Below are 144179 nucleotides of genomic sequence, written 5' to 3'. Positions count from 1 at the left end.
AAATGTACAATCTCGAGGTTGACAAAGACCTCGGATCATATATGCTCTACGAACATTATCTTGGATATTAGGATGATAACTAGAAATAGAAGGACGAAGTGCAGGGTCTGCAGGTAACTTTGATTCATCAAATTCTGTTTTGCTTATTTTCTGACTTGGTTCTTCTTCTCAAGTTACAGAAGATTTATCAAAGATTGACCTTTCCATTATAAACTTATCCATTCCTATACAACAAAAAAAACAAGACAATGTTCTATGAGCCAAATCTCATTGCAGAAAAGGATCGAGCAAAATGAAAATGATAATCTTCTATGAAGCTAGGTATCAAACTATGTTTTATAACTAAGCAATGAGTATCAAGAGCATGATATGAACTGAATCTAAAGCTCTTGAAAGTAAAATTTTAGAGAAGGTGGCAGTAGGTACCGTAAAATTCTCCAAAGTCCAAACCCGATGTGATCTTCGGATCTTCCTCTTATATGAAATAATCAGTTTATCTCATCTGAAGTAATGCCAAGTAAGTCCAAACCCGATTTTCAGTTCGCAAGTTCTAGCAAGTAATGCCAAATTATTAAAAAGATAAAAAATTTATCCAAGTTCTACACGTTTCAAGAAAATCACATAAGAGAAACATTCAGCCCATGACTACAGGGGCTTTGCCTCTGCCGATGATCAAAATGACACAGGGTGGAGCCTCGTGTCCTGCCAAAAATATCAAAGGGGCAGGGAGCAAAGCCCCCTATCGACAGTCTTGAAGACAGGGGTGAGGCCCCTATTCTGTCGGAAAGATAAAAGGGGCAGGGGGCAAAGCCCTATGCCGGCAGGCACGAGGACAGGGGCGGAGCCCCCCCTGTCCTACCAGAAAGAACAAAGGGACAGGGGGCAAAGCCCCCTGTCGGCAGGCACGAGGACAAAGGCGGAGCCCCCCCCCCCCACCACCACCACCCACCAACCTCAGATGGGTGGGGAGGGACCGACAGAGGCAGTCGGGCCTTGTCGGCACTCCGACAACCATCAAAGGAAAAGGGGGAGGCTCCGACAGAGGACACTGACCCTCTGTCGGTCCTCCGTCGATCCCGAACGAATGAGAAAAGAAAAATAGGAGAAGGTGTTTACCTGCGGGAGGCGCCGATACTCGTCACGGTAGGGTTGACGCAGGGGATCAGCTCGCCAAAAATCGCAGAGGGGGAAACAAAGAAGATGAGAGGGAGCCAGCGGCCACTGGTAATGCAACGACTGGCGATGGCCGTTACGGGAGGTGAGGATGAAGGGGGAGGGTGGCGCAGAGAAAGGAATTGCGAGCCCTTCCCCGCGACCCTACTAACTTAACCCTATTGGGTTCTCGGATCTGGGTCGGGTCCGGACCCGACCCAGGTTCAATAAGAAATTTTGGGGTGGGCGATCGCCCAACCCTGGCTCTGCCAGTGCCGCCAACTTCATTGGTTGGATTATGGAATTGTTCTCATCGGCGTAAATTTTAGTCTTTGTTAATGGCGAATGAGGCTCTTACTTTGAGATGAAACATGGCCTTCGCCAAGGCTGCCCTCTTTCACAGGAGGGTGTTGTGTGTTCTCCATGGAACACAAATTCGAGTGTTCCAATGTGTATAGAAGAATATCTTGGGACCCGCGATAATTTATATGCCAATATTGTCCATGATGACTTTATAATAAAATAACATATAAAAAGGTAGATATGATTTTGACGAAAATGTTTTCCCGTAAGATAGATATGTGTTGGACAAAAATGTCCTCCCGCTCCCCGTATATAGATTTGCACGTTCCACTTTTGTTTTTAGCTTGTGTTACAACACATGGCTGCATTTTCATTCCTGCCTTGTGTTAGATAGAAAACATTCTCGGGTTTGTTCCTACCTCATTGAGATAACTATAAATCAAACGACTAGTTCGATCATTGGTGGGCGTCATAGAGCGATTTGTCGGCCATCTCTTTTTACAGTCATCTCTTCTTCTTCATTTTTGTTAGGCAGTATGGCAAAAATCAATGACGCACAAACATTTCAACAAGTGTCATTAAAGAGTGGTGACTACCTTTCCATGTCATCATGCTATTATCGAAGAATGTATGTCATCGTGTGTGTCATTAAGGCGTTGTTTTGTTATAGCAGGTAGATTTTATCATTTCAACGGTTGGAAACTTGAAGATATTTGTAAGACACTGGGACCTGTTGACAAGAATGCTTGGTTACAGATGCGAGCAAGGGCCTTACCTCATCCGGTATCGTCCATTCACTCAGTATATGCAATGTAACACAAATCGCGGTTGTAGTAACATACTACCAATTTGTGAGATATTATTTTGTTTGTTAATATCGATTTGTAATATATTATGTTGAATTATCGTAAATCGATCTGTAAGATATCATGTATTTTCTAGTGTCGATTTGTGAGATATTGTTTTATTTGTTAATATCAATTTGTAATATATTATGCTGAATTGCCGTATATCGATTTGTAAGATATTATGTGTTTTCTAGTGTCAATTTGTGAGATATTGTTTTGATTGTTAATATCGATTTGTAATATATTATGCTAAATTGTCGTATATTGATTTAGAAGATATTGTGTTTTCTAGTGTCAATTTGTGAGATATTATTTTGTTTGCTAATATCGATTTGTAATATATTATGCTGAATTGCCGTATATTGATTTGTAAGATATTATGTATTTTCTAGTGTCGATTTATAAGATATTGTTTCAGTTGTTAAGCTCAATTTGTAATATATTTTATTAAATTTTTGTACATCGATTTGAAAGATGTTATGTGTTTTTCAGTGTCGATTTATGAGATATTGTTTTGTTTGTTAATATTGATTTGTAATATATTATGTTGAATTGTCGTATATCGATCTGTAAAATATTATGTGTTTTTTAGTGTCGAATTGTGAGATATTATTTTGTTTGTTAATATCTATTTGTAATATATTATGCTAAATTATTGTATATCGATTTGTAAGATATTATGTGTTTTCTAGTATCGATTTATGAGATATTGTTTTATTTCTTAATATCGATTTGTAATATATTATGTTGAATTATCGTATATCGATTTGTAAGATATTGTGTGTTTTCTAGTGTCGATTTATGAGATGTTGTTTCGGTAGTTAATCTCAATTTGTAATATATTATGTTGAATTGTCGTATATCGATTTGTAAGATGTTATGTGTTTTCCAGTGTCGATTTGTGAGATATTGTTTTGTTTGTTAATATCGATTTGTAATATATTATGTTGAATTGTCGTATATCGATCTGTAAGATATTATGTGTTTTCTAGTTTCGATTTGTGAGATATTGTTTTGTTTGTTAATCTCAATTTGTAATATATTATGCTGAATTGTTGTATATTGATTTGTAAGATATTATATGTTTTCTAGTATCGATGTATGAGATATTGTTTTGTTTGTTAATATTGATTTGTAATATATTATGTTGAATTATTGTATATCGATTTATAAGATATTATGTGTTTTTTAGTGTCGATTTGTAAGATATTGTTTTGTTTGTTAATATCGATTTGTAATATATTTTGTTGAATTGTTGTTTATCAATTTGTAAGATATTATGCATTTTCTAGTGTCAATTTATGAGATATTGTTTTGTTTGTTAATATCGATTTGTAATATATTATGCTAAATTATTGTATATCGATTTGTAAGATATTATGTGTTTTCTAGTATATATTTATGAGATATTGTTTTATTTGCTAATATCAATTTGTAATATATTATGCTGAATTGTCGTATATCGATTTGTAAGATATTTGTGTTTTCTAGTGTCGATTTATGAGATTTTGTTTCGGTTGTTAATCTCGATTTGTAATATATTATGCTGAATTGTCATATATCGATTTGTAAGATGTTATGTGCTTTCCAGTGTCGATTTGTGAGATATTATTTTGTTTGTTAATATCGATTTGTAATATATTATGTTGAATTGTCGTATATCGATATATAAGATATTATGTGATTTCTAGTATCGATTTGTGAGATATTGTTTTGTTTGTTAATCTCGATTTGTAATATATTATGTTGAATTGTTGTATATCGATTTGTAAGATATTATGTATTTTCTAGTATCGATGTATGAGATATTGTTTTGTTTGTTAATATTGATTTGTAATATATTATGTTGAATTGTCGTATATCGATTTGTAAGATATTATATATTTTCTAGTATCTATTTGTGAGATATTGTTTTGTTTGTTAATATTAATTTATAATGTATTTTATTGAATTATTGTATATCAATTTGTAAGATATTATGTATTTTCTAGTGTCGATTTATGAGATATTGTTTTGGTTGTTAATCTCGATTTGTAATATATTATGTTGAATTTCTGTATATTAATTTGTAAGATGTTATTTGTTTTCCAGTGTCGATTTGTGAGATATTGTTTTGTTTGTTAATATCGATTTGTAATATATTATGTTGAATTGTTGTAAACGTATGCGCTGGCTAATGCAAATTGATATTTTGCTCATGACAGTGTTGAGCATATCAACTAGTTGCAGTGAAGATGATGTGTCTCAATCACTGGAAAGTCATGGAGCAACGGACATTTGTACTATCGACGCACCTGAAGAAGTGAATATGTGCACTAATGATGCACATGATAAGAAGGGTGTCGGCATTGGATTCACTCTGGACTTGAATATTTCAGCAGACGAAATACAATTCGATAATGATATTCCATAGACGAAATGCAATTCGATAATAAGGTAGACGATCATGACAGTGCACTTGACAAAGGTGCAGGCACCTCAAGTTTACATGATAGTACACTTGACTCTATTCCTGTAGAGGGAATACAGTTTAATAATGAGGAAGTTGGATACAAATTTTACAATGATTATGCCTTAAAACTTGGCTTCAGTGTTAGAAGGTATTCTTGGGCAAAAAATGCACAGGGTGTCATGGTGAAAAAGGCATATATTTGTTCTAAGTAAGGTTGGAAGAAGTCAAGTGGAAATCCAACAAGGAGCAAGCCAAATTCAAGATGTGGTTGTCCAGCGAGAATGGTGTTAAGAAGACTTCCGAATGAAAAATATGTAGTTCGTACTTTAATCAATGATCATAACCATGAATTAACCCCTCCATTTATCACTCCTATGTTACGATTACATCATAAAGTAACCGAAGTGCATGCTGAAATAGCTGATAACGCCGACATTGTACCAAGGAAGACATATAATTTATGCACGCACATAGATGGTGGTCGCGAGAATGTACCATTCACACCTATGGATCTAAGAAACCATTTGAGAAGGAAGAGGGCAAACAACATGAAGAATGAAGGAATATGTTCTTTGGTTGATTACCTACAGAAGAATTCAGGCAATGACCCTGGTTTCTTTAGTGCAATGCAACTGGATGAAGATGGGTATGTTGTGAATATGTTTTGGGCAGATTCAAAGTCAAGAGTAGATTATGAATTCTTCAATGATGTGCTTGTTTTTATACGATATTGAAGATTAATACGAAACAATGATCATTTGCGCAGTTTATCGGAGTGAACCGTCACTCATGGAATTGCATATTAGGCGGCGCTTTTTTGTATGACCAGACGAAGGAAACCTTTGAGTGGTTGTTCAGAGTATTTACACAGACAATGAATGGGAAGCACCCTCGAACTATACTTACAGATGGTGATCATGCAATTGTGGCTGCAGTGTCTCATGTATGGCCATATGCACACCATCGCCTATGTTTGTGGCATATCTTTCAAAATGCAGCAAAGAACATAGGACATATTTTTAATCAGAAGACAGAGTTTGATAAAATGTTTAGAAAATGTGTACTTGAGAGCATGGACGAGGTTACTTTTTTGTCTGATTGGGAGCAAATGATTCAGATGTACGACCTTGAAGATTGTGTGTGGTTACAAAATTTATAAGCACACAAAGAGAAGTGGACATTGGCATATGAAAGACAATACTTTTGTGCAGGTATGATAAGCACATAAAGAGCTGAATTTATGCATGCCACACTGAAAAAAACTTTGTATTCATGTTTAACAATGTTTCGCTTCATGGAACAATATGAATTATTTGTAGACAGTCTTAGACTGAATGAGCTTGAACAATATGTAAAATACTTCAACACCCGCTCTGTAACTTTGGGCATAAAAATATTGACGCGGTCTGCATATCTGTATACACTAACTATATTTGAATGGACTAAGAAGAAGGTTATACAGGTCATGAATTGCAACATAGAATGACGTATGCAATATGAGAATATGCATAAATACTATGTTGTATGAAAGGGAGAAGAACAACCAAAAAGTAAAGAAGCACATGTTACCTACAATGTTGACAACAGAAGAATTGAATGTACGTGCAAAATGTTTGAATTCAAAGGTATTTTATGTCGTCATGCATTAAAGGCACTTAATCAAGAAAAGATATAAGAAATACCTGAGTCATATATAATGCAAAGATGGATGAGACAAACAAAGATTGAATAGATGGATAGAAATAATGTCAGTTCATCTAGTGTTGATGAGAAGTGCCACACAGCCTCCCGTTACCAACAACTATGTAGGTCACTTATGCATGTTGCAGATTTGGCATCGAAAAGCGAAGAAGCCTATGTATGTATGAGAAAAGTGTCAAGGAAATTACTTGAAAAAGTGTTGTTAATTCACCATGAGTCTGTTGCAGCTCATGATGATCAATCTAAGAAAACGGGATTGAACAACGTAGGTGAAATTCATATTTCCCCTGACCCTTATGATAAGTTGCGCTGAAGCGTCAACATCATCTTAGACAAGTCAGGAGTAAACCTTGTAGATTATGATGAAAATATTCACCTAGCAAAGGGTATCAAAAGGAAACCTGCCTCTGATCGCAATCGTTAGAGGACAAATGGTGCACTGGAATTGGTTTGCAAGAAAATGTGTAAGAAACAACCAACCCTTAAGCAACCAAACCCTTCACATGAACAGGTACGTAATACAATATATTGCTTTCTATGTAAATTGTATTACGTGCAACTTATCAATATCTAACTTGTGTAATTTCCAACATGCAGCAATACCCTACAAACGTGCATTACAATGTTGAAACCTGCAATCCCCATGACCTGTTTGAGTGGAACGATGGCATGAGTTTGACAAGTCTTTTGGTATGTAACAATTTTGGGAGGATGTTTGCATTTCTTGTTGAACTTAATGTAGTGCCTGATATTGTTGTGTTTAATGACAAGCTCAGTTCAATTCAAAAGTGAGCAACGCAACACAGGAATCGCGTGTGGATTCTGCAGCTACAAAATAGTTATAGCATTTAACTTTCATTAGTGTAAATCATTGTAATGTTTAGCATTCTGTAATTCTTTGTTGTAATTTATAATTCTTTCTTGTAAATCGACAATTCTTTCTTGTAATTCTATAATTCTTTGTTGTAAATCTATAATTTTTTGTTGTAATGTTATAATTCTTTGTTGTAATTTTATAATAGAAATTATACTACAAATATCATAAAACTTGTCCCTAGAAAATACATAATATCTTACAAATTGATATACAACAATTAAGCATAATATATTACAAATCGATATATGGCAATTCAACATAATAGCTTACAAATTGATATTAACAAACAAAACAATATATCACAAACCGACACTAGAAAACACATAACATCTTACAAATCGATATACGGCAATTCAGCATAATATATTACAAATCAATATTAACAAACAAAACAATATCACCAAATTGACAATATATTGTGAAGCTTAATTTTCAAAAAGCCAGGTTGCGGAGGCGGTTTCACCTCATTCATTTGCTCGAGAAAAGAGAGGGTGTGCTGACAAAAATAGTAATCAGACTGACATTAAGAAGCCAAAGATTGAACCCGTTGATGAACCTTTCCCTATTTCATTAATGAATGACCCAAAAGTTTCCGTTTCTAAGAAAGCTGGTAAGAATTTTCACTTCTCTTTGTCTTGATAACTTACAAATCAATTTACGACAATTCAGTATAATATATTACAAATCGATATTAACGAACAAAATAATATCTCACAAACCTGCTTGTTCTAAGAAAATACATAATATATGATCTGTTGTCTCAGTAAGTTTCATGTAACCATGTGTTTTTATGATTTATGAAGTTACAATTTCTCGCAAATCGACACTAGAAAACACATAATATCTTACAAATTGATTTACGACAATTTAGCATAATATCTTACAAATCGATTTACGGCAATTCAACATAATATCTTACAAATCAATATTAACAAATAAAACAATATCACCAAATCGAAACTCGAAAACACATAATATCTTACAAATCGATATACGACAATTCATCATAATATATTATAAATCGATATTAATAAACAACGAACACAAGTTTTGCTAATCCGACAGTAGAGGAGAAACACCTAGAAGGTAGATGCAGCCGATGGTGGCAACGGTGCTCTGACGACAGTAGACAATGAAAAGGGGTGCTCCGGTGGCAGCTAACCACGTAAAAGGATGTGTTGCCAAATGGAGCTCCTATTACAGCAGATGGTGCATCGTCAAAGGGTAAGCTAGAACGTTTAGGGTGACATATTGCGAGGAGCTCCTGTTAAAGCAGAATCGTTTACTCCTTGGGGCGAAAACGATGATGATTTTAACCCTTTCTCTCTTTTGGCGGGAGGACATTTTTGTCCTTTACTCGAAACATCGTTTCATGGCGCTAATGGCAGGAAAGGGTAATTAAGTCTTTGCAAACAAACCGGACTCCAATGCTAAGTGATGCCGACACACACGAGGAAATGTGTCCCACGTGCTTACATACGTGGTGCTCATTCAGACCCGAGAACGGGGGGAACATATAACCTGCTTCACTCTTTCACCCCTTCTTTTTAACATTGTGAGCAAGGCCTTAGTGCCATATTCAAGAAGGCCTTGGTTTATGATTTTATCTGGCAACTTCCCTTAGGTAGGCTTGCGGGCATATTTTTGCTACAATATGCGGATGACGTTCTGATTTTTGGCTTGCATGCTCAACGCAAATGTCACACATTTGGACATTGTTAAGGGCCTTTGAAGCAATATCGAGTCTAAAAATCAGTGAAAACAATTGCAAGTTAGCCGTTATCAATGCAAACCGGTGTCATGTTCGTCTTGGAAATCATTTTTTGATATAATCAAACGTCATTCCTTGTGAACTATTTGAGGCTCAAAATCCTTCAAAAGAGTCTCACACAGGATTTTTGGCTTGCTCTTGAAGTAAAAATTCGGTCGAGATTTGAATCTTAGGACAAAATCTACCTCTCTAAACAATCCAAGGTCACCCTCTTTCGCCATGTGTTAAATGGCCAAATGCTTCACCACCTTGCCATTTTTCACATGCCTAAAAAATGTGAATCAAGGTTGACTAAGATCATCTCATATTTCCTTTGGGGGTGGATCGGGTCCTTCTAAAGAGCTTATAAAGTGGAAAAGGGCAATTTCCTCAATTTGGCATGGTGTTTTAGGCATTAAGAGACTATCAAAATTCAATATAGCTCTCTTGTGTCAGTGGTGGTGGCATCTTGTAACCCGGAAAATGTTTTTTTTTTTTTTTTAATTCTTGAAACAAAATTACAAATTGGGTGACAACCCACTCGAATGGATTGAGCACTACTCTTGGAAAAGAGGTTACCCCGTGTGTAAGGAGATATCCAAATATTTTCAAAATTTCTCCTTTCTTAATTGCATCCGGTGATGGAACGGGTCTCCAATGGTCCTTCTCTTCAAGTGGTGAGTTCTCGGTTGCCTCTTGTTTTGCTGCAAGTTTGGACCCAAGTGTCGATTGGCTGCCAAATGGATCGATTTGGGTCATCTTGAGTGCAATTTTTGTCTTGGACCTTGTTAGTTGATCGTGTCAGGGGTGGGGGGTGGGGGTGCAGTTTCCGAATCGTTGCTGCATGTCTGAGCAAGACGTAGAGACAGCTGTGCACTTGTTCTGGTCCTGTCCCTTCTTTCAATTTGCTTTTAAAGTCAGTAATATTGATGGCTCACACAAGCTCAACCCTGAGGGATATGGTTTTGGGCCCCCATTTTGTCTAAGTTTTCTAATAAATGGAGTTGGGTTTGAAAAAGTTGGCTTTCCTCGGCTTGGTAGCAGGCTTGGAAGAGAAATGACAGGTTTCTCAAAGATTCAATGCGTGATGTGAGAGGCGTTATCCTGGCCATTCAATCTGATATGTTTCACTCTTGTTAAAAGATACGTGATGAAAGAAAACACGATGACAAGCAATTCATTCATCATTCTAAGTAGGCATGTTCCTTATATAATACAATGTTAAGCGAACTCTTATAAAGACAGAAATTACAATAGTAGAAGAGAGATAAGGCTATCGGATAACGAGAGGACTATGGCAGTTGCTACAACACCAATGTAGCAATTGCCCATCTGCACGATAATAGGGGTCGACTATTAGTGGGCACAAATATAGCAACCGCACGATAAAGGTGAATGAAGCAAAGCCCATCAGCATGATAATAGAGATAGCTATCCACGATAAGTGGATGGAATGAATCACATTTGTACGATACGTGGGATAACGTCCATGATAAGTGGATGGAATGAATCACATTTGCACGATTAACACTCCCCCTCAAGTTGGCGTGTGAGGGTCAATCACACCCAACTTGCCAAGTAAATAGCAAAGTTGATCTCAGCCAAGTGCCTTAGTGAAGATGTCAGCACGTTGATCTTTGCTAGGGATGAATTGAGTAGTAAGGGTGCGTTACTAAAGTTATTCTCTGATAAAATGATAATTGATCTCAATGTGCTTGGTACGCTCATGAAAGACTGGATTTACCGCAATGTGTGAAGCAGATTGATTGTCGCAATATAGAGTGAGAGGTGCATTAGGGGGAAAACCAAGATCACATAGTAAATATCTCAACCAAATGATTTCACTGGTAGCCATGGCCATGGATCTGTATTCAGCCTCAGCAGATGAACGAGATATAGTGTTTTGTTTCTTGGTTTTCTAAGAGATAGGATTGTCACCCAAGAAAGTATAATATCCGGTGGTGGAGTGCCTTATAATAGGACAACCGGCCCAATCTGAATTTGTATAGCAGGAGAGGTGCATAGGGCTGTTAGCACACAATAGAATTCCTTTTACAGAGTTTTCCTTTAAATATTTGAGAAGTTTCATGGCTACATCCTAATAAGGTTGGCGAGATTCCTGCATAAACGGGCTAAAATGTAAACATAATATGTGATGTCAGGACGTGTAATAGTTAAATATATGAGCCTTCTCATAAGCTATCGGTATGAAGTTGGATCTTTAAGCATTTCGCCACTATGATCCAACTTTAAATGTTGCTTCATCGGAATGTCACTGGGTTTGGATTCAAGATACCCAACATCTTTCAATAGATCCAAAACATGTTTTCTTTGGTTCAAGAAAATCCCTTGTCGAAAGCAAGCAACCTCAATGCTAGCTCCAGAGTCAAGAATCCACACGCTATAAAGGGAATGAGTTAAATTGGCAAAGTGATCAACTGCCATGTTAAAGAAAACTTTATTTTAGTTTAGCAGAGCCAGACTTGTTTTTGAGAAGCTCAAGCAAGCCATGTGTGAAGTGTCCTTGCCCTTCTTGATTTCTTGAAGGAGTTCATAGTGGAAAATGATGTTTACAACATCGATATTAGAGTGGTGTTGATGCAAGAAGGCTACTCTTGGCTTTCCTTAGCAAGAGTCTCGTCAATCGAGCCAAAGCACTATCAAAGTATGTAAAGGAGATGCTTGTGATCATCCTAGCCCTATATATATAGAAAGAGAGAGAGAGAGAGAGTAATGATGTGTTCAATCACTTTTCCCGCCAGTTTTAAACATGACATTGTATTTTAAAAAACTTAATCCAAAAAGAAAAAAAATATGGTATTGCCTTCTTTTATACACTTAGGTGTATAAATATGGATATTGGCGAAACAATGTTTTTTAGAACTACAAATTTATTCTACACCATGAAACAATCGACATTCAATATTCCTTTGGTTTCCCATGACAATCTCAACTATAAAAAATTGTTGATCATCAGGTGAAATCCTATAAGTGGCAACAAACAAGACCTTGGAGTAACGTCAAGACAAAAGTAAAGAGAGAGGCACAAGCAACACCAACTTTTTCAACGTGTAGGCATTGAAGAACTTTCACGAACAATTGTTGTTATACATGTACAAAAGATCACTATAGAGGATGTAGAACTACGTCGACAAACCAATGCTAGTGATCTTCACCGCAGTAATTTGGATGACATCCAACCTTTTAAGGCATATCATATAACTAGGTACAGTGTGTTGAACTTTATAATATATGCTTGAGATATATGTGTGATGGTGTTATTTTTATAGTTAATCTTGATAGTTGAAAATGCAAGAATGATGCGCGTATGAAAGCAAATGAAGTGATAGACATGATGAACTTTGATTTACTTTATGCATTCAAACAATCAATAGTGGTAGCAACGATCATGTTGATAGTGGAGGACCAAATGTTGATGGTGATGACTATAGCTTCTCGGCTAAGGATGACTCATAAGCAAGAAGAGATAGCCAAGACACTCATGACTTGAGACAAGTACCGACATTGAGGTTGCTTGCTTTCGACAAGGGATTTTCTTGAACCAAAGAAAATATGTTTTGGATCTATTGAAAGAATCCAGAGTCAAGAATCCACACGCTATAAAGGGAATGAGTTAAATTGGCAAAGTGATTAACTGCCATGTTCACCATTGGTTAATTACCTTCTGATATGAGAGATAAGAATTTGTTGTATTGGTCCATGGTGAGTTGAGGGGCAAGGCTATTGGTCGAATGTGCTGGTTTGGATTGGACTTGCACTGTAAACACTACAAGAAAATCGTGGATTAGCGACGGCTTATATCCATCGTTAATCCGTTGCTAAGTCGTCGCTAAACTGTTTAGCGACGGATTAGCGATGGATAGAGGCCATCGCGAATTTTTGCTCGCTAATCAGTGGAAAATTTATTTGTCGTTAATTCCGTCACTAATTTGCGACAGATTAGCGACGGACATTATCTGTTGCTAATCCATCGCTAAATTTTTAAAAAAAAATAAAAAAAAAATGATCCCTGTCGGGCGGTATTCCTGCAGCAATAAGCCGGACTTATACCGCACCCGACAGACATTGCACAGAATGATCGCTCTGCCTCATCGCCGGACTTGTATCGTTCTCCGTGAACCGGTGCTCTCCGGCATCGCCGTCCTCCGTGAACCGGCGTCGTCGTCCTCCGTGAACCGATGCTCTCCGGCGCCGTCCTCCATGAACCGACATCGTCATCTTCCGTGAACCAGCACCGCCGTCCTCCGTGAACCGGCGTCGACGTCCTCCAGTGATCGCCAACTGTCCTCCGGCGTCGCCGTCTTCTGTGAATCGGTGCTCTCCGACGTCGCCGTCCTCCATGAACCGGCACCGTCATCTTCCGTGAACCGGTGTCGCTGTCATCCTCCGTGAACCAGCATCGCCGTCCTCCGTGAACTGGCATCGTCGTCCTCCGTGAACCGGCGCCGACGTCCTCCAGCGATCGTCGACCGTCCTCCGGCGTCGCCGTCCTCCACTCTCCAACGCGTTCTCCGACATCGCCATCCTCCGAAGAAATCGGTTTAAATCAAGCGCGATCGATTTAAATTTTGAACGGGGAGAGAGGGAAAATTTTGCGCTCGGTTTAAATCGAAAATTAGTGAGGGATTTAGCGAGGGAATTTTTTCGTCGCTAATCTGTCGCTAATTAGCGACGGATTAGCGACAGAAAAATTCCCTCGCTAAATCCCTCGCTAAAATGTTTTTCTTGTATTGAGAATTAGTGACGAAACAATTATTGTCGTTAATCCATCGCTAATTAGCGACGGATTAGCTAGGGAAAATTTTCATCGCAAATCCGTCGCTACTTAGCGATGGATTCATGAAGAAAGTTTTCTCTAGCTAATCCGTCGCTAATTTGCGACGAAAAAAATCCTTCGCAAATTTCCATCGCTAATTAACATTTTTCTTGTACTGAAAGGTTTGAGAGTGATGACTTTCCACATTTAAAGTCTCAACTCGTTGATTATTAAAGCTGGCGAGTTTTGTTGAAAACTTGTGAATGTGATAGCAGCGATCCTTAGTGTTTCCAAACTTTTTACAATGATCATATTCCGATCGTTCTCTTTGCCCTTTACTCTTAAAGCAGAGATTGTTTGGTAGGAATCAATTCCCCCCCCCCCCCCCCCCCCCCCCCCCCGCACCATGATCAACCGCAGCAGCCACATTATTTTTTACTATTGACATTATTCTAAGTTTTTTCTATATTTCTTCTTGCAACAACAAGTTGTGGGTTTTATTTACATTTGACAATGGATCCATGATTAAAATTTGACTTATTATAGAAGCATTCATTAAGACCCATTAAAAAATCGATGAGTTTCTCTTGTTGAAGTAAATCCGAGAGAGATTTAGAAGCTCCACAAACATATGCAGGGATGGCCAGTTGTATTGACAACTCATCCCATAGAATTTTCATCTTTATGTAATAATTAGAGATAGATAGATTTTCTTGACGAAAGGTCACAATGGAGCGACGAATCTAAAAAATTTATGGTCTATTGGTTTGAGAAAAATGTTCATGAAGTTCTTTCCATACCTCGACTGTTGTTTCTCCATAAATCACTCTTTGTCAAATCCATTGATAATGAATTTACACTACAAGAAAAATGTGGATTAGTGACAGACGCTATCCATCGCTAATCTGTCGCTAAACAGTTTAGTGACAGATTGGTGACAGATTAACGATGGATAGCGTCTGTCGCATAATCCTGGTTGCTAATTAGCGATAGAACATATCTGTCACTACTTCCGTCATGAATTTGCGATAGATTAGCGATGGACATGATTCGTCGCGAGTACGTCGCTATTTTAAATTAGCGACGGATAATAATCGTCACGAGTCCGTCACTATTTTAAATTAGCGATGGACATTATCCGTCGCTAAATTTTTAAAAAAATTTAAAAAAAAATTGCTCTGTACTGGACGGTATTCCGGCAGCAATAGGCCGGACTTGTACCACACCACACATGCATTGCACCCGAGCGGCCCGACCCACCACTGCGGGGTCTTTTGCACAAAACCGGCATGCTCTCCAGTGCGCTCTTCAGCGTACTCTCCGGTGCACTCTCCGACGCGGTCTCCAGTTCTGCACAACGTAGTGGCTGGTAAGCCAGGAGCTCGTCCTCCTCAACGACACCATCTGTGCCAGCATCGCCTACAGCAAGCACAACTCCGCCTCTGAAGACGAGATCATCACCACCACGGAGGTGGCAAACGCTCACCGGTTGATCTCGGCGCTCCAACGGGGCTACGACACACGCGTGGGCGAGCGCGGCGTCCAGCTCTCCGATGGGCAAAAGCAGAGGATCACCATCGCTAGATCCATCATCAAGGACCCCAAGATCCTCCTCTGCGATGAGGCCACCTCTGCGCTCAACGCGGAGTCGGAGCGCGTAGTCTAGGAGGCACTGGACAGAGTGATGGTGAGCAGGTCGACCGTCGCCATCGCCCACCGCATCTCCACGATCAGGGGCACCGACGTGATCGTCGTGGTGAAGAATGGAGTGATTGCTGAGGAGGGTAGCCACGAGACGCTGGTTGGCGTCAAGGATGGGCTCTATGCTTCGTTGGTGGCGCTCCACATGGGTTCTTCTAATGGGGAGAGAAGTCATTCGTTTAAATTTTGAATGGGGAGAGAAGGAAAATTTTATGCCTTTGGTTTAAATAAAAAATTAGCGAGAGAATTATTCCCTCGCTAATCCGTCCCTAATTAGCGAGGGAAAATTCTCTCGCTAATTCCGTCGCTAATTAGCTACACAATAATTTTGTCACTAATTAACATTTTTCTTGTAGTGTTTGGCGACAGAAAAATTCTGTCGCTAATTTGTCGCTCATTAGCGACGTAATTACGAGAGAGATATTTTTGTCATTAATTTTGCAAATATTTTGAATGTTAGCGACGGATAATTTTCTCTAGCTAATCTGTCGCACATTTGCAACGGAAAAAATCCGTTGCAAATGTCCGTCGTTAATCCACGTTTTTTTTGTAGTGTTAATACCCATAAAAAAAACCATGTTGTTGCATCTGGTCCATTGGGTAAATGTGGGTGAAGATATATCGGGTTTTACAACTGAGCCATCAACGAAGCCCATTTTATTTTTTGCTGACAAAGCTACGGTCATGGCTCGACTCCAGGATGCATAGTTGTCACTTGTGAGAGGGCTGGTGACCAATATTTGTCTCGAGTTATCCGAATGATGTAAAAAATATAGTTTATCATTAGACTCACCAATAGTTGATTCGGGTTCATGCCAGCCAGATCCACTACTATGAATTGATCGAGCACCTCTATCCACCATGATGAAAAGGTCACTGAAAAAATGCTATTTTTCACTGGCTCTGATATCATATTAAAAGATATGTGATGAAAGCAGATACGATGACAAGAGAGGAATGCAATTCATTCATAATTACAAGTAGGCGTGTTCCTTATATAATACAATGGCAAGCTAACTCCTATAAAGAGGAAAAAAGTTACAAAGAAGTTACAAAAGAAAAAAGTTACAGTAAAAGAGACGTGATAAGGCTATCCGATAATAAGGGGACTATGGCAGTTGCTACAGCACCAATGTAGCAAGTGCCCATCAATGGGGATCGACTATTAGTGGGCACAAATATAGCAACTGCACGATAAAGGTGAATGAAGCAAAGCCCATCAGCATGATAATAGGGATAGCCATCCACGATAAGTGGATGGAATGAATCACATTTGCACGATACGTGGGAAAACATCCACGATAAGTGGAATGAATCCAGCAACTCTGCCCATACAGCTTGGCTTAACCAGGACCTATTGTGGATTAGAAATAGTCTCTTGGGTCCTTTTATTTGATGCAATGCCTTAACTTTTATCTCGTTTGTCTATTCCATCTGTAATCTCATTCTTTCTGATTGTGTATGATGAGTTCTCGTCGTCTATGTTGTTCTAATAAAATCTTTCTTCATTCTTCTAAAAAAACAGATATAGACAAAGAAGATAGGCTTAGGCTTATTAAGAAAGATATATGGGAATTGTCCCATAAGTAATTTAATTGATTGTGAAAACCAAATGAATCGAAAGAATAATGTCTAATTTATGTAAGACATGGTGGTTTTATTTTTATTTTTATTTTTTTTAATCTTTTGGCTGGTTAGCTCCTACTTGTGCTTATGATTCTAGTGGCACCATATCTCCTTAGAGCATTAAAAAATAAGGAAAGTTGTGGCAAAAGAATGGTGTTTATCATTTGTGTGGATTGTGGTCCTTGCAAATCCAATAATTTGGACCCTAACCTATTCAGCTTGCTCATCCTATAGGAACTTATTCCATCGAGTCCAGATTTGGTACCAGATATTGTGCCCTTTTATCCTACACATGACCATTGCCAAACATTGCAAACAAAATATTCTGATAAAATATTGAGATTTAAATTTAACAATTGGCCACCAACCTCCTTAATGTTCCCTTTCAACATTAAGAATAGTTCCATATTTGGGTTTTACTCTTTTACTTTAGTTTAAGAATGTTGAAAATGATTAACATAATTGATCAGGCTGGCTGATCATTAGCAGGTAAATAAGAAGCCAGTGTTGGGATAAGGTCCAGCCCAAATAAAGCCTTATTGTAATTAAATTCCCGGCCTAATATATATTATGTTAATATCGAGCGAGTCATGTAGTCAAGCCTAGGGGTGTCAACGGAACTGGTTTACCCAGACCCGGCCCGGACCAAACCCTATAGGATTCGGGTATGATGACAAATAAGAAAACCCGATTAAGACCTGGGTCCGGACTTGAAGGTCCGATAAAAACATGGAGCCGGGTATAGTTTGTGAAATTTTATACCGGACCCGGGCCCAACCCAAGTTCCGATTAAGACCCATCATTTTTCAATGTAAAAATTATAAAAAATATTATTTTATCGAGTATGGTTCGGGTCTAGTTCATTTTGTTCTTATTGGGTTCTGGTATGGTTTCTCTTATAATAGACCTGATTAAACCCAGGTCCAGACTTGATACCATACCCGAAAATCTGGTCCAAGTCTGGTTCCACCCGGGTCTGAACTAAACCCGGCCCTTTGACACACTCCTTTCTACCTTTAAACTCGAGTACCAATCTCTATCCAGCCCAAAAACCCTTGAGGCCGCCATTGTCAAATCATCATACAGTAACCGTGCTTACATTAAAATGGCCTTCATCAAGATGTAACAATTCTTGTCTCACTGTGGGACCCACTTTACTGAACTCTTTGGCAGTGGTATAACACAATATAGAAATCAAAGGGTGGTGCATGGCCGGATGCTTCAACAAATTAACATTATTCTCTAGAAGCACAGATCAAGCTCAAAAGAAGACATCTTTTTAGGCAAAATTTGGTAATTGCTCACTCGTTAGGTGCTCAATTGAAGGTCACTCATTCTGAGTATCCATCACGACGTTTTGGACTCTCATCTTTTTTGCTATTCACTTTTAAACTTTTTTTGCAAAAAAGACACTGAGCATCCATCATGCAGTGTGATGGATACTGCGCGTGAGTAACTTTCGTTTGAGCACCTAACGAGGCATCACTCCTCTTTTAGGGATCTAAACGGTTTGGATTCAGATCTAGGCATTACCAAGTCCAACTTAATCAGGTTTGGCCTAATCGGGTATGGAGTCGTAGTTGGATGGAAAATGATAAAACCTACTATTTACATTTAATCGGGTCAGGTTTTTAGTCAGATATGGGTTTTAGTAGGATTCAGGGTTGAGTTTGAATGCCAAACTTAATACCAAATCCAGATCCAATTATTAATCGGATCCAGATTTGGCTAGCCAACCTGCTTAATGGACTCACATTCAGGTCGGGTATCTGGTTGCACCCGGTTACATCCCTACTCTCTTTTCTTGAATGACTAAAGCAAATACCAATAGTAAATTTGCAAAAAAACACTTGAGAAATAATTCTTTGATTCTTATGTGTTAAATTGAGATTCTTACGTGAAGAACCAAGGGTTGCCTAATTATATTTGCAAAAAAATCGTGTGGGAAAATAATTCTTTGATTCTTATGTGTTAAATTGAGATTCTTACGTGAAGAACAAAGGGTTCCCTAATTATTTGTACGGAGACCTAACTTCGCGCTAGATTTGAAGGGAAAAAAGGGTCTCAATTTAATGTCAATCTGAGCCTTTAGGTTGTTTGGATACATGTGTTTATATCGGAAAATAGGACAAAATTGGGTAATCATATTTTTATTCATAATGCAATTTTCTTCCCCAACGCGAAGCTCCACATTATCCTACTTTTATAGGCTAGTGTTGGTCCTAGATTTTGGCTCCTGATTAACATGAGAGCAATCAGGAAATTTAAGGCATTTTCTTCTTCTTCTTCTTCTTCTTCTTCTTTTAATAATAATAATAATAATAATAATAATAATAATAATAATAATATTAATAATAATAATAATAATAATAATATTATTATTATTATTATTATTATTATTATTATTATTATCAGCAACCTTAAAAATGCATTCATTCCTAATCTTCCTTTTTTTCTCTATATAACTTATATTTTTCCCATGCACCAAGTGGCTACTCAAGAGAGCAGTATGAGGTTGTGCCTTTCATTAATTTTCAGGTACAAAAAAATGGAGAGTTTCGAGAAAGAATATGGAAGTCTTCGAGGTTGTGTTTGACCAGTGCTTTCTTTGGTCTCTTTTTCTTACCACAGAGTTTTAACTCTTTGTTGTACTTTTGCTTTTTCCCTCTGAAACAAAAAATAAAGAAGCCAATGCAAGAATCTTCACCGCGCCATAATAATAATTCCATCGGCATCATTAACCCCCTTTTACTTACCTTTAATTCTTTGCATTTTTCTTATGCAAACCATGATTTTCCACAAAGCACAACGATGCTATTCTTGGGGCTCGTTAAAGATCTACGCTGAAGATGAAAAAGTAAAAGAAAAGTTGGTCGTTCTCCCAGGGATGGAATGTTTGAACTTTGAATCTCTCTCTCTCTCTCTCTTTATCGATAATGATGGTTTAGCTTGGGGGTTAGTGTGTCGATTATTAGTTACTATTATCGTTTTTTTGGATAGGTAAACTGTGAGTGAGTGGTAGCTGCGTGCGCAGCTACCAACGGGATGCATGTGGCCGTCACCACAGTCGAAAAATGCCAAAAATGGTTAGCACAGTTTTTGACCGCCGCTAAATAAGATTTTAGTAATGATGTATGTGTCCTTATGCAGGCATTTATCGGTGCGCTAAATGGCAAAAATGCGTAAAATTGCTTTTTTTGAGCACTGGGGGTGTGATGGACGGCCAGCACTGTTCCACTGTAGCTGCACACCTAACACTTTTCGGTAAACTGAAGGATACCCCATACCCCCCCCCCCCCCACCACCACCACCACCACCACCACACACACACACACACACACACCATGGAATTTTAACCCAAGACCCCATGATTGTGATAGTGCGCCCTACCCTAACAATACATTAGTGGTTGGTTAATTGCCCTCTTAAATCTCAACCTTAAAAACCAACATACCCACAAGGGCTCCACTCATCTCACAGGAGCAGCTTGTGAGTGCCACCAAGTTGACGGGATATCACGAGTTCAAAACTCATGAGAGGTGTCTTTTGCCGCAAGGTTGAAGCTGGGTGTACTTCTGGATAGACAGAGGAACCCCAAGGGTTTTACCACTTTTACCAACCAGAAGCCTTCCAAGGTGTGGTTGGTGATTGAAGGGTAGTGTCCACTTTGTTGAGCCAAAAAAAAAAAAAAGAATGGGTGAATGTCTGTCACAAAGTGCTTCAGTTCGCTGCTTCTAGACTAGCAAAATTTGGCACCAACTCTACACTTATTGAGTAGATCCAAAACTAAGTCCCTATTTTTCTTATCATGTAAACTTGAATGTGTGTGTGTGTGTGTGTGTGTGTGTGTGCACGCATGTGTAGCATACGGGCATGCACTTTATATTTTGCATTTGGTCTTGATCCAAATGGTATAATGGGATTCAGACTCATTGGATTCAACCCACTCCAATATTAATCTAAACCAAGAGATTTGGGCTAAGATCAGATTAGGATGTAGCTAATTTTTTTTAAGGGTTCAAAGAAAATATGATGCTCTGGCTAGAAATGTAACTTGGCCTTCAGTCAACGAGGGTAATCCAATTTAAGCTTGTAAAAAATTAATAATAAAATAAGGGTCGATGTGGGTCCCAGTGTATCTCAGTATCTAAGTTGTCCTCATCATTAAGAAAGTCAAAAGTTAGTGGGGGCTTTCTACGTTTTGACCAATGATCCACTTGCAACCAGTGCTAAAGAGTCTTTTGGGTTAATTAAGAAATGGACCTTGGCTTGACGCATGAATTGGCTCAAGGATCAGCTGCGATGTAATTGCAAAAGTGATGTGTCTGCACGACTGTGTCTGAATCAGATGGTGCACCTTACAAAATTTGACTCGTCTTTTACAAAGTTTAGTCGATTCCAAGACACTGTCATACATAAGAATAAATTTATTAGGATCGATCCACATTTGAATTTGTCTAGAGAAGACAATCTTTAACAAACAAACTCAGGAACGTGGCCACCGTGCATCTCTACCTTCCATATCTCTCAAAACAGCATAAACCACATCCTTCCTGAAGATTTAATTCTTATCTTGGCTGTTTCAACATTGTCAATGATTTCTACCCACCATCCTCATTTCCTAACTTGAGAATTTCTCTCTCTATTGATAAAAATTTGTAAGTTTTGAAAAGATTGACTTAATCGGATTACGCAAAATTCTCTTTTAAAATTATGAGGATGTCATATGCAAGTCTTAACCGCCCTTAGCTCAAAGAAAATGTAAAATCAGGACAGGTTCTCGATTTTCATAGCTTGAATTGCACCACCGCGAATTCATGTATACAAACAAATATAAAAAATATATAAGTACCTATTAAAAGATTAAATAAAATAAAAGTAAAAATAATTAATGATCTGAAAAATAAAATTTTCAGACTTGAAGGTTCGTTTAGCTTTTAGACTCATTTTCGTCTGTCATCACCTCTGCGTAGGTATACGATGGTTCTTCAATGGCGTCAGGATAAAGTGTCGGCAAGGCTTGAGTAGGCTTGTTATGCAGGGTCAACACTTAAGTATCTAATTTTCAGATGACCAGGCTTTAGGAGAAGGGTCCTATTTATAGGATTTTTAGACGGAATAAAAACTACTAGATTCTTCGATTTGGATCTCATCCAAATGAGTTTGGATCTATCTCAAATGAGAATAAATCCTATCAAGAATAGTCCTCCATTCTAGAAAAATATGTAAGAGGGGAGAAAATGATTAGACATGAGATATGGATAAGCTAAATGGATTATTCGCACATTTGATATATTGGATGGCAAAAGGATTCTGTTGTCTGACTGGTCAAATGAATCCCCTAAGTTGGATGACATTACTGGAATGTTGTTCCTAGGAACAGGACAGTTCGACAAGATTTTACACTTTGTCGTCCCCAATACCAGACAACACTCCTACCATACGACAATCCCTAAAATTTAAGAAATTTGTTATATTTTGGGTATTTTTGATATTTTTGTGGGATTTTCTTAGAATTCTAAGGGTTATACCTAACATTTTGAGGGTTTTTCCTAAACTAGGGTAAGAAATGACTCAAATTTGGAATTTTAGCCTTAAGACCTAAAAAGGCACTTTTTAACAATGTCATTATTTGGGCATCTTAGAAAAATTTTGGTGTGTACAGATGCCCTTATTTGTCATTAATTGATGTAATATAATTTATGATAGACAAATAGACATGCCCAAATTTTGAAATACAACTAAGTTGCCGAGATCGTGCTTAATCTCATCGAACGAGGTCGGTGTCAGTTTTTAAAAACTATTGGGTTTTGGAGATCGTTTAGGTCCTGCCGAACGAGGTTGGACTAATATTTTTAAAAAAAAAAATGGGTTTGTGGAGATCGTTTGGATCCTGCCAAACGAGGTCGGGCCAGTTTGAAAACCACTGGGTTATGGAGATCGTTCGAGTCTCGCTAGTGTTTTTGAAATAAAATTGGGTTGTGTGGACCGTTCAGATCTCGTTGAACAAGGTCGGGCCAGTTTAAAAACCACAAGATTGTGGGGACCATTCGGGTTCCGTCGAACGAGGTCGTTTGCCCCTCAGATTTTGGACAATACGGGTTGTATAGGGAGGTCACCCTTTTTTCTGATGGACCTTTTATGCTAAGATCCTTGAGAAGGAATCTTGATGTGATTGTCATTTGGTGTGCCTAGATGAATCATATTTTTTTAATTGATCTTCTGAGAGGTTTCTTGGTCCTCCCATGAAATTCATCTTCCTTGTACTCTAATTCCGCCCTGGTAGTAGACCCGATGAGTGACAAATGATTGATAAGTACTAACATTGCTCACGAAGGCTTGAGGATCGCATGTCATTGAGTTGGTGGGTAGTCTTTGCTCTACAGCCTTTTCTGAAAACCAATTATCTTTCGGTTTACAGGCTTGGACCCCTTTTTTCGTATTATGATTTGGGAAAGGCTCTTAAAAAATGCTCAAGTCATTGTTGCTCTGATTTTGTGGTTCATCATCAATCAGGAGCTCGTCACTTTCAATATTGTCTTGTATGATATGTCCAAGGATGACACATTCCCCAGTGTCAAGGTCCACCACTCAATGATATCAACAGTATTTGGATGGGTCTTTACCCTTCATTTGTGGCGGATCCAACACTTCGGGTAACTTCACCAAGTCATCTTACAAGAGAAGATCAATGATATGTGACTGAGATTGTTTGAACTTTGCAAACCTTCGTTCTCTGGCACGCTTTGGATTGCCTCCATATTTATTTTTGTTCAGCTTTTTTGGGGAGCCCTTTTGGTCGTCTGCAATCTGCCTCTGACTACTGTTCTTCTTGGCCTTTTGCTTTCTGGCCGACTTTGTGTTGACCTAACCTTTAGATGGGTTTGACTTCCTGTATATGTTGTTGTCTTTGTTGCTCTTGAGGAACCCATCATATACTCTTCTTTTGATGTCTACCTCAAAGCCGATAACTTTCTTAATAAGTTTAACATAGTTTTCAACCTGAGCCATGTTTATCAAGCTCCTCAGAGGTTTGGAGAAGTTTTTGAGGGCATAAAATCTTCCCGCAATGCAATTCTAGCCACACAAAATCGGAAAAAATATGGCATCCTATCATGATCGCCAAAAACTGTTTATAAAAAATCGCAAGTTTAGGAAAGATTGACTTACACGAATTATGCAAAAAAAAAATTTGAAATTATGGGGATGTTGTATGGAAGTCTTAACTGTCCTTTGCCCGAAGGAAAGGTAAAGTCAAGAAGGGTTCTCAATTTATGTAACTCGAATCGCACCATCACGGATTCTATTATGCAAACAAATATAAATATATATATAAGTATCGATTAAAAGACTAAATAAAATAGAAGTAAAGGAATTAATGGTCTGGAAAATCCATTCTTCGGACTCTAAGGTCCGTTTAGCTTTTAGGCTCCTTTTTTGTCTATCAACACGTGCATAGGGTACAATGGTTCTTCAATAGCGTCGGGACAAAGTGTTGACAGGACTTGAGTAAGCTTGTTCTGTAGGGCCAACACTTAAGTATCTAATTTTCAGATGACTAGGCTTTAGGAGAAGGGTCCTATTTATAGGATTTTTTGGATAAAATATGGACTGCTGAATTTTTGGATCTGGATCTAACCCAAATGAATTCGGATCTATCTCAAATGGGGATAAGGCTTATCCAGGACAGTCCCCTGTTCTTGAGAAACACGCAGGAGAGGGGGAAATGGTTAGGGATAAGCCAAATGGCTTATCCACACCTTAGATATATTGGACGTAAAACAATTTTGTCGTCTGATGGGTCAAACGGAGATGGGGACAATACTACGTTATGTTGTCCCGTAAGCTGGATGATATTATTGGATGTCGTCTCTAGGAACAAGATGGTTGGACAAGACTGGATGGAAAAGACACTTTGTAGTCCCCAATATCATAAGACACTCCTACCGGACGACACGCCTATTGGATGACATTCCTACCAGACGGCACTCCCTATCGGATGACATTCCTACCGGACGGCAATCCCTATCGGATGGTACTCCTACCAGACGACACTCCTATCATATGGCATTCCCTACCAGATGCAATCCTTAAATTTTGAGAATTTTGTTGTGTTTTGAGAATTTTTGATATTTTTATGAGATTTTCCTATAATTCTAAGGGTTATACCTAACTTTTGGGGATTTTTTTTAAACTAGATTAAGAAATGACTCAGTTTTGGGATTTTGGCCTTAAGATCTAAAAAAACACTTTCTAACAATGTCATTTTTTGGATATCTTAGAAAATTTTGGGTGTCTACACTAACGGCATCTTGCTTTGATGAAAACCCCGTTGTCTCTCAATGCATATACCCAACTTTCCATCTTGTAGATCAGTGACCATACATTTTGAGAGCAACCCACCCAGTAGGAGGGGGTTTCCATTTACCAACATAGAACCAATTTAACTTAATTGGGTGATCCATGGCATAACACCTCCATGAACTCTTGATAGGGTCTCTGAAATAACTCCATTGATTGTGATGCTTTTTCCTACAAAAATGACGTTGTTTCTGATTTCCCATACTTTCCACACCACTAGTTGGAAAACAATAATCCATCTGAGTTTCAGAGATTTATTCGGTAACTTCATGTGACTCCATCTTCTCCGTTCATCCTGTATGTTGGATCCTGATCTCTACCACACTCCAAACAACGTAGATAATGATGACCAGATTTTCATAATAACCTGTCATTTAAAAAAAAGGCAGTTTGAGGCAAGGGCATAGCTAGGGGGGGCAGGACTGGGCTGTAGCCCAGTCCTGCCTCCCGAAACAGTTAATTTTTTTTGTTTTTTTTTTTAAAGCCCAGTCCTAGCCCAGCCCTGACTGCAGCAAATAGTTTGATTTGTTCATATGAAATAGATTTTTATTAATAATTGTAGCCATTTTTTATTTTATCTCAAAAAAAAAAAAATCGGGGGCGCTGCCCCCGAACCCCCGACTATCCCACAAATAAATTCTTTTTTTGCTACACCCCTGTTTGCCCCCCCCCCTCACATGAATCCTAGCTAGACACCTGGTTTGAGGTCTCTTCCGCGTTGCGGCATAGGTAACATATACTCACTACATGAAATCTCATCCGCTGCAGCTTCTCTTGGGTGACAAGATGGTTCTCCAATGCAAATATGAGAGTAAGTGCAACTCTTGGACTATGATTTTTCACCAAAAATGAGATTATGATGGGCAAAAACCGCACGTCTTTCTAACAAAATCTCATGCAACTCTTGAGTCAAACTCATATTTTGAGTTCCATGTGATTTTGTTTGAATCAACGAAAGTAAGTTGTGGACATTTCTGTTCAATGTACATCGGTACCTACATATCAAACAATGATAGATATTGCAAAATGCAATGATGATCATTAATAATAGAATGCATAGATATATTTCATAAGGATTTGGATTTGTATCTCTCTCGATAAATTAGCCACCAGCAGAAAATAAGATGAGTGAGAATCGTTTACGATGGTTCCGGCCTAATGATGCTCCGGTTAGAATGATGGAAAAATGGGAAAATATATTAGCTAAAAGAGGTCGGGGTAGGCCTAAGAAGACTTGGATGGAGATGATAAGAAAGGATATGAAGGCTCTGAACCTCACCGAGGACATGACATTGGATAGAAATGATTGGAAGAGAAGGATTCATGTGGAGGACCCAAAATGATTTTCTTTTTGGTTCATATCGTCGACCCCAATTGTTTGGGATGAAGGCGTTGTTGTTGTTGTAGACTTATGAGGGGCTTGACCAGCCCATAGTTTAAACCAGAATTCAATGGAACTATGTTCTTAAACTGGCCAGATAGCATTCTCCCTGGTGATATAAAATCCATACTTGATTGACTTCCGACCCCAAGATTCTGCAATGCTCTTCCACTCAAACCATACCGAGTTAACATATAAATATTTTTCCTTAAGTCAGTTCTGCTCACGGTTACTTTTGTTGCTAGCAAGCAACCATCCCATCTTTGAGAGAAGGGCTCTACCCAAACCTCCTTTTCTATGGGGCAACACACCGAATCCTAGCTGAGTAAATGAATGTGCTTTTCTGAATTGGAGTCTCCTGTAAAAAAAATGCTCATGATTTTTTCCATCTGATTGATAACCTTAATTGGAAGCCAAAAACTCATCATCCAATAAATAGAAAAAGAGGACACAACTGCCTTAATTAACACTACTTTCCTTGCTTTTTGACAAAGAATGCTCACTCTAAGAATCAACCTGCTTCTAAAATTTTGTCAATCAGCCCGTTGCAAAAGTTTGCTCTCAATCTCCCTGTAAATATGGGAACCCCAAGATATTTAATGGGGAGGGTTTTTCTTTGCCAATTACATACGTTGTGGATATATTTAGATCTGTCATGAGACAAATTAAAGGGGATACATATCGACTTCTCAACGCTAACCAATAAACCTTGCTTTCAAAATCAGAGATTATATAAAAAGAAGACATTCACTGACTATTTTTCGCCTCTAATGAAAAACAACGCATCATCTGCATAGAGGTTGCGACTCCATTCAAAATTTCTTATCTTACACAGTTGAAGTTTAAGCTGCTTTTCTTCAACTTGGATTCTACGTGTCAACCTTTCCATCACCACTAATAAAAGATACGGAGAAAGAGGGTCTCCCTGTCTTATCCCCTGAAACTGGAGAACAATGGACTTAGATGCCCATTGATGAGCATGGGAAAACTAGAAGACTCAGCATACACCATGATCCTCTCTATCTATGATTTATCAAAGCCAAAAAATTGCAAGAATTCCTCTAAAAAAACTTGTTTATTCTGTCATAAGCTTTGACTAAATCAATTTTAAAAAGAACACTTTTTTTTTTGCTCTGCACCATGTGGTCAACTAACTAATGAGAAATAAGGATGCTCTCTTGAATGTTTCTCCCTTTTAAAAAGGCTCTTTGATTATGCGAGATGATTATCTGAAGAAGCTGTCTCATTCTCGTCACCATGATGGTAGAGATAATTTTGTAAATGGAATTACACAAACTAATGGGCTTATACTCAGAAAGCTTAGCTGCCTGGGGAGATTTAGGGATGATTACATTATTAGTATTTATTCAACTCAAAATCTTGCTAGTATAAAAAAAAAAAAACCATTGTTTTGCTAACGTCCTCCCCAACAATGTCTCAGTAAGTTTGAGAGAACACACCTGGGAACCCGTTCGGAACCCGAGCACTATTTTCCTTTATCTGAAAGACCGCCCTTTCTAAAAGAGGGTTTTAAAGTGACATCAGTTGGCCATTCGATCTCAATTAAAATCGAACGACCAGCCGTTATTCGATGGTCGAACGACGAGAAAACAGTTTGATGATACTGCTTTCTCTCTCTATACATCGAGAGAGAGGAGAGAGAGAAAAGAGAGTAGTTGCCCTTGGCTGCCTACAACAGCCTACCATGAGTGAAGGGGGGTTCGAGTTATTTTTCCCAAATCTGACCACACAGATGCGTTCGATTTGGTAGAAAATGACACTTGATTCATGTTTTTTTAATAAAAAAACAAAAAAATTTAAGCCTTGAATATTTTATGTATTTATAAAAAATTTACACAGTCAATTTTCAAACCTTATAAAAAACCTACCTGTGCATCGAAATCGAATGATGCAAGAGTTAATTCTTGTAAAATCAAATTTAAGTTCAGATTTGAGAAAAATATGAAAAAGAACCCTTCAAAAGCCCTATAGGCAGCAGTAGGCATGGATCAGTGTAGGCAGCTACTCTTTTCTCTTTGGTCCTACCTCTTGTTGATCTGAACCATTAGAATGTGTATAGCATTGCTTATTTACGAAAAAACAAACTTCCTTTCAAATTGATTTGATGTAAAGGTTGTAAATATCTTATCAAGTTTTAGTATAATACCAACCATTGATTTTTTTTCCCTCTTTAAAATACACACCTGAGCATACACATCCAACGGTTCAAATCAAACAAAAAGTAATTGAGAGTACGATTTTTGAAAGGTCCTAATGGGACCTACAGAAAAAAGGGTAGTACCATCTCCCTTCTCATATATATATATATATATATGAAAAATATTTGCAAATAATGAAGGTAAGAAACTAATGAGCTATAAATCATGTTGGATAAGGATCATGCCTTTCTGATATATGAAAATTTGGCACATTGTGGGCGGTTGATATTTGGACCCCTTTAAAAATTAAATTACTTGCATAATCACATGATTCAAAAAAAGTTTCCTACTAAACAAACCATGTAGATCACATCCGTACAATTTGATAAAAAAAACTGGAAATTATTTTAAAAGAGTGATTTCTACTCATTAGTTCCTTGCCTTCATTAGTAGCCAATATTTAGCCATATATATATATATATATATATATATATATATAACAGTCGCCGTGCCTCTGAGTCTTGGAGGTGTCCACCAGACACCTTTGAAACTAAGCTATATGAAAACAAAAATAAATAGATGCTCAAATTTTCAATAGATTGCTAGCACATTGAGGCAGTAAAGTTCTGAAAAATGCCATTGATAATGGACAAGAGCCATCAAATATGGCATATGCAAATGACATTAATTACAGAATAAACTAACCATAAGGCCAAGATACAACAGAAAGATTGCAGACAATGTACATGAGTTGTTTTAACTGTTTTCCTGCGAATGAGCCCATTTTATTGTTTCCCTGGCCAAGGCATCCATTGGATCAACACATTTGTACAGGAGTGGATCATCATGAGGTAAGATTCGTTGCAGATCGTCAGAAGCAAGAATAACAGTATTGACAGGCCTCAGCAGAAGGAACTGCAGTGCAATTCTCAAGAGGTTTCTAGCACCTTCCATATCCTTCCTGTTCAGAGCCTCCATGGCAGGAATGACTGTGTGTTCCATGGTTGCTTTATCTGGCAACACTACTTCAAAGCCCTGTTCATGCAATGAGGTCTCAATTCATGTTTATATCAGCGTTCAAAATGTCGATTATTAAAGACAAAGGAAATAGTGAACTAAAATGTCACGTTTGCTGAAACACAAGACAGCAAAGACTATGACAGATCAACATTGAAGACTGCAAGGACCTTGACAGGAGAAAGGAATATGACTTCCATGATCACAACAGTCCCCATTTTCTGCAGTAAAAATTATTAGAAGCAATTATGCAGGAAGCATAACTAACATGACTGTCCTCAAATTTTAGTCAGGCATGATATCATTCCCTACAAGCCGGTACCATCAATACATGGACAGTTGAAACAACTTATTGTTGCATGGAAGGATGATAATATAAACATCAATACATTTCAAGGATAAATGAAAGACAATAAAATCAAAATTTGAGGGAGGAAGATATCAAATCTAAACCCACCTAATTCATAAGTGTTGCAAACCCAGGTTGGCATATAGGACCATGACATACTGAAATTATTAGATGGTAAAAGGGAATATCTCCTTACTAACACAACATAACTTAGTATTGGTACTGTTGTCAATTTCAAAAACTTTGTTTTTCATATATAAACAAATCTGGTGCCTTTCCCAAAACTTCTGAATATTAGGTGCATTCTTGATTTATGCCAATCAGTTAGGTGTCCTTTTGAAAGTTTCCCTATCAAAATAGAATGAGAAGCTTGCTCGTCAGCATTCTGACTTCCATAGGAAGCTGGCAACTTTGCAGAAGAAATCAACATTAGCTGAAAAAATGGGTGATATCGCTAGAGTTTGAGGTTGTAAAGATGCTATGGACAAGCATTAAACATATTAACCAGCAGCCAAACAGAACATTGATGTAGCGACTATAAGACATCTAAAAGATTTACAACTGCTATAACTGTTGAGCTTCATAACATTGAACTTTATATGTTGTCATGGCTCGTGATGATAATATTGGAGAAGCTGATGGCAGATCAATTTCACATTAAGATAAACAAGGCATCAGACTTTGCAGCCAGCATTTATTATCGATGTCATGAAACTTTAGCTCTTTGATGTTATTCTGATTCAACAAGGTCAGAGGTCACCATCACCAATCTTTGTCTAATCCACATGGGGAATTAACACATACAAGATTACATTCAAACTTGCTATCAACGTACAAGAGGGACTGCAGTAAAAAGGAAAATTGAAAATAAATGGCAAGATCCAGTAAAATGATACAAAAGCGACAAAAGCAGTATTAGCATATAACCTTGAACAATATGCTGCATTAACAAGTTAGCAAACTGTATTTTTATCAAAGCTAGCAAAAATAAAATAAACAGCGCCATAGGAAACATGGGCTTCTTTCCATTAGATTAAACTATGGCAGTACATGGTTGGGGCTTTCTGCAACTTGGGAAGGCCAAGTGTTTAGATTTAAAATGGAACATTTGCAAAGAATCATTGAATACTAGTTGCTAATCAGAGAATATCTTCCATGTTATGTACATTTAACCGGTTTTATGTAGGGTGGATTACTAGCCATAGCCATGTTATACCATACACTGGACCTGCATCCATGCCGCATAGTTGTGTAATTTAAGAGTGTCACTCACATCATCCAATGATACTATTTTCAGATTAGTATGCATAATCTATCAGAGAGAAATCATATATTTCCGAAATTAGGGAGGATGATATAGTAATAGTTGTAGCATTGTATAGTGACTAATCCTTCAAAAATTATACACTATGTTACCTAAACACTCCTAAAGTCCAGCGTGTCCATTTCCAGCTGTCTCTGACGTCGACACAAACACTTCTTAACACAGCTTGTATATGACAATTTTCAACTTTAAAGTATCCAGCACTATTTGACATGCTAGACACCATATGTCATATAGTGAACAGTGATGATGACCTCTAGCACCAAATAGCTTTTTGAATTTCACTTTCTAAAAGCGACTCTCTCTCTCTCTCTCTCTCTCTCTCTCACACACACACACACACATATCACTTCATATCATGATTTATTGTTTCTCTTATTTATTCAGACCTATCTTGTACCAAAAAAGGTATACATAACCAGAAATAATGATAGGAGTATTTATTATTCTATGTATTTTATTTGTCCTCCTATGGCTTATTTAGTTCTTTCCCGAGCGATTCAACTCTGTAATGCAGTGGTTGGTAGAACGTCCGTGGTCTCAGGTCTTAGCCTGCGCCAAACCAAAATCGCCAGCAAAAAATCGAGCATGCATCCCTAACTCTGCAGAGTTATAGTACTATCACCTAGGACTCATTGGCTAACCTCTGTGGGATGGGGACAAGAGGCGCCTTCGGCCCTCGAAAACTCAATATATCCCACGAGGCTTGTACTGTCATTCTCTTTCTTAGAAGGACAAGAGATCAGGACGGACTCAGTCATCTTAGAGAGCTCGGCTTCACCGGTGCCTCAAATGGACCCATAGTCCAGGGTTATCTTTATTATTAAGTCATAGGTCACATTCAAGTGTCATTATCTCATAGGATAACCCTCACATGCCCTCATGCATGATATCAACAACTCAGGCCCTCTTACATGACTAAAATAATTTATGTCATATGCATGACTTAAACTTACATAACCTCATGCATGTACATGGCATAATCATAATTACTTTCATGCATGATCCTGTCATACCAGGATTTATTCTAAACATATTCTCATACATGATCCATTTCTGACATGCTTTCATGTATGATTCAATTACAACATGCCTTATGCATAATTTTTTCACGTGTGTTATACATAAAACATGTCACGGATGATTCAATTTTTCATGCATAATACATGTCACATCATAATTAACACTCAAATAGGATATGTATTAACACGTATTCGTGTTTACACGCATGATTCATTTATTTTAAGACATACACTCATGATACATTATATACATGGCATGCTTTACTCATTTATTATTTCACACTAGCATTCAATATGGTAATGTCAAACACATCAATTTATGCAACATACATTTCACACAATGCATGCTCAAACATGTACCTGTAGCAAACACACTACATATTCCGCTATCTAGAATCATGACGACCATGATCTCCGAACTACACCAATAAAATCACTTTTATTCCCATACATTCAAATCATGCTTAGCATGATCTCCGAACTACAGTCACAATAGTCCTAGATACCCACAACTAAGTAGGTATGTGAGCATATAACGATGATCTCCGAACTACAGTCACAACAATCCTAAATATCTACAATTAAGTGGCGTGTGTGAGCAGGAAAGTGTTGTATATAATAAAAGTAAAACCATTGTGTGATGCATTTGCACCAGATACCTACCACAGGTAAATACCCGATTTGCAAGTTGCATTAATTTCAATGTGTATGGCTTTTCTAGCCGCAAACAATACTTAGCATTAAGTATTAGTTATTTTCTCATCTTTGTACCTGAAATTCAATTGACACAGTGCAATATATATACCTCTAAGCATTTTCTACTATTACAACTAAACTATTGATTTCGTCTAAATACATTCTATTTGAGAACATAAACTATGCACGTGCATATGTGAAGACCGCATTAAAGATATGTTTGTTAACCTATGTCACACGGACTTGGTTGGGGAGGTGACGCACCCGCGTCGACACGCCCCGACACGGGTGTGGCTTCAGACACGGGCCGGACTCAGTCAACGAAGAGTCGGACTCAGTCAACACACCGAGTCTGAGTCCGTCCACTTTATAGACTCGATCAACTTTGACCGAGTCTATTTTGGTCCATTTTTAAGACAAAAAACTAAAAAAAAAAATATTATATATATATATATATTTACAAAATATAGCCAGACTGTGCAACAGTCACATGCTGCATTGCACAGTCTGTGCAACTGCATTGGGTGTGATCAGGCATGTGTTCAGGATTTTATTTTGATAGGCAGGTATTAATCTTTAAGTAGTGGGCATTTTTTGTTGGGATAATCACATATATAAGATTTTTAAAATGAAAATGCACTCACACGATAATAAAACCCGAATTTGGAACCACCACTAGCAATTTAATGTGGCCATGATCGACCTTTTGCAGAGAGATTGCGAACAAAACCAAAGAAATAACGATCCAGCCAATCGACTGAGCAGACAAACAACATCGCGTGCTCCGACGAAGAAACGATCACGGCCGATTCCGGGAAACCAGAAAGAGGGCTCAAAATGTCGACAGGAAACGAAAAAGAAAACAGAAAAATAAACCAAAGGGGAAAAAAATAAGGAGAGATTGGGAAGGGACTCACCAAACGAAGGGTCTTCACAGCAGGTGGCGTTTGGTCTGGTCATCGCCCACTGCCGCTCAACGAAGGGGAAGAGGAAACGGGAAGGAGTAGGCTGGTGGTCGTCCGATCGTCGTCCGGGCGACGGCTGTCGCTGGAGGAGCATTGGCTGCTGTAGGGAGGGTTAACGAGGTGAGAGAGGGAAAAGAACAGGAGGAACGAGGGAGATGGGAGGGCGATGGGCTCCGTCGGTCGGGAGGACGCCGCTGCTCTGCCGCAGGAGAAGAGTGATAGAGCGTTGCAGGGAAAGAGAGGGGAATAGGGTCTTGGTTTAAGGGAAGTGAGAAAGAAAGAGGCATGAGGGGTTTTTTTTTTTGCATGAAACAATAAGGGGGAAATAACCTGCATGGTGTTGGGTCCGGATCGGGCCCGGTTTGGTCCCAAACCAAAAGACAACAAAAATACAATGATAGAAATAAAAATTAACCTAGTTAACAAACGAGAACCTCATGTTTGTTCTATTGCGTAAAATCCTTAGAATTTTATATTCAGATAGATCCATTTGGATCTCATCGGTATAGAATTTGGGTCTATTTCAAAATCCCCTAATTTTTTTCAAATTAGTTTCTTACCTTTTATGTGCATTAATTACTCATTTAAATTTAAATGGTCCAAGGATTTTGGTATTTTCAAAAATGACAATTTATTGATTAGAGTCTTTCTCATAAATTATTTTATGACTAAAATGCTCTTTATTCAAATTGGTTTCAAAAACCACCATATTGCACCTAGTTAAGTTCAAAAGATATTGAAAACACTTAGATGAGGTTGTAACTCCCTAAAACAATTACTCTACATGATAGTTTAAATATTTTATCTGAAGAAATTCTTAAAATGGCTATTTTACCTTTATTGGTTAGAAAAGTATAATTAAGCATATAAAATGCCCATAATTGACATTTAAAAGATATAATCACATTTTAAAATCTAAAAAATTTACAGGTTTTACAGTTCTCTCCTTTTGATAATAAAATAATGATCTCCAATTATTTTTCTTAAATATATGTGCGTCCACATATTTAGTTTCTCAAAGTTTGTGTCGGACACTTTGTACCCATGTCCAATAGTGGCACTCATATAACCGTCCAGGTAATAGTCATGCAAAGATATCATTACAACCATTATTCAAAAGAGTAAGTGAGGATAAAGACATGATGGATTCAGAAAGCAAGGTGCAAGATCTTAGTGGTAGCAAAGTGTAAAACTGATGAAATGCTGTTGAGTAGAATTCAATCACTTGGCTCAAATCATGCCAGGTTGGCAAGGAAGAGGTGAATAGGAGGATGATAAGATGTTATTGAATATGGGGATTATGCTCGTGCCAAGCTTTGATGGTGACACCAAAGATGCATTTAGGGCATTATGTCCAATGGTGGCTGTCAAGTTTTCATCAGTCAAAAGGCGAGGAAACTAATGTGATAGGACTCTGGGACAATAGAAAGTATAATCTTCCACCATGAGCCACCTGCCATGAAAAGCCAGAGATGATTATCAATGCTTGTTTGAACCACATGGAGGTTTGGGCAACGACTTTTGGACGAATAGCTGATGCCAATTTTCTTCCATGTTGGGAATATCCACTAATCCAGAAAAACTAGTATGAGAAGCTCATGATGTATTGCTCAGGTGGATTGCCACAGAATTGTGTTCCAAATGAGAGTATGCAGGATGTGGCCAAGGTGGTCAGAAACCACTAGAAGGCATGATATATCACAAGTGTACTATTTGTAGAGCCAAACATCTTATGATTTCGTTAAGCAGATGATTTAAGAGGTTTGGCAGCAATATGATCAAATCTGGCTGATGCAAAGGAATGCAACTGCTCCACTTGAATGGATAGATGAGAGCTATATATATAAACGCTGTCATGTTCTGCATAGTCACAACCACCATACTAAAGGATGAGCGTGCAGGGATCTTTTGGTCCTTTGGTCTTTTGGCCCACAGGGAATTCAATTCATTTGTTTGGTTCTGCACCAGATGGTATTGCTGTGAGATTTAGTGTCATGGTATTAGGGCAGGATACCAATAACAGGTACCGGTAAATCCATACTCTTTAAAACCATCAGCTTCTTTTCTTGTCATAATATCTTATTATTTTCTCTCTTCTTTAATTTTTCCTGCATCTTACTATTTTGTTAGTCCTTTCTTAAATAACTTCTTCACATTATTTCAACTCATCTACTCTTTAACAGTCAAGAAACCATTTAGACAGATCTGATCCATCTTCTGTTGAGACAAACCAAGCTGTTGTTGATGTCAGCTGCTGTGAGCACTCTCATCAGCTGAAGTCAGCAGCATAGTGTAACCACACTACTGATTGTGGGACCAACCTATACCAGCTTGTAGTATTTGCTCCAAGGGGGATTCCGTCATCTTTTCCCCCTTTCCAAAGCAGTGAGACCCTTCCTAAATTCCTACCTCTCTCGCTGATGCCTCCTAGAACCTCCCTCTCTCTATCTCTTCATCTATCTCCTTGTCGCACCCTCTCAACCCCTCTCTCTCATGCATTTTCAACCTCTCCCTCTCTCTCATGCCCCCTCAAAGCACCAACCTCTCTCTCTCTCACTCGCGCCTTTTCCAACACCTGGGTTGCTACCATTCTCATTAGGAACTTATGGATTTGATGATCCAAATAGGTGCATGGGGTATTAGGAGACACTGAGAGAGATACAATAATCTTTTAGGGTCAATAAGAGTTGCATGGGCAATATTTGAATTGTAAGGGGGTAAGAAAGTCCTTCCTTCTGACTCAATGCCCCTTAGGGGGCATTGTTGTCTTTTTGTCTTAGAAGACAATCTCTTTCTATGATCCTCCCAAGATGGAACATTCAAGAGGAAGAGAAGACTATACATACCAGTATACCATTAGTGTAAATATTGCATTATGAATTCACCTTCAATTGAGAATTTCTCAATTTGATCTATTGAATATTTTAGTAGGATTGACTCTTCTTTTTTGAAAGAGATAGGTTTCCTTAGGTCTTTTTCAAAGAAGATTCCTTCATCTTTTTTCTCTTTTTAAAACTGTAAGACCCTTCCTAAATTCCTATCTCTCTCCCTATCCCATTCATGCCTCCCACAACCTCTTTCTCTATCTCTTCCTCTCTCTCCCTCTCGCATCCTCTCAACACCGAGCTCGATGGGTATCTATGTTAAATTGTATCTCTCTTATGTAAATATTTACATATATATATATAAAGAGAGATACATATCAGAGTTACCAGTCGAGGAAGCGGGAGCGGGAAGCGATACGGGAAGCGGGAGCGGGAAGCGAGGCACTTTCAAAAATTTAGGAAGCGGGGAAGCGTGGGACCACTTAGAAGAAAATTCCGAACCGTCTCGGAAACGACCTAGGAAGCGAACCGGAAGCGACCTAGGAAGCGAACCAGAAGCGAGGGGAAGCGAAAAAAAATGAAAAAAATGGGGAAGCGAGGGGGAAGCGTGGGGGAAGCGCGCTCCCCATTTATGGGAAGCGCGTTTCCCATAAAAGGGGGACGCTTCCCCTCATGCTTCGGAAGCGCGACGTTTCGCGCTTCCGAAGCGCGCTTCCCCTTTTGCCTAGGCGCTTCCGGTAACTCTGATACATATACATATATACATGATGTATATATGTATATGTATCTATCCTTATATATATATATATATATGTTTCTCTCTCTTCTTGTAAAACCCGCAAGGGTATTATAGTCATTTCCCTTCTTTTGCGCATATTCATAATTATGAATATGTTGTAATATTTTTTGTATTTTTACTTTTTCTTCTTTTCTTTTTTTCTTGTCATTTTATTTTTTCTTTTTGTTTGACTCAAGTCAACTTGGAGGGGGCTCAACACTAGCTGTTGAGCCTCTCCAACGGTTAGAATTCTAACCGTTGGAGGGGCTCCAACAGCTAGTGGAGCCCCTCCAAGGCTCCTTGCTTGCTTATAAATAGGGGAGTTCCCCCTTTGTAAAAACCACTTCTTGGAGCTTTTGTTCTCCATTCTTCTCAATAAAATTTTTTATATTTTGTATGCCTTTGTGCATTTGAGTTTCTTTATTGTACCTTCGTGTACATTTGTTCTAAGTGTTCTTGTGCATTTGTGCACATTGGTGGTGTTGTGCTTATCGCACACTTTATCTCCTTTTTGAGATATTTTCACATGGTATCAGAGCTAGGCTTAAAGGAAAAGAAGATCGTGCATTTTTCTCTCTTCGTTGAAGTATCTCATAAAACGTGCCATTAAGTTGTGGTGGTTGGAGTGAAGACTCGGTCCTTCATTCTATATTTTAGAAGCTTTCTACATCAAGAAGGAACTCATTTCGCATTGTGATACGCATTTATTTCTCTTTGTATCCTCTCTAATGGGCGAAAAGGATTCACACTTCTCTCTTGGCTTCAAATTAAATGGAACGAATTATCATGTATGGGCCGGGAATATGGAGGCCCATATAAAAGGAAAGGGTCTTTGGGGATATGTTCAAGGAACTATTCCCGAACCCGAACCTAAATTTACTATCCTTGAGAGAGGGGAGATCAAGGTTCTTGAGGGAGAAGAAAGAGAAAAGGCTTTTGAAGATTACAATAAGAAGCATGGAGAGTGGGAAATGAAAAATTACAAAATACTCTCATGGTTCTTCTCTTCGGTTGAGACCAAAATTAATGCCAACATTCTAAAGTTCAAAAAGGCATATCAAGTATGGGAATATCTTGAAAGAATGTATACTTCAAGAGATTTGTCCCATAAATACTATCTCCAAAAGAAGGCTTTAACTCTTCAACAAGGAGAAATGTTTGTTAATGAGTATTTTGCCGAGTTATCCACTATTTGGGATGAACTTGCTTTCCAAGAAGCTAAATGGAGTGGTGAGGCTATTGAATTGAGGGCCAAACAATTAGAAGAGGATCATTTCTTTAACTTTTTAAATGGGCTTAGACCCGAGTTTGAACAAACTAGATCCTCTCTCTTGTCTTCTTTCTCTTTTCCTCCATTGGAAGATGTGCTTACCAAATTAAGTGGAGAAGAAACTAGATTAGGAATGAATAAAACCAATCTAAGTGTGTTGGCCGTTCCCTCTAAAGATGAGGATGAGGGTGCTTATGCCGTCTCAAGACCGGGGAATAATGTTAAAACCTATAAACCCCCTCATTTTAACAAAAATCAAGGAGGAAGAGAAAATGGTGGGCATTATGAAAGAAGAGATTATAGTAAGATCATATGCCATTTTTGCAAAGAACCGGGTCACATTAAACCGGTATGCCCTAAATGGAAGAAGATGGTGGCTATGTCTACTACTTTCCAATCAACCAAGGAGGAAGGTCCATCAACTTCCAACCATGCTACTTTGTCTCTCAATCAAATCATGGAAGCTCTTCAACCACTCCTCAAGGGATCCGTTTCCGGAGCCGCCATGACCACCTTCTCTCCTTCCAGTAAGTTTCTTTGGCTCTTAGACTCGGGTGCATCCTTTCATATGACTCCAAATGTTTTTGCACTTTCTAAATACTCAAAAAATTTGTCACACTCTTTTGTCTCTACCGCGGATGGGGCTTCTCTTGAAATAAAGGGAATTGGTGATTTTGAAAGACAAGGTTTTTCTATTGTTAAAGTTACATTTATACCAAAACTAAATTTAAATTTGTTTTCCGTCTCTCAACTATCGGATCATGGGTGTGATATCAAATTCTCATCAAATAAATGTTGGATACAGGATCGCCGGTCCAGGAAGTTGATTGAGGAAGGCTCTAGGAAGGGAGATCTTTATCTTATGGAATTTCTTCAAATTCCAAAACCCTCTTTTTGTAATGTTGCCCAACATAAAGATATAAATGTTTGGCATAAACGCCTTGGGCATCCAAATATTGTCAAGCTTTCTTATTTACATTTTGCTAAAACTTTATGTAAAGACAATTTCAATTGTAATGATTGTATTCTTGGTAAAATGAGAAGCTTACCTTTTGGACAAAGAACTATGTTTTCAACTAAGCCTTTTGAAATTGTGCATTTGGATGTTTGGGGACCGGCACCCATTGTGTCTAAAGGAGGTTTTTCGTATTATGTTATTTATGTGGATGATTTCTCAAGGTATAGTTGGATATACTTCCTCAAACATAAACATGAGGTTTTCTCTACTTTTAAGGTTTTTCTCATGATAATACAAAATCAATTCAATAGTAAATTACAAATTCTTAGAACCGATTCCGGGGAAGAATATCTCTCAAATGATTTCAAAAGTTATATTGAAAATAATGAGATTGTTCATCAAAGGTCTTGCCCCAAAACTCCTCAACAAAATGGGTTGGCCGAACAAAGACATAGACACATAATTGAAACTACAAGAACTTTGCTCATTTCTCAAAAAATTCCAAAAAGATTTTGGGCCGAAGCGGCTCTTGCATCGGTTTATCTCATAAACCGACTTCCATCAAAAAACTTGAATCAAATATCTCCATATGAAATCTTGTATAAAAAAGAACCCGATTACAATAGGTTAAGAATTTTTTGTTATAAATGTTTTGTTCTCACCGATAAGAATGATAAATTATCTCCCAAAGCTATTCCTTGTGCATTTTTGGGATATTCGGAAACACAAAAAGGTTTTAGGTGTTATGATATTAAAAATGATAAACTATATGTTTCAAGAAATGTAACCTTTTTAGAAAACATGAGTGGTTTTGAAGAACACAAAACTCATGAAGATAATGCCGATTACTCTTTTTTGTTTGAACTATTATCTAGAAATGAAGATTTTTTTAGCGATGATGAATTGAATGAGAATGAGGATATAAGTGAAAGTATTCCTCAAACCATTCATGATGAAGAAGAAATGATAAATGAACCAATTACCTATACACATAGAGATAAAAGCACTTTTAGAAGTGCAATAGAGAAATATAGTGACCTTAGTGAATCTTCCAACCACTCTCGAAGAACTGAAAGATCTAGGAAAAATCCTTCTAGATTTATATCCTATGAGTCTTTTTCTCCAAAGCATAGGGCATGTCTTAGTGTCATTCACTCATATCAAGAACCTAGAAATTTTAAGGAAGCTAAGGAAATGATAGAGTGGAGAGATGCCATGGACAACGAACTTAGAGCCCTCAACAAAGCCAAAACTTGGGTTTTTCAATGTCTTCCAAAAGGAAAGAAAACAATAGGATGTAAATGGGTTTTTAAAGTCAAAACCAAGAGTGATGACACTCTCGAAAGATATAAAGTCTGTCTTGTCGCAAAAGGATATAGTCAAGAATACGGCATCGATTACGAAGAAACCTTTGCCCCCGTTGCACGAATGGTTACTGTAAGATGTTTGATCACCATTGCATCTATTAAAAAATGGAATATTTACCAAATGGATGTTAAAAATGTCTTTCTAAATGAGAACCTTAATGAAGAAGTCTACATGGATGTTCCTCCTGGTATGAACGTACCAAAGGGGAAAGTCCATTTGCAAAAAGCGCTTTATGGTTTAAAACAAGCCCCTAAGGCTTGGTATGATCGATTTAATGATGTGATGGTTCAAGATGGTTTTACCTCATGCTACACTGACACTGCTCTGTTCGTCAAAAAGTCTAAAGAAGGAATTGTGATTTTACTGTTGTATGTTGATGATATGTTGATAACAGGTAGTGACATAAAGGGCATTAGAAACATTAAAACGACTTTAAAAGAAAGGTTTGAAATGTCAAACTTGGGGTACCTGACTTACTTTCTTGGTATCGAGGTAGCCTACTCTCATAGAGGCTATTTCTTGTCTCAAACTAAACTTGTTTGTGAGATTCTTGACAGATCAGGTATTACTAATGATAAAATCTGTGAGACCCCTGAAATTGTGGGATCAAAAATGAAGATCGATGATGGGAAACCTTTGGAGGATCCTACCCCCTACCGGCAACTTGTGGGATCTCTAATGTATCTTAGCATCACAAGGTCGAACATCTCTCATACCGTGCATACTGCAAGCCAATTTCAGCATGCTCCTACATCCGTTCATATGAGTGTCGTTCTCCGAGTTGTCAGATACATAAAGGGAACTTTAAACAAGGGAGTTTTCCTTTCCTCATCTTCTGAGTTAAATTTAATTGCATATACTGACTCTGATTGGGGAGGTGACCCAAATAATTGTCACTCCACTACAAGCTTTTGCATTTTTTTAGGTGAATCCCTGATCTCATGGAGATGTAAGAAACAACAGAAGGTGTCTCTATCGTCCACCGAAGCAGAATATCGAGACATGGCTTCTACAACTATGGAGATTGTCTGGATTCATCAGTTGCTGCAAGACATGGGAATTCTAATTCAAGAACCCACAAAGTTGTGTTGTGATAATAAGAGTGCAATCTATATTGCTAAGAATCACACTTTTCATGAGCGGACAAAGCATATTGAGATGGATTGCCATTATGTTAGAGAGGCATATCTACAAAAAGTCATCGACCTTCCTTATGTGACTTCAGAATATCAGTTGGCAGATTTCTTCACCAAGGCGTTTTTCTCTTCAAGATTCAACTTTCTCCTTAGCAAACTTTCGGTCATTGTGCCCTAAGTTTGAGGGGGAGTGTTAAATTGTATCTCTCTTATGTAAATATTTAGATATATATAAAGAGAGATACATATACATATATACATGATGTATATATGTATATGTATCTATCTTTATATATATATATATATATATATATGTAAATATATATGTTTCTCTCTCTTGTAAAACCCGCAAGGGTATTATAGTCATTTCCCTTCTTTTGTGCATATTCATAATTATGAATATGTTGTAATATTTTTTGTATTTTTACTTTTTCTTCTTTAACTCCGCCTGTGTAGTTATACACTGCCGGTCCCAAGCCCGGATAAAGGAGGAGGGTTGCGGTAGGCCTGTGACAGCCAGCATAAAAACTTTGTCATATCCTATGAAAATGAACCAATATGAGAATTTCGTTGGGGCGTTCCCTACTGAGCGACGCACTGTACTCTCTAGGCCCGGAGGCAGTGATAAATGTGCAAGGGTTGCTAGGTCGTCGCCCAGAAGCGACGCGTCACACCGGCGCCCGGGTGTGGTGTCAAATAGGCAAGGGTTCCCTCACTTTGTTGGACGGGTGGGGGTAAAGAAGTTAGTCCAAGACCATAAAATTAGGTTAGCCACTTGGAACATAGGGTCTTTAACTGGTAAGTTGGTAGAGTTAGTAGATGTTATGTGTAGGAGAAAGATTGATATTTTATGTCTTTAAGAGACCAAATGGGTAGGTGAGAAAGCTAAAGTGATAGAACCTTGGGGATATAAGATTTGGTATACAGGAATAAATAGGAATAGGAATGGAGTAGGGATTGTTATGAGTCGTCAGTTTATAGATAATGTAGTTGAGGTCCGTAGGAAGGGTGATAGAATTTTACTTATTAAATTAGTATTAGGTACGAATATTATTAATATTATTAGTGTTTATGCACCTCAAGTAGGTTTAGATGATTCCATTAAGCATCAATTTTGGAAAGATTTAGATGGAGTAGTACAAGAGACATCTTATGGAGAAAAGCTTTTCATCGGCGGTGACCTTAATGGACATGTAGGCATTAGTAGGGATGGATTTGAGAATATCCATGGAGGCTATGGTATAGGAGAAAGAAATGAAAGTGGAGAAAGGATTTTAGATTTTTGTTTGTCCTATGATATGATCTTAGCAAACACTTGGTTTAGGAAGAGGGAGTCTCACCTAGTAACATTTAAAAGTGGGGTTAATACGAGTCAGATAGATTTTTTCCTACTTAGAAAGAGAGATAGGGGTTGTTGCATCGATTGTAAGGTTATACCAGGAGAAAGTGTAGCTACACAACATAGAGTCTTAATTTTAGATCTTAGAATTAGACAATGCCGCAAAAGGGATAGACATAGGATAGATCCTAGAATTAAGTGGTGGGCACTGAAAGGAGCTAAACAAGGAATGTTTGTAGAGCAGGTAGTTAAGGAAGTTGATTGGTGTCTCGAGGAGGATTCAGAATCAATGTGGAATAAGATAGCGGGTGGTATGAGAAAAGTAGCTAAGGAGGTATTGGGTGAGTCTAAAGGCGGTGCACCACTAGGTAAGGATACATCATGGTGGAACGAGGATGTCAAATTAGCTATTAAGGTTAAAAGAGAGTGTTATAGAAATCTAAGTAAGAGTCGTGATAATGAGAATTTGGAGAAGTATATGATAGCAAAGAAGGAAGCTAAAAAAGTTGTTCGAAACGCGAGGGCTAAGGTATATAAGGAGGTTTATGACAAGTTGGATACCAAAGAAGGCGAGAAGGATATTTATAGGCTTGCAAAGATGAGAGATAGGAAATCGAAGGATTTGGGTATGGTTAGATGTATCAAAGATGAAACGCAAAGGGTTTTAGTCAAAGATGAGGAGATTAAGGAGAGATGGAAAGATTATTTTGATAAGTATTAATGATAGTCATGCTCAAGATCTTGGAGACTTCTCCGTTCCTTTTCATGAGATAAATCGTGACTTCATGCGCAAGATTCAAAAGAAAGAAATTGCAGAGGCTTTGAAGAAAATGAAATCAAGAAGGGCAGTTGGCCCAGATGGTATACCTATCGAGGCTTGGAAATGCTTGGGAGAGAAAGGTTTAGAATGGTTGACAAATCTTTTTAACTTAGATTTGGCGAACAAATAAGATGCCTAATGAGTGGAGGAAGAGTACTTTGGTGCCTTTATATAAGAATAAGGGTGATATACAAGATTGCACAAACTATCGTGGTATAAAACTCATGAGTCATACTATGAAACTTTGGGAGAGGGTGATTGAGTCTAGGTTGAGGAAGGTTGTCATGATATCGGAGAATCAATTTGGTTTTATGCCTGGAAGATCAACTATGGAAGCTATACATCTTCTTAGACAACTTATTGAAAGATATAGAGAGAGGAACAAAGATTTGCATATGGTTTTTATTGATTTAGAGAAGGCATACGATAGAGTACCTAGGGACGTTCTCTGGTGGACAATGATGAAGAAAGGTGTTTCTCTCAAGTACATTAGTATAATTAAAGATATGTATGAAGGAGTAGTAACCAATGTCCGCACTTGTGGAGGGGTGACAACCGATTTTCCGATAACGGTTGGGTTACATCAAGGATCTGCTTTAAGCCCTTTCCTATTTGCGATAGTGATGGATGAGCTTACGAGATCAATTCAAGAAAATGTACCGTGGTGTATGTTGTTTGCTGATGATATTGTTTTGATTGATGAGTCTAGAGCTGGGGTTAATGCTAAGTTAGAATTATGGAGACAGACATTGGAAGCTAGAGGTTTTAAGTTGAGTAAGAGTAAGACTGAATATATGGAATGTCGGTTTAGTAAGCAACGAAGTAGTGATGGGAGTGTAGTGAAGCTTGGTAAGCAAGATATACCGGTGAATGATTATTTCAAATATTTGGGATCCATCATTCAAAAGTATGGAGAAATTGATGGAGATGTAAATCATAGGATAAAGGTTGGGTGGATGAAATGGAAAAGTGCTACTGGAGTGCTGTGCGATCGTAGAATGCCATTGCGGTTGAAGGGAAAGTTTTATAGGACGACTATTAGACCCGCTTTACTATATGGTACGGAATGTTGGGCTGCCAAGAGACATCATATTCAAAAAATGAGTGTAGCTGAGATGCGGATGCTTAGATGGATGTGTGGAAATACAATAAAAGATAAGATTCGGAACGAAGAGATACGTAAGAAGGTAGGTGTTGCACCCATTGAAAATAAGATGCGAGAGAATCGTTTACGGTGGTTTGGACATATTCGGCGAAGGCCTAATGATGCTCCAGTTAGAAGGTTGGAGAAATGGGAAAATATATTAGTTAAAAGAGGTCGGGGTAGGCCTAGGAAGACTTGGATGGAGATGATAAGAAAGGATATGAATGCTTTGAACCTCACCGAGGACATGGCGTTGGATAGAAATGATTGGAGGAAAAGGATTCATGTGGAAGACCCAAAATGAATTTCTTTTTTGGTTCATATCGCTGACCCCAATTGTTTTGGGATGAAGGCGTAGTTGTTGTTGTTTGTTGTTGTTGTTACTTTTTCTTCTTTTCTTTTTTTCTTGTCATTTTATTTTTTCTTTTTGTTTGACTCAAGTCAACTTGGAGGGGGCTCAACACTAGCTGTTGAGCCTCTCCAACGGTTAGAATTCTAACCGTTGGAGGGGCTGCAACAGCTAGTGGAGCCCCTCCAAGGCTCCTTGCTTGCTTATAAATAGGGGAGTTCCCCCTTTGTAAAAACCACTTCTTGGAGCTTTTGTTCTCCATTCTTCTCAATAAAATTCTTTATATTTTGTATGTCTTTGTGCATTTGAGTTTCTTTATTGTACCTTCGTGTACATTTGTTCTAAGTGTTCTTGTGCATTTGTGCACATTGGTGGTGTTGTGCTTATCGCACACTTTATCTCCTTTTTGAGATATTTTCACAATCTCTACTTCTAAGACTGCTTCGGGTAGATCCAACGATGGAATCGCCGAATCTAATGGTGGAAATGTTGGATCGGGCTTCGGTCTTCCCTCCAACAGTCGAAGATGACCTGGTCTGATACCAAATGGTAGCAGCCTAGTGTTGAAGAAGGCCCAGTGAGAGAGAGAAAGAGAGGTTGGTGCTTTGGGGAGGCATGAGAGAGAGGGAGAGGCTGAAAATGCTTGAGAGAGAGAGAGGTTGAGAGAGCACGAGAGGGAGGTTGTGGGAGGCGTGAGAGGGAGAGAGGTTATGGGAGGCATAAATGAGAGAGGAAGAGAAAAAGGTAGGAATTTAAGAATGGACTCACGGTTTTGAAAAGGGAGAAAAGAGGAAGGAGATGGATCCAAGGGAGTCAATATCTTCCAAAAAAAAAGAGTCAATCCTATTAAAATATTCAGTAGGTCAATTTGAGAAATTCTCAATTGAAATTGAATTCATAATGCAATATTTACACCATTGGTATATATAGACCTTTCATCCTCCTGGACATTCCATCTTGAGAGGATCTCTGAGAGAGATTGTCGCCTCAGACACAAAGACAACAATGCCCCTAGAGGTAGTTAAGCCTAGTAAAATGATCGCATTGCCCATGGTGGGGTGTTGAGTCAGAAGGAAGACTTTTTTGTCTCATTACAATTCAAATATTGCTCATGCAACACTTATTGACCCTAAAAGACTGTTATATCTCTCTCAGTATCACCTAATACCCTATACACCCATTTGTATCATTAGATTAATAAGTTCCTAAGAGAGATCCAAACCTGCTCCAAACAGAAAATACAACACAAAAAAAATCATGAGGTTGGTGCTAGGCTGCTATCATATTTGAAAAAAAAAGGAGAGGCAAGTTTGAAAAAGAGAAGGAAAAAGGGAGTTAGTATGGCATCTTGCAACCAAATTGCCATATTTCTTGGTTATTCTTTCTCTTATCTGCTTGATCTTTATTCCTTTGGTTAATACCCATCATCACATTGTCCTTCCTCAATTGGCAACTAAAAAATCTGAGTTCTATGATCTTCCTTGCTTGGGAAACAATTTCATAACCTACATCATCAAGGATTGATGGGTCACATGGAATGGTGGCATTCATGCTCCAGCAGAATTTCTCCCAGTAGAAAAGATTGACAAAAAAGGAGGAAAGATGTTAGTCACACGACCAAATGTTTCTTATTCCAATTGAATTATGAGTGACTAGACGGCTGTTGCTTATGGAATATCCATGCTTTCCTTTGAAGTACTTATGCAGGTTCCTGATTAATGCAGACCACATGATTTGTGGGAGCTGCTTCACAAAATGATTTATCCAGTTATCTACTCCAAGAATGTATCAATCAAGAAGGACCATGATAATCTTTGTCATGGGAATTCTCTGGTTATCGAGTATCTAAACAAGATGAAAGCAGTTAATAATCAACTGGTAGTTGTCAGAAGTCCAGTGTCAAAACATGATAAGATAACTTACATTTTGCAAGGCCTTGGATCAAAATACAAATATTCAATATCGTGATCAAAGGGAGAGTACTACAATCCACTTTTGAGAAGTTATGCATCTATGATATTATAGCATGGTCACTCTCTGTTTCCAATTCCTTTAGCTTGTTACAGGTGCACAACACGCATGAGGTACTTGTAGCAAGTGGTGGAGGGGGGAGAAATCAATTTAATCAAGAGGAAGGAATAACTTTATTGCAGGAAGAGGCGCTTTAGTGCTGGTCAAGGAATTCTACCTTTGCCTGCCAAAAAACTCGATTTAGAAGCTATAATTGGAAGAAATGTATGGTTAAGTTCCATTCGTATACTTGGTGGAATCTGTCATATCTTAACCAAACCCTTTGTGTGGGCTCATCACACATTTGTATGGCCTGGAGAAGCCTACTGATCTTATAGTTTAGGGGCTTTATTTGTCTTTGGTTTCATTGTTTGTTGTTTCATCTGGTTCATTAATATTGCTTATCCTAGTGAATTTTACGGGCCTATTGGGCAGGAAGCCTCTCAAGCTCAAGCAGTTACTTTTTAGTTAGAGGCTAATTTCTTGGGGCTAATGTTGGATCTGCTTAAGGACCTACTGGTTTAGGTAAACATCTAATGTGTTCCCCGACCAGAGAGATTCTTTCTGGAGGATAAACTATGTGTTTATGAGATCTCCTACTGCTTGGTTGAAGCCTCTAATGGGACCTAATGGTTTGGACTTGAGTAGGATGGAAAAAGACATACAACCTTGGCAACAACGATGTTCACCGGAATATATTACTCATGCTCCTTTTATGTCAGGCATTAAAATTCATTATAGCAAGCCATAAAAGGACTCAGAAGTTTGATGAATTTGAGTTACTACTCCATTAATATTGAGTCCGCTTTGAAAACTACATAAGAAACAATTTCCAAGATTATAGCAGACTACCTGAGGAACACGTTGGAGAACCAACACATGTTTCTTATGGGGATATCCGTACAGAGGATTATTTTAATTTCTCACATACGTTAATGATACACACTACCATAATATCAAGCATGTGGGATTTTAGTATTTTGATTTCATAAAACAACTCAGTTTGAGGATTTTGATAGGTGGACAACAACCCTAATAGACTTTGGAAGAGCTTGTTAAATGAAATTGTAGATGGTAGGAGCAAAAGTTAAATACAGCAAATATAATGGCCATGTACTTCTATTTAGAATATGCAAAAGTTTCATTTTCTTTTCATTGGGCTGTCAGGTAATTGATTTTAATTCCTTAAAGCACATAAAATAAAATTCTAAAAACTTCATTTTACATATAAATTAGATTTACCATGATATGGTCAACAATATCAGGACGTTTCAATGATTAAATAGTGATGAACTTAAATAACTATAATTTGCTTGGAATTTGTGAAAACTTTTCTATGTTCTAGGGTAAATTGACACTTGTGACTATGCTCATAACCAAGACAGAAAGATCATGACATATGCATAGTGTAGCAATTGCTATACAAAAAGAAGTCCATTTGTCATAGAAACCAACAAGAAACATGTTTAGCTATTATTTTTTCTTTTTTTACTTCCATCTTGGAATTTCTTTTTGTTCCCTATTAGGATTGTGGGAGGCACGATAGACAATGGTTTCATAAAGAATATGCTATTGACAATTGTTTAAAAGTGAATATGCTATAGAGTGATCAAGGAAAAAACTATTTCCCATGGTAAACAACTTGCTTACACAGCAATAGTACAACTAGGGATGTGGAAGTTGCTATTGACATCCAACTAAAGCATTTAAAATACTAAAGATGGTAGAAAAATAAATGATGCACATAGGAAATGACAAGTCTAAAGTTGGATATTGTGAGATCTTCTGCAAATACATGCCCTTCACATGTTTGCAAAACAACAAAGCATTCATTGCCAACATTAGTGAAGGTCATATCAGAAGTAGCAACAAACAGGATGAAAAGGTACCATGTTTATTTATCATATGTGCTTGATAAGCTCAAGAAAATTTTCATCCAGATACACCTTTTTACCCTATATTTAGTAATACTTAGTTATCTCAACCTTCTAAGGGCACACATATGAAGAAGGGGGAAAATACAACCAACTCTACATGAAACACCTATGACAGCATTGGTAGCATCAGATGACATTCAATCTAACGCTTCAAATTTAATTTAAGCTATGAAGCTTCATAAATGATTGTCCAATTAAATTGATAAATAGATTCATGCACAACAACTAGGGATGGGACACAAGCTGAGCTGCTTGTGGCTTGGCTCATGTTCAGCTCGTAAAATAGGCTCAGCAAGCCGAACATGAACAATAGGTACTCGGCTCGGCTTGTATGAGCTTGTCAAGCAATACAAAATATATTTTAGATCTATTTTACATCACATAGTATATGTAGAGTATATGATTGGACTATTTAGTTTGCAAAAAAATAGGTTTAGTAGTAAAATCTTATTACTTCTAGCTCTGAAACAAAGCATTTTTTATAAAACTATTTCTTTCAGCTCTACAAAAATGTTTTTGTTCTTTTTTTTTTTGTAAACAAGCCAGCTTGAACTCGGCTTGTTTAACTCGGGGCTCGTTATGAGCTTGAACTTGTTTTGGCTGGCTATAAGAACCAACCAATCTTGAACACTTCAAGCTCAGCTCATTCTGCTTGTTTACCAGCCCTAACAGCAACTGATTTATGACAATAGTTTATGAAGTGTCATCTGTGTGGGGGTTGACTTTCAAAATGAAATCTGAATGCCTGAATTGAATCTTATCCAATGGTCCGAGATGATGTCATAGATACTCCATGTAGAGTTGGTTGCATATTCTCTCTCACAACCGTATCATCCACATATTGGAAAAAAAGACACCAAAAGGGCTTCAGCACAAGATATATACAGATGGGAACCTCCTACAAAACAATAGAATAAACAAGAGAACTAACTATATCATATACATGCATATTTTTCAGGGGCAGAAGGAACAAATAAAGCAGAAATCATCACAAAAACAGAGATAACAGCACCCACTTTGGATGGTACCGTAAAACATTGAACATGGAAAATTAACCACAATCACACCAGAATTTGAACAAATAAACAAAAGGAGAACTCATATATATGAAGAAAAACCTGGTTCTGGAGTTTCTCCTGATAGATCTCAGCCTTCGGTGTAGCTTCACTTGCAAGGATTCCAATTTTGCAATTGCTCCCGGCTTCAATAGGCTTCAAATTGGCCTCCTTGAGCTCCGCTGCCATGCACTCTCCCACATGAAACAGAGGAACAGAGCACCCCACAGAAATCTTCTCATACCACAAGTTTGAAATTTGGAAGGGCGTAACGATGCAACGAGCACCGGATCGTTCGAGAAATTCACGCTTTCGGAGCAAATTCTCCAAAACCGCATCGTACTGGGGAAGAAAACAAGACTTCCCCAAATTCCTCTCGCAGGAAAAAAGCTCCCTGTTCAACCCCGGATCGTTACACACAATGAAAGGAAGACTATCCCGCCCCTCTCTCGAACTCAAATCGATGAGCTTCTTCAAGAAATTCAGCGTAGACGCTGCTGATACGCCGCCAATGATTCCGACGGCATTCGACTGACCAAGTACAGAAAGGGAAGCAGCGCCACTGCTTCTTGGTAGAGCGAAGCCCTCTGATTCTGTCAACTTATCATCCTCATCTCTCTGAAGCACAATGGAAGATTTTATAGCAAAAAGGGGCTTTGGGTATTTGGGTTTCAAATGAATTCTCTCTCTTTTCACAACACCAACAAAATTTGATGAGCAATTGAGGGTGTAAGAGTGCATCTTCATGCTTCCATGAAAAGCACAAAAACCCAAAACCCACCTCTAAAAACTCAAAAACCTTTCATGGGCACTCCATAAATCTGATGAAAAAGCAATGTAAACGCTGAAACACAATCACATCAAGGTTCGGCAGCATCATGTAGAGAAAAACCTCAAGAAAGGAACAAAACATCATAATCATAGAAGTATATGGGGACTTTTTAAAGCCATTGGAAATTTGGAGATGTGAAGCAATCAAGACAGATTGGAAGCAACAATGATGCTTCACTGCACAAGGTGAGGTGAAAGGAGGGGAGGTGGTGCAGACCTACAGCTAATGGGTTCGCCGCCAAGACACCGACCATACTAGTTTTATTGCGGAAACACTATTGAAAATTAATAAAGAGGGAAGTGTCTGATAATTGTGAATTCATCTTAGTAGATCAAGAATTTGAAAAAAATTGTATAATTATCTTTTTAAAGCACCAAAGATTAGTGTTTTCTCATATCGAGGTGGGGAGATATGATCGAATGAACAGGGTATACTGACATACTCGGAGCACAGTCACACTCTATTCACATTCATTTTCAGATACATTATTGACAGAATCTACTGACACACAAAACACGAAAGTCAGAGATATTTTAGATACCTTTTCAACGACTCCACAAACACTAAAAACCGACATCAAAATGGAGAGGTCGCCTAAACACCGGAAGAGACTGGTAGACGTGAGCACAATCTCATGACAGACAGTGTTCACTGTTCACTGCAAATAGCATGAACACAAAGTTAGTAGAAAAATCATCATCTTTCTGACAAATTCAAGAACACCAAAATTTGACACCGGCCAAAATTTGACACCAGGTGTCGAGATATCGTAAAAACACTAAGACAGCAATAAACTGAAGCACAATCTCTCGTGGATGATGAGCTCTATGTTTGGGTCTGTTTTCAGAGACTTTAACTTTAAGAACAGAATCTGCTAATGACCAAAACACAAAAGTTGTTGAAAAGTTCGTCAGCTTTCTGACAAATCTAAGCTCGCCCAAATCTGACTTATATCTAGAAAGATAAAGTCAATGACTGGAACCGGGTCTCATAATGTAGAAATATATAAGCACACAAAAATATATTTCTGAATTTTAATTATTTTGGGTGATTAACTTTTTTTGCAGGATAATTTGCGAACACATTGACCCACACAAACTTGATCAGCTTTGGATTAGAGTCTTAGACTTTGCCTGTGGGTACCATGTGCTCGAGAGCGTGCAACTGGGGCAGGATGTGCAGAAGGTCCAATCTAAATTATACAATTCAGAACTTGTCTTACTCTTCAAGCCCTAAATTAGACCATCTACAAGACATCCCAACCAGGTCGGGTCAGTATCACATTGAAACACCTTCCAAATCCAATTTGAATTGTGATTTAGATTTGGCTGACTGCAATGGTTTTTCATAATTGGGTTAACCTTGATAGAGACCAAAAATGCCTCCCCAAGGGGGGGAAGCGTGCTTTCCCATTATCGTGACATGGGGACATATAGGGAAAACTTGCTTCTCATTTGGGAAAAGTGTGATTTTCACTCGCTTCCCTCTTGCATCTTTTACATTTTTCACTCATTTCTCTTTCGCTTTCCTCTTATTTTTTATAGTGTTCATGTTATTATTATTAACTTTTTGTTTCTCCCTTGCTTCCTCCTTACTTCCCACCCAGTTCCCCCTCGTTTCCTTCATGCGTTCTTTTTCGCTTCTCATGCACCTCCACAATTGCTTCTAAAACGAATCCCGTCTTACGCTTCATACTACTTTTCAATACTTACTTTCTTGCTTCTACTTCACACATCACTTCCCGTATACATTTTGCTTTTTGGTAACTATGAATTGCACGACACTATAGAGTAGAGACGCAAATATGTTGGTGCTCCAACCAGGGTCTAAACCGGATCCAACCCACAATGTCAGCTCCGGATGGCATATATCAAAATCTTGTCAAATTAAAACGGATATCCTTGGGTATATTTAGATCCGGGTTGGGTCTATAAATGACATCCAATGTGACCCTGATAGTCTTATCCTCATGGGGCCCTCTCTTGATAATCCTCAAAACAGCAAAACAATAATCCTATCCCACAAATTCGAGAGCACAATGAACTCTGTCCAATGCTTGAAAACATTGAAAAGAGAACAAGGCAGCACAACTACAACAGATGTCAGTGGATCCGGTTCTGGTTTTGGTTATTTGACTGACCAATCACCATTTTACTCAAATTTAGCCAATCACCACTTACTCAAATTTAGCTAAGCATTGGATCCATTTTCAAATTTTTAAGATCGAATACAAAAATTAGCTGGCCACCTGATTAGCAATATAAATGTCATGCTCAACAATTTTCTTACTGCCTCCACTGTTATTCTCAAAAATAAATAAATAAATAAAATAATGCCTTCACTTTACAAAACATTGGACCCATCCAATTTGTAACTTATGTAATTTACTGTTTTAATGCCTGGTTTGTCACAAGGACACGCCATTTTGGCTTGGTGTTTCTGTAACACGGCACCAATACATTGGCATGGAGCCATGGACATGGACATTGACACACTTGAATATTATTATACAAAATTTTATATTTTTAATAATATTTCAATTAAAAAACATTCTGAAATGTTAAAATATCAAAAAATAGCTTTTACTCATTAAAATTATTTAGAAATCCATGCTCTCGTGTTTTACTTTGCAAAAAATAATTGAACTTACGTGTCCAACTAGTGTCAGACTCTCGTCGTACCCCATGTCTTTCTTTATATAGCTATCTGGCTATCTAGGTAGCTATAAATAAATGGAATGCATGGCTTCTCACAGTAAAAAAAAAAACAGTAAACTATTGCCAAATCCGACCAGCATTCCCTACAAGTCATCGTCGTCTTATTCATCTCAGCCCATCAGCCGACGCCAGTGTCAGAGAGCCAGAGCTGATGCATAAAAATGGTTTGCATTTCTCTGCGGTCACTCACCTTGATGCAGCACATCTGGACCAATCTGGATGTATGCGAGGAGCAAGACCCAATCCGGATTACCGTACCCCCGACCCCCAAGCCAAAAATAACTATTTTGAGTTCAAACGGGATTAAGGATAATTTTGTCAATTCGCATGAATTAATTTTCTGAGATTTTTGTTTCATCCATTGAAAACACATATTCATATGTAGTTCCAATTTTGTGATTTTTGAAATCACTAAAAAACATTTGTATATTTTTGTTTTATTTTTTTATTTTTTATAGTTGTCGGATTATACGAATTGGGATAGTTCTGGTATCCATTAGAGGGTTAACTTTGGATACGAGGGTGTACGAAGAATATGGATAGCTTTTATTTTTTTATCCAGCTTTGGATCTAGACCATGGGTCTATTCTTTTGTTAAAGATCAAATTTCTAAGTTTAGATCTTGAGAGGGATCCAAAATTCAAACTTTAGATCTATATTGGCCACCTTAAGAGAATGCATTTATTGGGCCAATGTGGATTTGGATCCATTATGCTGTAAGACTCATTACATGTGGCCTTGTTTGATTGGATGTGAGGTGAGGTGACCTCCTATGCGGCCAATCCCTCTTTAGCCACCTCATCATTCATCCATTGTTCCCTCTTGAGGTGTCTTACTCATAATACAAACAAGAAAATCATCTAACAGTCGATAACTTACATAAAACTTAATTCATTCAAAACATACAATCAAATTTTAGATATTACAAACACATATAAGAACTCAAACAAGAACTATCTCAATGAAATATTAAATCCAAGACTCAACCACCTTTATAGCACAAGTTCAACAAAATAAACAAGTTTTTCTAGCCAAACCGCCAATTATGAGGGTTGGCCGATTCAAGCACCACGATTCTTCTCAACTCACTCCTTTCTTCTATAATGAAAAAGGTAACAACCAACAAAGTGTCAGCCCAACACTGGTCTCCACAAGCATTCACATACCCAACTAGTCTTCATGCTCAAAGCCTCTCCGAACACCACACGAACAATCCTTTCAAGGGTTGAATTCCTCAGGAGTTCACATACTCACAATGGTCAACCAACAAGCTTCATCAAGCATCATGTCCAGAAACTCACCCTCAAGGTGCAGCCTCAACATTTTCTCCATAGAGGAGGTTTCAACAACTTTTCCAAGTCTAGAAAACTTTTTAGAAAGAGGTCTAAAAAAAACCTCTACATTTTTTTCAACATACATTTATAGATAAGTCAAAACTAGGATGATCTCTCATTGGCCATGTGGGAGGCCACCATTCTTGAGGTCAATGTGAGGCCTCAATTCAAAATATGCACTCTTATTGCGCCACTCAACTGCTTAATAGAAAATTGTCCCTCAAAAGAAGAGAGGGCAGCTAGGTGGCACCTAAAGAGGGGTCAATGAATGAATGGTGAGGTGGTTAAAGAGACATCGGCCATATAAGATGTCACATCACTTCACATCCAATGAAACAAGGCCACATGTAATGAACCTTACAACACAATGGATTCATAACTACATTGGCACAATAAATACATTTTCTCAAGGTGGCCAATGTAAATCCAAAGTTTGAATTTTGGATCCCTCTCAAGATCCCAACTTGAAAATTGGATCTTTAACAAAAGAATTGACTTAAGGTCTAGATCTAAAGCTAGATCAAAAAATAAAAACTACCATATTCCCCATACACCCTCTAGTACCTAAAGTTTTGCCTAACGTATACCAGAACTATCTAGATTCATAGAATCTAGCACCTATAAAAAATAAAAAATAAATAAACAAAACAAAAATATACAAATATTTTTTAGTGATTTCAAAAATCACAAAATTGGAACTACATATCAATATGTATTTTCTGAGATGGATGGAACTAAAATCTTAGAAAATTAATTCATGTGAGATGACAAAATTATCCTTAGACCCCGTTTGGACACAAAATGGGTATTTTGGCTTGGGGTCACAGGTACGACAATCCAGATCGGGTCCTGGCATACATCTGGATTGGTCTAGATGTGTTGCATTATCCACTCCTAGGTCGAAAGGCTAAATCGACTCCTTATCCCAAGCAGCGCGAGAATGAATACAACATGCAATGGTCTTGTGCACAATAGAATAGCCTTCTTCCAGGAAGGACAGAACTACGTCGACATCAGAATAGTGCAGCTTTTGTGAAAATGGGAAGTCAACCGTCTCTCGATCGCTATGGCCGCACTTGCCTTCTTGTACCGTGGATTGACTCGTTTCATACTCAAAGATACGATCTTAGTAGAATGGTGCATCTATGCATTACAGTCTTGGTTCTTTCGGCATGTGCCAACTCATTTTTTGATATCGAGGCACGGATATATAAACTAATGAACAAGGTAAACTGACACACTTGGAGCACAATTATACACCGGACAAATACTCTGTTCACATCCATTTTTAGAGACTGTATTGACAGAATCTATTGACATACAAAGCACAAAAGTCGAAGGTATTTTTTATACCTTTCCAACAATTCCAAGAACATTGAAAACCAACATCAGGATGCTGAGATATCGGCTAAAGACCAGGACAAACTGGTATACAAAAACACAATCTCGTAACAGACAATATTAACTGTTCACCCCTATTTTTAGTTGTATGGGCAGAATCTACAAACATCATGTACACAAAGATTATAGACAAATTTGTCAACAAAGCCAAGAACACAAAAATCTGACACAAGGGTGTTGAGAAATCACAAAAACAATGAGACAAACCGATAAACTGAAGCACAGTCTCGTGAATGATGGACTCTCTATTTGGGTCCACTTTTAGAGATTGTAAAAACAGAATCTGCCAACGGCCAAAACATGAAAGTTGTTAAAAAGTTCACCACCTTTTAGACGAATCCAATCTTGCCCAAATTTGACTTAATCTAGAAAGTTATACTCAGATTACTGAGACTGGGTCAGACAAAACTGAATACAGAAACACAACCACATAAGCACACAAGAATATATTTTCAAATTTTAATTATTTTGGGTGATTAAAGTTTAACCTTCAATAAAAAATACTTCTAAAGATAATTTCTCCAATGTTCACAATCTCATCCACCAAATACCCAACTCTGATTAAACAAGTTTTACTCACAATACGAAACAAGGAAATCATCTAACATTCGATAACTTACATAAAACCAAATTTATTCAAAACATGCAATCAAATTTCAGATATTACAAACACAAATAAGAACTCAAACAAGAACTATCTCAATAAAATATTAAATTCAAGACTCAACCACCTTCATAGCTCAAGTTCAGCAAAATAAACAAATTTTTCTAGCCAAACCGACACCGATGAGGGTTGGCCGATTCAAACAAGTTTTGTGACAGATAGTGTTCACTCTTTACACCCATTTTCAACTGTATGGACAGAATCTTTGAACATAAAGATCGTAGAGAAATTCTTCAACTTTTTGACAAATCCAAGAACATGAAAATCTGACACATGGTGTCGAGATATCGCAAAAACACTAAGACAGGCTGATAAACTGAAGCACAATCTAGTGAATAATGGGCTATCTGTTTGGGTCCATTTTCAGAGACTGTAAGAACAGAATCTGGCAATGACCAAAACACTAAAGTTGTTGAAAAGTTTGTCAGCTTTTCGACGAATTCAAGCACGCTCAAATCTGACCTGTATCTAGAACGATACTGTCAGATTACTGGGACTAAGTCAGATAGAACTGAATGCAGAAACACACCACTTAAGCACACAAAAATATATTTCCGAATTTTAATTCTTTTAGTTCAACCTGCAATAAAAAATACTTCTAAAGATAATCTTTTCAATGTTCACAACCTCATCCGCCAAATACCCAACTCCGGTTAGACAAGTTTCACTCACAACACGAACAAGAAAATCATCTAACATTCGTACACCTGGTTAGATGGGTCAGCTTAAGGAGTTCAAGATAAAATGTCAAGAGTTTGAAAGTTATTTATGTTTATTATTGCACGGACCAAAGTTATGGGGAGGACTTGTTACATTCTCATTCAAGGGCAGCCTCTTTCTTTTGAAAGGGCCACTTTGGAGAAAAATTGATTTTCTAGAGTTGGGGGGAGGGGGGTATGAACCCATTTTGACATGAACCCACCGAGGTGGTATCCCATGTGGTAAGCGGGTCCTGTGACAAGCTGAAGGCCCAGGTTCGAGTCCCTCTGCCACATGGGGCTTAAGAGATATCTGGTAGGGCTCTGCCTAACCCCAGCTTGCCTTTAAAAAAAAAACCCGATTTTTTGCATTTATTGATATTAGGTCCCACCATGTATTCTTAACAGACATGTTTGTTTTACCCTTCGTAGGAAAGATGCCTTGTTTCTCATGAAAGGGAGCTTTTTTCTTAAGAAAGAACACGAAAGAAACTCCACCTAAAAGTTTTAGCATGAGGGGGGATTGGCAAAGGGATGATTAAAAATGTGAATCTTCATTCCAAACCATCGTGCATGGTGGTTTGCTTCATATAAAAAAAAATACTATCACGTATAAAAAAAAGTGGCGTTTTGATCCATTGGACCAATTAATGTTCTTAACGATAGTATTGGTTTGGATGGAAAAAAAAAAAAAAAACATCTTTTGTCTTTCGGGCCATCATACAAAAAACAATAGAGAAAAAGGAAGCTTTTTTCTCATAAACCATCACATGTGCAATCCTTAGGGCCCAAGATATTTTGAGGGGTGCTTATCATCCCAGTGCTTTCATGAACACTGCACTCCCAGAGTTTGTGATCTAAGCTTTATTTGCTGTGTTTGGATTTTGTGAAAATAGATTCCATTAGAAATCAAGTTCTGTCAATTTGTATACAAGGAAATTCATTTTCATTGTCTCAGTTAACCACGTCCTTTTCCAGGTGCTTATCTACATTCTACCAGTCTGATGGCAAAGAACCCCAGCATAAGTTTGTTGATCCAAAGTGTCACTAGTACTAGAGGAGAGACTGGGTTGGATCCATTTGGGTCCAAGGATTACTGCATCCGATTTGCCAATCAAGCCTCAACACAAGCTTGGTTGAATCCAGATCTGACATGAGTCACAAGGTTCAGCTGGTCCTTGTCTAAAATGGGCCCCATCTAATTGACTCATGCCATTTCAGAGCGACAGAGAAAGAGATATAGAGAGAGGTTCTGGGGTTTTCTTTTTCGATAAAGCAGGGGACAACTTTGAGATTTGAACCCGAGACATGATAATGTGACTTAACCATCCAGCTATCTCATTTGAAACCGAATCCTTAGGTCCAGATTTGAGCTTATCATGTTACTCTTGATTTGGTTTCGAAGATTCATAGTAGCCATCAATGTCGCTAAAACCGAAAAAACAGGTAGAAGCTATATATCCCTTCAAAAAGCGAGGCGTATACTTCAAAGCGCATGAGGAGTGCACTTCACAAACAATGATTCCTTGCTAATTGGCAACAACCTGGCAGTAAGTCTAAAGAGGCATCTCCACAACTCGATGATTGAAGAGAGCAGGCATTATTCTTGAAGTAAATAATGGTGATTGGTCTCTTGAAGACAAAGATGGCACCCAAAGCAACGGTTAATACTAAATCTGAGGTTGCTCGTCTTCTTCCTGGACTGTTCCAATGGAGTGGGAGGGGGCTGTCACTCCCTCAAAGAGAAGCAATATACAACTGTTTTGGTTTGTCCTCCTCCAAGACAAACGACATTGACAGGAATATATATATATAAGGCGGTTCTCTCTGCCATGATACCTTATGGTGGTACACACAGTCTTGTTTGTATGGATCTAACCCAATGGTAGATCTAACTTTGCATGTGTTTAGCATGATTTATTTCCTATGTTAAAAGGTTTTATCTTGTCTAATAAGTCATAAGATCTTATTTTTGAGACAGTGAAAATAAACGGAAAATGATTGTACTGTATGAAAAATATGGCTTGTTTTCAGAAATATCCTATAATTTTCGCTATTTTTCTTATGTCCAAAATCGTAAATACCCAACTTTACTATAATCTTTTTAATTCTTGCATGTGTGAAATTGACGAACTTCGTGTGGTATATCGTTCTGCTCCTCGCATAACGCAAACAACCACTTAAAAAGAGCTCCATACATTTTTTCTTACGAACATCACGAAGGTCGCATAAAATTTATGTGTGAACTTAATGTTAATCTCGAACTTCAACATCACACATTTCTCAAACTTCCAAAAAATGCACATATTTTACGAAGTTTACACATTAATTTATTTGTGAACGACGTGAGTATAAAAACCGAAACACTGCAACCCTGCCCATTTTTGCAGAATTTTTTAGGGTTATATGTGGTCCCCAACCTTCTACCTGGCGGCTACTTTTCTGGCGGGACTTCATCCTTAAGTATTCTGAAATCTTCAACGGTGTTTTTTTTTGTAAGCACATATTTAACTGTTGAACCAGTTAAATTTTTTTTAAACACAGTTTTTCTTTATTTGTTTTGATGATTTGTATGCTTCTATATATTCCATCCTCCAGTTTTGTTGTTTATATTTTGCAGATGTTGTACAATAAACATGGTATGTTGCACAATAATTTCTTTGTTGTTGTTTTCTTAATGATTTTGGTTTTTTGTCCGCATATACTTGTTGCACATTTGTTTACCTATATTTCATGTCTTGGTATTATAGAAAAAAAATTATTTTTTTAATACAAAATACAAATTGAAAGGGCTATGTTGGAGAGGTCTACACCCGAATCATCTTTTACTAATAGAAAAAATATGAATCGGCTCATGAATGATATTATGAAACAAGGAGCTTGCTTGACTCATGGATAAAGAGGGAGCCACATCCAATGTCAAGAGTTTGGGTGTCCAACATTTTCTATGAAAATGACACTCTTTGTAAACTCAAAATGTTGCACTCTCTCACTCAGCACAAAATTAAAAGCAGATTGGCCAAACAACAACTAATTATTTCGCAGTGACCCATATCTAAGAAAGAATGTATAAAAAAAGTGGAAGGGTTTGTGGTGATAATCTTGTCTTCCATCCCAGAAGTATCCAAAGAGTCGGAGGGTTACTCAGTGGTAAAGAATAGTGGTTCATTGGTTCACTCTAATATTGTTGTGGATCTGAATGTTAGGATAAATAAGGCTATGGCAGTGGCAAGAAGATGATGGAAGTACATCAACAAGTGGATGATGAGAAACTTAAGACTAAGTTTCAGGAAGTAGATGTATCCTAGGGTCCTATGGCTATTTTAGATACTCAGGGTGATGATCAGGTTGAGATGGAAAGTGCACTGAATGATTGTAAGGGAGATCAACCTCACGAGTTAGAGCATCTGATCTTGGAGGAGAAAGTGCAAGCTCCGAAGAAAATGTTGCAGCGAGAAACAAGGTATGGTGCTTCTGGACAGGTATCAATTATATATTTATCTTCTGATTTGATTCAATGTTTAAAATGTTATATATATATATATATATATATATATATATATATATATATATATATATATATATATATGTGTGTGTGTGTGTGTGTGTGTGAATCATGAACTATTATTTTCTTGTTGATTCATGTACGTGTGAAACATGTTAGGATAACTAGTTTGATTCTTATAGTACAATTGTAAACTATTATATATATATTGTAAAATGATTCATTTGACTAATTCTAACAAAATTAATTTTGATTACAAGATCCGCAACCAAAAGATTCATCATCCCACTTTCAATAATTCAAAAGAGTCAAAAAAAATTGGGTTGCAGTGTTTCAGTTTTTATACTCATGACATTTACATATAAATTTATGTGTGAACTTCATGAAATATATGCAATGTTTTGAGGTTTGAGTAAAGTTCGCACATAAAATTATTTGTGAACTTTGTGACCTATGTCCAAACTTCGTGACATGTGTGATGTTGAAGTTTGGGATTAACAGGAAATTCACACATAAATTTTATGCGACCTTCGTGATGTCCTTAAGGAAGAATGTGCAAAACTCCTTTTAAGTGGTTGTTTGTGTTACCCAAAGAGCAGAGTGATATATCGTAAAAAGTTTGCCAATTTTGCACATGAAAAGGATACAAATGTCATAGTGAAGCTGGGTATTTATGATTTTAGACATTAGGAGAATAAGGGAAATTGCAGGGCATTTTTGGAAATAGGTCATATTTTTTGTACAATGATTATTTTCTAAAAAATCAATGTCTCACAATTCATGAAAATAAGGACGGTCTAGAAATGGTATAAAACATCATGTTTTTGAGAAAGATGTTCCTCAGTGATATTATCATAACTCACTTTGCCATGTGTGGTAGCAATACCAAACTAAATACAATGAGTAATGGGGTCTTGAGCTAAGCCTTGGCTACCTTGGAAAGATTAATGCCATAATGCCTTTTAAATCCTCCTAGTCATTATTTGTGGCAATTTCACTGAGAAGGTAATAAGTTATTCCTACAGCACGTCCTTGTACAATGCTCAAGGCTAATGGAGGAGTAGCAGGAGCAACTGTTCATTTATTATGAGCCCATACGATGGATTCAATGAGTGATTGCCAATAACCACGACTACTAAATAGAAAGATGAAATGGAAAGCCCAGATAAAATAAGCACCTAATAAAAAATGACCATACACGGATAATGAAGAGTCATAAGACTTGATTACTTGAGAGGAATGTGCCCCCCTACTAATAAGAGAATCTCGTAGCCACACATCTTTTTTTAAGGTAATAGAACTCTGCAAAGTCCCCCCCCCTCAGTGGAGTTACCATCCCTTGATCACTTATACTACCCCTTTCATCTGACTGCATTTTCTAACGAAAATGAAATATTAGTGTTGAAAGAGAAATGTACATCCAGAATAGACCTAGGAAGACATGATCCCAAGCTAACCTTGGCATGTTCCCCCTCTTATGGGTCCATCACAAGGAAAGCAAAAACCAAGATTTGCTTGAAAATATATCAAACTAGAACTACAAGCAAGCAAATAGAACACCTTTCTATAGTATCAATACATTCACATAGATCGTAAATGCATGAATATGATGTATTATACATTAGTTTGTGGTTCACAGTGGAATAGGTAACAAAGCTACTTTTCCGCTTACTGCTACTAAATCACCACCCCCAAGTTTTTATCCTTGCCTCGCACCAGCAAAAACAAAAAAAATTATCCAACCAAAGTCGACAGCTGAAAGCCTTGCTCTTCTGCCGAAAAAGAATGATTGACTTCCTTCACTTTCATTCCTAACTTCAAATTCACAGATAGAATTTCGCCATTTGACTTCACCTATCACCGGAAATAGATATTATATGAGGAAAGGAACTGCTGCTTTTTGTATAGTTCTGAAAAGTGAATTGCTACCCTCAAAACACTTTCCGAACATTCTTTTTGCTTTCACCACAAGCTAGCCTCCTTCCCTCTTTTTTTGCATCGATTATCAAAACTTTATATATATATATATATATATATATATATATATATATATATATATATATATATATATATATGATAATGAAAAAGCAGATGGTATGCATTTGGACTTGCTACTTCCGATAGGGAGGTGGGTCTCCGCCTATCTTCCCGCTTCGGTCGAGTTACCAACATTTGATACAGATCGTTAATAACCTTCTAAGAATGCCCTACCTGCTAATGAATTAATTACCCTACGGTTTCCTAGAATGAGGGGGATAAGCGCTGGCTCAGAGCAATTATAGAATGAAATGCCTAAGAGGGAAAAGCAAATCCGGATGCTCCATAAGTAGTGACAAAGCCCTTTCTTAATTCATTTGAAAGACTAGCTAGTTAGAGATGCTCCTGAAACTACAACAGGAATTTGTACCCTGCCAATATAAGGCATTAGAATAGAGTGGGCAGGGATGGCCATCTCTAGGGAACGGGTTCAGGTGGAGCACTATGGACATGACTTAAAGACTAAATGAAAATCCAACCAACGCTCCACTAAGTTAAAGGTATTGAATGAAAGCGTTGGTACCATTCTTGCTAAGGACAACCTCGCTCCTAGCGTAAGATAAAATGTCATGTGTGAAAAAACTTCATGATCCAATGAATTCCCTACAATCGGATGACACAAGGTGAACCAGAATAGGCTGATTGATCCAAGTAACGACATGATCAAATCAATAGGAACCACGCGTACGCTTTTTACTCCCTGTCAAATTTGTCTATTAATGAAAAATGAATAGAGCATGTCCCTGCTCAAGAGAATGAAATGTGTACAACCTACATCAAAATACTTAAAGTTTGATTGGGAACAGAACCTGCCTAGCAATTGAAGTAATGAATGTCAATGCAAGCAAACTCTTCAGTAAGGTAGCTCTATCTTCTCTGGGGAGGAATGAATAGGTAAATCAATAAGTAGTGTCACCTGAATCCACTCACTAAACAATTAGCGAGTAGGTAAGGGTAGGACTTATTCTGAAGGATCCCGATACCCTCCTCAGTCGAGGGTGATTTTAACCGGAAAGCTTGAATAAGAACGTCATAGTGAAGTTGGGTATTTACAATTTTGGACATTAGGAGAATAGCGGAAATTGCATGGCAATTTTGGAAACAAGTTATATTTTTCGTACAATGACCATTTTTTGGAAAATCAATGGCTCAAAATTAATGAAAATAAGGGTGGTCTAGAAATGGTACAAAATATCATGTTTCAGTCAACTTTGACACGTGAAAATAGTAAATACAACATTTTAAACATGATCCAAAGGTTAGATTTTTCATTTAAAGCTCATATCTATGTAAATCAAGTGTGTACCATCATAAGTTATGGTGGTCTACTAGCACTATACAGAGAAAGAGTGTGTAAAACCCAACAAAAAATAGAATTTTAAATAAAAAATTATTGGCCTATGAAGAATTTGATCTCTGGTTTATTTGACCTGTGTAATTGCTTGGTGATATATTTGATTTTTTTGGCTTGTAAAGTTAGTACAGTGGCAATGGTTGGTAAATTATCTGGTAAATTATGAATCTTGATTTAATTTTCAATTAAACTAAATTATCATTTATGAAATTAGAATTAAATTAGTTAAGTTGGCTAACCACACAGTCAAGGTATAATCAATCATGCAGATGAATTTTTATAACTAAATAAAAAAAAACTTTGGATCTCGATTTTTGGGGCTTTTAGCTTTTGGATTTTTGGACCAACCCATTTTAAATGGGTTGGGTCAGATCCAATAGGGAGGCTCTCCCAAGCCATACACATGAGGGGGGGATGCCCTTGGAAAAAAATGAATATTTAGTGTAAAGGGTGGAGCTCCCTCGATTGGGACATCACCTCTTTCTTTTTTAGCACAAATGCCTAAGCCCATGTCCATTTTTAAGGTTTTCTGAAAATGGACACTCCAAACCTTCTCCACCTTTTGCCTCCCTTTCCATTTGTATGCAACATTTGGAAAAGGAAAAAAGTGCTCTAGAGGAGTGAAGGGGCTTAGGGTAACTAATCTCCACCCTCCATCTTCATGATTTAATCATGGCCACACATCACTAAAACCCTAATTGAAATCTATAATTGAAGTGAAAAAGTAGAAGCTCATTTTTTAAATTTATTTATCTCTACACTTACTCTCTCTCCTCTCCACTGAATTCTCTAAGTATTTTAAGCTTGGAGTTGGTCTTCTTCTCTAATCTCAAAAGTGTAGGGTGAGGTACAAAGAGGGACTTCACCCTACACAGTTTATAGAGAGGAGATTCTTCATGTTTCCTTGATTTTTTGGGGGGGTTCTATTCTTTAAAAAAAAAAAAGAGGCAAGAAAATCTCACATATATCTTGTACATTCTAAAGTTGGGTTTACCCCTCCTACATCCATGCATTCTAGTAATACATGGAGGTAAGTGCATGGTTATGTATGAGGAAAAACCCATGCATAAATTAATGATGTTATTTTTGGTAAGATATACATTTTTCATAGTTAAGCTCCATTCATGTACATTTCTAACAACGATTTTTTGAATTTCTAGTTCACATTCATGGTTGTTTCAATCTATATTCTTTCTAATGTGTTCTTCATGTTCTATGTTGAGGTTTTGGTGTAAATACATTGTTATTCATAAGAAAAATAAATTTTATGCATGAACAATGGTTAGGAAAATTTTATACACATCTTTTTTTTTGTTAAGTGCATGTTTTTGTGAGTTGTATATTCGTTGGCTTTCAAAACATAGATTCAGACCTTATTTGATGGTTTAGAAATTATTTTTGATGCATGTTAAATAGTAAAAAATATATATCTAAACCTTTTTTTTGTATTCATGTTTAACATCAAAAAGTTCTTTATCAAACATAAGCATATGTTAGACATTTAAAAATATGGACTAATGTATATATAAGGTTTCAAAAAAATATTTATAACCAAGAGATTCTTAAGATGTATATATGTGTGTGTTATTGTTTTTGTTTGGCGCAGGGCCGAGTGGGTGGCCCACGGCCTGAACCAAGATGGTTTAGACCATGGTCTGCCTCCTGGCCAGACCGTCCAGGTCTGAACCTGGCATCCTGCAGCAAGTTTCATCGTAGGTCTGCACCTAAACTCATGTACCATCTCGACGTGTGTGTGTATATATATATATATATATATATATATATATATATATATATATATATATATATATATATATATATATATTCAAAATACATGTATAGATAACTTTTCTCTCTCTCTCTCTCTCTCTCTCTCTCTCTCTCTCTCTCTCTATATATATATATATATATATATATATATATTGCATTCTGAAAATCTAATCGGGTTTATGACTTTGAAAGACACACACACACACACACACACACACACACACACACACACACACACACACACACACACACATATATATATATATATATATATATATATATATATATATATATATATATATCAGATCAGTTGTTATTCGAGATACTGATTGGGTAAAGTGCTGAGATCTGATCAAGTTCGTGTTCAAAAAATAAAATAATTGTTGTTCGAAATCCCACCAAGTATGATGGCCACTTATAAAATAAAATAATATATATACGCACACTTATACCTCGAGAAGGTATACACATGCAGTAAATATCTATAAACAATTTTAATTTTATATGTGAGCATGTGTTTGGATTTTTTTTAACTTGATAATGATGTTGTGAATGAAAAACACATTTGTTGAAAGTCATATAAATGATATGCATGCTTCCATTATCTTGCTTAAGTTTGTGTGAAGGGTTCAAGGGACCTCCACGGTGCGATACGCACACTTGTATGGATGTTCTTAATGTTGAACTTAATGTATGATTCATGTCAGCCACTCTTTACGTATCATTAACTTGTGAGTGAGCTGGGGTCTATTAAGAACCTGTGAGGCACGTAAGGAAGTACCATAATACATGAATAAATTCATAATTATACTTTTGGATGCCTTCACCGGTGTTATACTCTTGTGGGCTAAAAGCGCTCGAGCATAAGTGAAAATGGGTTGGGTTCACATAATGACATAAATGTGACTGTGCCCTAAGGGGGTACTTGGCCTTCTGAGTCCTAAATGGCCTCAAGGAATAGGGTGCATGATATAATAATAAACTTAATGAAGATAATAAACCTAGTAACCCATCCACGATAGATCTACTTGGAGAAGGTAGAAATAACAACCTCGAGTGACGTTGGGCATGTAGGTTTACCAGTGGTGCCACTTTGTTTTGGGAACGAGGCGTCTCATTGGTCTCCAAGTCACTTGAAGTTAGAGAGGCTGGGATTTTCAATGTATCCTAGGTGATTATCTCATCTACTGCAGTAGTGACTTTTAGTTTATAGTCGGCATTACAAAAATTCACTCTGTCGCGGACCGCCCATTTTGGAACCCCTGATCATGTTGACTCTTCGGGTACATCAATTAATACACCCTCAAAGTAGCATTGTTGATGTAGTAAGGGCTCGAGTATTATGAGTGAAGTAATTAAGATGAAACAAAGATTTATTCATACAGTTTGATAATTGTTATCATTTGTTGACATTTCATCTCATGTAAATTGTATCATAGATACATAGTTGATGAATTATGAGATTTATGCAAACTATTGTACTATTATCATATTATGGATATGTCGCTGAATGGATCATGTTGTCTCTATATTCTGAATATTTGTTTGAAATTATGACCAACATGTGAAAATTAATACTTTAGAATGTACATGCTTTATGTTTTGTTGCATCTTACCAGCTTGAAAGAGACTGACCTCGTTTTATAAAGAATGAAGGTGAGTAACGTTAGTTGGAGCGATGACGCGATGCAAGACCAAGGCTGGTGAACCATGATACTATTAGTAGTTGTTCTTAGGACTATTTTGGGGTTCCAGTTAATCGGGAACCATTTTGACAATATACATTGATGTGATACTCTGATGTTAAATTTATTACATTTTTATTTTAACGGATGAATATCAAAGTTGAATGTATGGAATCGTTGGTTTCAGACCGAGATATAAGTCCCAACAGGAATGAATCTAGTCTTATGTAGTTTTTTTCATTGTAACTCGCCCAGAATTGTCTAACTTGTATTCGAATATTTTCACTGTTTGAAATATTCACATTTATAAAACAAAAAATCTTAAATTTTTAAGTTGGAAATTTTTGTGTGTTACAACTTTGGTATCAGAGCCTAGGATCTGTATAACTGATAGAAAGTGGTTCATGGCATGTCCAGCATCTGACTATCACATTGTGAGTATTCCACTTACTTTAGATATAAAATTTATATTTGTATGTGTGTTGGCTAGATGGCTTGGAGTGATGAGTGCGATGAGCTCATCCTGGCCCAGCTTGACCTATTTAATGCCTCACAGCCACAAGATGAGGTCATACATGCTATTGTATATAGACTCCAATAGCTCATTGACGAGACTGCTATCTTAAAGGTTTATGGCAAGGTGTGCAAGTGCCCTAGGTGCCATAACATCCACACAACTCTGAATTGCACCTATGAGTTTGGGAGGTGTTCCTACTGTGAAAAGAAGTGGCATCACGTCTCTCAATGGTGGATTAAGATGGACAATGACTTGATGATGTTGAATGTTGAAGATATCGAGGATGAGGTCTCTCAAGTTGGTGGCGACTCCTTCACACTATCGAGGCCTGAGATAATTTCCCCATAAGAAAGCATGGAGGATGTACCAGAGCCACAACCTAAGCATAGGTATATAAGAAGCTCAAGCGAGTATCGTAGGCAATTCGCTTGCCACCACTAGTACGATTAGGATCACATAAGTTTTTGTTGAGGAATCGAGAGATGAACTCCTAGCTTTGTTTGGCCTCTTTGTTTTACATTGATTACTAGCACTGCTGAAATTTTGACAATTACTATTACAAAAACATGCTATGATAGATATGACAAATTTATACTCTTGGTCAATGTATACCCTCTTGACTTTATGTTTTGTGGTTTGTCCTATCTCAATATCAGTAATGACTATAATTATGCTATATTCTGACATTAAAATTTTGAATTTTGACACATACAAATTTATGTGATTGTATAGATGGCCTGGCAAGGTAGGTTTAACAACCGCGTTGACACCGCCAACACTTTGGCGGATGTCGTAGATCAGCAGGTTACCCGTGATCGAGTGACCGCAGGCGGTGGGCTCTCATACAAGAGGTTCGTGGAGATACACCCTCCTTTTTCTAGCAAGATGGTCCCCAAGGCAGCCGAAAATTGGGTTCATGAGATCGAAAAGATTTTTCAAGTGTTGGAAGTTCTTGAGGATAAGAAGGTCAATTTTGGGACCTATAGGCTAATGGAGAATGTCAAATGTTGGTGAGCATCGACCTTCAAGGTCAAATTTCTGAGTGGACCTGTCATCTGGAAGCAGTTTACTAAGGTTTTCTATGCAGCTTACTTTCCTAAGCAACAGAGGAGTCAAAAAATGCAGGAGCTTGTGGACCTACAATAAAGTAGTTTAACTTTGGTGGAGTATATAACCAAGTTTTGAGGTTTGGAACATTATTTTCCTAATATATATACCACTAAGGAGGACCGTGCAATAAAGTTTGCACGAGGGTTGAAGATGACATTGCGGACTAGGGTTTACACCAGTAGACCTAAGAGTCTTGATGAGACCATTGAAATGACCACCCTTCTCGAGGTTGACTGGGCAGAATCATACAAGTCTCAGCCAACCAAGTATGTGCAGAATTCTAGGGGTCAAAAGAGTTGGCCCAAGAAGAAGTTTTTCATAAAGGACGTTGGGGAGAAGAAATTTACCCCTCTTGCGAAGAAGTTGAGAAATCAAAGAGGTGCCAAACCCCAGTATCCAACTCAACAAGGTTGTTGAAAGTGTGGTCGTAACCATTCGAGACAGCCCTATCCCTGTGACACAGGCGGATGTTTGTATTGCATCAAACCTGGCTACTACAACAAGGAGTGCTTTAAGAAAAAAGTTGATGAATGAAAGACTGGAGATGGAGAATCTCAGTCCCAACAGCAGCAGTAGTAGCCGCAGCAACAACAGAAGCAGAAGTCAGTGGCGGGGGAACGTATACATTGTTACCACTAAGCAACTGACCAAAAGTGAGTTGGTGCAAGGTACTCTACTAATCATTGGACAAGCGACTTTTGTCTTATTTGATTCTAGTGCAACTTATTTGTTTATTTCCAAAAAAATTGTTAAGCAATTGGGTATGCATGTTGAGTCGTTGAATTATGTTTTAGATGTACATACCTTAGTTGGGAATCATTCCTTATATGCAACGTATGTACCAAACATAGATGTTGTTATAGAGGGACATAACATATCAGTTTATCTGATCCTACTTGATATGACTGACTTTGATGTCATATTGAGTGTGAATTGATTGTTTGAGCATTATGCTCAAGTTCTATGTTGAGAAGAAAAAGCCATTTTATCTCGACCAAGATTACCCAAAGTAGAATTCAGATTTTTGAGATCTATCCTGAAGGACCAAGTAATCTCAACGTTGAAGGTTTAGAGATATCTATAGAAGGGATGCACTACTTTTCTAGTCAATGTCACCTTGAGAAAACCGACTATCATGTTGTTTGATGAGATGAAGATTATACAATAATTTTCAGATGTATTTTTGAAGGAGTTGCTTGGACGTCCTCTTCATCGTAATATCAAGTTTTGTATCGAGTTATTACTTGGAACTGCATTGATTTTCAAGGCACTCTATTATATCATCAACAGAGCTCGAGGACCTGAAGAAGCAACTGCAAGAGCTAATGGGGAGTGGATTTGTTCGACCGAATGTGTCTTTATGGAGTACACTGATATTGTTTATGAAGAAGAAGGATGGATCGATTAGATTGCCCATTGACTACAAGATGCTCAATCAGGCTACTATTAAGAATAGATATTTGTTGTTGTGTATCGAGGATCTGGCCAGTTTCAGAGAGTCAAAGTATTCTCGAAGATCGATCTGAGATCTGGGTACCATCAACTCAGAATTAAGGACAAAAATATTTCAAAAACTATTTTCCGAATGAGATATGAGCATTATAAGTTCATAGTGATGCCATTCGAACTCACTAATGCGTCAGTAGCTTTTATGGACCTGATGAACCGAGTGTTCAGACCATACTTGGATACATTCATGATTGTTTTCATCGACGATATCTTGGTATATTTTGAGAGCACGGAGCAACACCAAAAACATCAATTGTTCAAAGAGTTCTTAGAGAGCAACAATTATTTATGAAATTCTGCAACTATAATTTTCTAAACGAACCTAATGGAGTTCCAATGAAATGCATTCCTCTCTTTCTCTCTCACATGTGAGTAAATATTTGGTACTAATAAAGGTAAAGAACCAGAAAACCAAAGGTGCAAATTATACATGACCACATAGATGTGTTCAACATAATTTTTGCTATAGATTAGATCATGGATCGTGCTTTTTTGACATAAGAATACAATTTTGTTAATCATGAAGTTTTGATACATTGTAAGTGGTTAACATTTGGGGCCTTTAAAAACATGCTTGTATGTCACAATCACATGATTCAAAAAAAACATGCAAATCACATATGTTGGGTCACATCTACAAAAATTAAAAAATAAAAAATAAATGCAATTTCTATTTAATAGTACATTCGTTAACACACACACACACACACACACACACATATATATATATATATATATATATATATATATATATATATATATATATATATATATATATATATATATATTTGCTACTGTCTATGGACTATGGTATGTAAAATCAAGTTGAAAAATCTTAAGGTGCAAGTTGTACCAACTCATTCTGAATTAATTGTTGTGTCCAACATTTTTTTGGGGGGGGGAGGGGTGGAGGGAAGGGGGAGGATGTCCCAACATGTTTTGTTTGCTAAAAATGCACCTTATTCATATTTTTTCAACGTGAAAAATATGATTTTTTGAATCATCAAAATTTAGCACATTGCGCATCATTGATTTTTGAGGCCCTTAAAAAGCTGTTATTATAAACCTATTGTGACCTTTCCAGGTTGAACTTTCTGTTTCTTCCACAGTTCCACTAGAAATCACTATTCTTCAATGTATACTATTGCATGATTTTGAGTGTAAAATCAAGGACCGTAGTTCAAATGGCACAGATGATCCCTAGAAATTTAAGCAGGTTTTCCTTTTGGTTTTATGGTTTACCATGACCTTATTTAATTTATGTTTGTCCAAGCATATGATGTAACTGTACAAATATATATATTTCCCCCCTTCAATTTTCCTTCCAAATGTATTACTTCAGGATAACCATGGAACTCTGCGGGGCTCGAACCTGAGACCCCTCTGTTATGAATGTGATCTTGCCATCCAGCTATGTCATTTGACCCCGCTTAATCCATCCTAAATGTGTGTGAGAAGACATCTTAGGCTCTAGGTTTACGACTCCCAGCTGAGCCCATTTTCAATCATGCTTACAACGACCTCTTCTTATAGAAGTTTTTTGTGAAGAGAGAACAAAAGCAAATTAACAGGGAGTAGGTTTTGTAAGACCTAAATTCCACCTCTTAACCTTCTCTTGACATACCCATAGCGAACACGCATGTGTCTTCTGCCACATGAACAAAATAAACAGGAATATGTTCCAAAACATTGTACAGAACTTCAAATCAAAAAAAGGAGACTTATAAATTAGTTTCAAACATCTAACTGAATAATTAACATCTCAACCATTCAACCAACAATTTGATTTGGTTAAAAGGGAACATGGAAATATTTTATTTCAGATTTAGTATATCACCATCTATGGTACACTACAGTATTTTTCGGTATCAGCTAGCATCGAATTGGCTATATCTGTATATATATATATATATAGTGAGAGAGAGAGAGACTGAGGTCCATGTAGAATTCTGTCTAATGCCCTCATCTCCATAAAAATTTTAATCTCTCTCGTGTGAGAGGGGCATTATAAAAAAATATCCTGAGAATCCAAAAATGTCATTTGAACCCAACAAAACGTCTGTAATTCTTAAAAAGCTTCTAAAGCAAATTATTTTGGTGCACGGATGCCCCTCTTCCATCCTTAAGTAGTAACACACACACACACACACAAAGGATAAATATTTGCTACTGTCGTTTATGCATACAATCTACCAGAAAGCACCACTTTTTCCAACTATTTTTGCAATTTTTGTGAATTTAACCTTACAGATTTGATCTACATAGTTTGTTCAGTAGAAAATAGGTTTGGGATCATGTATTTGCAAACAAGGGATTCAAAATTCAAGTTCCCGTGGACGTGTGGCAAACAGGAAGCAACCAGGCAATCATTCTCACCACATCGTTGGCATACAATGCAGCTGCTTACAACCCTTCAGGAACCTGATATTCTTTTGTCAGATTTCCTGCTCTCTCCTCTTTTCTTTCCTCCCCCTCATTTCAATGGGGACCAATCAATAGGAGTAACCTGAAAGAGAACATTCTTGTCCAGATGGCATATCATGCCCAAGATGTTTTCAAGGGGGGCTACATACTTTGATCTCGTGGAAGCAATAAAAATGCTTACAGATGTTCTTTTCTTTTGTTTCTTTGCTCAGTTTCTTCGATGGATGCATTCAGACTACACTAAAGTCTAAAACTCAATCCAATTTCGGGGACTGAGGCATGGTAAGAACCATCATTTAAATATAAACAACACAACTGATAATAATTCAGATCAAGTACATTGTGATATACTATAGCTTCATTGATGACTGATCATTCACAAAAGTACATAGAAATACATAAAAGCAGAAAAGGAGTATAGAGATTAGGTAAGGATGAGGTAAGTCAAGGCAGAGGGTTTTTGTAGACTGTTAGACTAGGATCACGGTAAAGAAGACTAAGCAAAGGTTCTATGAAGTATAATAAAAACTAAAGTGTGAGGCCACATGAGATTTGGATTAGCGGGATATAGAAACAGTTAGGAACTTCCTAACCGCACTTATCGAATGTAAATAGACTTGTTCAATTGTATTCACCCACCAGAGACACCATGCAAACTTACTGTAATGAAAAAAACACATATACAGTAATGAACAAGAAAGAAAAACAAAATTAATCCCCCATAAATGATAGCCGGTACAAAAGAAGAGAACAAGGAAAATCTACAAGCTTGACGTACCACATGAGTGTCTTGGAGGAAACCCAGCACTGTCAACAGCATCATGATTTGCCCAAAAAGATATTAGATGGTGTGCAATGGCATATGGTCCTGGAACAAACATTGAAGCAAGTTCTCCACTTTCTATGTTGAAATCAGTTGAGGAGACCTGGCCCTTCTCAACACCCATGCACATATGGTTCACTTTGACAGCTGTTGATCTCTGGGCTTTCTTGTATTCAGCAAATGTCAAAGCTTTCTTAACATCTTCCCTACTATGCCATTGTGCATCTACCAGGATGAAAATTAAGATCAATTATTCACATTAAACTATCTATATATATAGAGAGAGAGAGAGAAGAGTCACTAGAATATGTTTACCAGAGTGTGAACCAAGATTTTCGTGGGTTTTTTTTCTTAAATCTCACCATATGGATGAGATCTTCATGCACAGTTTTATGGGGTCCGGCTCTCAGATCGGCCGATTACAACACATAAGCAGGATCTTTTTAAGGCTTGAAAATCGATGGCTCAAAATTCTTGTAAATATTCAAGCATCCAAAAATTGCATTTTTTCATCGAAAATAGACGATCCGATATTCGATTCCTACTAACCTGATCATGCTGAATGCATTTGCAGTGTCAGATTTGCGAAAAAGTGTCGGAAATAACTAGTTCGCACTCAGGTAAACATACTTCTAGTAAACATATTCTAGTGACGAACACACACACACACACACACACACACACACACACACACACACACACACACACACACACACACATATATATATATATATAGAGAGAGAGAGAGAGTTAAGTTGCTTGGACCTAAATGACTAAAGTACCTTCTAGTTCTTCCTTGTCAACATGTATTTCGAAGGACTTGGCATATGCAAAGAAGCCCACCATGAGCTGGCATGGCATGCTATTGGGCCCAACTGCAAATAATACAATGTGCATTTAGCAATAATAAGCATATGAAAGAATCCAGTACAATTATCATGTCACCAATTATTTGAAGATTTCCTATGCACAAAAACATAAAACCATTAAAGTAACAACAGCCAAAAGCCTTACCACAACAACAAATAACGTTTTTTCCTTTTGAAAAAAGGCAACAAATAATTTTCAGTTTTACAGTAAACATTGGCTGTGCAAAACAGAAAACTTAATATAAATCAGCAGTAACTAAAATAGATCGAGTTTTACAACATTCAATTTTATAAGCAATACATGTTGTAAACTTGTAATATGTTCTTTCAACACAAGACATCATTTGCAGTTCAATGCATTTAATCTCATCCAATTCATTGCAATTTGCAAATAATTTGTAATCTTGATCCAACAATTTCTGTCAGTGTTTTTTGCAGTTCAACACTAGGAATCTTCTCTTTTTCTTCTTTTTCAGTCAATGGTGGGGTATGTCAGAGAGCTATTAATAAATCATATCATGAAGTCCACAGGAAGGAACCTTTGAGAACTTTTGTTTTTTGATAACCAACCAAATTCTACTAAATTGAACTAATCGAAAGCACAAAAATAAATACTGGTGTCCTTTCTAGTGCGAATCAGCAGTTCTTCACCATATAAAATAACTAATTAGATATTGATGGGAATTTTATCTTAATGTAAAATAAAGCGTATGGAGTTACCCGGCCATGGCTGAGAACTATGATAGACAACATCTCCTACTTCAATACCAGTCTCTTCAAATGTCTCTCTTCTCACTGCTTCTTCCAAGCTTTCTCCTGGCTAAGGAAAAAATTTCATAATTAAATACATCATGATCAAAATTTCATAATTAAGATCACCTACCAATGAGTAAAATTATACTATTCCAAAATATAATGTATCTCCAAATAGTGATGCTCTAATTCTATAAGCATGCCATCTGTCCAACAATATGAAGCTAATGAATAACATATATCGTTTCCCATTGGCATCACATCTCTCAAAACATACATCACTGCCGTTATGCCATGTTTTCCTCAGCAATAAAATATAACAAAGCATGGAATGATCCCAATCCTGATAGAAGATATAGAATATCAACAATGCATAATATAAACTTCATAAAACACACATACATTTGTGAAAAGTCTCACACAATCAAGTTTCCAAATAACTTGATATTCAAAACCTATGCCAACACAAAATAGCATCAAAAAGCTTCACACCACAAGAAAGAACAAGTGCTTCAAATGCACTGTGTTATTGCTACGAGGGGATAAAACCCTTTCATTCTTATACACATGCAATGGGCTCATTGCCCTTATTTATAATGCATTACACTTTGAAAGAACCGTTGGGCTATTCCCAACAGCTCTAATTAGAGCTGTTGAGAATCAGCCCAACGGCTCTTATTTGACAGACTCTGTACACAGTCAGTGGTTGACTGTTGTACACTGTACACAGTCAACTACTGACTATGTACAGAAAGGGAACAAAAACTGAAAAAGAAAAATAAATAAAATGAAAATTATAGAAATAAGAAAATAAAAATTACAAGAATATATGTATATACTTTAAATATGTATTTATATACATATACTTATACATATACATATTCTTGTATTAAGAAGAGTATATATATATATATATATATATATTCAAGTATATACATATATGTATCATTTTCTAACAGTCTCCCTCAAACTTATGGTGACATCACCGAAAGTTTGTCAAGTAAACGTTGAATCTTGGTGAGCACAGTGCCTTGGTGAAAAAATCCGCAAGTTGATATTCTGATGTCACGTAGGGAGGATCAATAGTCTTCTTTAAATATTCTTCACGAACAAAATGGCAATCCATCTTTATATGCTTGGTTCTTTCATGAAACATATGATTTCGAGCAATGTATATGGAGCGCTTGTTGTCACAGCATAATCTTGTAGGATTCTGAAGATGAATTCTCGTATCTGAAATTAGTTGTTGGAGCCACACGATTTCCATGGTAGTAGTTGTCATTGTTCTATATTCAGCTTCTGTAGATGATAGTGACACCTTGTGTTGTTTCTTGCACCTCCACGAAATCAAAGATTCACCTAGAAACACACAAAAACCAGTTGTTGAGTGTCTATTATTTGGATCCCCTCCCCAATCAGCATCAGCAATAAGATCTAAGAAGAAAGAAGAGGATAGAAAAACTCTCTTATTTATTGTGCTTCTAATGTGTTTGATAATTCTCATCACTACACTCATATGAGCTGATGTTGAAGCGTGTTGAAATTGATTGGCTATATGTACAACATGAGCTATGTCTGGTCTTGTAATACTCAAATACATAAGAGATCCCACGAGCTTGGATTGTCTAAAAAAACTCCATCATCGGCTCGCATTTTCATTCCAAGAGTCTCTGGGGTGTCAACAACTTTATCATCCGATAGTCCTGACCTATCAATAATATCTGAAGCAAACTTTGTTTGTGACAATATGTACCCTCTGTTAGAGTAGGATACTTCTATACCAAGGAAGTATATTAGGAACCCAAGATTTGTCATTTCAAAAAAAAAAATTAACTGTTTTACTTTCTTGATTCCTTCTTTGTCACTCCCTGTAATCAACGTATCATCAACATATAAAAGTAAAATTATAATACCTACAGAAGAATTCTTGATAAATAAAGTTGTATCAGTATAGCATGGTTTAAAACCATATCTTGCAATAACATTGTTAAAAGTATCAAACCAAGCTTTAGGTGTTTGTTTGAGACCATACAGTGCTTTTTTTAATTTAAGTACTTTACCTGAAGGAATTATCAATCCAGATGGAACATCCATGTATACTTCATCATTAATATTCTCATTCAAAAAGGCATTTTTAACATCTATTTGAAATATATTCTAATTTTTAATAGCTGAAATAGCTACAAGCATTCGAACAGTGCTCATCCTGGCAACAAGAGCAAAAGTTTCTTCGTAATTCACTCCATATTCTTGAAAATATCCTTTGGCAACTAGCCTAACTTTATGCATTTCCAATGATCCATCACTTTTGGTTTTTACTTTAAAAACCCATCTACATCCCATGGTCTTCTTTCCAATGGGTAAATTTAGAATTTCCCAAGTGTTAGCTTCTTTAAGAGCGTCTAATTCTTTATGCATAGCTTTTATCCATTCGGGTAAATTCTTTGCTTCATTGTAATATGATTGTATTCAATGCTTCTTAAGCATTTTTGTTATTAATAAAGATTTTATTATTTTTGTTGTGTTCTTCCTTTTATACTCATTTATGGGTTTTGCTTGAAGTGTCTTTAATAGACACTCTTTTGGTGGATTCAAGAGATTTTGTGGAAGACCACTATTTCATTACAGTAGTCTCAATAGAGCTAACTGCTAGAAATAGAGTTGTTGGATTGTTCCAACAGTTCTATTGACTAGTCAACTCTATATTGACTAGTCCAAAAAGAACCTAACTAAAAGAGCCCCTTAAAACCAAGGCAAATACAAAAAATATAAAAAACAAAATAAATACAAAATTGTCCCTACAGGACAGACCTATATACAAAAAGTAAAAAGATTAAATTCCCCTTATGGGCATTACTTATTACAACAAAATTATATATATATACATATTTTAACAGACCCGACCCAACCAAGCCCATTGCCTGCGCCTTAGCCCTTAAAGTAAAACAGAATGAGAAGGTCGGCAGCACAGGGTATATATAACGGTTGTGAATAAAATCAACCCACAAACAGTGTAAAAATTACAAGCAAATGCCACAGCTCATAATTTTCTTAAGGGAGGAGACTTTTGTGCCTAGTTTATTATAGAATTGCCACCAATTACTTTTTCTAAAGGCAGCGTTGAACTTCGGACCTGGTATAATAAAAGTCGGATTCAGTCTCGAATCCAGAATTTTGTGTGAGCTCTAAGTCAGATCCAGATTCGAAACTTGATCCATTAATACAAAATCGAAGCCAAGACCAATTTTGCTGAGGTACGGCCCGTATCCAACAAGTTTTCAAGCCTATCTACCGTAACTTGACCCAACTCGACCCGGGTTTAACTGAATCGGCAGCTCTCGGACACAATGGTAAAATCAAAACCTGAATAGAGTCAATCCTAGCCCAAGCCAATAATTATCGGCTTGGGCTTTCAGTGGCCCAAATCTTTGTCGAACTTATCGGGCTTTAATTAGTTGATAATCAGGTCAGACCAACCCGACCCAATGTCCACCCCTACCTTCTCCCCCTTATGAAAAATAGGAAGCCCTTGCTCCCCATCTAAGAGAAGCAAGCTATAACTATTGGTATAGCAATGAAACTATAGAGTGAGTAAGATAAGGAACTAGAGCTCGCTTCTCCACTCACGAAAAGATGACAAGAAGCTCAATAAAACTCAGGGTCGTTCTGCACTGGTTTGCAAGAATAGTACAAAACCTACCCATGACACCCTTTTTTGTATTCGCCTTGAACAACAGTGCTCAAGTGCATGTCTTATGACCTGGTAAGAAGATACAACATGCCCTATTGTACCCCCCCCCCAAAAAAAAAAAGAACATAAAGGAAATCCCGACTATTGGATGAAACGGAATCAATTGGAAAAGGAGGAAGAATAGGCCTCAACTTGTCATAAACACAGAATAAGAGACCCCATATTATGGCAGTTGTCTTTTGTGTTTCGTAGGTACCAGAGATGAATCATGAGGGTATAGAACAAGGTCATAAAATGAACATCAGAATCAGAAATTATGTGAACATGCATACCCTTACCAAAAAAGCACTGTCAAGCATTCTAATGTACGATAAGATAAAAGATGCTAAACAGAAAACCCTTGTTTCATGCACATGTCAAGGATTTAACTTATAATTTCATATGAATAAAGATGAAATAAAATAACAACTATGTCACATGGGTGCGGGTGCGGGTGCAGGTACGGGTGCGGATGCGGATGTGGATGTGGACGTGGATGTGGATGCGGAGGTGCGGCACTTTCAAAAAACTTAGGTGTGGGGGTGCGGCAAAAATATAAAAAACTATCTATCTATCTATCCATCTATCTATATATATATATAAAGTCCAAAAATTGGACATAAATGACCCTTGGTGCGTTGACCGCACCCAGGGTCAGGTTTGTTAAAATATAGTATGTGTATGGATCTAGATCCAGATCCATACGCACGTTATATCAAAACATGCACGCCTCATAATGTTTCATTAATGGCAATATTGTAATATCATATTCCTTATGTTTATATATATATGAATTAGGGCTTGGAGGTCGAGCATTATTCTATCGCCCCAGCCTTTGGCTTCTCTCTGTCTTTCTTTTTGTTTCCTGTGCAGGTGATGCGTGGAGAAACCCATCTCACTCATATTCTTTCATGGTATCAGAGCCGTAGCTGTGGAACCCTACCAGCCACCCATTCAACGAGATCCTGTTCTTAGGCTGCGTGAAGACTCCTTCAGCCGTGAAGACATCATGTTCTTTCTTCTTCAACATCGTCTGTCAAGTCTTCGGCTGCGTCTCTTCCCTCTTTCTTAAGACTCGTGAAGACTCTTGTTCTTTCTTCTTCAACATCGTCTTCTTCAACATCGTCTTCAATATCCTTCAGCCGTGAGGTCATCTCCTTCTTCTTCTTCAATATCATCATCTGATTGTATCTCCTCTTTTGATATCACTTCTTTTATCCCCAACTGCACTTACTGTGTTCTATCTTGGCGTGCGTTAATACTTTCCTAAGTATATGCTGGCATCGATTTCTTCTAAAATCTTCAACGTCATCATCTGACTGTATCTCATTCTTCCATATCAATTCTTTTATCCACAACTGCACTTAACGTGCGTTAATATTTTCCCAAGTCTTGATGTTTTCCATCCTTTTTTCATCAGCAGTGAAATCAGAGTTTCCTGTGCAACGCCTATAGGCAGACTGTAACAAATTACATTCTCGTTCTCAAAAAAAAAAAAGGGGGAATTCCCTTTCAAAGTATTGGTTGCACAAGTACATATTCTTACTGCAGCACTGCTGATTGATTAAGTGATCTCAACTTAGTTTGCTTTCTTCAATCCTTTTTTGTTCGCCTATTCATTGTTGCCATTAATATGGATTCATATTCGTCATCGGGTCCCTGTGCAAGTTTTTTAAATCAGCTTGTCACAGAAAAACTTACTCATTCTAATTTCTTAACATGGAAGAGACAAATACTTCCGTTTATCCGGAGTCAGAATCTCGATGAACATCTGGATGGCTCCATTCCTGTACGACCACGGCTTATTTTGCAGGAAACCAAGGATGAAAGGGGTGATGCATTTACCAAATCTATTAAGAATCCGGAATATACCACTTGGAGAAAACGGGATCAATCTTTGGTTGCGTATATTACGTCAACACTCTCTCAAGAAGTGTTGGCTACTCTTTCAGATGATTGCACTGCGGCAGATTTATGGAGTAAGCTCTCTCAGACATACTCTCAGATATCAGAAGCCCGAGTTATGTATTTAAAGAATGAGTTTCAAAGTTTAAAGAAAGGCTCCATGACAGTTATGGAATACATAGGCCGCTTGAAGAGTATTACTGACCAATTGGCTGTTATTGGGAGTGTTATTTCAGATAAAGACAAAGTACAACAACTCCTTAATGGGTTGGGCCCTAATTTTGACATGTTTACCACAGCTTTGACATGTCTTCCTCACTTGCCCAATTTTGACGATCTTCAAGCAAAATTTCTCCAACATGAGATGATTATGAAACAAAGGGCAGAAGGAAATGAATCAACTCGTTCTCATTCAGTTTTGGCTATGGGAACTTCTGTAGGTTTTGGACGAGGGAATGCAGGGCATCAAGGGGGCAGAGGCCGAGGTCGCTTTGGACAGGGAGGACGTGGTATCTTACCCACACCTAATATTTCGGGTGTCTCTAATGCAGGGAATCAGAGGAGAGTGCCCACTTGTTTCTTATGTAACAAAAGAGGACATGTGAAAGCTGATTGTTGGTTTAACCTGCAGAACAGAGGAACAATAAACAAAATTGAAAATAAAACTTCTACTGTGGACATGAAAGCGCCATCTACAGATGTGCAACAACTTTTGTTATCAGCATTGTCACATATGACGATCAAGCAAAATGAGCAAGGCGAGTGGTACGTTGATTCTGGTGCTACCACTCATGTCACGGGTAATGCAGGTAAGTTATCTCACTTATTGCCTTATTTTGAAAAAGGTAGTATAGTTACGGGAGATGGAACCTCTCACTCCATTACTCATACTGGCAGTGCACATATTCCTATGTCAAAGTCCTCACTTCATTTGTCTGATGTCCTCCTTGCCCCTAATATTAAAAAGAACATTGTCTCTGTGGCTAAACTTGTTGATGATATGAATTCTTCCGTCGAATTTACTCCCTCTTCTGTTTATGTTAAGGATCTACGAACGAATGAGACATTCGCTAAGGGGGAGCGTCAAGGGAACATGTACGTCTTCAAGGAGATTCCCTCAGTGTCTTCGTCTTCAGTCCCAGTTCTCCAGTTGAAGTCGTCCAAGCATTCTTCAGTGTCTTCGCCTTCAGAGCCTTTGTTTTTCCCTTCATTGAAAGTTTTAAATTCATCATATCATTGTAATAAGCCAGACATTTGGCACAGTCGCTTGGGACATTGTAGTCGGGGTTTTGTTGAAAATCTTGTATCTGATGGTCTTCTTCCAGAGTCTAGTCTATCTTCATTTTTAGAAAGTAATAAATGTTTCTCATGTGAACTTTGCAAAAGTCATGTTCTTCTGTTTCATATCATTAATAAAAGAGCTTCAAGGCCATTTGAGATTATTTGTTCCGATGTTTGGGGACCTGCACCTATTCCTTCTCTTTCTGGCAGTCGTTACTATGTTATCTTTGTTGATTCTTATTCCCGTTATACTTGGATATACTCCTTGAAACATAAGAATGAAGTTTTCCAAATATTTCGGGAATTTCATTCGATGGTCAAAACCAAGTTTTCTTGTGATATTGTGCATTTACAATGTGATGGTGGAGGAGAATATTCATCGAACGAGTTTATTGCCTTTCTTCGGGATAAAGGAATAAGTCGACAGGTTTCTTGGCCTCATACCCCTCAACAAAATGGGGTTGCGGAGAGGAAACACAGGCATATTGTCGAGAGTGCGATGAGCATGTTACATGATAGCAATGTACCCGTTAGTCTCTGGACAGAAGTTTTTCACACATCTGTTTATGTCATAAATCGTCTTCCTATGGCACTTCTGGATCGGAAATCTCCCTATTATACTTTATTTGGGCAACATCCCTCTTATGATGAGCTGCGTGTCTTTGGTTGTGTATGTTACGTACATATTGATTCATCACTGCGAAATAAGTTTCAGGACAAGGCCGCTAAGTGCAGATTTGTTGGGTATGCGGATGAATACAAAGGCTATCGATGTTATGACCCTACTACAAAACGTATTAGGACCTCCAGGAATGTTGTTTTTGATGAACAAAATTTTCAGATCAATGACTCTGATGAGTTGTCATCTCAAGAATTAAAAGTATATGATCCATGGATGAGCGCAGATCTTGTTGCTAATACAGGAGAATCATGTCAGGCGAATTGTCCTTCCTTCGGCTTGAGTAGAGAGTTGGATGACTCACAGATGCATGTTGAACCATCTTCAGTTGAGCCACCTCCAGTAGAACGTTTTTCTGGACAGATATACACGAGGAGGGACAAAAATACAGAGCAGAGGAATGTGGAAAGCATCGCCAATGATCCGGCTCAAAGGTTATCACGCATTAGGCATCCTATTCAACGATGGGTGAGTTATGAGACCTTTTCCCTTGACTTCCAGTTGTTTATGTCTCAACTCACAAAACAGGAGGAACCCACCTGTTTTAATCAAACCCTTCAATCCCGTCATTGGACTGAAGCTATGAATGAAGAAATGGAAGCACTTCATGAGTGCCAGACTTGGGAAATAGTACCTCGACCGGAAGGAAAGAATGTTGTTAGCTCAAAATGGGTTTATAAAACAAAGTATAAACCCGAAGGTAGTATTGACCGATATAAGGCGCGACTTGTTGCTCGAGGGTTCACACAACAATATGGTGAAGATTACGATGAGACCTTTAGTCCGGTAGTCAAAATGGGTACAATTCGTGTCATCATATCCCTAGCAGTCGATCGAGGATGGAGGCTTAGCCAGATGGATGTTAAAAATGCATTCTTGCATGGAACTTTAAAGGAGGAAGTATATATGGAGCAACCACCTGGATATGCTGAGAAGGACCCTACTGCCTGGGTGTGCAAACTAAGGAAATCTCTGTATGGGTTGAAACATGCGTCTCGTTCTTGGTTTGAAAGTTTCTCTATGCAAATCCAAGGCTATGGTTTTAGAAGATGCTCTCTGGATCACTCGCTCTTTATTTATCAAAAGACAGACATCGTTATACTTCTTCTTATATATGTTGATGACATTGTGATCACTGAGAGTTCAGATAACCATGTGCAAGACGTGAAGCGATTTTTAATGAAAACTTTCAAGATGAAAGATTTAGGGGAGTTGAGGTACTTCCTTGGTGTGGAAGTTGACAGACAACAGGACACATTGACACTCATGCAACAAAAATACACTTTTGATCTTCTGGAAAGAGCCGGGATGACGAATTGCAAACCAGTCAGTACTCCCAGTATATTACATCAAAGGCTGAGCTCTGCAAATGGCCATCTTTGTGTCAACCCTACAACGTATAGAAGTCTCATGGGGATGTTGCAGTATTTGACCTTTACCAGACCTGATATAGTTTATGTTGTTAATCAGGTATCCCAGTTTATGCATGCTCCAACAGAAGGTCATATGGAAGCTGTGAAGCACATTCTACGCTATTTAAAAGGAACTATAGGAGACGGACTTGTTTATCGCAAGAACAATAACCTATATAAAGGGCATGAACTCATCACTTATACAGACGCAGATTGGGCAGGAGATCCAGATGAGAGACGGTCTGTATCTGGATATTGTGTATATATTGGACACAATTTAGTGTCCTGGAGCAACAGAAAACAAAAGGCAGTGGCACGATCAAGTACAGAGGCTGAATACAGGTCGATGGCTGCAGGCACGGCAGAAGCTACATGGATTAGACACTTATTGAGTGACCTTGGGGAGACACTTATTCGATCATTTCTTCTATGTGATAATCAAAGCGCAATAAACATTGTGTGTAATCCTATTCAACATAGCAGAACGAAGCATATTGAGATTGATCAACATTTTATACGGCAGAAAGTCGAGATGAAGGAGATAGAACTACATCATGTTCGAACAGAAGATCAAGTGGCAGACTTTTTTACCAAAGGGTTAACAGGACGACAATTTTGGCTATTGAAGAGCAAGTTGTACATGCTTCAAAACCACGTACAACTTGAGGGAGGGTGTTAAAATATAGTATGCGTATGGATCTGGATCCAGATCCATACGCACGTTATATCAAAACACGCACGCCTCATAATGTTTCATTAATGGCAATATTGTAATATCATATTCCTTATGTTTATATATATGAATTAGGGCATGGAGGTCGAGCATTATTCTGCCGCCCCAGCCTTTGGCTTCTCTCTGCCTTTCTTTCTGTTTCCTGTGCAGGTGATGCGTGAAGAAACCCATCTTACTCATATTCTTTCAAGGTTGACTGCACCGGGTGCCGCACCCGCGTTGCGTCGCATCGCGTCTGTGCGGGTGCGGCACCTAGTTGGCCGAGTCCCTATGACATAGAATAACAATCACAAGAACAGTAGGTATCTGATGTGGCTTTACGGGTGCGGCACCTAGTTGGCCGAGTCCCTGTGACATAGAATAACAATCACAAGAACAGTAGGCATCTGATGTGGCTTTACTTATTGTTGTCAAATTGCTGGCTGGATTGCTGAAGACTCAATTAAAATGTCATTTAACCTCCATGATCGGGCATTCAAAGGATCGATGACATAAGATGCAGTATATCATATATTGCTTTAAAAAATGCATGAAGATCTAATTATACCTCAAGAAAGCCAGCAAGGCAACTCCACATGCGAGGCACGAATCTCGATTGGCGGCTCAAGAGTGCACGATCATTTTCCTTGTCAATGACTAACATAATGACAACCTGCTCAATAACATCAACCTATTCAGAGAATTGGTTGGTGCCAAATGCCTGTACCCTTCTAGTGACAAAACATGCATGCATGCAAAAGGTCTAAGAATAAATGACAATAAGTGACATACAGGATCAACACGAGGATAAACTCTCTTCTTGCACAAATCATTTAAACATTGTTTTCGTCTTCCAGCATCAATAGGCACAGTCCTCGTTCCACAGTGGCCACAAAAACGGGAAGTATTATGCCATTCCAGCAATGCCTTTGCCTGAGAGAGAGAGGATTAAACCATCAGACATTGTATCCAAACAGATTGAGATGAAAGAGAAGAACAAATGGTAAAGTTTGTACTAGGTAACAATGCTTTTCCTCAGGTCTGCAAGCAGAAATCTAAACTCAAATCTGTTGACAGAAACTTCAAAAACTGACCAACTCCATGAAAAGAAAAAATAGATTCATTCATCAAAGCTATCAATAAGCTAAAGGGGTTCTCCAATATTATTTCAGTGACTATGAATTGAACAGGATTTTCGCTTTTTTTTTTTTGGAGTTCCTCATGTGGTTGCCTGACCTTAAGCAATGCTCAAGATTAAGCCAAGAGGGTCTGAAACACAGAAAAGACCCAAAGCCAAAGCCATTTGATAATTCATGGGATGGTCACTACAGCTGTAGGGCATTTATATTTTATATTTTGTGCTTCTTCAACTAATTGAACAGACTCAGTATGATTCGAAAAACAAGAACCCCCCAGACTCCATTGAAACCTTAAACGCAAAGGCCCTAGCAAATATTTAATGATTCTTTATGTTCATTTCCTAATCTTAAGTCATGCTTCAGAATGCCACCCTCTCCCCCATATTTGAGTTCTCATGGTTATCAATAGATAATAGCATCTTTATTGCTATTTCTGGGTGCTATCAAGTTTTTCACATGATATGTTTATATTATAAGATGTTTACAACTTTGAGGCTTTCTCAAGTTATTTTGTGTTCTAATGTTTTCCTAATGTGGCTAACTTTTGTGCTTCAGGTTTAGATTGGTTTTGTCAGTAGCCTGACCAGATGACTCAGATGGGTGAACCACTCAGGAGCTCAACAAGTCCTTGTTAAATACCCTTTCTGTCAAAGTGGGAAGAGATCTGCCCTCTTTCCTCCTCTCAGACTTTTCTTTGAAGAGAAAATGATGGCCATCCTGAACCAAAGGGAACACCCAATGAGCTTGTACGTGCCCTTCCTAATTGAGTTCTTCAATGCTCACAGACTATGGACTCTGTTTTTTTTCATAGCCACAGAAACATTGCATACATGATTTATCCCTAATAAATTTAAGGATACTTAATCTGGGCATCAATGATCTCCTTTTTGTCTAGGATATTTTTTGTCTTGTTTTAAGATGATGTAGATACAATCACTCCTTTTTGAAGAGCACCAGAACCCACTCTTCTTCCTTCCCAGATTTGAAGAGTGAATGCTGGTGCTCTCCGAAAGTGATAGTAAAACATATCCTGGCCAAAAGGGATACTAGCGATTTCAAAACTACTCATCCTTAAAATTCAGTAGGAGTAGAGCACGTATGCAATCTGTCTCTAGCTTTGAAAGAAATTATACAAACCTCATATATTGTGAGGATCAATGAGCCAAATTGAGAGGGCTAATAGCCTAATAGAGGTCATTGAGTGGTCCTCTAGTTCAGGCCTGGCATCTTCCCTTCAATGAAGAGTGGCAAATCAAATCTCCCTCGTCATTTTTGAGAGTGGATTCCGGTTCTCTCCAAACAGAAATGCATCTACACCATCTTAAAACAACATAAAAGAAATCCTAGCCAAAAAGGACTAGTGGTGCCAAAATTACTAGCATTTTTGGACAACTATGCTTAAAGTAAGTGGGAAGATCATTATGAATATGCACAATACTGAAGCCAGCACTATGTATCCAACATAAGTACATGCAGTCCAGGTCAGGGATATGGACAGATTTTGATTTGAGGAAGCTGAAGGCAAGGGAGAAGGGACAGATGATACAAAACAATCCTGGAAGGACTGAAGGGCTGGGATGTAAAGCCCAGTTGATCACTAAACCTAGACTTGAGGGAGCTGATAGGCCTACTACTACTATATATTCAGCTGACATTGTTGGATGTAGAAAAGCCTTCATCTCAAACCCAGATTTGGCTAAACCATAGAAGAAGAATTGCAAATTGATCATTTCTCTTATTCTGGAATTCTATGAGGCCAGGAAGAAGGCCTTCAAATATTTCAGCATCTAGAAATTGAATCTTAGACCGACGAAGAGAAGTTTCAACATATTAAATGATGGAATCTAAAAAGAAAATTTTCCTTTTTGGTCCTACCAAAATAAGAACATTTTGTGTTCTTTGCTACGAAAGATCATATTGAATTCAATCTTTTCCCTGAGCCTCAGGTTGTTGTTGGAAGACTTTGATGTCAGAGAGATGAAGAGGGAAGGATTTCCAAAGTTTATTGAATGGTCTCACCCGTTTAGGCAAAAAATCCATTGCTTGCCTCCAATGGCATGGTGAAGTGATGTCTATTACCATATAGCAAATGGGTCATGAGATGAGTTGATTAATAACCAAGAACCCAGATACATTACACTTTACCTATCTCTTCATTGATTACCAGTTAATGAAGAATCATAAACTCATTTTACTATCAACTGGGGTAAAAAGATCCAAGAGAGGTAGACATTGAATTAGGAAATATGCCTAAGACATGTACCGAGTGTGGAGTCAGAACACATGGTACATCTTCACGCCAGCAAGCGATCTTTAAGGCTCATGAAGGAGATCGGAGCATGGTTCCCATTTCCAAGGAAGAACAAAACAATCAGAAAATGGCTTCTGCTTGACAAAATTTCTCTCAAACAGAATTCAAGCCCTTACAAATGAAGATAGTGATGCCAAATCAGACAAAGCTGATAACGATGCTCTTTAAAAGAGGACTGATAAGCAAAGTCGATCAAGGCCAATAGAAATTGAACTTTTAGCATCAGTTACAGGCTAACTTACAGCGGAATTCCAGTTTGTCAAAGACATATCGTTGCATAGCTTCCTGCAGGTGCTCAACCAACACATAGCCCGAGTTCTGCAGCAGGCATTCTGGCTCGTATTTTGAAAAGAACCCAGAGGCCTCAATATGATTTACTATCCTGACAATCCTCTTCGAATATCAACATTTATAGCAAATCAGTCAAAGGGAGGTTTACTCTGGATTCCTGTAATCAGTGAGGTAGATGGATCTAATCTTGGAAAGCAAGAAGATGGTTCACCAATTCTTACCATGAATTATTTGAAACTTACTTGGGAGTTGTTTCCTTGTAAACCAAAACAAATAGATAGTTGCAAACCTAACGAATCTAAGATCGAACGTGACAAATTTATAGGATATTCCCAATTGCTTTAACATCAACCACATGTAAATTTAGGTAGCACCAATGCAGATACAGTCCTCTGTATGCTCAATTATTTGAGATACACAGAAATTCAAACCATTCAGACTCAATTCCTCCAACGCAACGAAAAAGACGTGTTTGCGGAAGCAATTCCCAAATTGCATCGATAATCATCATCATGGTCGATTTGGAATTCCTCATAATCCACGAAGCAACACTCAAAACACACAACAGTTCATTATTTCTAACCGAAAGACGAGAAGAAAGAGCGCAAAACTAATCAATCGAAACCCAAATTTCATCAAAACCAAGCCGAAACCAACCGGAAAGAAGAAAAAGGCCGAAACTTACATGACCAGCAATGGCCAATTCCCCCATGGCATCGGCGTCCGCCCAATCTGTGGCGACCATCAGCGTCCGGAGCTCCACGTAGGCGGCCCGCTCCCGCGCGAGCTCGAAGCTCGAACTCTCGACGTCGGAGACGTCCATGGCCCAGTAGAAAGAACCCCCCTTCTTCCCGAGATACACCAACCGGTCCTCGCTCAGCTGAACCTCGCACCGACCCATCAAATCTTCACAATCGGAGAGGCTTCTCCACCCGATCCTCCACAGCGGAGAAGCGTTTTCAGAGCTCCCCAATTCAGAGCGAGCGAGAGGCTTGCCCTTTTTGAAGATCAATACCTTGAAATCGTTGAAAGGCTCTCGGTTGGTGCAATTGAGTGCCGATTTTAGCGCAGAAACGGCTGAGTTTAGGGAAGAACCGTCGATGGCTTCGTGGGTGTTGGCCCTCAATGGGCTGCCCGCGAATGCATGGGCCTGCATGTTGGCAGAGGCCGTTGGGAACGACGAGAGACGCAGATTTCTCACGGTTCGATAGGAGAGGAGGAGCCTACAGGAAGGGAGAGATGCTAGCATTCTTCTCTTACATGGTTAGGTGTTTATGGGTTCAGATTTGTAGTTGGAAAGGTCCAAGCAAACTCTTCAATGGATTTGTTGTTGGGTGGGGTAGGGGTGGGAAGCTGGATCAAGTGCAATGTCATTGCACACTTTTTTGTGTGCTGCTGCACTTAATCACCCACCACATTTGTGGGGCTCAAAATCAAATGGTGGGTGATCTCTCAAATCACTCTCTCAAAGTAACTTGACATCTTCACCGTCCATTGCTTCATCCACAAACACCTTTCATTGTCCTTGTTGTACATTGTGGACGGTGAATCACTTTTTTAATTACTTGATATCTTTGAGATACAACAGTAGATGGTGGACAATCTGAAAGCCAACAATCACATTGCACCTGATCTTCACTCCGCCAATATCATATTTGACTAATTGGTTATTAGAAAAGTTGTCAGGGACTTCAACTTCAAGGATATTATACTATGGAGAGCAATTTCATGTTTGGGATTTTGGTTGAATGTCTAGCAAAGACTCCCTTGATTGGAATTGGTAACTTCCTGCTAGATCCTATTAAATTAGTAGTTTCATCTCTTTGTGTGTTTTTCACACACCAATCTTGGAGGAATCCAATTTCCATCAGGTTATCTCACGTCAAGTTTCTAGACATTAAAAGTGTATGAACCTAATTTGACTTGAATATAATAATAGTACCAGGGATGGACACCATGGGCTAGGCATGTAGGGCTGCACATGACCCGGGTTAGAGCCAAGCTTGGGCTGGCTCGAACTCAGCTCATAAAGAAAAAAATAGCTGTTCAAGCTCAAGCCGAGTTTGAAGAGCCTCTGTTCGTGATTGGCTCAAGTCGGGCTCGAGCTAGGCACAGTTGGACTCACCTCGAGCTGAACATCTTTATTTAAAAAAAGTTTTGAAATCAGTAGTGTTGGTATTCAAACTCCGCACTCCTTACTCAAAGCCCAACGCTTTACCTGTTAGGGTGAGACCCTTTTTCTTCTTATCGTTGGGAACAAAAACAATACATATCTTTAGGGAATTATCGGGTATGGGCATGAAAAGTGTTGACTCGAACCCGACCCGAGTAATATGTGGCCCAGGTTTGAGTTATAATTTTTGTTGGGTACGCGACCTAACCTGGCTTTTTTGTGGGGGTACCCAACCTGACCCGAGTATTTTATAGAGGATTTGGGTTATAATTTTTGTTGGGTACTCGACCCCACCAGGCTTTTTTGTTACCCAACCTAACCCAATACTTTATATATATTTTTAGTAAAAATAAAGTTGTGAAATTATCTAAGTTCAGGTTTGGGATTCCATTTTTTTGACCTGACAAAACCCGAACCCAGTCGTTAATTATACCGAAAATAACATGTTTTCAAAAATGCCCAAGAATTTACCAAATTTGCCAAATGAACAATCTTGCAGGTTTTTTATTCTTTCTTAACACTTTTACCCCTAACATGTACGAATTTCTGATTTTTTTACGTCATAATGCTAAAATAATACACCCACAGAACTCATCAACAAAATCGCATTTGAGGTTGCTATTTTCCAAAAAAAGATTGTAAAATTTTGAACACTTTGTAAAATTGGTCAAGAGTTTTGCATGATTACTTGTGAAAATCATAAGATTTGCAGAAGTCCGATAATTACAAAATTATGGGTGAGTATTGCATGAAGTATTGCAAAATTTTAAAATATTTACAAAAGTTTGTATGACCATTGTATAAAAGCAAAGTTGGTGTTTCACATAAACTACGGTTTTTGTTGTCTCCAACCAGTGAAAATTTATGGTTATTTTTTAATGACCAAGCATCGATGATGAGAAGATCAGTTGGCACTTTCATCGATGAAAAATCATTGACGATGAGTTTTTTTTGTAAAATCATCTTATGGTATGGGTGGGATAGGAAATAAAATATGAAACCCATTTTCGTTATAGAGAATGAAAATAATGATGATGTATATCATCATCAACATAGAGTCGACGTATCTCACAGTTAGTGTTCAATCACATGGTATGGGTGGGATATGTAGCATTCTTGAGGCCTTCGCTTTAATGAACTATGAATTTTTTCGATAAGCGCATCTTATGGTATGTGAATTAATGGGGGCATCTGCTCTAACGAGTTGTGATAGTTGAATATATGTGTTTTCTCTTCATCAACACAAAGTTGACTTATCTCACAATCAGTGTTTGATCAATACAAAATCGACGTATCTTTATTTTCTCTCCATCAAATCGACAATGAGAAGCAATATTCTTGTAAAAGAATTGAATGAATACAATGTATGATCGACTTTATTTTGTAAAATAATATAATGAATGCAATATACGAGTGACTTTGCTTTGTAAAAGAATAGAATGAATGCAATGTGTGAGAATCTTCATCTTGTGAAATAATGCAATGTATGAAAATCTTCATTTTGTGAAAGAATGATGCTTCCTTTCTCAACTTTTTTTTTATCTCGATGCCCTATTTTTGCAAACCCCAAATTTTTGCCCCTCCAATGATGTTTTTGACAAATCTCCTATGAATGGTGGAGGCAAATACAAAATTTTATAAATTTTTGTACTTACCTTGCAAAATTCTTTTCTGATTTAAAAAGAATGAATTGAAATTCATATGTACCTTGCAAAATTTCTTCCTGAGGCGAAAAGTCACCAATTGTGAAATTTGTATGTATCTTTACCTAAACAACATATATCAAACAAAAAACAAGACAAACAACTTTATTTCATTATATATACACCATTCATTCTCATAAACAAATCAATCACCTATTATAAAAAAAGAATCAAACAACTTCATTTCATGTTATATACACAACTTGTTCTAAAAAAACAAGAATCAAACAACTTCATTCTCTTTTATACACGCAAATCATTCTCATAAAAAAATAAGAATTAAATAATTTCATTCTCTTATATACACAATTCATTCATAAACAAATGCATATGCATTATAAGACTCTTCACAAGCTTTCATTGCTACAAGCATGATGGTCGCCTTCATTAGCTTTTATCCACAAGCACAAATGCATCTTTTGTCTTAAACTCTTTATTAGCTTTCATTGCCGCAAGCTTAACCTTTATTTTCTGATTCACCTAATCTCAAGTATTGCATATACAAAAAGACACACCCATAACATTTACATACCAAGTGAAAAAACATGCACAAAATAAGTTAGGAATGTCTTGCATAACTGTGGTCGATCATTTTGTGCGGTTTATCCAAGTAGTTTCACATTATTTGCAGTAGTCGTCTAATCATTAACTGTTGAAAACAGTGAGATATTCGTCAGAGGAGTGAGTTCAGTAGCTAATGGGTGAAATAAATGCACATTATCCATAAGATTTTTATTATTTCATTTTTGTACATCACTTTCGACCACGTCTTGTACATCACTTCAGACTGTCACTTAATGTTTAACTATGCATCCTCCAACTTTTTCTTTAACTTCACAAACATTATCAATTTGTGTAGCTTTACTAGTAACTATATAAATATTGTCCCTATATAACATTGATTGTACATCATCGTCATCTAAGATATGTATCCATGTATCTTCACCATCTAATTTTGGAGTACACTTATACCGAAGGACCACTAACTCTTCCATATATTCATTTTTATGGGACATTAATGTTACATATTCTTTATTGTTGTTTTTATAAACCATTATAGATCTTTAAAGGGTTGCTCAGTGTCACAGTGATTTACAAATACCATTTCAACAATCATTATAATTGCCTACACCAACCACACAATATATCACTCAGTTAACAACTTTGAAAACCAACAACCAATAATAAACCACAATACCCTCACAACCAACCCATATTCAATGTTTGTGCACAACCAACCCCAACCGCAACTAACTAATTGAATGTACCTTAGACTCAGACAAACAAAGATAAATATTGACAAAATTATCTAATAATGATAAGCAACATGCAACAATAAGTAACTGTACGTGAAAATCCTTAAAGATCGTAAACCCTAAACAATAAATGACAAAAAAAGATATTGCAACCTTAATAGCTAACTAGAGAAGTGAAGGAGAAGAATATTATAACCATGCACTAGGTAGAATGAACAACTTTTATAAAAATCACCGAAAGGGTTGGGGTTCTAGAGAGAGCATGATGATGATTAGGGTTACCATTCTTTTTAGATACAAATGAGAAAAAAAAACTAAATGTGCATTTATATGGGATGAAATTTTGCAAGAAAAAAATTGCAATATAGGTGTGATGCGAATACAAAATTTTGCAATATCATATTTTTGTAAATATTTTGGATTTTTTTAATACTTTATGTAATTTCATAATTACCGGACTTCCATAAATTTTATGATTTTCACAAGTGATCATGCAAAACTCTTGACGAGTTTCATAAATTCTTTAGAATTTTATAATCTTTTTTGAAAATTTGCAACCACAGATGCAAATTTGTTGATGAGTTTTATAGGTGTATTATTTTAGCGTCATGATGTGCAAAAATAAAAAATTTGCATATGCGATGAGTAAAAGTATCAAGAAAAAATTAAGAACCTACGAGATTGTCCATTCGACAGATTTGGTAATTTCCTGGGCATATTTTTAAAACACATCATTTTTATCATTTAGTATGGTCATTTCTTTGTTAATTATATGGGTGTGTTTGGGTTGACCTTGACCCGATCCGTTGATAACCCTACATATATTAAATATATATGCATTAAATATCTACATGAATTGAGCTTAAATTGGGTTAATCATTCTTAACCAAGCTCAATTGCATGTTTGAACTTTGTTCGTTTGTGTATACAAAGTAAGAGCCTTTGTTCAAGCTCAGTTCATTTATTGTTTTTGTATAAGTTAGAGCAAAGCTTAAATGTGTCAAGCCTAAGCTACCTCAACTTGTTGTGCAACCCTATAGACAAGCGTGGTGAAGGCCTACCATGCCACTAGCCCTGTCTAGTTTTTAATAAGGGTGTCTGAAAACCCAACACGTACATATGTATTCAAGGCAAGCTCCTTCAAACAAGTATTTTGCTTGTAACTAAGTGCAACTAGTTTACTAAGGGGGTGTTTGATTGTGAGGACGGTGGATGGGGTTGTCCCCATAATGCATGGGGCTCACATTTCCTCACAAATGCATGATGCACAAATAGTGTATCCCATGGCCTATGTCATTCCATGCCCCCCCCCCCCTATTGCGCTCTCTCCCCTTTTGTACTCCTTTATATCGATGACACTGCACCTTTAAAATTTCCAATAACTCTTCTGCCGACTATGTTCTCTCTCTTTCTCTTGAACCCTAGCTTGATTTTAGGGTTAGCATTTGCTAAATATGATTTTTTTATATGCTTAGATTTTAGGGGGGTTTGCATTTTAATCTTTATTTTTGCAATTGATTGAGTGAATGCATTCAAATTCTGATATATTTTTTGTACAAGTATGCTTAGATTTTAGGGGTTCAATTCATATTTTTGCAATTTCTTGAGTAGATGATGCTAAATCCATTTTTTTTTCTTTTGGTATGCTTAGATTTTAGGAGTCTTTGTATTTTAATTCATATTTTTACAATTTATTGAGTGAATGCATGCAGAATTTAATTTTTTAAGTATGCTTAGATTTTAAGGGTTTTGCATTTTAATCCATATTTTTATAATTTATTAAGTGAATGATGTTAATGCCTAAATTCAATTTTTTTTGTATGCTTAGATTTTAAGGTTTTTTGTATTTTAAACCTTATTTTTGCAATTTATTGAGTGAATGATACTAAATTGTTTTTTTTAAGTATGCTTAAATTTTGTTTTTAATTTTAATTTTTTAATTATTGAATAATGAATGCTAAAACTGAATTTCGTTTTTTTATACTTAGAATCTAATTTTTTGATCAAAATATGCAAAATTTAAACATTTTTGTCTAATTTATCCATAATAATGAATCAAACACAAGACACATGGACAATAATGTTCTAACGTGGTTGATGCAAACACCTGATAAGAATACCATGTGATTGTGCTAAACAGGGTCAAAATAAGACTAGACAGAAGATCGTGTTCTTGTCCAGGGTTGTCTCCAAATCAAATGCCCCCACAGTAATACACTTTTCTGTGAAAGTGACTTGTTTCCTCACCAGAGAACGTGTGATAACCCTTTGATTAAAAAGAAAAAAAGAAAAGGGTTTCCTTCAACGAGGATGCCTCACTGTTTTTTTTTTTTAGGGACGTTTGTTGTTTCACCTCACGTGAGAAAGAGGGTCATTTTCATAAGAGATAGGTCGAAACAAACACCTTTTAATTGAACTTAGTTATTCTTATGTCTTTTGGAGTCTAAGACTGCACATGAGCCCTAACCTTAACTGTAACTCCCAATATGAGGGTACCCAATGGCCCATCAGGTGGCCATCTCAATGCCCACCACCTAAGAGATAATGTTTGCAACCTTAATGGGTTTTAAACCCCTTGGTGAACAACTAAGTTTAGACCTAAGGGGTTTGGCATAGTGGGATAGGGCCTAGGCGGTTTGACGGGTAGCCAAGCCAAGGTTCAAATTTCATGAGTATGGGTGTCACCCTCTTGTGTAAGCCGAAGCTTAGAGACTCTCCGGAGTGGAGGGGTAAGCCCTCAAAGTTTTACATTGAGGGGACAACAACCGTAAGTACGACAGGCTAAGCTAGCACAACTAGGTCTCTCTAAGCCTTCAAAGTTTTACATTGACAGGACGACAGACTAAGCTAGCACAACTAGGTCTCTGCACCCTGGGGCGGTTTCTTCAAATAAAAAAAAAAACTCAAAGTTTCTTTCCTTTTTCACATATCTCTTCAAGATGTGATCAATATGCTTGGCTTAGTTCAGACTAGTTCTTGAATCATGTTTTTTCCTATGCGTATGATGGATTTTTAGAGAGTTGAAAAGTCAGTGGTATACAATGTCTCAGACTTTCAACCCTTAAAAAGTTTATATTTTTTGCCAAACAAATATATGTAAGGGTCAATTTCTACTATTTTGATTATGATGAACACATCCATGAGGCCACAGTCATAGTGACAAACCTTTTTAATTATCGGCAATTTCTCATTTTTCAAAAACTCGTGAGAAATTGAAAAAATTCCATAAATCTCATGTTTTTTTGACAAAATCTTGACAATAAAAAAAACAATATAAAAATTATTTTCTATAAGAAAATATTAATACAAATAAAAATACATGATTTTTTTTGTGATAAATAGCCGTTTAAAACATAAATGTCACGTTTAAATCGCAGTATTTATGTTTTTTCATAAATCTTGCGATATTTTGAAAATCTTGCGAGAAATTACCGTTTTAAACTTTCAGGCAATTTCTCGCGATATTATCACGAGATTTTCGTAAATCTCGCGATATTTGTCACACTGGTCACAGTTGATTTAAACAACATTTTAATATGAGGGATTTATATTTATTATAATTTATTGCACCTATAATCTAATTTGAATCTCACTGTGCAAGCTGTTTTGACACAATCTAACCTCATAGATGTGTTCAGCATGCTCGATTTAATGGGAATTGACTCTTGGATCACATTTTTTTGAAGAAAAAGTATTTTTTTATGAGTAAAAAAAAATCGATGCATTCATAGGTGTTGATTTTGGATCACCAGCAAAACCTTTACACAGGTCAGATTTTGGCTATCTGAAAGCTGATTCTCACTAAACAAAACCTGTAGATCACATTTATGGTGTTAAATGTGAAAAAAATTATAAACTATTGCTCTTCTCCAAACACATGGATCAAACACAAAATCAAAATATACATTACAAAGATCCAAATAACAAAAGTGAAAACTAAAAATAAATAGATCCAAAATGATCCAATGAACCGAGGTCACTGAGCGCAGCTCCTGCATCACGAATCAGACCGTTGACCAACACAAACTATTGCTCTTCTCCAAGAACCCCTAGCAAGTTATCTCTCTCTAGAGCATCTTAATTCATTTTTTAAATGCATTAAAAAAAATTGTCCCTAGGAACAATTTCCTCTCAGAAAAGCATGGGGTCGACTTGCTTTCCTAAGCTGACACAGACAACAGAAAAATTTGCTTTTTTTTTTTTTTGAAAAGGCAAGCTGGGTTTAGGCAGATCCCCACCAGTTACTATTAAACATACCACTGGTGTTTGAACCTGCAACGTCTAACTGCAAGGAGACGTGCACTGACAGTTCTTACCAACGTGGAGCAGAAATTGTTTACGTCGCTCTTTGTATATATGACAGAGAAAGCTGGGGTTAGGCAGACCCCTAACCATACCATTTGGGGTTTGAACTTGCAACGTTCCCAACACAAGCTGACGTCCACTAACAGATCCTGCCAGACAAGCGGAGAAATTGTTCTCCCCAAATAAGTGTACGACAAAAATTTTCCCAACTTTTTAGGATGTCGCTCTTTGTATGTTTTTTCTATACCAGTCATAAATATTCGGGGTGTCAACAGGTCAGGTTTGACCCGACCGATACCAAACAGGGTTTGGTGATAAATAATAAAACCCTATTAGAATCCGGGTCAGACCCGAAGGGACCGATTAATACATGAACTCGGGTATGGTTTATGAAATTTTATACCAGATCCGGGCCTGACCTGAGTTTCCATTAAGATCTATAATTTTTCAATTTTAAAATGATAAAAAATATTATTTTATCGTGTATGTTCCTGGTTCATCTAGTTTTTATAGGATCAAGGTATGGTTTCTCTTATCGTGGGTCCGACTAGACCAGAGTCCTGACCCGGTGCCATCATCTTAAATCTGCTTCTAGTCTGGTTCCACCTGGGTCCCTGACCCGTTGAAACCCCTAATAAATATCACCGATTTTCAATTTTTTTTTTATCATGATAACAATATTTTCAAAGGGCAATATTATACCCAAAGTATATGATTTTTCAAAATATTGCTTGTTTTGAAAATATCACGTTTTTAACCCAATATTAACATGACACAAATATTTTTGTGTCTTGTTTTTTATATTATTTATATTTATATTTTATTTATATGTTATATATATTTTATAGTTCTCGAGAAAACATGCTTTTTCACAATAAACAAAATTAGAGACTCTCTCATTCAATGCAGCAAACATCTGGATTAGGTGGCGTCTCGCAGATCCAACGGTTGACTATTCGTCCACGCTCAACCCCTCTCCACCTTTAGATCCTATTGAGCGTTCGTGGCTCATCATGCTTCCACGTTCACTATTTTATATCCGTCCGATAAATTAGGATCCAACGGCCAGATTCTGTGCTAAGTAACAGTCCCTTTCTTTACTTCCGTTTTTCGGTAGTAATAGCAAGCCCGCCCTCTCAGCGTGACAGAGAGTCATCCCATTTCGCATTAAATAAATCTGAACAGGTTCTTTGTTTAATCCCCAAAATCCAAATAAACAACACTGCGGAGAAACCCCACAATCTCTCTCTCTCTCTCTCTCTCTCTCTCTCTCTCTCTAACCCCAATTTGAAGAGTTCTTTTTAAGTTCCGAAATCCAAATAAACAACGAAGTGCGAAGAAACCTCAAATCTCTCTCTCTCTCTCTCAAGAATGCCAGAAGCAGCCGTTACATCTCTTCCCTCAAGTAGTGAGCGTTCGTCGAGCTCTGCACTTCATCTGGAGATCAAGGAAGGTTCTTTTTCTTCTTCTTCTTCTCTAATTTGGAACTCTGGATTTGTTTTGAGTAAATGAGTGCTTTTTCTTCTGCTCTTCATTTTTTTATATGTTGGGTGGGTTTAGTTTTAGAGAGAGAATGACAGAGATGGAGGGAAAATAATTTGGTGGGCGGTGCAGGACTGGAAAGTGATGACGAGAGCAGGAGAGTCCCCGAGATGGGCAGCGACGTCGCCGGGCCCTCGACTTCCGGCAGGGCCGCGGGATCCGTCGCCGTGAGCCGGCAGGATCAGGTTCATGCTTCGGCGGAGGTGATGCAGCGGAAAAGGGGCCGGAGCTCTGCTGACAAAGAGCACAAGCGTTTGAAGAGGTGGGTCTGCCGGAATCCAGCGGATTTTTGCGGGTTTTCCGGCGGGGTATGGCGGTGTGACAATGGGGCCTTCTTGGTTTTTGATTTTTGTAGGTTGCTGAGGAACAGAGTCTCTGCTCAGCAAGCTAGAGAGAGAAAGAAGGCGTACCTGAACGACCTTGAAAGCAGAGTGAATGATCTTGAGAAGAGGAATTCGGAGCTTGAGGAGAGGCTCTCCACATTGCAGAATGAGAACCAAATGCTTAGACATGTATGTTGGTGACCTTTTTGGAACAATCCATTATTGATCTGCTTTGTGTTAAGTTAATTATTGTGTTGATTAGTTTGTTGATACCATAGTTTCAAGAAGCTTTTAGAGACCCTTCAAAAGCTCTCATTCAAGATGCTCATTTTGGAAGCATGAAAACCGCACGATTCTTTCACACTTTTCAAACTTTATTTGAAACTCGCTTTTCAAATACAAAATGGAATTTTTGTTGATGTTGAAGATGCTTTTTTTCCTTATTAAAAATTTTGGTTTTTAAATTAAATAATGTAAAACCTACTATAGATTGATAATTTAAAACGTCTATAAGTAAAAATAAAGTTCAAGACTTTATTTATAATGAAAGAAAGGATGAATATTGTATATCTTATTCTGCTGATGAAAAATGAAAATGGAATGGTTACATATATATTGTTGAGGGTTGCATATACACGGTTACATGTACACTAGATCGACTATTTTTCTTAATTGCCAGTAACTAATATCCTTGATATCAGTCAATCTTTTGATAACAGCTGATTCTCCTTGATATCAGTTGATCTTGCTTTCCTTTTGATTTTAGTTGATTCTCCTTTATATTAGTTGACCTTGCTTTCCTTGATTTTAGATAACCTAATACAATAAAATGATAAGGATATATACTATAAACACATTAAGTAAATACGGTAAGGAGGTAAATGACATTTCCTTTCTTTTACTCTCCCTTAAGTTGGTGCGTGAGAGTTGAGTACGCCCAACTTGGTCTTGAGAGCTTTTGTAAAGAGATCTTCATATTATGAATGAGTAGGAACAAACTGTGTTTGAATTAACCTGCTTTGAATCTTCTCTCGAACAAGGTGACAATCAATCTTGATATGCTTTGTACGCTCGTGATACACAAGATGGACAACAATATGAAGTGTAGCTTGGTTATCACAATGTAGTGTCATGGGTTGAGAATGATCAATACCAAAATCTAACAACAGATATTTGACCCATATGAGTTCACAACATGCTAGAGCCATGGAGTGATATTTGGCTTCGGTCGACGATCATAACATCATAGATTGCTTTTTTGTTTTCCAGGAAACATGGTTGTCTCCAATCATGACACAATAACCAGATATGGATCTATGGTTCATTGGGCAAGAGGTTCAATCCGAATCATAGTAACCAATGATTTAAATCTTACTGGCAGATGACATAAGAATTCTTTGTCTTGGGAAACTCTTGATATATCAAAGGAACCTCATGGCAGCATCCATATGAGGTTGTTTCGGCTTGCTACTGAATTGACTTAAAATGTTAACAACAAATACTATGTTAGGTCGGGTTATGGTCAGGTATAACAACCAACCCACTAGGCGCCTATATGACCTTGGATCCTCCAAAAAATCTCTTTCTTCATTATTGAGTTTGATATGTGGTTTCATGGAAAATTGACTTAGCTTCATCCCAAGATAACTCATATTCTTTAAAATATCAAGAGCATATTTTCGTTGGAATAAAAAATATTCACTTTTGGATCTTGCTACTTCAATACTGAGGAAATATTTGAATCACCTAAGGTCCTTCAATCGGAATTGTTGATTGATGTAGGACTTAAGTTGTTCTATGTATACAACATCATCTCCTGCAATGATAATGTCATCCACGTAAATTAGAACAAAAATGTGTGCCCCATTAGTTTTTGAAAAAATTGAATAATTGACTTTATATTGGGAGAATCCTTCTTGAAGTAGATGAGTTGACAGCTTGGCAAACCAGTTTTTAGAAGATTGTTTGAGACCGTATAAGGATTTATGCAACTGGCAAACTTTACGCTCTCCCTGAACAAAAAAACCTGGTGGTAATTCTATATATACCTTTTCATTTAGGTCACCGTGAAGAAAAGCATTATTGATGTCTATTTGATATAAATGTCAATTCTTTATTGCTAAGATGGCTATCAAGCATCGTACAGTTACCAACTTGGCAGTGGGAGCGAATGTCTCATTATAATTCAGACCTTAAATCTGAGTGTAGCCCTTTGCCACTAGGTGTGCTTTATACCTCTCGATGAATTCATAAGAGTGATGCTTAATTTTGTACACCCATTTGCAGCCAATAGGGTGTTTGCCCACAGGTAGTTCCATAATCGACCAAGTATAGTTCTCTTTCAACGCCTTAATCTCTGAAGCCATAGCATCACGCCAACATTGAAACTTCATGGCATGAGAAAAGGTTTTAGGTTTTGAGTGTTGGGAGATGGCGCTTAGAGAAAAAATGATGTTTTGAAAAAATGATCATAACATATGACTTGGGGTAACTCATGATCCATGTTGCGAACCTTCTCTCTCCTATCAAGTGATTGTAGTACGAGGGCAACCGTGTAACAATTATAGTCTTTGAGATGCGGTGGTGGTTGGTGGATTCTTTCAAACTTTCGGATATGGACTTGAATGGGTTTAGGAGTACCATGATTAAGAGATTCAGGATTTGGATCATGGATCTCATTTTCTTGAATACCAATGGGTTCTTGGATCTCACATGATTGAGGCTTGAATATGAATATGGGTAGGACTCTCCCTTTCTCTTTATCTGAAATATTATGATCTTGAAACAAAAACATATTTTCATAAAACTTTACATCTCGACTAACAAAGTTTTTTTGTTTTAAGATTATACACACGATAACCTACTTGACCATATGGGTATCCTATGAAAACTCTTTTGCATGCTCGATTATCAAATTTATGAGAATAATGAATGTTGTGAGAATAACACAAACATCCAAAGGCTCGAATATGATCATAAGCGGGGTTCTTACCATGAAGTAACTCATGGGGCGTCTTGCCCATTAAAGCTTTGGAAGGAATGCGATTAATGATATATGCACCCATAAAAATGCATTATCCCAAAACTTAAAGGGTAGAGAGGCATGGAATCTCAAAGCTCTCGCAACATTAAGTCTCTATGCTTGCGTTCAACCACTCCGTTTTGTTGAGGGGTCGCGACGCAGTTATATTGATGTTCAACCATCTTTTCTTTAAGAAAGTTTTGCATATCATTTGAAAAGAATTCAGTACTATTGTCATATCTGAGACTTAAAATCTTGCTATTAAATTGATTTTCAACTAGCAAGAAAATATGTTTAATTTGAACTATAGTTTCTAATTTATGCCGCACGAGATAAACCCATGTAGTTCTAGAGTAGTCATCCACTATGGTTAAGAAGTATTTAGCTCCAGATAACAAAGTGGTTTGATATCCATCCCATATATCACAGTGAAAGGGTTTTGATGAAGAGATAGACCCGCTTGGAAAAAGAAGGCGAGTTTGCTTGGTCATATGACAGATATCACAATGATTGTGAAGAATATAATCATGCAATTTATTACAATTTATAAGAGTTTGTAATCTAGAATTTGAAAGGTGTTCAAGCCTAAAGTGCCAAATATTTGAATCAAAAGTTGAAATACTTAAAGAAAGGTTGTCACCAATCTCAAAAACATAGAGTTCATCATGTCGCTTACCCACCTCAATCTTCTTCGAGAGAGATGGTCCTGAAAAACACAATGATCATCATAAAATAAAATGTCACATTTCAAATCTTGAGTTAACTTACGAAAATGAGATTAAATCTAAATTCTAGAACAAAGAGAATATTTGAAAGAAGAATATTTGACGCCGGTCGAACACTACCTATGTGAGTCATATGTGTAGATGAACTGTTTGGTAATCCAACAGGGAAAAAAATAGTGGGAATTGGAAGTATTAGGCTTGACAAAGAATTTGTAATGTGGTCTGTCGCACCTGTGTCTGTGATCCAATTTTTGGATGATATAAAACCGACAAAAGGAGTATAAAGATTACCTGTTAGATTGACTGCAGGTGCTGGTTTAAAATTACCTAAATTTATCGCAACAACTATTTGATGAAGTTGTTCTTGGGTAAGTCGTTGAGAGGTTGGGACATGATTAAACTTGTTGCTTTCGGAAGACACAAAGTTAGTGCTAGCTTGACTTCATTGACGGGCATTGAAGGATGTACCGTATCGATTTGGGAACTCATGGAGATAAAAACATTTGGCCTTTGCACAGCCGACTTTTCCCAAGTGATCGCATTTTGGACGAATGCGATTCTGCCGATTTCTACTTGAATTCATTTACTCTGAGTATTGGATCCATGAATGGTTGTTGCCACTGGTTGTTGATTAGCTGTGACCTGAAGATCACGCTGCCTTTCTTCCTGCACTAGTAGTGTAAATGCCTTGGATATATTCAGCAATGGTATCATTAGGAGCAGTTGGCTCCTTATCGTATATAACTTTCATTCAAGCCTATTAAGAATTGCATTAGCTTTTTAAGGTCTTGTTGCTCATGAATGACCTTCACCACTCCACATGTACACGGAGGACTGGTCATGTATATGAACAACTCATCCCATAGGCCCTTTATTTTAGTATAGTGGGCTGCCACGGAGGTCTGCATCTACTTGAGATTTATGATTTCTTGTTGGATCTGATATATGCTTGGGGCATTTGATTGAGAAAAACGATCGCAGAGCTCGGCCCATACTTCAACAATAGTTTTAGCGTAGATGACACTTGAGGACAGATCTGGATCCAACAAGTTGAGAAGCCATGGTTAGATCATGTTATTACAGTGTTCTCAGGCTGCAACATATTTGATGGGAGACATCGGCTTTTTGATGAACCCATCTACAAATCCGAACTTGTTTTTTGCAGAGAGTGCAATAGTCATAGCATGATACCGCTTGGAATAGTTGTTACCAGTCAACGGCTGTGATACAAGCGACATGCCAAGGTTGTCGGAGTGATGGAGGAATATTCATTAGATCAGGGCATCACCTGAGTGCTATGGTACCATGAAAGAAAGGATGAATCAAAAATATGAAAAATTATATATCTTATTTTACTGATGAAAAATGAAAATGGAATCGTTACATATACACAATATCAGCTTGGAGATCGACTATTTTCCTTAATTGTCAGTAACTAATATCCTTGATATCAGTCAATCTTTTGATATCAGCTGATTCTCCTTGATATCAGTTGATCTTGTTTTCCTTTTGATATCAGCTGATTTCCCTTGATATCAGTAGACCTTGCTATCCTTAATTTTAGATAACCAAATTCAACAAAATGGTAAGGATGTATGTGGTAAACAGGTAAGTGAGTGATTACGGTAAATGACATTTCCTTTCTTTTACTGCTTGATTTCACTACTGCTTTTTAGTCACTTCCTTTTATGCTTCTTAAGCACTTTAAGCTTTCAAGCATTAAAGAATTATATTTAGCCACTGGCTTCTCACTTGATGCTTCACTCGTCGTATCTCACACTTGATTGTAAGTTATGATTATGGTTTATACTGTTCTGAGAAATTGTTTCTTTTTGTTTGTGGCAGATCTTGAAAAATACAACGGCCAGCAGAAGAGGGGGCAGTGGTGGGGATGGGTCAATGTAAGAGGGTGTTGTTTTGTTTAATGGTGGATGTGTTTATTGTTAATAACATGTTAAACTCATGATTATAGAATATTATGGGAAAGTGATCTGTGTTTATTGCAGGATTAAAATGAGACGGTCGATCCACTTGGTGGTCCTTCGTTAATTTATTGTATATGTTTGTCACCAAGATAGAGCCCAAAACATCTGTACGAAAGAGAGGTCGATCCACTTGGTGGCTTAGTTAGTCTCTGTGACTGTTGCATTTGCTTTTGGTTGTGGGTCACCACCAGCTTTTACATATAAAAATATTCTCTCTTGAGAATCTTTTTCAAGGTGGCTTCACTATCTATTGGACTGAGTTGAGTTTGTAAATGATTTGGTTCTAATTTGTGACATGGAGATCCAAGTTTGGAGTAGCTTATTGATTGGTGACTGAAGTCGTAAACTCTGATGGGGAGTGTCACTACTATTGTAGCTTATGAACTCGAGTCATTCTTGGGTATGACAATAACTTAGGGTGTGCTTGATTGTCTCGGATCTCAGATTCCAGGTGATTTGAGATCATAAGATTTCAGGTTCTAGGATCTGCAATGTTAAGTTTAGAGAGAGAGAGAGAGAGAATCTCCCCTCCCTCATGCAAATGAACCTTGAATATAGGACTTTTGAGGAGTTAACTAAAGTCCCTGATCTAGCATGGGTCCCACCCCAAATCGACTTCCAATCTCAAATCCACCCTTGCGGGGTTTTATAGTAGTGGTGCAAAACTTAGGGATTTGGTTACAAATGTTATCTTTTTTTTTTCTTTAGTAAAGAGGAGTAACTGCCATTTTGATTTAGGCATTACATTACAAGTCAAGTGGTGCACATTCATTATGCCTTCGTTTTGGTGTCTGCGATGCAACACTTCAAGGGTACTAGAGAATAGTTTGTCAATGGTTTCAGCCTTGCGATAAGAGATGTGCACCTCAAATATCAAAGTCTTGACATCCTTCAACTTAAACGCATTAAACCCACACTTAGCCAGGTGTGTGAAACCCCTAAGGGCATCATATGTTGTAGCTTGTGGTAGTAAGTATAGTAGCTAAGCTAAGGATTCTAAGAAATCTTGCTGTCTTAACCGAATTGGCCTAAGTTTACCTTTGGTACCTTTGGCTGCAAAATTGGGGCTCAAGCTGGCCTCAGAATCTCAATAGAGTTGAGATTGTAAACTCATCCTATATCATGCTAATGTTAAGCCACATTTGGAACTTTTGGTGGTGGTTATCCAAAGTCGACATCTATAGATTTGAGTGGAGACCAAGCCATATAAATCAAGTTATGGGCATCCTAACATAATGGAAAAGACACCAACTTTGCCATATGGAACATAGAAAACAATCTTTTAATTATGTAGAGCCACCAATATTCACTCATGTAAACCATTCATCATCATCATCAATTACATGGGGTTTGCTTATGATTTATGTTTCTCCATTCCTTGTTAAAAGATACAGCTTTGATCACTTTACAATCTTTCATATTACTTTTTGTTATTTTTCTTTAAGCCTTCAATGATTTTTTTGTATTTGCGTTAAGTCAGTTTCTTATTAAGATTGAACTGCTTTTGATATATCTATTTTTAATCTTTGTTATTAGCCATGATTTTAACATTTAAACTAATTAGTGTTTTCTTGTTTTTTTTATACTGAGCATCGGAAACTGAACATTTTATTTCTTATATGGAAGCAAATGTAATGCACAAGTTTTTTCATGTATTTCAATTTGGAGATAGCCCAATTCTCACGTCACATGATTCCAAATGTTGCCTTGAAGGCCCTTCATAAAACGAGGCGTCAAGATTGCGATGAAAATCCATTACAGATCATCCGACTTTGTAGCTGTCTGTGGAGATTACCCATATGCATCAAAGGGTTTTTCATGTTTGGATCTGGATTAGATCAAGCTTCCTGATCCAATTTAGTTGTAAATTAAGGTTAAGAAATGAGTCAAGCAGCTCGCCATTTGGCTCAACTCGGCTTAGCTCAGAAGTTGAGCTCAGGGAGCTGAGCTAAGAGCTAGCTTGTTTAGGTAAATAAGCAGAGCACTCTTGACAAGCTCGACTTGTATAAGCCCTTTATATATATTATATATTTATGTATTATGTGTTTTATACATATATTATCTATTATACATATATTATTTAAATATTTTATATATTTTTAAACATTAAAAACACTTAATTTTTATTTTTAAAAAATGAGCCAGCTTGTGATGAGTTCACAAGCCGAGTCCCAACAGGGGGTGTACCATTAACAATCCAAGCTCGGCTTGTTTACCAGACAAATAAGACAAGGGGAGTGTGTGCAAACTATGGTCTAGTCGGTATCGCATAATCAGTTAGTCTATGAATATGTCACAAATCTTATTCCCATATATATATATATATATATATATATATATGATAGGGTGCTTTGGGAGCACCTACTCTCACCTAATAGAAGCATTAGGTTTTCAAATTTCTTGATTTTTTTTATTGATCAGACCCTATAGATATGATCTATTAAGTATTATTTAATAGAAAATCATGTGATTATAACATACATGCATGTTTTTTAAGACCTTAAAAAATCAATGGCTCACAATGTTGTTAAGACAAGGAAGCTATACACGATAATTCAAGTACAGGATTTTGATGATGAACAACTGGAACAAATGAATTTCAGCTAAGGCAATGAAGAAAGATGAAAAGAATTAAAGAATTCATTGAAGAATCTGTGAAGACAAGTGTACAAATGTAAATCTCTTTAAAAGTCTTAGATTCTTGTAAGAGCCCTATTGTAATTATATATCTTACATGCATTTCACTTAAAAGTACTTAAGAAAAACTTTTCTAAAAGAACTTTTGGTGAAAATCGTTTTAGAAAGCTCTTTACCCACATTTTTAGGTTTATCAATCGATCAATAAACTCATCAGTCGACCAATTTTTTGTGTCAGTTTTTCAAAGCAAAACGTCAACTTTCTGATTAGTCGACTAATCGACTCTTAGTCGACCAACTAAAATGTTTGATTTTTGAAAAATTTAGCAGGAGTCAGACTAAAAGTTTTTTTTAGTTTACTGATGATTTTCATCAGTCGACTAACTTTTCTTTAGTCCACTAAGTTTCAAAAAAATAAGAATTTAAATCTGTTCAACTAGACACAGTAGTCGACTGACTTTAACTGTCAGGCTGCTAATATTTGATTTTAGTCGACTAATAACTATTTCAGTCGACTAATATAGCTATTTTTCGGAAACTTTTAAAAGGTACATCTTTTCAGTTTTTCAAACAATTTGACCATTCAAAACTGACTATTTCGACACCCTTTTGTACCACCAACGTATGTAATTCCTCAACTATAAATAAGAGTGTGATTTATACTCAAAATGATCGAATTAAATCGAATTACATTGATTTGAAAGATCAAATTTTTTGTTTTTCACATCTATTCATTCAAGTATTTGTTTTCTCACTCACTGAGTATTTTCACTCCAATTTCTTCTGTGAGTCAGTGAAATTATGAGTTGAGTATTTCAACAGCCTTACAAACCCATTCCACTCCATTTGCATCCATAAGGCTCATAGGTTGATTATAAGTTGGTTATTTCATTTTTTCTATAAAAAAGCAGAGTCTTCTTTGTTTTAAAGGAAAAGTTTGCTTTCAGCAGGGTTGTTACTGAAAGTGGAACCGATTTTGGTTTGTTTGATCTTATGGTGACACAAGTGTGATAGTGGAAATCTCAAGCAGGTTTTGCTTGAAGACTTGCTGTAGGTCTAGAAGATCGAACCAGGATAAAATTCTTATGTTCTTTGTATGTGATTGCCTTGCAGTGTTCATATTCGTTCAAATTTCAAAAACGAAGATTAAAAGCACTATTCACCCCCCTCTAGTACTCGTTGCATCGATCCTATAACACTTTCATTTGGTATCAGAGCAAGGTTTGCTATCTTTTGATCTTACCATCATCTAGCATGACAACAACATCGTCTTCTCAACACAAAGAAGGATGCTCCTCAGTTCGTCCTCCTCTCTTTGACAGAATAAACTATGGCTATTGGAAAATAAGAATGACAATATTTGTACAATCCATGTATCTTGAAATTTGGAGAGTCGTTTTAGAAAAGTACCAAACACCATCAACTGATTTCAGCCTATAGACCGATGAAACAAACAAGACTGCTCCACTCAACGTCAAAGCTATGAATGTGCTATATTGTACCATTGACAAAGTAGAGTTTAATCATATCTCTCAATATTCTACTGTAAATAAAATTTGACATACTTTTCTCGTGACTCATGAAGATACGTCAAAGGTAAAAAAATCTAAAATTGCCTCTTTAGTTCATAAATTTGAGTTATTTAAAATGAAGCAAAATGAGTCAATTTCTGACATGATAACTAAAATGACCGATATTACTAATACTCTCAAATCCCTTTGGAAAGAATATTCGCAAGTGAATTTAGTTAGAAAAGTCTTGAGGTGTTTAACTTTTGAATGGGGAAAGCATATCAGGTCATGTTGGACATGAGCGTTTTTGCTCATGTCGACATAGTGGCCATTCGATTTGCATTTTAAAAGCTAAAAAGTCAACAAAACCATGTGGCATTCATCCAAAATGCAAACAGACGGCCACGATGTCGGCATGTACAAAAACACTCATGTTCAGCATGACCTGATCTGCTTCCATGAATGGGAGAGAAATACCATAGCAATAAAGAAAGCCAATGATTTAAACACCCTTTCTCTTAAAGATTTAGTTGATAATTTGATGGCATATGAAGTTCAACTTCAAGATAAACAAGAAGAAAAACCAAAGAAGAAATTTCTTGCATTCAAAGCCACTTTAGACTCTAAAGATTCAAATGAAGATGGAGATATTGCCCTTATCACTAGACAATTCAAAAGATTCATAAAAAAAAGAAAGATTCCAAAGAAAGATAAAGAAAATTAAACCATTAAATCCTAATGAAGTCAAGTGTTTCAACTGCAAAAAGGATGGACATATCAAAAGAGATTGTCCTCTTCTCAAAATCAAGCCTAAGGACCAATTCAAGAAGAAAAATGCATTTCAAGCAAATTGGGATGAAAGTGACTCTTCTTTCGATGAAAAAGTCGCCAACATGTGTTTTGTAGCACAAGAAGACTCAATAAGTCAATTTGATTATGATGACTTATTAGAAGCTTTTAATGCTTTATATGCTAAATTTAAGAGTCTAAGTTCTAAAAACAAAGAATTAAAAATAGAAAATTTAACTCTTGACTCTAAGAACAATTTATTACTTCAAGAGATGAAAGATCTCAAGAAGGAAAATTTTTCTCAAGCATCTAAGATAAAAGAAATTGGCATTAGAACCAATGTCATACAATAAGAGATCTATTTTGAAAGAAAAATCTAATGATTTTCTCTCTATAGTGACTAAGTTCACTAAAGGTCAAGAAAATCTAGAAAAACTTCATGGTTCTCAAAGATGCTCGGTTAACAAAACTGAATTGGGATGTAGTTTCTTTGATACTCAAAATAGACCAAACTATGTGGTAAAGAATCAAAGTCAAAATTCTTAATCATTAATTCAAAGAACTCAGTTTTTTAGACATGTATATCATGGTATAAACATATCACATCATGGTACTTCCAATGCATATAAGCCTAGACATGATTATCCATCTTATCATTCTAGAAATGCCAAATCATTTTATGATAGAAAGAGTAATTATTCTCAAAGGAAACCAAAATCCAAATGGATTTGGGTTTCTAAGAGTAACTCTCATGGACCCGAAAATAAAAAGTGGTCAAATGCTTTGTCTTTCAATTTTGTTGTAGGTACACAAAATAAGGAATAAGTGGATCTTGGACAGCGGCTGTTTCAAACATATGACTGGAAGGCCGAAGTTATTTTTCACCCTTCAAAATAAGGATAGAGAAACCGTCACCTTTGGTGATAATAGTAAGGGAAAAGTAATCGGTATTAGTAATATTGATAATCCAAAATTTTCCTTGATAGAAAATGTTGTTTTAGTTGATGGATTAATGCATAATTTGTTATCTATTAGTCAATTATGTGACAAAAGTTTTTTCATTTCTTTTAAACTTGATTTATGCTTAATTTCTTATTCTTGTTCTAAAAAGATCATATTTAAAGAAGAAAAAAAAGGAACAATGCATATGGACTTTATCTTGATAAGTTACCCACCTTCAATGAAAATGTCTTATTGCTTCAAATGAAATTTAATGGTTATGGCACAAGAGACTTGAACATGTTAACTTCAAATTAATTTTTAAGTCATCCAAGAATGATCTTGTTAGAGGCCTACCTAGAATATCATATAAAAAGAATCATTTATGTGATGCTTGCCAAATGGGTAAACAAATCAAGAGTTCTTTCAAAGCAAAAGATATAATTTCAACAAATTGTCCTCTTGAAGTTTTACACTTAGATCTATTTTGACCATCTAGAATTCAAAGTTTGAAAGGTAGTCAATATACTTTTGTCATAGTAAATGATTATTCTCGTTTTACTTGGGTGATTTTTTTGAAAAATAAAAATGATGCTTTTTCTGAATTTTCTAAACTCTGTAGAAGAATTACAAATGAAAAATCTGCCTCTATTATTACTATTCATAGTGATCATGGAGGAAAATTTGAAAATGAATGTTTTCTAAAATTTTGTGATTTACATGGAATATCTGAAAACTTTTCCTTTCCTAGAGCAGCTCCCCAAAATGGAGTTGTTGAAAGAAAAAATAGAACATTACAAGAATGTGCTAGAACTATGCTTCAAGATAAAAATTTACCAAAATACTTTTGGGGTGAAGCAGTAAATACAACATGTTATGTTTTAAGCCATGTTCTTATTCGATCGTTGTTACATAAAACCTGTTTTGAATTATATTATGATCGTATACCAAAGATCTCATATTTCAAAATTTTTGGTAGCAAATGCTTCTTGTTAAATACCAAAGATAATCTTGACAAGTTTGATTCAAAATCAGATGAAACAATATTTCTTGGATATTTTTCTAGAAGAAAAGCTTATCGTGTTTTTAATAAAAGAACTTCTTGCATTGAAGAGTATTTACATATTGTATTTGATGATAATTGTGAGCAGGTTGTACCTATAAGTAAAGGAGAAAAAGTCACACCTCAAGGAGAACCTTTGATAGAAATCACTTCACAAGAAAATATTCCTCAAAATCTTTCACCAGTTTGAAAAGAACTTCGTAATTATCCACATAAGCAGATTATTGGAGAAATAAAGAGTGATGTCCAAACTAGAAGCCAGTTGGAAGAATATATTACAAATATTGCTTTCATATCAAAATTAAAACCAAAGAATATCAATGAAGCTTGTGATGATGAATTTTGGCTTTTGGCTATGTCTGAAGAACTTAACCAGTTCACTCAGAATGATGTATGAGATCTAGTTGATAGACCAAAGGATCATCTGGTAATCAGAACGAGATGGGTCTTCCGAAATAAGTTGAACGAGAATGGCGAAGTCATTCGAAACAAAGCAAGGCTAGTAGCATAAGGCTATAACCAAGACGAAGGCATAAATTTTGATGAAACATTTGTTCCTATGGCTCGATTGGAGTTAATTCGAATGATGCTTTTGCTAGCTACATGAATTTTAAGTTATACTAAATTGATGTTAAGAGTGTATTTTTTAATGGATACATCAATGAAGAAGTTTATATAGAACAACCACCAGGCTTTGAAGATGAGAAATATCCAGAAAGAGTCTACAAATTAAAAAGAGGTTTATACAGACTCAAACAAACACCAAGAGCATGGTATGAAAGACTACGAAGTTTTCTAGAACTATTTGGTTTTTCCATCGGTCGGGTAAATTCCACTCTATTTATTAAAAATCTAAATTCAAATATTCTTATTGTACAAATTTATGTTGATGATATAATATTTGGTTCTACTAATGATTCTCTTTGCAAAGATTTTGCTAAAGCTATGCAGAAAGAGTTTGAAATGAGCTTGATGGGCGAATTGAACTACTTCCTTGGACTTCAAATAAAGCAAACTAAAGAAGGAATCTTCATCAACCAAGCCAAGTATACAAAAGAACTTCTTAAAAGATTTGGCATGGACTTATCTAAATCAAGAAGAAATCCTATGAGCACAACTACCTCTCTTGACAAAGTTGAAAACAATAAAATTGTAGATACTAAGTTCTACAGAGGTATGATTGGATCTCTATTATACTTAACTGCTGGTCGACCTGATATAATGTTTAGTGTTTGTATGTGTGCTATATTTTAAGCTAATTCGAAAGAATCTCACTTAATTGTTGTAAAACAAATTCTTCGATACTTGAAAGATACTTTAGACTTTGGTTTGTTTTATCCGAAATCATATTTTTTCTATTTATTTTCATATAGCGATACAAATTTTGCTGAAAGCAAATCTAATCACAAAAGTACTAGTGAAACTTGTCACTTCTTAGGACACTCCTTAGTCTCTTGGTTTAGTAAAAAGCAAAATTCAGTATCACTCTCAACTACTAAAGCAAAATCTTATTTTCACATATATTTATTGCAGACTTTATTTTTTCGCATATATTTATTGCGAACTTCCTGCTTTTGCATATATTTGCTATGGACTTCATTTTTTTCACATATTTGTTTGCAGACTTCTTGTTGTCGCATATATTTTTACGTAGGCTTCGTGTTTTTGTATATATTTATTGAGAACTTTACTTTTTTATATATATTTATTGCATACTTGAATATATTTAAGATTATAGAATCAACTTTGAATGTATATTCATTATTCAAATTCATGCAAAATCAAGTATGAATTTACATAAATATCAAACTTTTAAAGAATCGCATACAAAAACTCATAATTTATAGACTGTGTTCCAACATTGAATTCATACAGATTAAAGTTTTACATCGACAATTCAAAATAAAATCAGCCCAAGTGCCCATAATTCAGATTCATTTACGCACATACAATGAATCTCAGTTACATCAAGGTTCTTCTACTCCTCGTGCTACTCAAACTTACATATAGGTGTGCAAGTGAGACTGCTCTTCATGCATATTGATTAACGTGATCTAGGTCTTGCAAAAACTACATGTATGATGCATGAATCATCTTTCCATCAATGTCAATAAATAAGCATGTCCCAAAGAAATAGAGTAAGAATGCCCTCACTTCTTTCTCCACCGTGCTATCAGCCTTCTCTCTGAAACACTATAGCTTCTCCTTCTTGGACCTCCTTTCTAGGGTCCAAACGGTCCCTCGACCATGACAACTTAATCTTTTATCTGTCAAACACATGCTCATCATTTCAAAATAAATTTCACACAGCTACTTGAAATCTTCCTACAAATGTACACTCAATAGCTCCCCATGGCACTTCAATCTGGTGACATATCATGTCCTCCAATGTAGTGGTCATCTCAAAATCTCCAAAATAGAATGTGTTGGTCGCCGGAGTCCAGAACTACATAACGACCTCTAAGAGGTGGCAACCGATGTTCCATGCTATAATATCAAAGAGTTGTAAAAAATGCATCCCATGCAATAACTACTTTGCTTCCTTCGTTAGTCTTACAAACCACTGGTGTGCTTGAAACCAATAGAACTAATGTGTGTGGGATGATGAATCTTTTGGCTGTGGATCCTGCAATCACAATTAATTTTGTTAGAATTAGTCAAATGATTCATTTTAATAGTTTATGCTTCACACATATTGTAATACCCCAAATTTTTATCCCCAAAATTGCAGATTTTTTTTCTAAATGGTTTTAGAAATCACAATAAAAATTCAAAACAAGATAAAAGCTTTGTGCGAGTTATAGATCCATCATACCATTCACATATCAATTTAAGTTTCAACATCTACATATTAATAAGCATCCATATTTTAATAAAAGTCTATTACAAAATTTAAATTAATCATATTAGAGTCAATTAAAAGTTCATAAAATATATATGAATATCCACAATCCAAAATACTAGCACTAGTGGAAAAGATTTGGCTCGGTTCTTGCCGCAACCTCCCGCCATTGCATTGGTTATCTATTTGTTACCTAAAAAAAGTTTTTATAATAGGACCAGACTTAACAAGTCCTCAATAGGAAAGTATTATTTGATATACGTAAATTAAAACAGGCATGTAAAAAGATATTCCTACAACTCACACATACATACATCAATCAATAATTTAAGGATACATATGGCACGATGCTTTATATGATTGCCAATCATTCACACTTGCACATTTCTTTCAATCAGAAGCTATTACATATCTATTAACATTTAAATATGCATGAGTAATTAAGAAATATATGTACTTATCATTAAATAATGGTTAACCATTTATGCATGACTGACTTTATTATCTTTAATTATTATTTTTTTAAATAATACATGCCATGGCTAACAAAATGTACAATCAATTTAGGTTTCACTTCTTAGCCTTATGTGTACTAACACAGGCAGAAACCTGGATCATGGTCATAGCACATACAGTATATTAATACAATTGTGGCTTTGGCCTGGCCGGACACCATTCACCAATTTCGGGTGAGGGACGACCATATCGAGAGAGCATCCCCAACACCTTTATTCCAATGCATCAGACTTTCACTCATGAGTTTCTTTCTCTCTACGCTGCAGTCTAATGTAGAGGTTTTATCTATCTTCATGGCTGGAGAGGAGCAACATTTCATGCTAAAAAAAAATAGTATCCACGAAGCCAAAAGTACCGCTTACCCTCTCATTGTAAGCATCGGTAGTTAGTATTACATGATTAATATTCTTAATTCATTAATTTCATACAACTCACACTTCAAATCCAATTTAAAGATTTGGGCATCTTCTAGGGTCATGGATGCAAATATTTTAAATGCAAATTAATAGTCATGCATTAATGCATTTTTATACATTTTTGAGTTTAACATACATTCATCAATAAATAGTGATCATAAACAAATATAGGCATCCATATTCAATCATATTTCATGCATAATTCATTCAGTTCGATAGCAATTGGCGACAAAAGCCATGTAGTACAACAAGCACCTTATTCAATTTGTGCCCCTAATTGGACACTAAATCTCTATATAGAATCAGTATGGAATTACAAATGCAATATCATTCACTTTAAAATAAAATCACATTTGAACATTGGTGGGGTATCACTTACATCGATAACTCAGCTCTTAGATGGTTCGGGATCCGTCGGATGCCTAAACTGTCTGACAGTTGCAACTGTCACAGAACTATGTATTGTCTGTGGACATAGATAAATTTTTAATAGATTATAGGAAATTTCATCATCTTTTTTATGCCATAAACTATTTCTAAAAAATCATCTGCATGAGGGAGATACGACCGGTTTAGTGTTCGCCTATACTTTTCTGTCTTGACTGTCACTGTTTTATGCGTAAACCTGGAACATGGTTTAAAATTTCACAAACAATGTAACATTTTGTTAGCTTTTCGATGCAACAAACTGTTCGTAAAAACTTCTCTAAATGAGGGAGAAATGAGTGATTTATCAAACAGATGTCAGACAAAAAATGCGTAATAACAAGAACTATGTATTTGGGTAAGCAAAAATAGGCCACATGAATTGAATTTTTCATAAATTTTCAATAACAACATGTCATACACTATTTCAAAAATCTTAACTCATAACAATGCATAATTTGCTATAGACAAATCCCATTTCTACAGCCATTAAACTGAAAAATCGATCCATCTTTCAGAAAACTATTTTATTAAAAACGTTTTTGATATTTTTCGTAATTTCATGCATATATATATTTTTCTAGCAACATTACATATTTTTAATTTTTCTATATTGACAACATATACCATGGATGCGAGAATTAAAACAAGCACACTAACTGATTTTACACAAAAAAAATGATTATGTATCTCTCTATTGCATTCTATAACCAAATTTGTTTATGAGTAACCTATCATACACGGTTGGCATAAAATCTTAGGTATTTCAATCATTTTTTTTTAGGGACTAAACCGACCTCCATTGTGGGATCTGATCAGTCACTATGTTTCTAACACACTTTTGGATCCACGAAGGGTTCTTCCTTCAAAAACCCTTCGTGCCTCGAATTTAAGCTAATCGGCTATGCCTAATTTGCTCGTATTAAAATAAAACACATAGATACCTACCAAAATTTCCTTTTCATTAGCTAAGACTCTAGACTAGAGTCTTTCTCACACGTATATGTGTGTGTACACATCTGATTCAATGTGTATACATACATATGTGTACAAATCTCAATTTTATTTTAAAATCCCTAAACCGATTTAGTAGAAATCAACTAGTGAGAGGGGTTTCGATCATGAAAACTGTTTCTACTCTAAATATGATAAATTCGACACTGAATCCTCACATGAGAGGTTCGATGCACAGTTTATCTATTTAGAAGCAGAATAAACTCGTTCATACGAGTTTTGATCTACGGGTAAGAATAGAACCCCCTACATTTTTAAGAAACTATTGACTCTGCTCACCAAAAAACTGGTTTCTCTACTCCATTTGCCTCCTCTCTTTTTGTACAGTGGCTGCAGCCCTATGCCTGGCCTAGGTTGAACGTGGGGTTTGAATCCCCTTGCTTAGAGAAGGAGAAAAAATAGGAAGTTCAAAGAGGAAGAAGAAGAAGAAAGAAGAAGTAGAGGGAGATAGAGAGAAGATAAAGAATTCTAAAAATAAATAAATAAGGGGGTAGGGGGTGTGAGCCCCTCCTACTTATTTATACCCTTTTCTCTACTTCAAAATATCCACCCCCCTTTTTTTTCTTACAAATCTTTCTCTTTTTTTTAACTTCTAACCCTATGTACTATATAACATATATAATACTTTATATTTTATGTAACATAGTTATATGAACTATATGTATAACATAATATATACATACATTATATGTGATTAAGTAAGCCCATGGGGGCCCACAAGTATGGCACGCCCCCCGCCCCACCCTTGGCATTCTTTTTAATTTTCAAAACAAGCTAACATGGTTTGCTTGTTTGGCAAGCCATTGACTTGTTTTTTTTTCTTTCTTCCATTCTTTCCATATTACATTTTTTTTTCTTTGCTTATCAGCCCATCCTGAAAGATTCTAAGATGGGACATACCCCCCTTTGGAGGGTTTCCATTATGAAAACCACTGATTTTGACCTCTTTTATTTGGTTTTTGGAAAGTTTTTAAAAGCCTTGTTTCTAAAGTTTTAAAATGCTTCTTTTCAATTTAATATTGAGGTGTCACATATGATGGGCCCATAGGGGATGCCCCACCTATGAACCTCTACCTCTTTATACAATTTGATTAAATCTCATTTTTCATTCCATGATATTTATTTTATTAATTAACTTTATTTATTTTCTTTTTCTTTTTTTATTTTATTATTCAATGTAAATTATAATAATAAAAAAAATTAACAGATTTTTTTTCCTGCATAGATAGATTGTATAAGCATATAGTTTATTTTGAATATTAAATTGCTATGGTTTGTCATGCATATGCATATTTCAAATTCTACAATGGTCAACACGAATGACAAGTTAAAATTTTCAAAAAAAACTAAAATTTGATTTTAGATGGACTGACACTACATGTAATCCAAATTATTTCAAATTCATATGAAATTCTTTCAAATGCTTATTTGACATAATTATTTAAATTCTTTTATCAGAAATGTCAGTTTTACTGAAATTAATTTTGAGTGTGATTTTTACTAGGGTCAGCAGGATAATTTAGTTATTTTTATTTTTTTATAAATTAAATTTCAAACTCAAGAAACTAAATTTAAATTTATTAAAATTATATTTCATACATATCAAATTATTCTAAATTCGTCTGAAAGCATATTCGACTTTATTTTGGAAAAATTTATTAATTATTTTATTAAATTTTATCTTTTTCATAAATTCAATTCTAAATACGAATTTCATTAAAATCAACTTTAATTTTTCATAGGATCTTCCTTATCATTTATCTTATGCTAATTTATATTTTTACACTCATTTTTCATAAAATTTATCATGAATATTATTTTATTCATTGACAATACCTTGAAGAATCGCTAATATTACATCCAAATTCAATTTCGGCAAGGATTTACATTAGTGTATATTTCAAGTTTGAATTGACATTCAAGTAAATTTTAATTTAGGCTCGAATCAAACCCAAATCTAATTATAATATTTGAGATATATTTATTAAATCCGAATTCAAGTCCAAATCCGATCTGAATTCAAATTCCCAAATCAAAATTCAGATTCGACAAAACTCAAAATATTGAAATTGATATTCAATGAGACTCCAAATTTAAATTAAATCTGATTAAAAATCAAAAGTCAATTCAAAATAAATTCTCAGTCTGAGATTCATTCCAAATCCAATTAAAGCTTGAATTATAATTAAATCTCATCTTAAGTTCAAATAACATTTTAGTCTTAAATTCACCTTTATTGCTCATAATAATATAAAAAATTTGAGGGTTTTACATCCTTCCTTCCTTAAAGAAATTTTATCCTTGAAATTCACTAGGGTTATTTATCGACAAAATTTTGAATGTTTTGTTTTTATTATTCATTTGTTTAATAACTATAAAAAAATTTATGGGTGTTACATTGTTCTCTCCAAAAAAAAATCACCCTTGGAATTCAATATCAAATCATTGAACCTAATAAATTCAAAATATAAATCATCATGCTTCTACTACACATTATCTCATATTAAACCTTCTATCATATATCCTTAATGTGATATATCTGGATTTACTTTCAGTATTTTTCCTCAAAATTCATCATATCTTGAAAAACAAGTTCTACTTAGGATCACGTGGTCTTGGGAATATATAACCTCACCGAGAGTATCTGCCATAGTTCGATTACTTAGTCTTGAACAATGCACTTTCTCATAGCGATTTATAGCCTCAATGGGTTACCTAATCTTGGACAATGCACCTCCTCACAATGATTTACTGTCATAGCCGAATCACTCGATATTGGTCAATCACACCCTCACATATATTTCTTTGAGAATAATTTCTTAATGGATCTATGTAAACACTCCAAATTTTCACCGTCATTCACAAACACCGGCCTCTTGCCACTGGGACCCACTCTTTGAAGTCTCCAGAAGACCAATTGGTTGTCAACTGAACCAGGGCTATTCGAAGCCCAAATTTTGCATCAAATTCCAATATTTTATCTTACAATCAAGATTCAATCTCTATTTTGGCTCATATTCAGTCATCAATCTTTGCCTTTGAACATAAATGTTCAATTCTTTATCTCTGCCAGGGGTCTAAGACTTCAAATCCCTCATCAAGGGTTTGCCTTTTGTATCTCATTTCATATCATTCACATCATTTCGTATCATTGCATGTCATTTCATCGCATTGCATGGCATTTTCGAGATCCAACACTCTGGTTTTTCAAAATCTTTCAATCCAGATTCGATTTTAAAAATACTTTTATTTCGAAATCAATTTCAAACACCTAGGTTTTAGATCGTTATTTTGCCATTTGTCAACCTCCAAAAGCTTATATTTCAAAATATTTTCTTTAGAATACAATCTAGATTTGTTTTAAACTCAATTTTCAATTGTTCTCAATTCTTGGATGGGAACCATCTAGGTGATGTTGCTTCTGGATCACTTCTTTCATTCAGATTTCTCAAAATTTCAGTTATTTCAGAGTTCTAGTCAGATTAGGACTCTGTCTTTTTACCTTTTTAAACCTCTTCAAAATTCTATTTCGATTTTAAACCAGATGAAGTCTTATTCCTAGTCCATTTGCATTATTTTGGCCAAAATCTCAGAGTTTCAGTCGAACTAGGACTTTAGCGCAGAGTTTCAGTCAGATTAGGATTCTATCTCGATTTCATCCTTTATTCATGTTTTTCACTTGTTTTAAAATACCTTCTTATCTGACTTTTAAAAAGACAAAAATTTTAGAGTTTTAGTCAAACTAGGACTCTATTACAGAGTTTTAGTCAGACTAGGACTATGTCCTCCATCTCTATTTTTACTTGTTTTCAACAAAATTTGTCAAAATCTTTCATTTTGGTCAAAGTTCTAGAGTTTTAGTTAGACTAGAACTCTATTTCAGAGTTTCAGTCGGATTATGACTCTATCTTTCATAGTTATTTTTACCTGTTTTCATAAAAATCTTTTAAAATCTTTCAAAAGAAGTCAAAATTTTAGAGTTTTAGTCGGATCAGGACTTTATTTCAGAGTTTCAGTTGGATTAGGACTCTAACCCTGACTTCATTTTTTTTAGAAAATCTTTCAAAAACTTTTTTATCTATCTTTCGAACAATCAAATTTCAAATTTCAAATTTCAGGACTTTATTATAGAGTTTTAAAATTTATGACTATGTCCCAGAGTTTCAATCGGTCCAGAACTCTACTCTGAGTTGATTTTTTTACTTTATTTTCACTTATTTTTCGAAAACAGATTCAATTCTAAGGGTTTTTAAAATTCTGAGACTCTATCCTAGAGTCCCAGTTGATTAGGACTCTGATTTTAGTCTCGTATTTTGCTCATTTTCACTAATCTCTGAGAAGATCTTTCAAAATCTCTTTGTTTGTCTTTCAAAAACAAAAAATTTAAGAGTTTTAAAATTCCAGGACTCTGTTCTAGAGTTTTAGTTAGTTTAGAACTCTGTTTTTAAAACTTCTGATTCTCATCTGGTGATTTTAACTCTGTTTTAAAACCCTTTTCAGTTTTTATTTCAACTTTTTCAAAATCCTGGTATGGGGCCCACACAGACATATGGAAGAGTTTTAATCCATTTAGGACTCTAGTTAATTTAGAATTTCAGTTTTATTTTCAAACTTTCTTTCAAAAAAAAATTCCTTCTTAAAACCCATTATTTCAAAAACTTGATTTTCAAATCAGTTTTCAACTTTCTTCAAGTAGGGCCCACCCTGTAGGGGTGCAAAACCCTAATTTTCAATTTCATTTCATTTTACATCTTTCATATTTCAAAAATACAAAAAAATATTAGTTAGTTTAGGTGTCCTTTTGAAGTTTCTGAAAAAAATCATTTTCAACCCCTTTATTTTCAAAGTTTTGAAATCATTTTTTGAAAAATAAGTGGGGCCCACAGTAGATGGCGCCACATTTGAAAAAGTTTTGGTTAGCTTGGGATCAATCAATGTCTTAATTAGGTTAGAAGTTCGAAAAGTCTAATTGATTTAAAAACTCCATTTGATTTTAAAACTTTAAATTTGTTTTAACTCTTTTTTAGGGTTTGAAAAACCAAATGTGGGCCATACTAGGTGGTGGTGCCACATTTGAGATATTTTAAAAGGTTAATTAGGTCAATTAGGTTAGCTAATTAGTGTTGGATTAGGGTAGGATTCTTCAAGAAAATCATCCCCCTCCCCTCATTTGACTCATCCAAACCAATTAAAAAGAGTCCAAAATAATCAAAATTCTCCCTAATTAATGCTTTGAAGTTTCTATAAATAGGGGCACCTAAAGGGGGGTCAACCAATGATTTTCTCTCTCTCTTTCTCTCCCAAATTTTGTGGTGCTCTCCTCTCCTTCAGATTTCCTCCTTTCTCCATTATTGTAGCCCCAAGGTAAGTTCATCTTCCTCTTCTTTTACTTGTTTTATTTTTTATTTATTTTCTTTGTGTCTTCACCATTGCCGCCCCTATACATGACCCCTTTTCATTTTTTTACTCAAGATTCATGCTCCACGATTTGATATCATGATCCATTGATCATCCATGTTTGTTTTCATCTTTTTGATTCATCAAAATCGTTGACATCATGCTCATTATATTAAACGCCCGAAAAAGATTGAGATTTGACCATTCGATGGTCGAATCCCTTTTTTAATGGCTATATCAAATTCTAACCATGATTTCTCTAATTTTTTTATCTTATTTCATCATATTAATGTTTATTTTATGTGTTCAAGCATCAAAACTTGATTTGTTGCATTATTTATATTTTTTAATGTTTTTTTGAATGCTTAAATTAGGTTTATTCATATGCTTTTTAGATAATATGCGTTTTTTATCCCGGGCATGCGAGAATAACATTATTTTATGTTTGATTTTCTGTCAAAAAAATATGATTTTTTAGGGTTGATTCAGGCGTTTGTCAATGAGTTCCTATAAAAAAATTGGATTCTTTTGGGTTCTGTAACTCTGTCAAAAAAATCAGAAACTGAACTATGCTTTTTGAACCGTGAAAACGCTATGTGGATTCGAGAACGGTTTGTCGAGGCGATATCTTCCTCATAGGAGATCTGATTGATGATCCGTAAGTTACAGTATGTTCTTTATCATCTCTACTATATTCTATAAAATTTTCATATTTTTACATATTTGTTTGCTATTTTTCTTTTGTCAGAAACTAGAACCTACCTTATAGAGACGGTTATGCCTTGTCTAAACCCTAGATCGACTTGTGTGGATCGTATCTCCCTAACCGAAGATTTGATCGATGATCCATAAAAATGAGCATATTCATCTATGTGTTCACTGCCATCTGCGAAATTTTTATAATTTTTTAGCATGGCTTGCTATATTTACCTACACTCGAAACCGGACCTGTTTATTTTAACTCGTTACGTATTTGCCGGAATCAAGCATATATTGTTGGAATGATATCTCCCTAACCAGAAATGATTTTTTCGATCTGTAAAAAGAGAATTTTTTTTTATCTATCTAGTATCTCTCTGTAAATTTTTATAAATTTCTATGGTGGTTTGATACTCGATCCGAGTTTGATAGTGTGGCAGGTACGTGCTCACATGCAAAATTACGTATTTTATGTTTTTTTTAGTTTTTATATCAAAATAATGTCAAAATTTTTATTTTTCAATTCTATTTTAATTTTAGGGTTATTAGAAGTATCCATGTTAATTTTTATAGATTTTTAAATTTATTTGGTGGTTTATTTAGTTAAATCATAAAAACAGGATGCTCGCGGAGTTCCGATTCAACTAAAACATGGGCAAAAATTGCTATTTTCATGATATTTCGATTTTTTTATAAAAAGTTTTATATTTTTAGGGTTTTATCATGTTTATAATCATGATAGGGTGCTCCATGCCCGATTTAATGTTGATTTGAATCCGTTTGATCTTTAAATCAAAAGTTTTACAAAAATCTTTTCTGAAAACCCTGATTTAATGGCCATAGTCTTATTATCAGGGGCATTTTGGTCACTTTTCTCAAAATTTTGAATTTTAAAGTTATTTATTTTTATTATTTATTCAATTTTATATCATCTTTTATTATGTTTATCTCATAAAAATATGGAAAACGACTTATATCTGGATAAATCTAGTAATTTCTAGATATTATTGGATAAATCCAGAACAACCGACATATCTTCACTAACAAGTTTGCTAGTTTTGCAGGGATATTCAAGACTGTATTTTTTTTTATTTTCTTTTATTCTTTATTTTAATTTATTATTGATATAAATTATAAAAAAAATTGAATAAGAATTTAATTTTCTGCTTAGCTTAGGTTGCATTACATATAGTTTATTTTTATATAAATGTCAATGTGTGATGAATGATGATTCATATGCATATTCAAACTCACTATGGTCTACACGAATAGCACGTGCACTAGCTTCTAAGGAGTTGATAAACTCGATGAGTTTCATATTTGTGACGATAGTCTGAATACGAACGAAATCCAGATTTATTATCTTTTTCTAAGCCATAATCGACCTACACTCTTAGGCTATCTTAAAAACCATTTCATATTTCAAGGATTTTTAAATATTTTTTTCCTTTTATAATCAAATGAGTTAAATTCAATCCATATCTGTGGCCATAGTCAAGGATATGAGACAAATTTGTTCCATTAAAATTCTATAAGGCACATAAACTTCCTTTTTCAGAGGATTTTCTCAAAATTTATTCAGAAAATATTTTTTACAAGATTGTATTCATGCATCACTTAGGTTTAGAATGCATCATGAAAAGGGTTTCACAAGACTACACACCCATCTTTTTGATAAAAAAAAAAATCCAATCTCAGAAAACCGATTTCTCAAAGTTATCCTGAATTTTCTTCAGAAAGTAATTTTTTCAAAACATCAAGATTTCTCATAAATTGATTTTTCTTTTCTTCAAAAGTATTTTCCAATGCAATTCACAATTTTCAAAGTGTCCTTTTTCAAGTATTTTCCAATATTTCAAGCAAACATCATGTTTTTAAATATGCATTTTCTGAAATTTATAGTACATGCCTGATTCTTTGTGCATTAGGGAATATAACATCGATTTAGACAAGTTAAGCAAAGCAAAACACATGATTGATCCTTGGTTCGATTACCCCTAGTTATGGCGCTAGAAACAGTTGAACCTCGTACCAACAGGCGAGTCCCATTCTTTGAAATTATCCTGCATTTTAAAATGGAAGCGAGTTATTTTCATTTTTTTTCAAAGGTCAATTTGACTTGTAAAAGTAAAATTTTGCAATGATAACAATCTATTGTCATACATGAATAAATGCAATCGACCACTCTAAGGGTCGATAGCCACCGACATGGGCACACAGACATATACATTAATTTGCAAATCACAAGATTTTAGGTTATAATTACATGTTACATCATATATCGTAGCGTTTCAATCATATCATTACACATATTGATATCATAACATAGCCATATGTAACATCACACTTCATGTTATTTAAAATCAAACACATTCATAAATTGAACCCCGAAGCATGCATATTTGATTATTTAAATCAATTATATCTCATAATTCAAAATATGTGTATTTCATAATATAAAATATTTAAACCTCAAACATACGTATTTTCTATATATATTATTTAAGTCATACATACGTAATTCATACATGTATTATTGAAAGCTCATAAACATGCATAAAGTTTTCTATTGATGTCCTTATTTAGCATCTAAGTTGAGATTTTGCACAAAAAAAATTAAATTTTTCAGTACTAGTTTCATAATGATGCATAAAAAAAACATACTCATCAAGTGATGTCGGTCAGTTGGATGAGTTTTGAGCCAAAATTTTCCATCTGCTCTAATACCAAAGCTGCAATGCCCTAAATTTTTATCCCAAAAATCATGATTTTTTTATATTTCAAATGGTTTTAGAAATCACAGCGAAAATTCAAAACTAGATAAAAGCTTTGGGAGAGTTACAAATCCATCACACTGTTCACATATCAATTTAAGTTTCAACATCCACATATTAATAAGCATCCATATTTTAATAAAAGTCCATTACAAAATTTAAATTAATCATATTAGAGTACAATAAAAGTCCACAAAATAAATGTGAATGTCCATAACAAAAAACACTATCACTAGTGGACAAGATTTGGCTCAGGTCCTGCCGCAACCTCCCACCATCGCGTTAGTCATCTATTCCTTACCTGAAAAAAAAGTTTTCATAATAGGGTCAGACTTAACAAGTCTTCAATAGAAAAGTACTATTTGATATACGTAAATTAAAACAGGCATGCAAGAGGATATTCCTACACCTCACACATGCAGACATCAATCAATAATTTAAGAATACATACGATACAATGCTTTAGACGATTGCCAATCATTCATACTTGCACATTTCTTTCAATCAGAAGCAGTTACATATCCATAAACATTTAAATATGCATGAGCAATTAAGAAATTCGTGCACTTACCATTGTAGAACGTTCAACCATTTATGCATGAGTGACTTTGTTATCTTTAATTAGATTTTTTTTTTAAATGATGCATGCCATGACTAACTAAATGCATAGTCAATTTATGTCTTACTTCTTAGCTCTGTAGGTACTAACACAGGCAGAAACCTGGATTAGGGCCATGGCACAGACAATATATTCATATAATTATGGCTTTGGCCTGGTCGGACACCATTCATCAGTCTCGAGTGAGGGATGACCATATTGAGAGAGCGCTACCAACACCTTCATTTCGATGCATTAGACTTTTACTCATGAGTTTCTTAGCCTCCACGACATAGTCTAATGTAGAGGTTTTTCCTATCTTCGTGGCTGAGGATGAGCAACTTTCCATGCTAAAAAAATAGTATCCACGAAGTCAGAAGTACCACTTACCATCTCCTTATAAGCATCAGTAGTTAGTGTTACATGGTTAACATTTTTCATTCATTAATTCCATGCAACTCACAGTTTGAATCTAATTTAAAGATTCGGGCCTCGTCCGTTCTCATGGATGCATATGTTTCAAATGTGGATTGATCGTCATGCATCAATGTATTTTTATACATTTTTGACTTTAACATTCATTCATTAATAAACAATGATCATAAACAAATAGAGGCATCCATATTTAATCACATTCTATGCACAATTCATTCAATTCGATAGCAATTGGCAACAAAAGTCATGTAGTACAACAAGCACCTTATTCAATTTGTGCCCCTAATTGGATACTAAATACTTACATAGAATTGTTATGACATTACATATGCAATATCATTCATTTTAAAATTAAATTGCATTTGAACATTGGTAGGGTATCACATACATCGATAATTCAGTTCTTAGTCAATTCTGGATAAGTCAGACCCCTAAACTGTTTGATTGTTATGATTGTCACAGAACTGTGTACATTCAACGGATAGAGCTGAATTTTTTGTAGATTATAGAAAATTCGATCAACCTTTCTATTGCACAAACTGTTTATAAAAATTCCTCTATATGAGAGAGATACAACCAGTTTAGTGTTCACTTGTACTTTTTTGTTCTGACTATCACTATTCTGTGCACATTCTAGGAACATAGCCCAAAATTTGATAAATTGTGTAAAATTTTGTTAGCAGTCTGACATAGCAAACTGTTTGTAAAAACTTCTTTGAATGAGGGAGATACGAGCGATTTATCAAACCGATATCATGTTGAAATGCGTAATAACGGGAACTATGCATTTGGGTGAGCAAATATAGGCCACTCGAATTAAATTTATTATAAATTTTCAATAACAACATGTCATACACTATTTCAAAAATCTCAACTCATAACAATACATATTTTATTAAAGACAAATCTCATTTTCACAACCATTAAACTTGGAAATTGATCCATCTTCCCGAAAACTATTTTCTTAAAAACGTTTTTAGTATTTTTCCTAATTTCATGCATATATATCTTTTTCCCAACAATATTGTATATTTTCAATTTTTCTATATTGACAACATATACCATGGATGAGAGAATTAAAGCAAGCACACTAACAGATTTTACACAAAAAAATTGATTACATATCTCCCTATTGCATTTGAAAATCAAATTTGTTTATGAGTAACCTATTATACACAGTTGGCATAAAATATTAGGTATTTTGATCATTTTTTTTCTTTTTAGGGACTGAACCAACCTCCACTATGTGTTCTGATCATTCCCTACATTTCTAACACTTTTGGATCCACGAAGGGTTCTTCCTTGTCTCTAATTCGGGCTAATTGGCTATGCCCGATTTGCCCGTATTGAGATAAAACACAATCACCTACCAATTTTTTCTTTTTGTTGGCTAAGACTCTAGATTGGAGTCTTTCTCACACGTATATGCATGTGTACACATCTGATTCAATTTGTATAAACGCATATGTGTACAACGCTCAATTTTATTTTAAAATCTCTAAAACCGATTTAGTAGAAATTGATTTTTGAGAGCGTTTTCGATCACAAAAACCATCTCTATTCTATATATGATAAATATGACTCTGAATCCTCACATGAGAGGTTCTATGTAGGGTTTATCTATTTATAAGTGCAATAAACTCATGCATACGAGTTTCAATTTACGAGTAAAGAATAGAACCCCTACCTTTTTGCGAAACTATCGACTCCGCTTGCCAAAAAATTGGTTTCTCTACTCGATTCGCCTCCTCCCTTTTTGTATAGTAATTGCAAGTCTATGCTCATCCTAGGTTGAACATGGGGTCTGAATCCCCTTGCTTAGTGAAGGAGAAAAAAGCGGAAAATTCAAAGAGGAAAAAGAAGAAAAAAAAGTAAAGGGAGATAGAGAGAAGAGAGAGAATTCCCCAAAAAAGCAAAATGGGGGAGGGGGGGGGGGGCGTGAGCCCCTTCCCTTATTTATACCATTTTCCCCTACTTCAAAATATCCATCCCCTTTGTTTCTTTTCTTACAAATCTTTCTCTCACTTTTTTTTTTAATTTCTAACCCTATGTATTACATAACATATATTGTACTTTATACTTTATGTAACATAGTTATATTAACTATATGTATAACATAATATATACATACAATATATGTGCTTAAGTAAGCCCATGGGGGCCCACAAACATGGGACGTCTCCAGGATTACTTTCTAATTCTCAAAACAAGCTAACATGGCTTGCTTGTTTGACAAGCCATTGACTTTTTTTTCTTTCTTTTCTTCTTCCATTCTTTTCATATTACGTTTTTTGTTCTTTGCTTGTCTGCCCATCCTAGAAAATTCTAGGATGGGATGTCCCCCCCACCATGGGAGGGTTTCCATTATGGAAACCATTCACTTTGGCCTATTTTATTTGGTTTTTGGAAGGTTTTTAAAAGCCTTGTTTTTAAAGTTTTAAAATTCTTATTTTCAATTTAACATTGAGGTGCCACATAGGATAGGCCGCATAGGGGACGCCCCACCTATGGACCTCTACCTCTTTATACAATTTGATTAAATCTCATTTTTCATTTCATGATATTTATTTTATTAATTAATCTTATTTGGTAATTTGGATTTCAAATTTTTTAAAAATCTAAAATTTGATTTTAGATGGAATGACACTATATATAATCCAAATTATTTTAAAATCATATGAAATTCTTTCAAATGTATATTTGTCATAATTATTTAAATTCTTTTATCAGAAATGTCATTTTTACTAAAATTAATTTTGAGCATGATTTTTACTAGGGTCAGCAGAATAATTTAGTTATTTTTATTTTCTTGTAAATTAAATTTCAAACTCAAGAAACTAAATTCAAATTTATTTCAATTATATTACATACGTATCAAATTATCCTAAATTCGTCTGAATTGACATTCCAAATTTCAAGCTTGAATTGACATTCAAGTAATTCAAGTAAAATTTAATTTAATTTAAATTTAAATTAAAGAATCACTAATATTACATCCAAATTCAATTTCGACAAAGATTTATATTAGTGTATATTTCAAGCTTGAATTGACATTCAAGTAAATTTTAATTTAGGCTCGAATCAAACCTAAATCTAATTATAATATTTAAGACATATTTATTAAATCTGAATTCAAGTCCAAATCCGATCTAAATTCAAATTCCCAAATTGAATTCCAGATTTGACAAAACTCCAAAAATTGAAAGTGATATTCAATGAGACTCCAAATTTAAATTAAATCTAATTAAAAATCGAAAGTCAATTCAAAATAAATTCTCATTCTGAGATTCATTCCAAATCCAATTAAAGCTTGAATTATAATTAAATCTTATCTTAAGTTTAATAATATTTTGGCCTTAAATTCACCTTTGTTCCTTATAATAGTATAAAAAATTTAAGGGTTTTATAGCCTTTCCCTCAAAGAAATTTTATCCTTAAAATTTAACTAGGGTTATTTATCGACAAAATTCTGAATGTTTTGTTTTTATTATTCATTTTTTTAATAACTGTAGAAAAATTTATGGGCATTACACGTATATCCTAACATGTTTGGCAAGAGTCAAAGTAGTTATCGTAACGTGTTTCACACATACATGACACAAATGAGAAAATAATAGTTTATGTTTTACACACACACACACACACACACACATATATATATATATATAGCATTTTAAACATTTAATCAAGGTAGAAGATAAATATATAACAATTGATACCTATCTAGGAGCATCACACATTGTTCCCCACTGCAATATCTCCTTAAAGATTAGATGCTCTGAGCCATGAGGATGATCTCCCCTACAATCGTTCAATGCACCCTCCAACTCAACCTCAAAATTGCCCTCAACATTTGATCTAGCCTTAGGACCCTCAGATATATTCACTTCCTGAGTATGATCCACATTAACCTCAACCATAGGTTTCTCATCCTCCCCTTAGTGAAGTATCTTCATCCTCATCTCGTCACTGCCATTGCAATTGGCCTAATCTCCAACCTTATCTATATGAGAATTTAGGCCCGTAATTATATCAGTGTGTGTCAATGAGCCACTTTTATTTACTACTAAGTCACAGTCTCGCTCTTTAGATGCTTCTGAGATGGAAAACAAGATTGTGACCACAAACTCTTCAACTTTTTCTAAACATTCTTTCTTAGATATGGGCTACTGTAAAACGACTAGCTGTTGTTTGACTAACTTGCTTTGCATTTCATGCTGAGTGTTTGAGCACAATTTTTTGAGTTTACGAATGGTGCAATTTTCATGTAATATGTTATACACTGAAACTCTTGGCATTGAATGTGGCTCCTACCAATCATGACCCAGTTCATAATTTTTTTCTTTGGCTTTTTCTATTGTACTCCAACAGTAGAAGATGATCCAGGTATGGTCTCCTTCGATATAGTCTTCTTAGTTTACATATTGTATTAAACAAAGTATTTTCTATAATACCAAGACAACAAATATACGTAAATGGACAAGTGATAGCGATACAGGACAAAAATCAAAATCGTTAAGTAAACAACAAAAAAATCAAATAGAATATTAAACATATCATATTTATTATACAAGATCCACAAGATATAAGTTACAAAAGTGGAGGATGGAATAAAAGCATATGAATCATCAAAACAAATAGAAAATAATTATGTTTAAAAAAAAATGGTTCAATCATTACATATGTGCTTACCAAAAAAATCACCGTTGAGGATTCCTGAATACATGAGGATGAAGTCCCACTAGAATAATTATCGAAAAAGTGGTGGCTGAGAAGCAGGTTGGAGATCACTAGTTGGGGATTACAAATAACTTTAAAAAATTATGCGAAAGAGCCCTGGGTTGCGGTGTTCCAGTTTTTATACTCATAAAGTTTACACATAATTTGATGCAAATTTCATGTCATATGTGAGAACTTTGTGACATACGTGAGATATTCTAAAGTTTGAGAGTAAAACTAGGTTCACAACAAAATTATATGCAAACTTCATGACATATATGCGATGTTCCGAAGTTTGATATGAACACAAAGTTTGCACATAATTTTATGCAACCTTCGTAATGTCCTTAAGAAAAAATGTGTGATTTTTCTTTTAAGTGAGAGTTTGCGTTACTCCAGAAGCAAACTGATATATGTGACAAACTTCGCGAGTTTGACACATGCAATGGTAAAAAGGTCATAGTGAAGTTGGGTATTTATGATTTTGGATATAGGGAGAATAGTAAAAATTGCAAGGCATTTCGAAAAATGGGATATATTTTTCATACATTATCAGCTTTTTTTATTGGTGTGAAGAAAATGTAGGACAAGAAGTTAGCAAGTAATAATTATCTTCTAAGAGTTTCAGAAAAAACATCAGCCCATATAAAGAACTTAAAAAACAGGAAGCCTTTTTTTTAATTAGCTGCAAATTATGCCCCTAAATGGAAATTTTCCTTTTTTGTGGGTTTGTTGGAGATTTTTCATTGGAATGATGTTATTGATTGGACGATCACATGTTGAGTGCATGGTAGCCATTCATTTTATACCCATGGATGTTGCCAGTTTTTTCTAATTTTATAACCCAAAGGGACCTCATCCCACGTGTAGACCTGGATGCATTGGCTCAGCCTGCCATACTCATAGTCGTCGTTGTGTTGCAGCATAAAACTGCAAGGAAAGGGCCTGTTAGGGCTAAAAGCAAAGGCCTCCCCATGACCATCTAGTTATTGATTGGATGGCTATGATTGAATGTATGATGAAACCTATCCTATTTCAAATGCTGGGATCTGTGTTCCAACCCCCCTTAAGGCCCGCTGATGCTGCACGAGTGAATTCCGCTTGGATCCCAATGATGGCCCAAATAATAACTTTTAAGTCTTGGGGACTAATCACATGGATCCCACCACAATTGAATGCAGGACCCACAGAAGATACTGCCATCTGCTGTCAACATGTGGGGCTAAGGATGCATACGAGCTGGGTTAGAGCGGAGCTTGAGCTGACTTGGCTTGGCTTAACCAGAAAATCTGTTTGTTCAAGCTCGGCTTGAGCTCGACCATGGCTCAGGATTGGCTCGAGCTTGACTCCTTTATTTGAAAAAGGTTTTTAAACTTTTTGAAGGGGAGCTTACCGGTTCAAGTAAGACCTCTCGTTGTGATCATATTATGAACAAATATATATATAATCTAATTTTTTTATATAGCTATGTGAGCTGAGCTTAATCGGGCTTATTGAGCTTAGTATGTGTACCGAGCCTGAACCCTAGCTTTAGCTTAAGCTCAAGTCATTTATTTTTTTAAACAATTCCGAGCCCAGCTTAAAGGGTCAAGTCTGAGCTAGCTCAGCTTGTAGTGCATCTTTATGTGGGGCCCATCCACACGACCGCCCTTCATCTGAGAGGGTTTTGCCTGTCAATCATTCAGAACATGAACGTGGCAATTAGAGTCCCCGAGCTTCAGACATGATCCATTATCCTATTTTTGGATACTCCCACAGCCCACTTATGGCTACCGTTAGGGATGGCAGTGGACTGGGGGACAACGGGGCTCCGCCCCGCATCGCCCCATTTGGACCGGGGATGAAGGGCCTTTAACGGGGATGGATGCGGGGATGAAGGTTAAAATCTATCCCCATGCGGGGATGGAGGCAAGGATGGACTTAAGATTTCCCCTGCCGTGCCCCGTCCCCGTCCCAATCCCTGCCCCACCTCACCCCATTTCCAATCATTTAAGGGATGACTATAGACTAAGGGGAAACGGGGTCCCACCCCACCTCGCCCCCGTTTGGACCGGGGATGAAGGACATGAAACGGGGATGGAGGCGGGGGTGGAGGTTGAAATCCATCCCCCGTGCGGGGGTGAAGGTTCAGATTTTGAAATGGGGCAGGGGTGGAGACCTTGTCCCCCGCCCCGGTCCACTGCCATCCCTAGCTACCGTAGGCAAACTTCTAGTATCTGAAAGATTGAGTTATTGTTAACAAACTTTAACTGTTGTAGTTTCTTAGTTTGCGCTGGGCGTGTCAACCCGTCGGAACTGGTTCGAACCCGGGTGGCTAATCCAACTTTGAGATGTTGGTATTGGATATGGACCTGGGTCCAATATGACCCACCATAACAAAAACTATACCCAGATTATGTAAGGATTACATGAACCAGACCCAATCCATACCTAAAAAAAATGATTTTTTAAAATTGAAAAATTGTGGATCTTAATTGGAACTGGGTCTAATATGAAATTTCACAAACCATACAGACTTTATATACTAACTGGAACCTTTGGGTCATAACAGGATTTTAATCAGTGGCGTAGCTAGGATTCATGCGGGGGGGGGGGGGGTGTTTGGGGTTGGCAAACAGGGGTGTAGCAAAAAAAAAAAAATTTGGTGTGCTAGTCGGGACTGGGCTATTTTTTTTTGTTGAGATAAAATAAAAAATGACTATAATTATTAATAAAAATCTATTTCATATGGACAAATCAAACTATTTGCTGCAGTCGGGACTGGGCTAGGACTGGACTGGGCTAAAAAAATATATAAAAAACTATTTCATATGGAATCAGGGCTGGGCTAGGTCTGGGCTTTTAAAAAAAAAATATTTTTTTTAACTGTTTCCCTATCAGGTTCGATAAGGGCTGGGTCCATGTGAAACCCGACCCATTAACAAACCCCACAGTTTTCATGGGATAAACGAGAATCCATGATCGACAAAGTGCTCTCAGGCTGTCCTTTACTTTAGAAACCATTACTTGTGGTAGCTTTGACATCAAAAATTTAACTACTAGACCTACTGCTCATTCCCTTCATCCAAAAAAGCACAAGAACCCAATGCATCACGTATGCCAATAACCAAACCCATGCTCGCCCTAGAGCACCGTGCTCTAGTGACCACCTTCGTGTGTCAGTGGCCTCGAGCAGGTCTTCCGGACCTCGCCCTGCGACCCAGTCAGCACCCCAACCGAACTTAGTTTGACCATGGCTCTGGAGAACTCCCTCCGAAACAGGTCCGGGTTGATGGCGTAGTCAACGACCAAGTTCGCGGTGCTCGAGCTGGCCATGAGCTGCTGATCGGCGTAGAGCACGCCATAGCCCGCCATGACGTTCTTGAAGAAGTGGCTGTCGAAGTTCTCATGGCTGCCGATATCCATTGGCACCCTGTTCTGACCCGAGACTTGGGCATCGGCGTCTGCATCTGGGCAGATCATCTTCAAGCTCTTCATGAGCGTCGAGTTCATCGTCGGATCCGGCACACCGTTGCCAGAGAAATTGTAGAGCCGGGACTGAAAGAACCGGCAATGCGTGTGTCCAATAGTATGTGCACCTATTAAGCACAGTGAGAAGTTTAGGCAGTAAATTAAATAAAAAGAAGGAAAATTATCGTGAGAAATTGGAATCTTTTGTCTTTCTAACGTTAAACTGAAAAACATTAGCAAAAAATAAATTTACAACAGGAAATATTCGAAACCTTAATAACCATAAAAAAACATTAACAATGGAAAATAAATTGAAAAATAAATATACACGAACAGGAAACAAAAAATAATGAACCTTTTTTTCATGAGATACAGATGATATAAACGTAAACGGTGCTATAAAATTAGGATAAGATGATCTAAACGACAATATAACATTATTTTGGCTGTCTAAAAGCCTTATCAAAATAACTTTTTTTTCGTGATATTTTCAAAGAAAGAAAACTGAATTTCTCGCCATGAGATTTGTAAGATACGTGTCAACACCCACATACTATCACATCCCATTATAAGACATGAAAAAATATGCCGAAAACATAAATAAGCATACAAAGTACAATTAAATTAGGAAAAAATGTAAAATAAATATATAAAAAAAGATAATGAGTTTTATTCCCATATAAACTCAAATGGTGCTATAAAATTAAGATATTTTCAATTAAACTACAATATCACGATATTTTGGCTGTCTAAAACGCTGATCAAAATACCGTTTTCTTCTGTGATATTTTCAGAAAGAAGGCTGAATTTGTCACTGTGAGATTCGTAAGATACAAGTCTACACTCCCATTCTATTACACTATTACACGTCATTTCTTAAGAGTATATATGCATGTTAAACATAAGGAAGACGGATTCCATCATAAGCCGTATGAAGGGATTCGTCCGTTATCCATGGTAGCCGTCTAATCAATCGCTAGGGTTAGTCCACATTCTCACTCGGAATGTGGACTAATCCTTGCAGTCCAGATGCATCAGTTGGACGGCTAGAATTGACGTACTAGGGCATCCATATGGCGTAGTACATATCCCCTTTTAAAATGCAAGGAGATATCATATGAAGGAGAGGGAAAAGTTGGTGAGATACCCAAAAGAGTGATGGTGTCGTTCTGGTCGAGACCTCTTTCTTGGAAGGCGGTGAGGATCGCGTCAAGAGTGGCGAATGGAGATGGAAGTTGGGCTTCGGCCGTCACCGCCCTCGACACCGTGCTGTCACGCCTGCCCGTGCTTAAAGGGTAGAACGGGCCTCCGGTCTATGTGAGAAACGCGCGCACCAGATCATTATTCTCTCAACAAAATAAATAAATAAATAATACATATATATATATATATATATATATATATATATATATATAGAGAGAGAGAGAGAGAGAGAGAGAGAGAGAGAGAGAGAGAGAGTAACCAAGAAGGTGGCGTCCCGGGCAGCGAGGGCAACGATGTCGGCGCAGGAGACGGAGAGCGGGCAGATCTCCTCCAGCCTCTCCTTGATGGCGTCGATGACGTCGAACCCTCTCAGCGAGTTCTTGTTCGCCGAAGCCTCTTTCTCCGCCGGAACCCCGCCGGAAGAATCCAGCAGCACCGACCCATCGCACCCCTGCGGACGCAAGGAAGGAAACCAAACGCGAGAGTCGCCGGAGTTAATAGTCGATTCCGTCCGGCCGGCCAAGAAAGAAAAGAGAAGAAAAGAAAGAAAATGGGGGTGAGAGAGCTGTTGCCTGGACGAAGCAGTCGTGGAAGGCGAGGCGGAGGAGGGCGGGGGCGATGTCGGAGAGGTTGGTGATGAGTTCTTGGACGGTCTCGCGTATGACGTACTCCGCCACCGGGCAGGCTTCGCTGTAGAAGTCGTACTGGAGGCCGGGGGGGTCTGGGTAGACGTCGGCGACGCCGGTCTCTCCGGCGGGGCGAACGTCGTGGCCGTGGACGTCGCGTTCTTTCCGGTCGGAGGAGTCCTGGACGGCGAAGAAGAGGGTGACGAAGATTCCGGCCACCATCATCTTGCTGAGAGCTCTCATCTTATCCGTCTCTTCTTTCTTTGCTTTTCTTTTGAGAGAGAGAGAGAGAGAGAGAGAGAGAGTCTTGTTTGCTTCTTCTTTCTTACGGAGATTGCACTCTCGATCGACGTCCTTATATCAGGACGTGTTGAATGTTAACTGATTAGGCTGAAACGCTTCGGATTCGACTCTTCGCTCTGAACTGTTCCGAGTCAATTTGATTTATTGTAGCCGAATCAATGAGGCTGCGAGTCTATCCAAGCCAAGGTCACATGGACACGACATTTTGTTCATGTGTCCGTGTGACCTCAATTAAAAAAATGACACCTTGATAATAATTTAATAAATAATTATATTCTAAATGTGTTTCTCTTCATTTTATTTATTAACTCCGAGATGTGATCTAGATACTGAATTTTATAGGGATCAGTTCTTGGAGAGTTCGATTCCAATACACCAATGGGTTCTTAAAATGTTTGAAAAAACAATGGTTCAAAATCTTTGTAAACTTTTGATACTTCAAATATTATTCTTTATCAGAAACAGGCATCATTTTGGGGTTGAAATCAAGAAAATACCTAAAAGTCTAAAAAAACTCACTTAGCATTTAGCATTTTTTTTTACTCAAGATAAACTGCCCCAATCACAGAGACCTAGCTACTTTGGCTCAGCCTGCCATACTTGCGGTTAGGGATGGCAGTGGGGCGGGGCGGGGGACAAGGTCTCCACCCCCGCCCCGCCTCAAGATTTTATATGAGGCGGGGACTGGGTGGGGCGGGGAAAAGTGCACGTCCATCCCCGCCTCCACCCTCGGATGGGGATGAATTTTAACCTTCGTCCCTGCCTCCATCCCCGTTTCATACCCTTCATCCCTGGTCCAAACGGGGCGAGCGGGGTGGGGCCCCGCTTTCCCCGATCCACTGCCATCCCTACTTGCGGTCGCTGTTCTGTCAGCATAAAACTCCAATAGCTTACCCCTCAACTCCATGTAGGGATGGCAATCGGGTCAAGTTGGCGGGTCATGTCGGCGGGTTGGTGGGACAGCATACCTCAACACGAACCGGACCCGTTTATTAAACGAGTGGGCTGTGGCAAACATGAAACCCGACCCATTTATTAAACGGGTAACCCGTTTAATAAACGGGCCGGGTGGGGTAAACGGGTTAGCTGGCGGGTTGGTGCGTCGAGTTCGGGTAAATGGGTTGGCGAGGACGAGGTCGAGGCTGCCGAAGAGGGCATTCACAGCAAAGGCGGTGGCAGTGGCGGCGGCGCTGGCCGCACTGGAGCTGAGGCCACTGCCAAGAGGGAGCCCCTTCTCCAGCGAGACCGAGATGCCGGACACCGAGGGCCGGAAGGGCTGCGATCCCTGCGCAGTTGTGGAGTGGGTCGAGGGTGAGCCTGGGGGCACCATGGACGGCTGCGATGTCCTCGTGTGAGTCCTTGTAGAAGTCAGTCTAAGGAGAGCCACCGGCAAAGGCGTCGTGGACCAGGTGGTTCTGGCCGTGGGGGATCGTCACGCCGCTCACCAGGAGGGTGAGCACGCGAGGGATCCCGATGAGTATTGGCTCGGGAACGAGCCGAAGAGCGACCATCCATGGTGGTACCGCGTATCTTTTGGTGAAAGCAAACTAAAAGGAGCAAAAGCTGCAAAACAAGACTAAGGATGAGATGAGCATTTATTTACTACAATGCAGGCAGAATAAATTAATGCCATGTCTTCTGGGGGCTTGTTTTGGCGTGTTTTCTTTTTTTTCTCTACATTTTTGGTTAATGACAGATATGGTCTTGGTGTTTATTAAACGGGTTGACGGGTTGACATACCCTTAACACTAACCCGACCCGTTTAATAAACAGGTTAAGCGGGTCGACCCGTTTACAACACGAACCCGTTTAAGCCAAACCCGAACCCGCCTAAGAAGATATAAAACTCATGCCAATCTTATTCAATCAATGAGCTATGGGCTGCCCATTTCAAGGGAACCTAGACCGAACCCGACAGGGTTTGGGCCAGGCTTTGGTTTGGACTTGTTGGGCCTTAACCGGCCTTGGGTGGGGCCGGCCGAACCTTAATCCCGAACGCAATGCCCTGGTTCGATAAAGTTGTCTGTTCATGCAAAATCCGACCGAGTTCGTGATCTCCACCATCAGGAGTGCATAAAGTAAAAAACAAACCTCTTCACGAACTTGGCTCAACCTTTCACGTGATCCCAAACAGCACCATCGAACGTTCCTGTGGGGAGCCAATCTACAGGCTGCGTGCGCGCTCCCATCGTTATCGTTTGAGGAGCAAAATCACGTAAAGCGAAGATGGTGGTGCGTCTCCGAAGCGTCTCCTCTCGGCTCCTTTCGGTCGCCGGCGGCCAAGGCCACGGCTTCCTCAGAAGAGCCAAGAGCTCGCCTACCCACCACCTGCTACCTTTCCTCATCGGCCTAGAGCCACAATTGATCAGACCCATTTGTACAAAGGGAAGAAGAAGAAACATCGGCTCCCCTTCCCAAACCGTTCCTTCTGCTGGTTGGTTTCTGGGTTTCGGCCAGAAGGAAGGGAAGCTACCGGAGATAGTGAAGGCCGGCGACCCCGTGCTCCACGAGCCCGCGCGCGAGGTCGAGTTGCAGGACATCGCATCGGAGAGCATCCAGAAAGTGATCGACGATATGGCCGCCGTGATGCGGGAGGCCCCCGGCGTCGGTCTCGCTGCGCCCCAGATTGGATTTCCTTACAGAGTATGTTTTTTTCACTGCAAATCCTAAGAACTCTCTCTCTCTCTCTCGTGTTTTTGGTCATCAATCTTCTCGGGCAGTGTTAGTTGGTGGTGCGTGGTAGAGTTCTTTTACTGGTTCTTTTTATCTTAGTGAAGAAAGCCCAGTTTGAATTCGTTCCTCTGTTTCTGCAAAATGGGCGTTTCGAAACGCTATTTGTTTTTAGATTGTTCGGTTTAGTTTTTAATTGTGATATTGAGAATGCCCATCTGAATTGGCCTGTTTCTTATCTTGGCTGGGGCTTTGAATGGCATTCTGAAGTTTCTTGGGCTTGGATCGCTTTGCCTGTAGTAGTTGATGTTGCTTATATGGCATTGAAGTTTTCTGATAATATGTTCTGTTCTCTCCAATTATCCTTAAACTGATCACTACATTGTTCTAGATCTAACAATTACTCTTATGAGGTCATGACTTGTACTGAGACAACTGATCTATTTTATGTGAAGATACGCTTCTGTCGTCATCTAGGTTATGAAAATTTCAGTATGACTTTATTAAACAGTAGCAAGTGCGCCCCCCCCCCCCGCCTCACACCTTTTGTTATAATTAATGCCTCAGATAGTTTGTAATTGTAATCACTACTAAGGGACCACTTTGTATGAAGCACTTTATACTGGAAGAAGATATTGTTTTCAGCCATCTCACTTAGCTTTCTTCATGTGCTTCTCTAGCCTTAGAGGATGTGTTTCTTATAATGGTGCTGATCATGTGTTCTGATCCTTGCCATTTAGATAGTCTGCTGCAGGTTCCTTTACCTCCAGTTATGACTATGATTGCATGGAAGTACAATTAGGCTCAAAGATTATCTTTGTGCATGTGGGCTGTTCACTTGATTATGGAACTTTTTCTCAGTTTCTCTCAGAAGTACAGCTCATAGTGTTCCTGAAACTTATCTTCAGAACATGATGCAATCCATTTGGATTATCTGAGGTTACCAGAATAGGAAGTGGAAGCGGAAAACGAAACAAGAAGAGAGATATTTTAAAATTTATAAGAAGCGAGGAATCAATTTAAAAGCAAAATAGGAATAAAAAAAGAAGTGATATGGGATTGAGTGGAAAGGAAAATACTAATCATAGGAGAAGAGAATAAAAACTAAAATAAAAATGATTATTCTTAAATTTGTGATTTTGTAGTGTAAGAATTAAATTATTCTCGAAATCTAAAAATGATGGTTGCCAATTTAAATAAAGTATA

At 36.8% G+C, this 144179-nt stretch overlaps 5 protein-coding genes across 7 annotated transcripts in view; 2 read left to right on the top strand and 3 right to left on the bottom strand.

Annotated features, from left to right (window-relative positions):
- Window positions 1-29698: 29698 nt before the first annotated feature.
- LOC149820455 (uncharacterized) lies at window positions 29699-52749 on the bottom strand. Its single transcript, XM_089983574.1, has 2 exons — window positions 51514-52749; window positions 29699-30123 (listed from the first exon to the last, which is right to left on the bottom strand). The coding sequence occupies exons 1-2, from the start codon at window positions 52195-52197 to the stop codon at window positions 29845-29847; spliced, it is 963 nt and encodes a 320-aa protein (XP_089839700.1). The 5' UTR covers window positions 52198-52749; the 3' UTR covers window positions 29699-29844.
- Window positions 52750-52823: 74 nt separating this feature from the next.
- Window positions 52824-92188, bottom strand: NUDX19 (nudix hydrolase homolog 19). 2 transcript variants are annotated; one of them, XM_089983573.1, is made up of 7 exons: window positions 91598-92188; window positions 87964-88104; window positions 87740-87844; window positions 77420-77519; window positions 76613-76705; window positions 75786-76055; window positions 52824-52940 (listed from the first exon to the last, which is right to left on the bottom strand). In XM_089983573.1, exons 1-7 carry the CDS (start codon window positions 92159-92161, stop codon window positions 52915-52917), a joined length of 1299 nt encoding a protein of 432 aa, XP_089839699.1. In that variant the 5' UTR covers window positions 92162-92188; the 3' UTR covers window positions 52824-52914. The 2 variants fall into 2 exon arrangements, with proteins under 2 accessions (XP_089839699.1, XP_089839698.1); XM_089983572.1 differs by lacking the exon at window positions 52824-52940 and adding an exon at window positions 75349-75667.
- A 9387-nt stretch (window positions 92189-101575) lies between these two features.
- On the top strand, window positions 101576-108285 carry LOC149820453 (transcription factor HY5-like). Of its 2 annotated transcripts, XM_089982529.1 has the most exons (5): window positions 101576-101802; window positions 101964-102153; window positions 102247-102403; window positions 107807-107862; window positions 107968-108285. In XM_089982529.1, the coding sequence occupies exons 1-5, from the start codon at window positions 101721-101723 to the stop codon at window positions 108008-108010; spliced, it is 528 nt and encodes a 175-aa protein (XP_089838655.1). In that variant the 5' UTR covers window positions 101576-101720; the 3' UTR covers window positions 108011-108285. The 2 variants fall into 2 exon arrangements, with proteins under 2 accessions (XP_089838655.1, XP_089838656.1); XM_089982530.1 differs by having other exon boundaries at window positions 107807-108010.
- A 29574-nt stretch (window positions 108286-137859) lies between these two features.
- On the bottom strand, window positions 137860-140243 carry LOC149820452 (peroxidase A2-like). The gene is made up of 4 exons (XM_089981804.1): window positions 139947-140243; window positions 139634-139825; window positions 139319-139484; window positions 137860-138299 (listed from the first exon to the last, which is right to left on the bottom strand). The coding sequence occupies exons 1-4, from the start codon at window positions 140241-140243 to the stop codon at window positions 137860-137862; spliced, it is 1095 nt and encodes a 364-aa protein (XP_089837930.1).
- Window positions 140244-142423: 2180 nt separating this feature from the next.
- LOC149820451 (peptide deformylase 1A, chloroplastic-like) overlaps window positions 142424-144179 on the top strand; it is a 13411-nt gene continuing 11655 nt past the window's right edge. Inside the window, exon 1 of the mRNA XM_089983576.1 lies at window positions 142424-142946. Coding sequence (XP_089839702.1) covers window positions 142530-142946 — 417 coding nt within the window. The 5' untranslated portion in view covers window positions 142424-142529. The remainder of the gene's footprint in view (window positions 142947-144179) is intronic.

The sequence above is a fragment of the Nuphar pumila genome, chromosome 12, assembly GCF_984573655.1.
Source record: "Nuphar pumila chromosome 12, dmNupPumi1.hap1.1, whole genome shotgun sequence".
In the NCBI taxonomy this organism is placed as follows: domain Eukaryota; kingdom Viridiplantae; phylum Streptophyta; class Magnoliopsida; order Nymphaeales; family Nymphaeaceae; genus Nuphar; species Nuphar pumila.
The sequence above is the reverse complement of the archived record's forward strand: the minus strand, read 5'-3'. Positions and strand labels throughout refer to the sequence as shown.

Coding starts and splice junctions, on each gene's coding strand:
- LOC149820455 (XM_089983574.1), bottom strand. CDS start 52,197: ATGAAGATGCACTCTTACACCCTCAATTGCTCATCAAATTTTGTTGGT. Junction 30,124..51,513: donor AGGAGAAACTCCAGAACCAG/GTTTTTCTTCAT, acceptor TTGCATGAACAG/GGCTTTGAAGTAGTGTTGCC.
- NUDX19 (XM_089983572.1), bottom strand. CDS start 92,161: ATGCTAGCATCTCTCCCTTCCTGTAGGCTCCTCCTCTCCTATCGAACC. Junction 76,056..76,612: donor TGACAAGGAAGAACTAGAAG/GTACTTTAGTCA, acceptor TCATCCTGGTAG/ATGCACAATGGCATAGTAGG. Junction 75,668..75,785: donor TCCTCCAAGACACTCATGTG/GTACGTCAAGCT, acceptor TTTTCATTACAG/TAAGTTTGCATGGTGTCTCT.
- LOC149820453 (XM_089982529.1), top strand. CDS start 101,721: ATGCCAGAAGCAGCCGTTACATCTCTTCCCTCAAGTAGTGAGCGTTCG. Junction 102,154..102,246: donor GAGCACAAGCGTTTGAAGAG/GTGGGTCTGCCG, acceptor TGATTTTTGTAG/GTTGCTGAGGAACAGAGTCT. Junction 102,404..107,806: donor AGAACCAAATGCTTAGACAT/GTATGTTGGTGA, acceptor TGTTTGTGGCAG/ATCTTGAAAAATACAACGGC.
- LOC149820452 (XM_089981804.1), bottom strand. CDS start 140,243: ATGAGAGCTCTCAGCAAGATGATGGTGGCCGGAATCTTCGTCACCCTC. Junction 139,485..139,633: donor CCCGGGACGCCACCTTCTTG/GTTACTCTCTCT, acceptor TTTCTCACATAG/ACCGGAGGCCCGTTCTACCC. Junction 138,300..139,318: donor CGACACCATCACTCTTTTGG/GTATCTCACCAA, acceptor TGTGCTTAATAG/GTGCACATACTATTGGACAC.